This window comes from Triticum urartu, chromosome 2A (genome assembly GCF_056163025.1).
Source record: "Triticum urartu cultivar PI428250 chromosome 2A, HENAU_Tu73, whole genome shotgun sequence".
NCBI classification, from domain to species: Eukaryota; Viridiplantae; Streptophyta; class Magnoliopsida; order Poales; family Poaceae; genus Triticum; species Triticum urartu.
This window is the reverse complement of record NC_141874.1, coordinates 358,111,205-358,255,383: the sequence shown is the minus strand read 5'-3', so window position 1 is coordinate 358,255,383 and position 144,179 is coordinate 358,111,205.

Sequence of the window (144,179 nt, the reverse complement as noted above, 5' to 3'; positions counted from 1 at the left end):
TCTAGTATCGAACGTCTCCTCCTAAGCCTAAGAACCTGCCTAGTCCTAAGGAATCTTTCTCGCATGACGGTTGGGTTACCCACGCTCGTATTAATGAATATCTCGTAATAAGGGGACACGATCTCTGCTTTGACAAGACATGCCAGTGACAACCGCGTCTCGAAACGTGGGGGTGTAAAACAGTTCGAAATTATGACTAGACAGGCGTGATGCCACATTGCTAAAGTTGTCAGCATATTGGACTCGTGTGTTATTATATTCTCTCTGCGGTTATGTGCGGTGTGTGTTACAGGTCCGGACACGATCAATTTGTCTGGAGATTATCTGGGAGTTCGGAAGGAGGAACCCGACTTGCAATGCCGAAGACAGCACTACGTGCTGGATACCTTGTCATTGAAGCCAGGTTCAGGGGCTACTGAGGGAGTCCTGGACTAAGGGGTCCTCGGGCGTCTGGCCTGTTATCTATGGGCCGGACTGATGGGCCGTGAAGATATGAAGACCGAAGACTGTACCCGTGTCCGGATGGGACTCTCCCTGGCGTGGAAGGCGGGCTTGGCGAACAACTATGAAGAGTCCATCTTATGTAACCGACTCTATGTAAACCTAGATCCCATCGGTGTCTATATAATCCGGAGGACTTACTCCGGATAGGGGATACTCAATACCATAGTCATACAGGCTAGAATTCTAGGGTTTAGCCATTACGATCTCGTGGTAGATCAACTCTTGTAATACTCATATTCATCAAGATCAATCAAGCAAGAAGTAGGGCATTACCTCCATAGAGAGGGCCCGAGCCTGGGTAAACATCGTGTCCCCTACCTCCTGTTACCATCAACCTTAGACACACAGTTCGGGACCGCCTACCTGAGATCCGCCGGTTTTGACACCGACGCCCCTTAGGCGGTAGTAGCGCTGGCTTCAGCGGTAGTACCGCTTGGGCTGGGCGGTAGTACCAGAATCGTTTCGGTCGATCACAGGAGCTTGCACGGATGTTTAGCGGTAGTACCGGACTCGTTCCGCTTGATCACAGGAGCTTGCACGGATGTTGTGGTAGTAGGGCGGATGTTGGGCGGTAGTGCCGCTTGTGTGCCTTCAGCGATAGTACCGCTTGGTGTCGACGGTAGTACCTCTCGTTCTAGACTAGGCGGACCCTCTTCATGCTCTTGATATCCATCTTGCACCATAAGTTCTCATTTGTTGGTTCCTTCGTACCTAACCACACAGAGCATCTCTGTTTGAGGTAGTAGCCATGTCTCAAGTGGGTCAAAGGGGAGTTGAACAAGGAGAGAGTTAACCTCGTTTTCGATAGCTCTCACACGGGCTCTTGTCATTGGTCCAAGTGGTGTCGTGGGAGATGTAGATAGGTCCGTGGGAATGACCTTGGGATGCTCCGCATCATCTCCCCCCCTTGGGAAAGATCTGACATCGGATCAAAGTCTTCATCACCATGGTTGGGCGAGAGATCCTTGAAATTGAAGCTGTCTCTCACGTTGTACTTTTTGCTTGGAAGGTCGATCCAGTAAGCATTGATGTTGTAGCGTGCTAGCACCTTGAAGGGTCCATCGGCTCGTGGTAGTAGTTTGGACTCTCGTTCGTTGGGAAGCGGTCCTTGCGAAGGTGTAGCCACACGAGATCACCAATGTTGAATATCATGGGTTGCTTGTTGAAGTTGAGGTTGGTTGCGAGTCATTATACTTGGCGCTCGATGGTGTGCCTTGTATCTTCATGCATCTTCTTGAGATAGTTAACTCATGCACTCGCGTCCATGTTGATGCGCTCTTGAAGTGGCAGAGGAAGAATGTCCAATGGGGACAACGGGTTGAAACCGTAGACGACCTCGAAAGGGGATATGTCGGTAGTCGAATGTCTTACGCGGTTGTAGGTTTACTCGGCGATGGGTAGGCACTCCTCCCACTCCTTTATGTTCCTTTTGATCAACACACGAAGTAGAGTGGAGAGCATTCGGTTCGTCACTTCCGTTTGGGTGTCAGTTTGTGGATGGTATGTCGTGGAGAATAGTAGCTTGATTCCGAGCTTGGCGCATAAGGTCTTCCAAAAGTAACTCAAGAACTTGACGTCTTGGTCCAAGACAATCGTCTTGGGCACTCCATGTAGGCGCAAGATTTATCTATAAAAAATATTCGCAACATGTGAAGCATCGTCTATCTTGTTGCGAGGAATGAAATGAGCCATTTTGGAGAATCGGTCCACAACAACAGACACAGAATCCTTTCCATTTCAAGTCCTAGGCAAACCAAGCACAAAATCCATGCTAATATCTTCCCATGGGTGATATGGAATTGGAAGGGGTGTATAAAGACCATGAGATTGAGCTTTGGACTTAGCTTTGCGACATGTCGAACATCGGTTGGTGAATCATGAGACGTGGCGGAACATCTTGGGTCAAAATAATTTCTTGGATAGCGTAGCAAATGTCTTGTCGCGTCCGAACTATCCCATTAGTCCTCCATGAGATTCTTGCAAAAGTAACAAATGAAGAGAAGACTCAGGAATGTAAGGTTTGTTAGCTCTCATAAGATAGTCATCTTTGATGTAATAGCGTTCCCAAGATGTATGCGTCAAACACTTGGCATAAGGAATAGCAAAAGTAGGATCATGCGCATACAAGTCTTTTATGTGCACAAAGACAATGACATCCAATTCAAGTTTAGTAACAAGCATGCATTTGCGGGAAAGCGCATCCGCCACAACATTTTCCTTGAATTTGATATACTTGATGACATAAGGAAATGACTCAATGAATTCACTCCATTTAGCATGACGCTTGTTCAAGTTAGTTTGTCCCTTAAGATACTTGTGTGTTTCATGATCGGTATGGATGATAAATTCATGAGGGCAAAGATAATTTTGCCATTCACGCAAAACTTGCACTAAAGCATATATCTCTTTGAAATAGATGGGGTAATTGAGTTGCGCTTCGGAAAGTTTCTAACTAAAGTAAGCTATGGAGCGCTTTTCTTGCATTAACACACCTCCTATGTCATTACCACTAGCATCGCAATGAACTTCAAAAGGTTTGTCAAAGTTGGGTAATGCAAGCACGGGGTCATGAGTAAGCAAATTCTTAAGCTCATTAAATGCGGTGTCTTGGGATCGTCCCCAAACAAATGGTGCATTTTTCTTACTCAAAGCATGCAAAGGGGATGCAATGGTGCTAAAATCCTTGATGAATCTATGATAGAAACTGGCTAGACCAAGAAAACTATGCACTTGTTGCAAGTTGGTTGGTTGAGGCCAAGTTTTAATAGCATTGATCTTAGATTCATCAACATGAGCACCCTTAGAAGACACAACGAAACCCAAGAAAACAAGCTTATCAACACCAAAAAGGCATTTGCCCATATTAGCATAAAGGCGCTCTTTCCTAAGGGTTTGCAACAGGGTTCTAAGATGGGTGGCATGATCTTTGAGAGATTTGCTAAACACAAGAATATTGTCAAAATAAACCACAACAAATACACCAATATAGGGCCCAAGAACAAAGTGCATGATTCGCATGAAAGTACCGGGTGCTTCGGATAAACCCATTGGCATAACAAGCCATTCATATAAGCCAAATTTAATCTTAAATGTGGTTTTCAATTGATCACCTTCTTGGATGTATATTTGATAGTAGCCACTTTTAAGATCAATTTTATTGAAAATGGTGGCTCCGCTAAGCTCATATAGCATATCATCGAGGCATGGAATAGTGTAACGATAATGCATGGTAATAGCATTGATAGGATGACAATCGGAACACATGCGATATGTAATATCTTTCTTGGGAACAAGGATTACCGGTATGGCACAAGGGCTCAAGCTTTCTCTTACATGGCCTTGTCGATGAATTGTTGTACTTGTTGTTGGATCTCCTTAGTTTCCTCGGGGTTGACGCGGTTGGGAGCCTTGTTCGGAAGTGGTGCTCCGGGGATCAGGTCGATTTGGTGTTCGATGCCTCATAGTGGAGGTAGACCTGGAGGTAGCTCGTCGGGGAAAATGTTTGGGAATTCCTGCAATAGAGAAGATAACATGAAAGGTAGATTGTGAGAGTTGTTAGTTTTGTTGCCTCATCCGCACAAAAGGACATAGTGCATGACACTTGATGGGTTCTCACACTCTGCTCTCATCTCACTTTTGATGGCAAATAGGACTAGGTTTTTCTTGTCGCTCATCGTGGAGGCACTCAATTTGGCCATGTGGCGCTCACTCTCTTTTTGGTGGTTCGCTCTCTCACTATTCTCTCCACGATGGATGGCTTGCTTGTCGGCGATCACTTGGCTTGGAGACATAGGTCGTAGCACATACTCCTTGCCCTTCATCTTGAAGCTATAGTGATTGGTCCGTCCATTGTGGATGACACCTCGGTCAAATTGCCATGGCCATCCAAGAAGTAGGTGGCAAACGGACATAGGAACAACATCACACTCCAAAGTGTCTTTTTAAGCTCCGATCTTGAAGGAAACTTGTACCATATGCTTAACATGGATAGTGCCGGAGTCGCTTAGCCATTGAACCTTGTAGGTATGTGGGTGCTTCATCTTCACCAATTGGAGCTTGGAGCATAGTTCTTCACTTGCTAAGTTATGGCAACTCCCTCCAACGATGATGACCTTCACAGACCTTCCATTGATGCTGGCCTTGGTGTGGAAAATATGGCAACTTTGGTCTTTGTCTTGTTGATGGTGAAGTATCAAGACCTTAGAGACAACAAGAGCAGGGCTCGAATCTTCGTCAAAAAAACTTGATCATCTTCCTCTTCGTTCACTAGTTGGTGCATGGCCACTTGCTCAAGGGCTTCCATTTCCTCTTCACTCATGGAGTCATAGGTTCCGTCGTCGTTAAGGATCATGGCGCGCTTGCTGGTACACTCAAAGGACTTGTGGCCTCGGCCGCTGCATGTGAAGCACTTGAAGGAACTTCTCTTGATGGTCTCATCGGTTGGGGTAGATGATGATGAAGCTCTTGGCTTGAAATTGCTTGTAGTAGGAGGATGACTTGAGGTTGTCCTAGTTTTCTTGTAACTTGACTTGTTGTCATTGCTTGTAGATGGCTTGGTTGACGTAGAAGGTGTTGGAGTCGTTGACGATTGGGTGTTGGAGAAGCCGTAGCTCTTGGAAGAGTACTTGGCATACTTGAAGTCATCTTGCACTTGCTGCTCCGCCTTGGTTTCTTGATGCACTAGCTCGATGAGGTTGGAGTAAGGTTGGAAGTCGGCCATCTTCTTGATAGGATGATTGAGTCCATTCAAGAAACTTGCCATAGTTTGTTTATCATATTCCGTGACATTGGCTCTTATCATGGCAATCTTCATTTCCTTGTAGTACTCTTGAACGCTCTTGGCTCCTTGCTTGAGGAGTTGGAGTTTCTTGAGAAGGTCGCGGTTGTAGTAGTTTGGCACAAAACGTGCTCTCATGACATCCTTCATTTGTGCCCAAGTAGTGACGAGTGGTTCACCTCTTGCCTCACAGCACCCAATGACTTGTTCCCACCAAATGAGGACGTAGTCTTGGAACTCAAGGGATTCCATCATGATATTTTTCTCTTCCTCATAATTGTGCAAGCGAAAGATTTTGTCAACCTTCAATGCCCATGAATGTTACTCTTCAGGATCATTGCTTCCGGAAAACTTGGGCATGGTGAACTTTAGCTTGCCGTAGCGTGGCTCTTCATTGTGTTGGGGTTGGGGATGATAACACCCTTAACGTGAAGGGGTGTCAACCTCATGTTTCTCTTGCCTTGGATGATTTCCATTATCTTCATGCTCTTGGTGAACTTGATGTTCTTGTCGATCTTGTGGAGGAGCTTGTTGAGCTTGTGGAGGAGCTTGAGGAACTTGCGATTAAAGCAAGCTTGATATATTCGTTCTTGAACTTCATCGTGAATCACTTCTTGTTGCTCACGGGCTTGCCAGTTGCGCGTGGCTACGGATCGACTTGAATCTCGAAGGGCATGTTGTGCTTCAAGTGCTTGAGCTTCTCGTTGTTGTTGTTCTTGACTTGTGCCTCGGCATCTTGTGCATCTTGGTGTTGTCGCGCTCGCTCTTCCTCTTCTTGTTGGCACTGGCGTTGTCGTTCTTGTGCTTGCGCGAAAGTAGCTTGGTTTTGACGGTGTCGATGTTCTTGCATGCGAACTTGCTCTTGAGAGTCGTAGTCGTGTAGAGGATTGTGGTTTGCTTGACGGTCTTGGCGCGCGGCTCGTCGAAGAGTGTTTGATGTCGGAGTACTTGAGCTGGAGATGGTGTCGTCGGAGTGTCGACTTGAGCAGCTTCGTCTTGAGTAGGATGAAGAGGTAGAAGAGCGGTTCACCAACAAGGCACGAATCTCGTCCATTCTTGCATTATTCTCTTTCTTTTGTTCATCGAGCTTGTTGTTGGAGTAGTCTCTTGTATGTTGCTTGGAGAGTCGTAAGTCGGTGGTGAGATGGTCGATGCGGTCGCCCTTGCTTGTTTCTCTTGATGCAAAGCTCGTTGTGCACCAAAGAGGTGGCTCTTTGTGACGTAGGACGACATGCCGTCGTCTTGGTCGATGAAGAGTGGGTTGGTAGAAGTACATGGCCTATCCATCATTCCAAACAAATATGTGAGTGGGAGAGAGAGAAGAACTTATACCAAATGTACCTTGACCGATGTTGAAGATGGATCAATGATCACTCAAATGTGGAACAAGGAAATAGCACCATTGGTACCAATTCTTGTCGGTTTCTCACACCTACACAAGTAAAAGCTTATGTTGGAGCTTGGTTAGGATGGTGGCACAAAATTTGATGCAATTGTCAGTGAGCCTCAATAATGTTGGAAAAGATTCGCAAATTTGCAAATGCAACAAGTAGACCAATAGCAAGATATGGTAGATGGAAACACACACGCTAATAGATAAGTGGGGTCGTGCAACCAAGAAATGAGCCAAAATGTGGAATCCACAAAAATGCTCTTGTTGCACAACAGTAGAGAGAAGCTAGCACGATTGCACAATAGGCGGATACAAAACTTGTGCACAACCTACTAAGCAAAAATGCAACGACTTTAATCCCAAGTATGATATATGTATGGTATTCCGGTGATATGATCCAAGATGATATAGTATGACAACCTTAATGTAGTATGATGCTATGGTTCTTGCTTATAAGCTCTTTGCTTATATTTCCTCTTTGCTTAAAAGCTTGGATGGCTATTTCTCTTCTGAGCTCTTTTCTCATGCAAAACTTCACGAACCAAGATAGATATTGTGTATGCTTATGACAACCTTGTGACACAAGAGATGATACCAAGATATGCACCACGATTGTATGGTATGAATGCTATGGGAAGTATGATCACTAATCTGCACAAGTAACATTGCCGGCAATACTCAAAGGCTAGTCTCGATAGGAAAGGTACGCAAAATGGTCCATGGGGTTATCAATGCAATGGCAAGAATGCACAATGATGATATATCACAATACCAAGATGGTATGGAGGTTACCGTTCTTGCTTACGGTGAGGTGTCAAAATGGTGAAATGGTCGTCATTGATGACGAGTCCGTGGCGAAGATGAGCGGCGGTGATGTCGATGTCGAACTGTTCCTAGTTAGCCGAAACACCCTAGGAAATGATGACCCACAACTCAAATTCTCAAAACCAAAGTCAAAAGGTCATAATGAAGTTGGCAAGGTGGAAGTGGTGGTAGTAATGTGGATAATAGGGTGGAGGACCTAGGCAAAACCGTCAATCGGCTATGGCTGAAACTGGGAAGGGAGGGTGGTAGCGCTCGAGTTCAGAGGTAGTACCGCTTGGGGTGCTTCAGTGGTAGTACCGCTTGAGGTGGGCGGTAGTACCGCTCGTGTCAGGAAAGTTCGCGATTCTGGATCGGGATGAGTTTTTGGGGCGGAACAAGATGATTTTGGGGTCAAAATTCAAGAGATTTCATGGACGGAAAGTGGAGAAAATTGGGGAGATGCTAGATCCACTAGTAACAAAGCAAGTCCATGGATCAAATCCAACAAAAATTCATCGCACCAATAAATCACAAAAAAAATTGGGGCTATTTTTGGTGGGGATTTTCGAAATTAGGGAACAACACAACAAAACTAGGCTAGAAAACAAGGGGATAGGGGCTCCAATTTCGTGATCAACCTTGCTCTGATCCAACATGATGTAGGGTAGAACCCTAGGGGGAAATCTTTCATGATTGGAGCGAATCCCACGAAGAACACAAAGAATACAAGGGGAAAACACAAGGGGAAACATGAGAGAATCACTCGAACCAACAAGAGCGATCACACATATGCTAGATCCTCAAAACACAAAGAGATACACGATCCGAATCCAACAAAGGATGATACATAGATTAACCGGTTCTTGTCCATGAGGAGGTCTTGAGGTCTTCCTGTTAGGGGTCTTGAATCTAAGATGGATCTTCTCCGAAGAGGTGACGGTCTCTCTCGGTGGAGTAGATCCGGATGGATGAGTGAGGCTCTATCTCACATATGAGCTATCACAACCCTAACCCTAGTTGAGAGCTAAGGGATGAGTATATATAGTCCAAGGGGTAAGCAGGGGATACACAGGGAAAGCCCCTCTCGCTACGCATAGGCAGGGCGATAGTACCGGCCCTCGGGCGGTAGTACCGCTGGCTTCAGCGGTAGTACCGATTGTGCTGAGCGGTAGTACCAAACTCGTTTCGCTCGATCACATGAGATTGCACGGATGTTGAGCGGTAGTACCGGACTCGTTCCTCTTGATCAAAGGAGCTTGCATGGATGTTGCGGTAGTAGGGCGGATGTTGGGCAGTAGTGCCGCTTGTGTGCCTTCAGCGGTAGTACCGCTTGGTGTGGGCGGTAGTACCACTCGTTCCAAACTGGGTGGACCGTCTTCATGCTCTTGATGTCCATCTTGCACCATAAATTCTCCTTGGTTGGTTCCTTGGTACCTAAGCACACAAAGCATCTCCATTTGAGGTAGTAGCCATGCCTCAAGTGGGTCAAAGGGGAGTTCGACAAGGAGAGAGTTAGCCTCATTTTTTATAGCTCTCGCACGGGCTCGTGGCATTGGTCCAAGTGGTGTCGTGTGAGATGTAGATAGGTCCATGGGGATGACCTTGGGATGCTCCGCATCACAAGGAAGACAACGTAATGAGTTATGTTTGGGTATATCTGCATAGAAGTTATATTGTCATGGATCCTCCAACATGTGGTGTTTGCTTAGGATCTTTTGTTAGGATTTTTTTTTACTAAGTAGAGATACTACTTTTGCATCCAAAAACTCTTAAACCCAGTTTCTTGCCATGAGTGTCCACAATACCTACCTATGGATTGAATAAGATCCCTCAAGTAAGTTGTCATCAGTGCATAAAGCAATAACAATTGCTCCTAAATATGTTTGATCTTTTATTGTAAGGGAAAATTAAGCATTGTATGAACTTGTGATGGCAAAGTAATAAAAGTGACGGACTACATAATAAAGGTTGCTGTCATAAGGGGCAATATAACGTGACATTCCTTTGCATTAAGAGCTTGGGCATCCAAAAATAAAAAGTGCATGACAACCTTTGCTTCCCTCTGCGAAGGGTATATCTTTTACTCTTCAGTACTTACTTTTATCACTACATGAATTAGCTTATTTTCGTCTGCCATGGCGGACGGCAAAGGCACCAAATGCGGACGGCAAAGCTCTTTGCCGTCTGCCACCGACGGCAAACCTACACTACAAAAAAATACTCTTCCGTGATGTTACATGTTTGTCACAGTAGGTCACGTTCTCTATCATGCATGTACATCCATGACAATTTTATGATAGAATCAAGATAATCATACCTGTGATTTCGTAGAAGTGTTCCATGACATTACCAAAATTATCATCATGGAAGTGTCCACTTCCATGACGATAAATGGTGCGTCATGGAACTGCTTTTGTCAAGGGTGACCGACACATGGCATCCACCATAATGGGTCGCTGTTAAGCTATCGGGTCTGGTTTTGGATCCAATAACCCGCTAACAGCCCGGACCGATGAGAATTTTCCACGTGTAAAATTCTCATTGGCTGGAGGAAACACGTGTTGGCTCACCGTTGGGAGAGATGTCATCCATTCATTGGATAGGAGGCGCCTATGATACGTCGACACGTGGCACGACCCAATAGAGGCCCATTCCTGTGAAAAGGCCGGCTCGTTTGACTTGGTCAAAAGGTAGCGGGTTGGCCCACGGAAAGCCTGTTAACGGCCTGTTCGTATATAGCCCATTTACGGCCCGCTAACTCATGGCCCGTTACGGCCTATCGGAATTAAGCCCGGTAGCTTCATCTGGGCCTTCCAATATGATTCCGTCTCGTTGTAACTTTCAGCCCATGTATGGTCCATGATGTCTTTCAGCCCATACGAGGCCATTTGTAACTCTTGCCCATTAACGGCCCGTGGTGAATCTGGTCGCAATGAACAATGTACCACTTTATACCCTTTAACGGCCCATTATTCCATTGGGCCATTTCTAACCTGTGTTATCTTTCAGCCTTCTCATGGCCCATTTATTCTTGGGCTCATTTCCAGCATTCGGTTACTTATGGCCCATTACTGGCCTTTTCTGCTTGGGGGCCAAATACAACCCGTGGTTACAATCGGCCCGTTTGTGGGCCGTTAATCTGACGGCCCGTTATTGTCGGCCCATGAATGGACGATTCAAAATCTAGCCCATTTATGGCCCATAATGCGGTCTGTTATTGGCCCATGTTTGGCCGATCAATCATACGGCCCGTAGAAGGCCCATTGATGCTACGGCCCGTAGAAGGCTCATTGTTTCTACGGCCCATAGGATGCCTATTGTTTCTATGGCCCGTAGGATGCCCATGGAAACTACAGTAATATGTAGCCCATGGTTATTCTAACCTAGTTTTAAAAAATAGGTTATTGTGGCCACTAGCAAACCGCGGAAAAAGAACTGCACTGACTACAAGCAAACAAATAAACAAGACAACAAGGAAATAAATAAGCAAGCAACTTACGCTAGGATAACACGGCTATTACACATATTACATCCACTGGGCATCAAAGTTCGCCACCAGTGCAAATATAGGGAACAAAGCAGCATATCATATATACTAGTTGTCAAAGTTGGCGACCAGTGCAAATAAACGCCGCAGCAGAACTAGTCCAGAACTGAAACCACTACAGAAGAGCTCAAGAACCAATATCCTGGGTACCCATAGTGCTTGCAAGATGCTTAGTAAGATTATTAACTTTCTCTTATTTGGCGCTTAAATCCTCCAACACTTGTTGTTGCACCAGAAAGTATGCATCTGAATTCTACAGGGACTTCCTCGGTCCTTTGGCTTCCTGTCGCATAACATCTGATTGATGTCTTTCAACTTGAAGTTGAGACTCAAGAAGCCGAACTGATTCAGGCAGCGAGTTCGAAGAGCTGGTGCCAGCAGTAGTAGCCAGTAACTCGAACACTACATCAATACAGGACTTTGGGGTTGTCTCAATGTCTTGAATATAGTTTTTATTAGCTTTCTTGGAGACGAACAGGGATGTCTCACTATCTTGAACCTTATTTGCATTACTTCCTTTACCATTGCATAACGGGGTACTCTTCTCCAATATTTTATCCGTGTTATAAAAGAGAAACAAACAAACACATTACAGGTTTACCATGTTATATATGAAACTCATTTTGGTAAACCAGTTCAGTAGTAAGGTGGATAGGATAACAACATGAAACAAACATACATCTATGTAGTATGGTCACTGTATGGTCTATATCATTCTAGTTTATGTTGCCAAATCAAGATAGAGACAGTTCGAATCATATCTATTTAAGACAAAGCAACATAGAAAGAATATAAGTGTGGGAAACCACACAGCAATAACAACACTTGTAATGTGCATGGCATGAGAACATAAATATTTATTCAATTGAAACTAAAATCAACATAGAGCAAGTTACAACAGCAAACACATTAACAAAACAGGTTTAAAACATACCTGATGAGCCATTAGAGTTTCAATTGCATCCTTCAAATTTGAAATTAGTTGGTATGAGTAAATACAGTGATGCAAGAGCAAAGTAGTATGAACCATAGCTACGGAACCTGACCTAAGAACAATTCTTCTTCTGCTTTAAGCGCTGACTTGGGGTTCAGAGTGGTGGTCCTCGTGCTTTGGGCACTGAAGTTGCCTTACTAACTGCTCGTGTTTGGGTACTCTATGGTGGAGACGGTGCTGTTGAGGGAGTCCCGGACTAAGGGGTCCTCGGGCATCCGACCTATTAGACATGGGCCGGACTAATGGGCTGTGAAGATACAAAGACAGAAGACTCTACCCGTGTCCGTATGGGACTCTTCTTGGCATGGAAGGCAAGCTTGGCGAGAAAATATGAAGATTCCTTTCTCTGTAATCGACCTTATGTAACCCTAGATCCCCCTGGTGTCTATATAAACTGGAGGGCTAGGTCCATAGACATGTATCCTCATAATCATAGTCTAACAGGCTAGACTTTTAGGGTTTAGCCATTACGATCTCGTGGTAGATCAACTCTTGTAATACTCATATTCATCAAGATCAGTCAAGCAGGAAGTAGGGTATTACCTCCATAGAGAGGGCCCAAACCTGGGTAAACATTGTGTCCCCTGCCTCCTGTTACCATCGACCTTAGACGCACAGTTTGGGACCCCCTACCCGACGTCGGTGTCAAAACCGGCGGATCTCGGGTAGGGGGTCCCGAACTGTGCGTCTAAGGCGGATGGTAACAGGAGGCAGGGGACACGATGTTTACCCAGGTTCGGGCCCTCTTGATGGAGGTAATACCCTACGTCTCGCTTGATTTATATTGATGATATGAGTATTACAAGAGTTGATCTACCATGAGATCGGAGAGGCTAAACCCTAGAAGCTAGCCTATGGTATGATTGTTGTTGTCCTACGGACTAAACCCTCCAGTTTATATAGACATCGGAGGGGGCTAGGGTTACATAGAGTCGGTTACAATGGAGGAGATCTACATATCCGTATTGCCAAGCTTGCCTTCCACGCCAAGGAAAGTCCCATCCGGACACGGACGAAGTCTTCAATCTTGTATCTTTATAGTCCAACAGTCCGGCCAAAGGATATAGTCCGGCTATCCGGAGACCCCCTAATCCAGGACTCCCTCAGTAGCCCCTGAACCAGTCTTCAATGACGATGAGTCCGGCACGCAGATTTGTCTTCGGCATTGCAAGGCGGGTTCCTCCTTCGAATACTCCATAGAAGATTTTGAACACAAGGATAGTGTCCGGCTCTGCAAAACAAGTTCCACATACCACTGTAGAGAGAATAATATTTCCACAAATCTAATCTGCTGACATGTTTAGCAACATGACATCATGCCATGGCCCGATTATTATTTGAACCATTTTTCTTTACCAGCACTGCATATATTGCGAGGCGGTTTTCTTGACATGTCTTGTCAAAGCAGAGATCGTATCCCCTTATCATGGGATTCTCATCAATATGGATGTGGGTAACCCAACCGCGCCATCAATTACGGCGCTTGGGGAATAAGGGGTTTTACCAGGTGAGTGGGGAGGTGCATCGCCTCTTCTGCCCTTATAAAGGGACAAGGATTCACTCTTTTCACCCACGCCTTCTTCCCGATTCATTCCATTCTGCTCAGGCTCCAGCACCCGAGCATTCACCTTCTCTACCCACAAAAGGTCTTCCAAATATGTCCGGATCTGGAGCAGGAGGCAAATGGATGGCCTCTACCGTCCAATAGAAGGATATCAAAAAGCTTCGGGAGGCCGGGTATCTGGCCAACAAAATCAGCCACCGTCTCCCAACGGCGGGACAGATCGTCCCTACTCCAGAACCCCACGAGAGGGTTGTATTCCTCCCTCACTTTGTTCGTGGGCTAGGGTTTCCCCTCCACCCGTTCGTTCATGGCATCATGTACTATTATGGGATCGATCTTCATGATCTGTCCCCTAATTCCTTCCTCAACATATCGACATTCATTGTCGTGTGCGAAGCTTTTCTCCTCATTTCGCTGCACTTCGGTTTATGGCTGAAGGTTTTTAATGTGAAGCCCAAGGTGGTGGGCGGCGAGCACGCCGAGTGTGGGGGCGCTATGGTGAGCAAGATGCCCAACGTCATATGGCCAACAGGAACCTTTAATGATTATGTCAAGGAGTGGCAATAGCAGTGGTTTTACATCACTGAGCCGTGCGGCAAGGAATGGGCCACCTCTCCCGAGTTTCGATCCGGTGCCCCTCTGCGGCTTACATCCTGGGTCAAGAAAGGCCTGGACTGGTCCTCATCCGACAAACTGTCGGTGATCCAGACGCGCATTAAAGATATGGGGGATAAGAACGTTGAACTTGTCAACGTACTCCAGGTGATGTTAGTCCGCCGGATACTGCCTTGTCAACACCGGACTTGCAATCTGTGGGAATTCGATCCGGCCTGGCACCAAACCTTGCGAGGGTTCTTTGGCTCCTCACATAAGGACATTTGGAAGGTGTTTTTCAAGTCCAGCAAATCATGGCTGGACTCCGCCGAAGACCACGGGTACCAACTGTCCCGCCCTGCAAGTTCGGTGAGTTTATCGAACATTTCTATCCGCATGACCCAAAGGAAGCGCTTGACGCGTGTTTATTCAACTCTCCCAGAGCTGGACGAAGAAGGCGAGCGGATCCATTGTCCAGCCCTACTGCCCGAAGACCTGGCCATCCCACTTCTGACGAAGATGCTGGTCCTGGCGCCTTAGAAGGTGACGAAGAAGACGGCCGAGAAGGAGGCCAAAAAGACCCGGGGCGGCCTTCGTCGTCGCGGCACTTCGGACACAATACCTGAAGGCTCTGATGCCCATTCGGCCTTCGAAGAGGATGAAAAGAAGGAAGAAGGTGAATCCCCTGCGGGGGGAAGAAGGAAGAGGACGGCCTCCGCACCCTTGGAGGCTGAACTGCCCAAAAGGGGAAGGGCTTCTCTTCCGGAGGAGTCCACTGTCACCGCCGACAACGGCCCGTCATGGGATCCCAGGGCCCAGCCCCTGGTGAACTCGTAAGTATATAAAATCCGAGTACGTTTAAGCATCCTGACTCATCGTGGCTTAGTATTTTAACCTTAAGCCATATTTTTTGGTAGTCCGGTGAGGTCCCGTACCAAACATTCCTCATCATACGATCTGCTAAGCTCAAATGCTATGGAGAGCGGGACGCCCCCAAAGGCCCCTTCCTCCAAACAGGTGCATAACACCGAGGCTTCGTCCCAGAAGGACCCCGGCCAAGGAGGAAAGGAAGAAACTATGAAGGCGGTGCCTGGAGGTCAAACCTCAGGGGACGGACACGTGGGGGAAAAGATTCCCATGGGGTCTGACAGCGGGCGCGGTCCCGAGTCCGGTTCCCCACCGGGTGCGATTCCAGAGGCCTATACGGCTCCAGAGTCAAGAAGGCAGCCTCCTTCGGCTGGAGGGGGCGTGCTTGTTCCGCCGGCGACCTCTGTCCATCCAGAGGTGTCGGATGCTTTATTGGTGACATTATGACACGCCTCCATCGTTAACGAACACCGTGCCCTTATGGGTGCGGTGATTGAGAAGATTCAGTCAATTGAGAGTGGATTGAACGAAGCCTGTATCATCCTTATAAGAGGCTTTGAGGTATGTTTTATGAGTTGTCGAAGAGTGTCATAGTATAGATAGTAGCCCCTGATACACTGTTCGTTGAATGAAAGAACCGGACAGGGGATCGAATTGATGATCACAGGAAGACTCATTGAGTGACATTGATTTCTCTTCTGTTTTAAGCAGATACCTGTAGCGGCTGCTGCCTCTCGGACTGCGGAGATCTCCGGACTGAATCGAAGTCTGGAGCGGGCCATAGAAGAAATTGGCCAATTGAAAATGCAGTTGAGGGATAAACAAGGTATGCACAGGCGTTGCACACATTTATTGTGAAATAAATGTTCAGTTTGAAATAAGCCACATAATTTGTGCTAGGGGTTATGACCGAAGTCGAGGCCCTCAAAAGGGTCGTTACCGAGGCTGAGGAAAAGGCGACCACGGTGCAGACTCTTCGCGAGAAACACGAGGCCAGAGTTATTAAAGTTGAGCAGGAGCTGCAAGAGGCCGTAAGTACATGCGAGACCTTGGAGCAGAGTTTAATGGAGAAAGAGTCCGAACTCACCAAGGCGCATCAAGCCACGAGCGATGCCCGGGGGAAAACCCAAAGTGCCCTGCAGGGGATCCAAGAGGTGGGGAAGATTGCGGCGGGTAAGGCTTTTCCCATGTAAAGCAAATATTTGAAGGGGAAAACTATGTTTCTGATTGTGAATCCGGATTTCTCAGGTGTGTTTGCCGAGCTACCTCACAGCATATCATATGCCGCCCAATTCTACCGAGCCGAAGAGAGGAACACTGCCGATAAGCTCTTTTGGTCGCAGTATTTGGCGCTGAATTTCCGGTGCCTTTTGTCGATCAAATGAAACAGCTGATCGAACTGCATAAGGCAGCCATGAAAGATATGGTTATCCGGCTATGGCCTGCCGAGCCAATCCCAAGCAGCTACTTCGGGCTCGTGAGGCGGCTTGTAAGCGCTTGCCCTCGACTTGACGTCATCAAGCGGTCGGTCTGTATAGAAGGAGCACGAATGGCCTTCGCCCTCACAAAATTGCACTGGGGGAAGATGGATGCCGAAAAGCTAGAGACCGAGGGACCGCCAGAGGGGAAGGAGCACCGCAAGCCCGAATTATATTATAAGAGTGTCCTGAAAGGATCCTACCTTGCAGCGGAGCTATGCACGAAGGACACTATATTTCCATGAATGTCAATCATGTTGTCCTTTGTAATGTTTGAACTAGGTCGTTTATATGTTGCCTGTTATGTAAAAGTTTACCCTCCTGTGCGGTCGTTTTTATGTTAAAACTGAGAGTTGGCCAGTCGTCGGCTTCTGCCCCCACGTAAGAAGTACGGGGGTGTTCGGGATAAACCTGAGCAGTCTTTATCCCAGTTTTGGGTCCTCTGAAGGAGGTGCTCAGCACAACGAACCAGGCAATCGGACTATAGGGCTTTATCACTCTCACTTAGCCATAAGAGCTTTAGTATGGTCAGCGCAACCCTTGTGTTCGGAAGACCGTACTAGGGGCTCTATAAGCACCTGATCGGAGGAAAAACCGATCCATCGCACGCTGCATTGGTTATGGCATTATGCGGGAGAATCCCTTAAAGATTTTGTGACCACTCGAACAGCTGACCAGCTCTCGTCGTATCTTGACAGTCAGTTTTGGGCTTTCTCTACTGAGGTGCTCATCCGGAAGAACCGGGACACAATCGCAGTAGTTCTCCCACTACTACCTTAGCCGATATAGCGGAACGTAAGGTACCAAAACATGGGAGCCGGGCAAACCCAACTATTGACCCAAGACATGATTCAGAGTTGATGCATATAATGCTATAGGTTCAGGGTGCCGAACTTCCATGAAGGTGTTCGGACTTTTTTTGCCGTGTTACGGGAAAAACGAAGCCCCTGGCATATTTAAGGCATATCAGTGTGTACGGATGCCACTTGACAAAATGATTTCGATAAGAAATAATCAACAGGTAAAACGACATATAAATCCACATGTTGTATTTGAATAATACGTCTATGCGTATGGGTACAAGTAATGTGATAAAAAAGGAGTTGTGATAGTGGAACCTGCTGTGACTAGGGGGAGGAGGTTGAGTGCGGATCCATAATATATCCGGACGTTCACTGCGGGGAATGTCTAAGGATTCCCTAACGCGTTTAAGCTGCCTCTGTGTAGTCCATCCTGGTTGGTGCAAAGGTGAACCTGTGAAGGAAATATAAGAAACGTATACGTGTCGGAGGGCGGTTGAACCGCTGAGTTCGGCCTGTCATGGCTTTCGCTGAAGTGTTTAGTTGAGCTCTGGACGAGGTGGGGTATCCTTCCATGAAATAGTTCGGAGCCCCTTGACGGTGTCCGGGAGCCTGGACGTCGACTCGAGGTTCGGCTGCAAGGTGTTGTTCGTTGTTTCTGCTGCTAAGGCAGTGGTGTATTTGTTCGTGCCGAAGGAAGGTTCGGCCTTGCCATGAACCGTGATGACGCCGCGTGGATCGGGCATCTTGAGCTTACGGTAGGCATAATGTGGCACCGCGTTGAATCGAGCCAACGCGGTTCGTCCAAGTAGTACTTGATAATCACTGGTATGATGCCTGTAAAAGTGGCTTTAGTGGGTTTGGTCGCCGAACGATCGATCCCCATCTTGCGCACTGTGTCCTAGTAAAGCAGATGTAAACTGCTACATCCATCCATAAGGACTCGAGTGAGGTTGAACCCGTCTACTATTGGGTCGAGGATTAGTGTGGCTGGATTCCCATAATTAGCGTTAACCAGACGATTTGTGGCAATTTGGGTGGTATTTACCACATTCACCGATTGAGTATGGGGGGAATTTCTTTTGCCCTCCTATGTTCGGTGATCTGGGCTCTTCGTCTCTATCGTCGCTTTGAGACCCCTCTTCGTCTTTGGCGCCTGCCCTGCCGGCTTGTTTGAAGACCCAACATTCTCCGTTGGTATGGGTGGCTGGCGTTTCTGGGGTTCCATGAATTTTGCATTGGTGATCGAGTATGCGGTCCAGACTGGATGGACCCGGAATTTTATTTTTGGGTGGCCCTTTCCGCTGACCGGACTTTGAGCCCCTGAGCCCGGCATTAACTGCCATATTTTCGGTGTTTTTACCATATTTGCAGCGCTTGTATTTGTTGTGTCGTGGTTTGCCGTTGCTATCCCTAGTTTCTGATATGCCAGGTTTGCTTGCTGTATTGGTACTACAAGCCAACCAGCTATCTGCGCCCGCACAAAAGTGGGTCATAAGTGTCGTAAGGGCTGCCATGGATTTTGGCTTCTCTTGGCCGAGGTGTCGGGTGAGCCATTCGTCATGGATATTATGCTTAAATGCCGCTAAGGCCTCTGCATCTGGACAGTCAAAAATTTGGTTCTTCTTGGTTAGGAACCGGGTCCAGAATTTCCTGGCCGATTCCCCTGGTTGCTGAGTTATGTGACTTAAACCGTCAGCGTCTAGCGGTCGCACATAAGTGCCCTGGAAATTGTCCAGGAATGCCTCTGCCAGGTTCTGCCAACTTCCGATGGAGTTTGCCGGCAAGCTATTGAGCCAATGCCGAGCCGGCCCTTTGATTTTTAGCGGGAGATACTTGATGGCATGTAGGTCGTCCCCGCGGGACATGTGAATGTGGAGGAAGAAGTCTTCTATCCGTACCGCGGGGTCTGTAGTACCATCGTATGATTCAATGTTTATGAGTTTAAACCCTTCTGGGAATTCGTGATCCATTACTTCATCAGTGAAGCATAAGGGGTGTTTGGCGCCTCTGTGCCGGGCTATATCACGATGAGGTTCGTATGAGTCTTGTCTGCCGTGTTCGGCTCGGCCAGATTTGCTTTTAGTGTATCCAGCGTGACGATCATCGTCGCGTGTTGGTACGCGCCCCCGTGATCCGTAGATCGATCTTGCATGTTTTGCCTTGTTTTCCAATACGTCTCGCAATTCCCGCGTGTTGCCCCAGGCCTTGGTATTTTTGTTTGATTGGCGGCGGGGTGCGGGCTGGACTTCGGGCTGAAATGCCTCTCTGTCTCGGCCACAAGGTGGCCGGTCAGCCGCATCGTACACTGTTGATGTGGGTTTTAATGCTTCCTCCTTGAGGTGAGGTAGCAACCTGTGCTTTGGATAACTCTTGGTTGGGCGCTCGAGTTTGTATTCCACGGCTGCAATGATGTTGGTCCATCTGTCTGCTAGCAAGTCTTGATCAGCTTGAAGCTGTTGCTGCTTTTTCTTCAAGCTATTTGTTGTGGCTATAAGCCGGCGCTTGAAGCGCTCCTGCTCGACGGGATCCTCGGGCATGATAAATTCTTCGTCGCCGAGGCTCACCTCGTCTTCGGAGGGAGGCATATAATTGTCCTCCTCCAATTCTTCGTCTGCTGCCTGCTCTGGAGGGCTAGCTTGTTCGTCCTCCCGCTCTAAATCATGCTAGAGGGGATTGTTGTTGTCTTCGGCACTGTCCGGAGTGTTATTGTCTCTTGTGCCGGTATCACTACTTTTGCTATGGCGGGACTTAGAGCAGCGCTGCTGACGTCGAAGCATGGGTTGCTTCTTGGAGGGGTCATCCTCCGTTGTCTCGTCGCCATTGCTTTCTTTGGGGGTGTCCACCATGTATATATCATATGATGAGGTGGCGGTCCAGCGCCCTGCGGGTGGTGGTTCCAGTTCATCTCCTGCATCGTCATCCATACCGTCGATGTCTTTGGATTCGAAGTTGAGCATGTCGGTTAAATCGTCGATAGTGGCTACTAAGTGGGTGGTGGCTGGGCAGCGAATTTCTTCGTCGTCCGCATCCCATTCTAGCCGGACATAGTTTGGCCAAGGTTCTCCTGACAAGGAGAGGGACCTTAATAAATTTAGCACGTCGCCGAAAGGCGAGTGCTTAATGATATCCGCGCAGGTAAACTCCATGATCGGCGCCCAATCGGATTCGATAGGCATGGACGTAGGCGGCTCGGAGTCCGTGGCCGGAGATGAATCCAGTGGTTCGGAAACACGGCCCCCGTAAGGGGTGAAGTCAGTATCTGGCTCTATCGCCATTGAGAGTGCAGCCTCCATGGTGGGGTATATCCCCCCATCCTTGGATGGCGCAATTTGCTGCAGATTTAGGGCCGGAGTAATTGAAGATGCGATCTCCCGAACACTGTCTGACGGCAGAGTTACGTCATGCTCATCGTGATTGTGCGGCGCACCTGACATGGGCTCGAATCCGTCGAAGATCAAGTCTCCGCGGATGTCGGCAATGTAGTTTAAGTTTCCGAACCTGACCTGATGGCCAGGGGCATAGCTCTCGATCTGCTGCAGATGGCCAAGCAAGTTGGCCCGCAGTGCGAAGCCACCGAATACGAAGATCTGCCCGGGGAGGAAAACCTCACCCTGGACCGTATCGTTACCGATGATCGAAGGAGCCATCAAGCCTTATGGTGACGACACAGTGGAACTCTCAATGAAAGCACCAATGTAGGTGTCAAAACCGGCGGATCTCGGGTAGGGGGTCCCTAACTGTGCGTCTAAGGCGGATGGTAACAGGAGGCAGGGGACATGATGTTTACCCAGGTTCGGGCCCTCTTGATGGAGGTAATACCCTACGTCCTTCTTGATTGATATTGATGGTATGAGTATTACAAGATTTGATCTACCACGCGATCGGAGAGGCTAAACCCTAGAAGCTAGCCTATGGTATGATTGTTGTTGTCCTACAGACTAAACCCTCCGGTTTATATAGACACCAGAGGGGGCTAGGGTTACATAGAGTCGGTTACAAGGGAGGAGATCTACATATCCGTATTGCCAAGCTTGCCTTCCACGCCAAGGAAAGTCCCATCCGAGCACGGGACGAAGTCTTCAATCTTGTATCTTTAGAGTCCAACAGTCCGGCCAAAGGAAATAGTCCGGCTATCCGGAGACCCCCTACCCGAGATCCACCGGGTTTGACACCGACATTGGTGCTTTCATTGAGAGTTCCACTGTGCTGTCGTCAAAAGGTTTGATGGCTCCTTCAATCAGCTACAACGACGCTGTCCAAGGGGAAGTCTTCCTCCCCGAACAGATCTTCATGTTCGGCGGCTTTGCACTGCGGGCCAACTCGCTTGGCCATCTGGAGTAGATGAAAGCTACGCCCCTGGCCATCAGGTCAGATTTGGAAGCTTGAACTATGTCGCGGATATCCATGGAGACTTGATCTTCAACGGATTCGAGACCACGGCAGCCGCTCCCTGCCACCATGATGAACATGACGTAAATCTGTCATCGGACCATACCCAAGAGATAGTACCTGTAGCTGCTCTAGCCCTTTATCCGGAGCAGATCGCGCCATCCGAAGACGGGAAGCTCAACCCCGCCGCGGAAGTCGCAGACTCAGAGGCGTTGGAGTTGCACACAGACCTAACTTCAAGTGACATCCGTGTCACCGGAACCATGGACTCATCTCTGGCTACAGGTTCCGAACCTTGTGTGTCCTCGTGCATCGAGGTTGATCGGTCATCGATCATCGAATCCATTCTCCATGGACATCTTCCGACACTCACCTTTGGGAGACATGCTAAACTCACTAAAAAATCTATCCCTGGTGGGGGACTCTCAGCCGAATTATATCCGGTTCGAACTGGAGGCTGATGACGGAGAATTTCACTTCCCACCCACTGCCCACTTCATGGCCACTGTTGAAGACTTAACCGACATGCTCGATTACAGCTCCGAAGACATCGACGGTATGAATGACGATGCAGGAGAAGAGGGGCCCAAAACCAGCCGTTCACCGGACGATGGACGACCACCTCCTCATATGACGTATACATGGTGGATGCACCAAAAGAAAATAGTAGCGATGAAAAAAATAATCCAGTTGAGGATGAACCTGCTAAGAAAGAACCAAAACGCTGGCATTAGCGGCGCCACTCTAAATCACACCACAAAAAAGACAGCAACACCGGCACGGGAGACGATAACACTCCGAACAGTGCCGAAGACACACAGAAGATCCCGATGAACGATCTGTCGAACAGGATGATCGGGAAAACAGGCAAGTTAGCCCTGATGAATAGGCCATAAATGACGAATCGGAGGACAATAATTATCTTCCACTCTCCGAGGATGAGGCGAGCCTCGGAAGCAAGGATTTTATCGTGCCTGAGAAACCTCAGGAGCAGGAGCACTTTAAGCGTCGGCTAATAGCGACTGCAAGGATCCTGAAAAAGAAGCAGCAGTAGCTTCAAGCTGACCAAGATCTGCTCAATGATAGATGGACTGATGTCCTAGCAGCCGAAGAATACAGCCTCAAGCGCCCAGCCAAAACTTACCCGAAGCGCAAATTGCTACCTCAGTTCGATGATGAGGCGCCGGAGCCCATACCATCATTGCACAATGCAGCTAACCAACCACCACGCGGTCAGGACAAAGCGGCAACTCAAGCCGAACACCAGCCCACCCCACCTCACCGTAAAGACAGAGATAAAATAGCTTGTGGTTATACACATGACCTGCGGCAGGACCTGGACAATAGAGCAGGACATACCAGATCGATCTATGGATCGCGAGGACGTGCCCCGACATGTGACGACGGCCATCTATTCGGACGCAACAAGCCTAGTCACACCCGGGCCGAAAACTGCAGACGGACCCCATCGGAGTTACGTCACAATGTGGCCAATTATAGAGGTGCCGCACACCCTCTTTGCTTCACAGATGAAGTAATGGAGCACGAATTCCCAGAAGGGTTTGAACCCGTGAACATCGAATCATATGATGGAACAACTGATCCCGTGGTATGCATCAAGGATTTCCTTCTCCATATCCATATCGTCCGTGGAGATGACCTTCATGCCATCAAATACATCCCACTAAAACTCAAAGGGCCAGCTCGGCATTGGCTAAACAGCCTGCCTTAAAACACTATTGGCAGTTGGGAGGATTTGGAAGACGCCTTTCGTGACAACTTCCAAGGTACATATGTCCGGCCACCAGATGCCAATGAGTTAAGTCACATCGTCCAGCAGCCCGGAGAGTCAGCTAGGAAGCTCTGGACTAGGTTCTTAGTTAAAAAGAATCAAATCGTCGACTGTCCGGACGCGGAAGCCCTAGCGATCTTCAAACACAGCATCCGGGACGAGTGGCTCGCCCACCACATCGGTCAAGAAAAAACGAAATCCATGTCAGCCCTTACCGCTCTGATGACCCACTTTTGCATGGGAGAAGACAGCTAGCTCGCTCGTAGAAGCAACAACGCCAGCGATCCGAGCACTTCCGAAGTCCGAGACGGCAATGGCAAACCACGACGGGGCAAACACAAACGTAGTAATGATAAGGAAAGAACGCACGACACAACGGTTCAACGGCGGATACAGCGGCCACAAACCCGGTCAATGGAAAAATCAATTCAAGGAATACAGAGACGGACCATCCAATTTAGACAAGATATTGGATCGGCCCTGCCAGATTCATGGCAACCCCAATAAACCAGCTAATCGCACCAACAGAAGTTGTTGGGTCTTCAAGGAGGCCGGCAAGTTCAACGCTGAACACAAGGGGAAGAGGCCGCCTGGTGATAGCGATGACGAAGAAACTCACCAACCAAATACTGAGGGTCAGAAGCAATTTCCCCCTGAGGTAAAAACAATGAACATGGTATACGTGACACACACCCCTACAAGGGAGCATGAGAAGCACTCCCTCCGGACTGAGGATCATACTACGTTTCCTTCAGCCGAAGTACAAAGCGGTCTTATTAAACCGCATACCTTGTCAGCCATTAAGCTGCCGGTCTCCATTCCGCAGGACTGACCAATTTTGGAGCTGGATTAGCAGTTCGGCTTCCGCCAATCGTGTCATACACCCGCAAAATCTGTACCACGCATACATAACTATGCACTTAAAATACCATGGGCATCGGTGGAAGCACAATACGGATGGGCCTCCAAGTACTCCCATAACCTCCTTGTTTTCTTTTCTAACTACTCTTTTTTTTCATTATCCTTTACCACAGGTGACTCAAAGGCTGGTCATCTCACTGACTCTATCGGAGTTCGGGTTTGTACATTCACCCAGAGGCTACTCCTGTTAAGGAGCGGCTTCACTGAGGAAAGGCGGCGCAGACGTGCGATAGGAGGTCCGAAACAACTTTTTGTAGACCGCACTCTCTATTTTGCGAGCCTGTAAAGTGCCTTCTTCCTCAGCTGTCAACCCCTGGCATGTCAAATAGCTGGGGTTGTGGCGTTATTATATACAAAACAATGATTGGCATATCACTCAAGTTCTAGTGAACATAATCTGTATCCAGTATTCACTTTCCTCTAAAGAACTGAATTTTGCTCCTTGTGTTATTTCACACACTCCGACAAAACTCGCTAGGGGCTCGATATGGGAACAAAATAAACCGCCAACAAGTCCGAACAACTTTATAGCATACTTCGGCGTCGCGAGTTTGGCCTTATATGCGTCAGCTCCGAATCATGTCTTGGGTCAATAGTTGGGTTGTCCGGCTCCTGTGCTTGCTACCTTATGTTCTGCTCTATAGGCTAAGGTAGTAAAGGGAGAACTACTGCAATTGTATTTCCGATTCATCTGGTCAAACACATCAGTAGAGAAAGCCGAAAACTGACTGTCATGATGCGGCGAGAGCTGGTCAACCACTCGATGTCTTATCGGAATCTTTTGTGATTCCCTCCGTATTACATGTAAAGCACCATATAGGGATAATTGTATACATATCAGGGTCTATATACTAGACCCACCATAAAACTCCTATGGCTAAGTGAAAGTGTTAACGCCCTATATTCCGATTGCCTCGTTCACCGCATTGACACGTCCTTCATGGACAAAGATGTTGGGTTAAGAGTGATCAAGTGCTTTTCCGAACACCCCTGTATTTTTTACCGGGGGGGGGGGGCTGAAGCCAATGACTGGAAAACTTTAAGATTAAACAAAAATGGCCGCACATGAGGAACCAAAACTTTTAAGCGAATATCATAATATTGTCTTTTACAATTTCAACACATTTCATTCGAATATCATGTCTTTCGAACACTGACCCTCTATCAAGCGGGCACCCTCTAAGACGTCCTCGAAATAATGCTTTGGTGTGTAATGTTCCTTGCCCTTGGGGGTACTCCTCGCTGCAACGTCGATGGCCTTCATCTTCGCCCAGTATGTCTTGACGCGGGCAAAGGCCATCCATGCACCTTCAATGCACGTTGAACGCTTAACGGCGTCGATACGCGGCACCGCATCAACAAGCCGCTACACCAAACCAAAATAACTATTCAGAATTGTCTCAGTAGGCCACAGTCGGACTATGATGTCCTTCATGACAGAACCGGATATCCTGTGGAGCTCGGCCCATTGGGCCATCTGTTCATTCAGTAACAGCCGACGCTTTGGCGCGCCAAATTGTGACCAAAAAAGCTTCTCCATGGCACACCCTTCCCGCGCTTGGTAAAATTGCGCCGCATCGGAGGTGCTCTTCGGCAGGTCCAAGAATGCGTCTGGAGAGCTCCACAACTGATAAAGCGGGGAATACTTCTGATCGCCAAATTTAGTCTGTAACAAGAAAGGCTTACCAGCCGCTATCTCCCCAGCTTGCCGGATCTCCTCCTGAGCCGCTCTAGACTCGGATCGTGCTTCTCTCGCCTCTTGTAAGTCCTTGTCGAGATTGGCCGCTTTGGCTTTGTTATCCTCTCGAGGAATTCGCATTGGACAGTGGTTTCCTTTAGCTCGCACGCCATGACGGAAATTCTCTCCTCACACTGGCGCCGAGCAGCCTATTCGGTTTTTAATTCATCAACCAAATTACTCATTCGGGCTTGCTCCTTCGCTAGAGCAAGTTCAGCCTGAAGGGCCTCCACCGCGGCAGCACCATCTGCAGTTATGCGCATCTTAGTATACAATTCTAGCTTTGTGCATATATTATCATACATACATATACTGACTGCCCTAAAAACATACCTTGTGCCTCGTCAAGTCTCCTGTTGATAAGTGTGATGTCATCATCCGCCTCATCAATCTTCCGCAGCAGATCTACAACCTCTGTGGATCGAGCAGTAGCCGGGAAGGTAACAACCTGTGTTCTAAGTAGTCAGATTATTTCCTGGACATATCCTTTTGATACTCTTATCGCCTCCCTTGGGAGCCAATCAGAGTCTCAGGGGCTACTATCTATACATAGGAGTATTTTGTGAATAAAACACAATCGAAAGCATTACAGTACAAACCTCAAAGCCTCTTAGCAGGCTCGTGAAGGCCTCATTCAATACGCTTTTCGCGGACAGGACCTTTTCAACCACCATACCCATCAAGGTACGATGGTCCTCGGAGACGGACGCCTGTCGCAGCTTGTTCGTCAATATATCCAGCGCTTCTGGATCTCCGGAAGCTGCTATAGCAGCACGTCATCCCTTCGAAGGGATCCATCCATTCGTCCCTAGAGTTGTCTCCGGCTATAAGCCGCACAGTCCGGGGCCTTTATTGTTGCCCCCCGGACCCTGGGCTTCTGAAGTATCACTTTTGGTTAATGTTTGCATCATCCCGCGCATCACTTGTTGATCAGGAGAGACCCTCCGGGACGACACCTCGAAGTCGTCCGCCCTATTGGGCGAGGAGACCGGTGGAGGTGTCCTGCTTTCCATCATCTCCGGGAGAAGATCCCTCGAGCAAGAGGATTGTTGAAGAAGACTGTGTGCCGAGCTGTAAAAACATATATTTTAGATTTTACCTTGGTCACAAGAGATGAACGGGATATGTTTAAAACACCCTTGTTAACTTATGATTTGGTTAAAGGCTTGTCCTCACCATGCGACTGCACGATGACATCGTCCTCCAAGCCTGAGCCGCCCGACAGGGGCATTTTGGCTTTCTTAGGAGCCTTTTCCTCCTGACCTTCGGAGGCGACCCTTTTCTTACCATGAGGGGAAGGGATGTTTGCTTCTCCTTTATCTTTGTCTCCAGGCGATGGGATTTTGATCTCCCCGGATGCAGCGTCTAATATACCTCCGGGATGGAGGCCACCTTCGGTCCTCCCGCTCTCTGTCTTATCCTCCTTCACATGGATCTGGTATGGTGCCGGGGCCAGCATCCTTGTTAATACGGGACCCGCTGAGTCTTCGGGAAGGGGGCCCAAACACCTAATTCGCTCTGCTTTCTTCATCCAGCCCTGGAAGAAGATAGTGTGATCAGTATCACACTATGACACACATAGCTAGAAATTGTTCGGGAGTTGAGTGCTTACCGAGGTATCTAGATGGTTGCGGTCCAGGCCGATGTCCTCGGTGGTGTCCGGCAACTATTTTCGTTTCTTGAAAAACAACTTCCACATTCCTTTGTGCGTAGTACTGAAGAAGTCTTGGAGGGTCCGTGTACCTTCCGGATTAAACTCCCACATACGGAGAGGCCGTCGCTGGCACGACAGAACCCGGTGGACCAGCATTACTTGAACCACGTTGATAAGACCGACGTCCTTCTCAAGGAGGCTTCGGATGCGGCTCTGTAGAGTCTGCACTTCATCAATTGATCCCCAGTCCAGTCCCTTATTAATCCATGATGCAAGTTGTAACGGAGGGCCAGATCGAAACGCAGGTATAGCCGCCCACTTGGTACCACGGGGTTGAGTGACGTAAAACCACTCCCACTGCCATAGGTTGGGAGTTTCGGTGAAAGAGCCTTTTGGTAGGGAGCATTGGTAAGCTTGCTCACTCTAGCACCTCCACACTCCGCTTGTTCCCCGTCGACTACCTTCGGCTTCACACTAAACGTCTTGAGCCATAAGCCGAAGTGTGGGGGAATACGGAGAAAGGCCTCGCACGTGATGATGAACGTTGAGATGTGAAGGAAAGAATCCGGGGCTAGATCGTGAAAATCTAGTCCGTAGTAAAACATGAGCCCCCGGACGAAGGGATGTAGAGCAAATCCTTGCCCTCGCAGGAAGTGGGAGATGAATATGCCCCTCTCGCCGGATCTAGGAGTAGGAATAACCTGTCCTTTCGTAGGAAGCCTGTGGGGGATCTCCGCGGTCAGGTATCTAGCTGCACGAACCTTCACAATGTCCTCCTCTGTAATAGAGGAAGCCACCCATTGGACTTGTGGGCTGGGTCCGGACATGATTGGGAAGCTTTAAGCAATGAAGTCGAACCTCGGGTGCGAGAACTCGAAGTTGGAAGGGCTGAGGAAAGGGTCGGCGTAAAATATGACGGCCCTTGGCTCCTTTATAAAGGCAGCGGATATCGAATGCCTCCTCCTAAGCCTGAAACCCTGCCTATTCCAAAGGGATCATTCCAATGGAACGGTTGGGTTACCCATGCCCGTATTGATGAGAATCCCGCAATAAGGGGACACGATCTCTGTTTCGACAAGACGTGCCAATAAAAATCGTGCCTCAAAACATGGAACAGTAGGACAAGAAACGGTTTGAAATAATGACCGGTCAAACGTGATGTCACATTACAAAAAGTTGTCGGCGGATTGGACTCGTGATATATTATACTCTCCGCGGTTGTGCGTGGTACTTGTGTTGCAGATCCGGACACGTTCGTCATGTCCGAAGACTATCTTGGAGTATTCGGAAAGGGGAACCCGCCTTGCAATGCCGAAGACAATCTGCGCGGCGGACACCTCATCATTGAAGCCTGGTTCAGGGGCTACTGAGGGAGTCCTGGACAAAGGGGTCCTCGGGCGTCCGACCTATTAGACATGGGCCGGACTGATGGGCTGTGAAGATACAAAGACCGAAGACTCTACCCATGTCTGGATGGGACTCTCCTTGGCGTGGAAGGCAAGCTTGGCGACCAAATATGAAGATTCCTTTCTCTATAACCGACCTTATGTAACCCTAGATCCCTCCGGTGTCTATATAAACCGGAGGGCTAGGTCCATAGACATATATCCTCATAATAATAGTTAGACATGCTAGACTTTTAGGGTTTAGCCATTACGATCTCGTGGTAGATCAACTCTTGAAATACTCATATTCATCAAGATCAATCAAGCAGGAAGTAGGGTATTACCTCCATAGAGAGGGCTCGGACCTGGGTAAACATTGTGTCCCCTGTCTCCTGTTACCATCGACCTTAGATGCATAGTTCGGTACCCCCTACACGAGATCCGCCAGTTTTGACACCGACAGCTGTGTCAACTGGAACTGGGTTACTATCTGCTGGGGTTGGGGTTAGAAGGGGTGTAGCTGGTTCTCTGTCCAACTGGGTAGGGGTACAATCTGCGTGAGTCTGGGTTATGTGTGGTGGGGTGGTTCTTCGGCAAGTACAACCGTGGTTCTATCTGCATCGACAGGTAGCACGATCTTTTCTGAAGACCGTGTTTTTACTCCCACAGATACTACCATCACCCCCTCCAATTGAAATGGCTGATAAACAAGAAAAGTAATTGAATGTATAGACATTGTAAGATAGACAAGTGCAATGGATAGTAGGGAAGAAAACGGGGCATGAAATAATTCGCATTTATGTTGTCTAACCAAGCAAAATAGCAGGACATAATTTCACATATATGATGGCTAATTAAATATGATAGCATGACACAATTTCACATGTATGATGGCTAACTAAACAAGATAGAATGACATACTTCAAAATATGATGACTATGTAAACATGATGACATGATATAACTATATGATGTGTCTATTAAAGTGGTTGGCATGCCATAAATCACAAACATGCCGTCGATGGAAACTGGATGGATGATATAATTCATAGATAGAATGACATAATTCAAAATATGATGACTATGTAAACAGGATGAAACGATATAACTATATTATGTCTTTAGAAAATGGGTTGGCAAGCCATAATTCATATACATGTTGTCTATGTAAACATCATGGCATGATATAATTCAAATATGTGATTTATATACTAAGCAAGTGAGCAGAGGGCAATCACATATATGATGTGTCAGCTAAGGAGATGGCATTCAATATTGTGTATATGATGTAAAAACTAAGCATTGCAATACAACATATGCATGATATGAGTAATATAACCCTGCCAAGTTTGAGCATATACCTCAGGGAGATAATAGGACTGGTCATCTGCCTCTGAATCCTCCTCTGAAGAGCTATCTGTAACCAACAAGATATTTGCTTCAGTAGGTAGCATTGTCTGCTTTGAAGACCTTGTTTACACTCAAGATTTCTCCATCACCAATTTAAATGGCTGATGCACAGGAAGAGTAGTTGAATATACAAACATTGTCGACAAATGCAATGAGAAATACAAAAAAAGGACGTCATGATATAACTCACATATATGACGCTTGGCTAAACAGCATGGCATTGCATAATTCACATATATAATGCCTTGAAACAAGATAGCATTGCATAGTTGACATATATAATGTCTTGCAACAAGATGGCATTGCATAATTCACATATATGGTAATTAGATACTAAACAGGTGGCATTCACACAAAGCATGTCTAAACTAAGCAAATGACATAGCAATGCAAGATACCATATGCACGATATATGCAGCATAACCCTGCCAAGTTAGAGCATGCACCTCGGGGGGGATAGGACTGGTCATCTGGCTCTAAATCCTCCTCTAAGGAGCTATCCGTAACCAGCAAGACATGCGCTTCGTCAAATAGCATTGTCTGCTCTAAAGACCTTCTTTCCACTCCAGATTTTTCCATGACCGTGCCGAATGGCTGATGCATAGGAAGAGTAATTGAATGTACTAAAATTGTTAACAAATTTAACACGTAATAAAAAATGATGGCATGATATAATTCACATATAAGATGACTGGCTAACCAGGGTGGCATTGCAAAATTCACATATATGATGCCTGGCTAAAAAAGATGGCATTGGATGATTCACATATACGATAAGGAAACTAAACAGATGCCATTCACACAAAGCATGTCTAAACTAAGCAGATGACATATTTGATGTATAAAGTAAGCAATGCAAGCACCATATGCATGATATTACCAACATCAGCATGCCAAGTTAGAGTGAAGGCCTCAGGGGGTAAATAGGAGTGGTCTTCTCCTTCTGAATCCCCCTCAGAACAATTATCTTCCTCTTGATTACAATCCGAAATGGGTGGAGGGGGCTGCCTTTGCGCCTACCATGGAGTGACGTCTGCATTAAATTTTATTACCATGCAAGACTCGTCTCTTTTGCTCTACATGTTAAATTCCATTGTGTACAATAACTGACATGCATAGGAATAAAACATAGTGAGATTATGTAAAGAGTGCATGCACAAATCCAGAGTGATGGTAGCAAACTATGGATAGACCCAAAACCAATGATAGCAGGCAGATAATAGCTTTAGTTAAAAAATACAGATAATGGCTCCTTTAATGTTTGTTTGCACCCAACATGAAACTCATAGTAGACACCCAAGATTAACCAGATAGTAGACAGATAGTACTGATTGCTGCCCCAATATGTACCCCACAACCATTTAAAAACTCAAGTTTCAGCATTAGTTTGGACCTGACTCAGAGTCTAATAGGTGAACACGATGATAAAGTAGCATGTCATCATATTAAGCCATGCATAACGTAAGCAGACATGGAAGAGTGCGACCTCTCTTGTGGACCCATGTATTCCTCAAGGTCATCTACTCAGTTGATCATGGTAATGTAGTTCTCGTGGATGCCGGCGCCGGGAGAGAAGATCTGTGGCGGCGAAAGATAGTATGGAGAGAGGATGCCTGCTGTGGTGGACCCTTCCGTCGTTGGAGGAGCTGAGCTGGGGTGGAACACAATGCAACAGGAGCAGGACAAACCACACAAGGTTTTCTTTGACACCTATCTGTAACAGAAGTAATTGTGTAAGGGCTTGTTTGAATTTGAGGATTCTAACAGTGCAGGGATAGGAAATAGATAGGAATAGGATAGGAATGCACGTGCAAAACAGTGAATTTAAAAACACATGATTTCTGCCAATCTGGGTGTTTGGTTCACAAGAATTGGAAGATCACATGATGCAAAGAAGCATGGTGATATTAAGTCAAACCATAAGAAAATGTATGGTTATAATGCTATTATGCTACTATCTCTTAGTCTTGTGCTTCATGAATAGGAATTTCAAAAGGAGGACAAGTGGAAATTAAAATCCTATGGTTTTTCTTTCAAGGAGACACTAAAGGAACAAATCCTACAGTTTTCCTTTGCTCCATTCCTTTGAACCAAATGCATGAATAGTAGTACCATAGGAAACTTTCCAATTCCTATGTTTATCCTTCACTTTTCCTTTCAAGCACTGGCGATTCTAGTAGTTAGGCTTGAGCAAGGAAAATCCTACACTCAAAAAATGTTTTTGTGCTACTTCTTCTACTTTGGACACAGGCCACTGCCTTACTAGCTCAACTCCCAGGCCCATCGACAAATGCACAACTCAAACACGCAGAGATAAATAATGATGGCGTTCAAGAAAGTCCATCATGGATAGCTAAGTTTCCTGGTACCTCACTGCTTGTCATATAGTAGGATAAAATAATCATATTTCACATTACTACGTGTGCTCAGTGGACAATATATATAATATGTAGAGTAAAAATGAGATGCAACAAGTGTACAACCTCTTTGGCGAAGCCATGTCGATCTCAGCGTGATTGGGTTGGTCGGTGAGGATGCTCTGGCTAACTTGGCTGTCGGATGAGGGGAAGAAGATCTTAGGCGTCTGGATGTGGAGCACGGGGTACAACTCAACTGTGATGGAGGGTTTCATCATTGGAGCAGCTCCGGTCAGTTGTACGATGCCGAGGCTGAAGCAGGACAAGAGACGCAACGTTAACCTGAGTGGAATTATAATAGCATCTCCAATAGATGACGTAAAATACATAACCACAAAGTGCTAGATGTAAAATACACCAGCCGCTCATCTCTGAACTTAACACTCGAAACTGAATTTAACTGTCGAAACTGAACTTAACTGTCAAAACAGAATTTTTCTATCGAAATTGAATTTTACTGTCGAAACTGAACGCACTAGTAGAAGAAAAAGCAGTAGTAGCAGCGCGTGCGAGAGCCAGGGTAGCTGGTCATGTAGCACTTCATCTTCAACCTCCATCCCCCTGAGCCACCAGCCACCACCGGCCAAACCGCCGCCCCCACCGCCCGTGGCCGGCGGTGCACCCGCCTCGAAACCACTCCCCACCGCCAGTCCGCCACCGCCCTGGAGATCCCTCTAGCCCCTACCCCCCGTGCCGAGCTTTTTCTCCGGCGATCCCCACGCCACCACCCGCGACCACCGCCCCCACCCTAAACCCTAAGATAGGTAGTGGGGTAGCTCTCCGGCGAGCTCCCCTCCCTGCTATGGCTAGTTCTTCCTTAACTCCGGCGAGCCCCCCACCCCCTAAAAATCGACCGACCCAAATGTCGATTCAGTCGACTAGAGTGTAGCCAAATCGGAGGAGCATCGCAAGCAAGAGCAAGAGCGAGAGCAGCAGCACGAGCAAGAGAAATAGCAAGAGCAGACCAGGCAGGGGACCGAGAGCAAGAGTAGAGGAGCAGCGCGAGCGAGAGCTAAAGCAACAGCAGCTCCTAGTAATGAGGACGTCGCCGCCGAGGGAGAGACGTCATGGAGGAAGTGGCCGGCGGCGCCGCCGTGGATGGAGCCGCACCATGTCGGCTTGAGACCGAGCGCCAGCAGCACCGTGAGATCGAATCAACACGAAAATGCGACGATTAGTGTACAACCTCTTTGGTGGTGCCGATTTGGCCTCAACTTCATCCTAGGAATTGGTGATGATGCTGCTCTTCCTTTGGTATAGGTGAAGAGGCGGTGTGGGAATGGAGATAGCACGAAAGATGAGGGGAACATCGGGGCAGCTACTTGGAGGTGGCAGACGGGGTGGCTGAACCAACGGGACGACGAGATCGATGATGGATCCTCATCCAGTACGGTGGATGAGGGACGTCGAGGTATTGCTGTGGACGACGTCATCAGGGAAGAGGCTCCAGCTGGGTGGCGGATGAAGGAGGGTGTGGGGCTTCACGGGTTTTCGCGGCCTCGATGTACGAATATGTGGGCAGATGGGAATGGAGTGGAGAACCATGGCTTAGGGACGAGCTTGTCCTAAATGTGGGGTATGTTATGAAAGTACCCCCACCGATTTGAGCTCGGCGGTTCTATCGGTTCAGGGGTATCACGGGCATTTCGCATGTCGGGATTTGGCAGGAGGTGGGAGTTTTCGCGCGCGTTGTAATTTTGGGATAGCAAGGCGCGGGTTGAGATGGAGGGCGTTTTTGGAGCACAGCGAGACAAATATATATCTTTAATATTTTGGGGTAGCAAGGCGCGGGTTGAAGAGGTGGGAGTTTTGCAGCACGATAGACAGAGATGCTAGTTTGAAATTTTGGCATAACAAGGCGCGACTTGAAATTTTGGGAGAACAAACTTAACGTGTACCCCAAAAAAGACAATTCGCGCCTCATCACTAGAGAGAGCCATGTCCCGTTTTACTATATTACTAGAAATGCATTCAAATACAACAAAAAAAGTAAAAAAATTGGACAACAAACATAACGTGTACAGTACCAAAACAATTTGCACTTCCCTCAACAATAAAAAAACAATGTGTGTTGTCTATCATATGGACTAAATTTTAGTACATTTTCCCTGTTTGAATGGGATTGTACTCGGCTTAGTTATACAACCATCTAAATGTTACCTTCACAACACATGTCACGAATATAGGAGAAGTAAATTCCTATATAAATACGAACTACATGTTCATACGATCTCAAAATCAAATATATGTATCCATTTTATGTTCAATTCAAATCATGGTACATGTATGCTCTAACTAGATGTTCGGAATCTAAACCATGTATGATACTACGTACAATGTGTTTAACACGCACAACACACACACAAACACCATTTAGACTAGTAAGGTACACATGCATGGCACGCATGAGATTTGGCAACCAAATTATGAATAAATACCACATTATAGCATGTAAGCTTTGAGTCATATATGCATGATGTAGATGTTCATTTAATTCTTATAGTTCATTTCATTCAAAATCATCTAGTTTTTATAAGAAAGTTGATCTATTTAAAGATTCATGGAATTGTGCTTGTAAAGCATAAAGTAAAAACAAATAATGGCAAATCATGTAGAAAAACATTTGGGCAATTCTGATACGGAAGATTCTAGAAAAAAGAAGAAGTGCTTGTGTTTTGAGGTTTGTGCATTATGCTTAAGTTCAAACATGGAGTCTTCGAGATTGTACATGTGGCAAAATCTAGAAGAATCTAGATGATATCCAACGACCAGTAGTGCTCAGATTTGCCATCTCTGCACCATCGGATTGGCTTCATCTAACGACCATCTTTCAAAGTTAAAGTTATTCGCACACTATATAAAAAATATAAAATATAATATATAGGTGTATAGATATAGATAAGTGATGGGAAAGCCACCCATCATCTCCAATTAGAATAGTGTGTCCATGCACGGATGCAATGTGGCCAAACGATGTCTGCCATCGGTATTTCAAATTCAAATCAGTCTCACCTTGTTCATTGTGTATACAATACAACATGCTCGTTTCCAAACCACACCGCGCATATCTCAGTTATATTCATGCATGCATGGGTTTCAAACATCATGATCTCTTATTCAGATATTTAAATTCAACTATATATTGGTTATGACCTCACCTAGTCTTTTACACCCACACAGTCATCTTCTCCTTATAATTGTACCACTAACTTTCTCTCGTGCATGCATGCACACACACACTACTGCTACCTCTTGAGCACTGCGTTGGATTTCCCCGAAGAGGAGAGGATGATGCATGAAAGTAGCGTAAGTATTTCCCTCAGTTTTTGAGAACCAAGGTATCAATCCAGTAGGAGGCTACGCGCGAGTCCCTCGTATGTACACAAAAACAATAGCTCAATGCAACCAACGCACTTAGGGGTTGTCAATCCCTTCACGATCACTTGCGAAAGTGAGATCTGATAGAGATGATAAATAATATTTTTGGTATAGAGATGCAAAGTGAAAAGTAAAAGGCAAAGTAAAAAAGCAAAGCAATAATAAAGTGATGGAGATTGATATGATGAGAAAGAGACCCGGGGGCCATAGGTTTCACTAGTGGCTTCTCTCAAGAGCATAAGTATTCTACGGTGGGTGAACAAATTACTGTTGAGCAATTGGCAGAATTGAGCATAGTTATGAGAATATCTAGGTATGATCATGTATATAGGCATCACGTCTGAGACAAGTAGACCGGCTCCTGCATGCATATACTACTATTACTCCACTCATCGACCGCTATCCAGCATGCATCTAAAGTATTAAGTTAAATATAGACTAATGCCTTAAGCAAGATAACATGATGTAGAGGGATAGTTTCATGCAATATGATAAAAACCCCATCTTGTTATCCTCGATGGCAACAATACAATACGTGGCTTACTGCCCCTTCTGTCACTGGGAAAGGACACCACAAGATCGAACCCAAAGCTAAGCACTTCTCCCATGGCAAGAACAACCAATCTAGTAGGCCAAACCAAACTGATAATTCAAAGAGACTTGCAAAGATAACCAATCATACATAAAAGAATTCAGAGAAGATTCAAATATTATTCATAGATAGACTTGATCATAAACCCACAATTCATCGGTCTCAACAAACACACCGCAAAAAGAAGATTACATCGAATAGATCTCCACAAGAGAGGGGGAGAACATTGTATTGAGATCCAAAAAGAGAGAAGAAGCCATCTAGCTACTAAGTATGGACCCGTAGGTCTGAAGTAAACTACTCACACTTCATCGGAGGGGCTTGGATGATGATGTAGAAGCCCTCCATGATCGATGCCCCCTCCGGCGGAGCTCTAGAATAGGCCCCAAGATGGGATCTTGTGGATACAGAAAGTTGCAGCGGTGGAATTAGGTTTTTGGCTCCGTCTCTGATCGTTTGGGGTACGTGGATATATGTAGGAGGAATAAGTATGTCGGTGGAGCAACAGGGGGCCCACGAGGGTGGAGGGGGCGCCTAGGAGGGTGCGATATCCGCGGAGACTTGATCTTCAACGGATTCGAGCCTCTGCCTTGTGCGTCACGCAGTCACGATGAGTATGATTTAGCTCTACCATCAGACACTGTTTAGGAGATCGCACCGGCAGCCGCTCCGACCCTCAATGCGGAGCCAGTTGCGCCGTCCATGGACGGGTGGATGGACCCTGCCACAGAGGCCTTACCCTCAGCGGCCATCGAGCCGAACATCGACCTTACCCTGCACGAGAGCCGTGTTATCAAACTGCCGGATCTTTCTCCGGCCACGGATTCCGAACCGCCTGCACCCGTTCCTAGCAAATCCGATTGGGCGCCAATCATGGAGTTTACCTCCGCGGATATTTTTCGGCACTCGCCCTTCGGCAACGTACTGAACTCATTAAGGTCTCTCTCCTTATCAGGAGGATCCTGGCCGAACTATGTCTGGCAGGATTGGGATGCGGATGACGAAGAAATTCGCCGCCCACCCACCACCCACTTAGTAGCCACTGTCGATGACTTAACCGACATGCTCGACCTCGACTCCGAAGACATCGATGGTATGGACGGCGATGCAGGAGACGAACAGGAACCACGACCCACAGGGCACAGGACGCCCACTTCATCACATGACGTATACATGGTGGACACACCAAAAGAAAACGACGACGAGGAACGGAAGGACGCATCGAAGGGTTGTCCCCTCGAGAAGAAGTCAAAGCGGCGGCGTAAGCGCCGCTCCAAATCCCACCTCGGCAGAAACAATGATCATATAGACCCAGCGTTAGAGCAGGGTGAACCATCGCCGGATCTCGGCAACACGGAGAATCAAACCGAAGAACCCGACTCTGTCAAAGATAATAGTCCGGACGACATCACACCGGACAGACACCCGGAGCAACAGAATGCCCATCAAAGGCTTGTTGCTACCGCGAGGAGTCTAAAAAAGCAGAAGAAAAGTCTTAAAGCTGCGCAAGACACACTCAGAATCAGATGGAGTAAAGTACTCAACATAGCAGCGAAGTACGGCGGTAATCGCCACACCAAGAGCTACCCAAAGCGGAAGTTGCTACCTGAATTCGATGAGGAGGCCTTAGATCCCCCGCAACCAAAAATTAAAATGGCCATCTGGCCGGATAGACGACCTCACGGCCAACATGGAGCGGCAAACAACGCCGCACATAAGCCAACACGCGATCCACGCGAGGGCTCGCATCAAAAGGATGGCGCAACCAGATCCATCTATGGACCACACAAGCGTGCTCCAGCATACGATGCAACACAACAAACATCCGAACAACGCGGTACACCCAGATATAGGGGTGCCGCACACCCCCTATGTTTCACCGACGAGGTGTTGGACCATGAATTTCCAGAGGGATTCAAACCCGTAAACATAGAGGCATACGACGGAACAACAGACCCTGGGGTCTGGATTGAGGACTATATCCTCCATATCCATATGGCTCGAGGAGATGATCTCCACGCCATCAAGTACTTACCCCTCAAGCTCAAAGGCCAGCTCGGCATTGGCTTAAAAGCCTCCCCGAAAACTCCATTGGAAGCTGGGAAGAGCTCGAAGACGCTTTTCGGGCAAATTTTCAAGGGACTTATGTCCGACCTCCGGATGCGGACGATTTAAGTCATATAACTCAACAGCCCAGAGAGTCAGCCCAAAAGCTTTGGAACAGGTTTCTTACTAAAAAGAACCAAATAGTTGACTGTCCGGACGCCAAAGCCTTGGCAGCTTTTAAGCATAGCGTCCGCGACGAATGGCTTGCCAGACACCTCGGCCAAGAAAAGTTGAGAACAATGGCAGCATTAACAAGCCTCATGACCCGCTTTTGCGCGGGTGAGGACAACTGGCTAGCCAGATGCAGCACCAGCGACCCAAGTACATCCGAAGTTAGAGATGAAAACGGGAAATCATGACGCAGCAAAAATAATAAGCGCCGGAATAAAGAAGACAACCCGAAGAGCACGGCGGTAAACGCCGGATTCAAAAGCTCTCGGCCAGGTCAGTAAAAGCCGCCCTCTAAAGGCGCCAGAGATGAACTGTCCAGCCTCAACAAAATTCTGGACCAAATATGTCAGATCCATAGCACCCCTGGTAAACCTACTAATCATACCCACAGAGAATGTTGGGTCTTCAAGTAGTCCGGCAAGCTCAACGCGGTACACAAGGGGGAGGATACACCAAGCGAAGACGAGGATGAGCCTCTCAAGCAAGACACTGGGGAACAAAAGAAATTTCCACCAGAAGTCAAAACAGTAGACGTGTTACACGTGATCAAGGGGAGAAACAAAGCGGCACTCCCAGAGAAATATGCCCAAGGGCCTATCACCGCGGAGTCCTGCCACTGGTCGTCTCAAACGACCACTTTTGACCATCGGGATTAGTCAGCAAGTATCTGGCGTGCAGGATGGGCTGCCTTGGTACTAGACCCAATAATTGACGGATACCACTTCACACGAGTCCTGATGGACGGTGGCAGCAGTCTAAACCTGATATATCAGGACACAATCCGCAAAATGGGGATAGACCCAACGAAAATTTTCCTCAGCAATACTACCGTTAAAGGAGTAACGCCAGGCCCAGGGGCTCATTGCACGGGCTCCCTGCTACTAGAAGTTATATTCGGCTTCCCCGATAACTTCCGTAGCAAAAATTTAACCTTCCACATTGCTCCGTTCCAAAGTGGCTATCAAGCACTACGTGGACGCGAAGCTTTCGCTCGATTTAATGCAATACCGCATTACGCCTCCCTCACGCTTAAGATGCCCGGTCCATGTGGCATCATTACAGTAAATGGAAATATTAAGCAATCCCCGTGCGCCGAGGAGGGTGCGGCTGCCTCGGCAGCCGCACACTGAAACGGTCTCACCAACTAAAGTATTCGATAGGTCGTCAAGACCACGGACACGGTTAGACGAGTCCGGCGCAGCTATATGTAATTCGTACAGGTTTTATGGCCACACCCCTATCACAAACACAAGGGGCTCAACGCGCGTAGACAAGTGGCAATTTTTACTCATCTTGAAATTTACATGGTTTCTTTAAAACCTACCTTTTTGCACGACAACTTTTCACCTAAGTTCCTCTCTTTTACAGATGACCATCGTGCTACACCCGTCCAGGACACGGCACAACGGAGACACAGGCGCAGATGTGCAGCAGGGACCCGTCCCAAGGATTCTTTTTAGATTAAGACCCTGCGTCAACCTTTTTTACTGTCTCTTGTTGATACACATCCCTCGGATTCTCAGTACAATTGAGAAGGATGCTGGCGTCTTGGCATGTGGCCACGTCAGAATAATGCACGTACCTGGACACCAGGGGCTTCTTACAAAGGGCACTATTTAGGCCCGGTTTATACCATAAAGACCGAATACCTTAGGGAGTGTTCGGCGTCGCGAGTTTGGCCTTATATGCATCAGCTCCGAATCATGACTTTGGTCAAGTGTTGGGTTTGCCCGGCTCCTATGTTTTGGTACCTTACGTTCCGCTCTATTGGCTAAGGTAGCACTAGGAGAACTACTGGGATTGTGCCCCGGGTCATCCGGACAAGAACCTCAGTAGAGAAAGCCGAAAACTGACTGTCATGATATAGCGTGAGACTGGTCAACCACTCGATGACCTATCGGAATGTTAGAATTTCTTCGCCTTAACAAAGGGCAGTTTCCCGGCCAGGCATGTACGCGCCCAGAATTCGGGAGAGTGCGGAGCCACCAGGGGCTATATAGTAGCCCCACCGTCAAACTCCTATGGCTAAGTTAAAGTGTTAAAGCATTATAGTCCGGTTGTCTCGTTCGCTGCGCTATCACCTCCTTAATAGGGCCAAGACGTTGGGTTAAGTGTGAACACGCGTCTTCTGCGAACACCTCTGCATTATATGCGTGGGGGCTGAAGCCGACGACTGCAATCTTTCAGGTTATACACATGTATACATAAACGGCCGCACAGGAGGCATCATATTACTTTCAGGCAAAAGTATAAACACAGCCTTAATAAATTTCATAAAAACATTGTGTTTACAATGGGAATACATGTCACTCAAACATAATATTCTTCGAGCACTGGGCCTCTATCAAACGAGCACCCTCGAGAACCTCTTCGAAATAGTGCTCGGTAGCCACTCGGCCTATGGCCGAACCATGCGCCGCAATAGTGGTAGCATCCATCTCCGCCCAGTATGCTTTAAGACGGGAAAGGGCCATCCGCGAGCCTTCTATCCACGCCGACCTCTTCATCGCATTGATGCACGGCACCGCACCAAGGAACTGCTGCACTAAGCTGAAATAGCTGTCCGGCTTCGGCTTTTCTGGCCACAGCGGATCCACGACAGATGTCATGGCGAGTCCGAACAACCTATTGAGTTCGGCCCATTCGGCTAGCTGACCAGTCAATGGAAGCAGACGCTCTGGAACGTTAAATTGCGACCAGAACAGCTTGTCCACTTCACGATCTGTTTGATCTTGGAAGTATTTGGCCGCATCGACAGCGCTCGCCGCCAAGTCCATATATGCGTCTACCGAACTCCACAGCCGATCTAGAGGGGCATACCGTGGATCTCCGAACTTCCTCCGCAGCATGAAGGGCTTCCCAGCCGCAATATCCCCGGCTTCACGCAGCTCCTCCTTCTTCGCTCTCATAGCAGAGCGGGTGTCTTTGGTCATCATCATGGCCTTTTCAAGGTCCGTCGCCTTCACTCGGTTTTCTTCTTCAAGGAACTGGCAACAGTCGGCAGTGTCTTTTAACCTTACAGCCATCTTGGCCATTTTCTCTTTGCTCTCGCAATGCGCGGCCTTCTCGGCCCTCAACTCTTCGGCCACCTTCAAAGCAGCTGCATTACTACTCCTTGCTTGTTCTTTGGCTCGGGCAAGTTCCGCCCGAAGGGTCTCCACGGTGGCAGCTCCATCTGCAGTCACAACATATTAAAGATACTGGCATCGTGCTGCTCTTACTATGTGACATTCACTAGAAAGCATTACTTACCATGTGCCTCGTCAAGCCACTTGTTAACAAGCTCGATGTCGGCATCTGCCGCATCCAGTTGCCGCTTTAGTTCGGCAAACTCATTCGTCCGGCTAGCCACTGGAGCTTCCACCACCTGCACATAAAGGCGGTTTGGTTACTACCTGGGACTACGATCCTCTGTTCGCCGCCGTTCTCGACGACAACCAGAGTCTCAGGGGCTACTATCTACACAGGGCACACCTAAAAATGCGATGTACTATCAAAAAGTATCACGTACCTCAAAGCATGTCAGTAGACTCGTAAAGGCTTCATGAAATCCGGTTTCGGTAGACGAAATTCTTTCCATCGACGTACCCATTAACGTACGGTGTTCTTCTGAGATGGCCGCTCGCTCCAACAGCTCCCTCAGTACGTCCGACCACATACCAGACGGTGCCGGACTCTTTTGTTTGCTCTCTTCAAGAGCCGGACGCTGAGGACTTCGGGTGACTATAGGATTATCTTCTGGCCTCACCGGATCCAGAGAGGCCCTCCGTGAAGACACTTCAAGGTCGCCCGCTTCTTCAGCGGGGGAGTCCGGGGGAGGCCTTTCGCTCTCCATCATCTCCGGAAGAAGATCCCCCGAAGACGAGCTCTGCTGAGAAGGGCTAAGATCCGAACTGCAAGATAAATGCTTCGGTTCTTTTCCTCATAGGTAAAGTAGTATATCTTCACTATTAAAGTACTTTTTGATTACTTATAGCTCGTTAGAGGGCAGATCCCCACGCGGACTTTGTGCGGCAAGAGCACCCTCCAAGGCAGGACCCTCTGGTGGAGACTTCTTCTCCCGTTTGGAAACCTTGGTTTCTGGATCTTCAGGGGTAGTCCTCTTCCTTCCCCAGGGTGAGAGAATGTCAGATTCCTCGCCTTGGTTATCCTCCCTCACGGAGGCGCCCGTTCCCTCGGTCGGAATAGGTAGCGGTGGAGGCCCGCTTCCGCCCTCTTTATTCCCCCTTTATCTTCCTTTGAGGGCTCCGGGTAAGGTGTTAGCTCGAGCATCTTTTCCAGTACCGGATTTTCCAAACCCTCAGGAAGGGGGGCCGAACACCGAATCATCATCGCCTTTGTTATCCAGTCCTGGTCAAAGAGCGATTTCTCAGAATGACGTCATGATAAATGAAAGATGGTGTGTTCGGCTAGAGGATAACTTACTTGGTCGGCGGTGCGGTTGCTACTCAGGCCCACGTCCTCGGTAGTGTCTGGACACTCTATCTGGGGTCCGAAGAATGATTTATACATCTCCTCGTGCGTCAGGGCGAGGAAATTCTGAATAGCGCGCGGTCCTTCTGGGTTGAACTCCTACATGCGGAGGGGCCGGCGTTTGCATGGCTGGATTCATCGAACCAGCATGACTTGCATTACCATAATCAAACTGAAATCTCCTTCGAAGAGATCTTGAATGCGGCTCTGCAGTATAGGCACGTCCTTGGCTGGACCCCAGCTCAGCCCTCTGCTAATCCATGACATCATTTGCGGTGGAGGGCCTGAGCAGAGAGCAGGGGCAGCCGCCCACTTGGCACTTCTAGGAGCTGTGATGTAAAACCACTCCCGTTGCCATAGTCCGGACACCTTTGGAATGGAACCCTTTGGCCATGGAGCTCCAGCTATCTTGCTTATTAATGTGCCTCTGCACGCTACGTCCAGCCCCTCAACCATCTTCAGCTTCACGTCAAAGGTCTTGAGCCACAAGCCGAAGTGAGGGGTAATGCGGAGGAAGGCCTCACATATGACAATAAATGTCGAGATGTGGAGAAAGGATTCCGGGGCTAGATCATGGAAATCTAGCCCATAATAAAACATCAACACCCTAACGAAGGGATCCAGAGTTAGGCCTAGACCTCGGAGGAAGTGGGAGATGAACACGAAGTCTTCGTTGGGTTCAGGTGTAGGGATGACCTGCCCTCGGGCAGGCAGCCGATGCGAAACCTCGGCGGTCAAGTATCTGGCCTCCCTCAACTTCTTGATGTCTTCTTCCGTAACGGAGGAGGGCATCCACCGGCCTTGAAGGCTAGATCCGGACATGATTGAAGGTCTGAAGCACCTGACCTGGGCTTTGGGTGTTAGAACTCGAGGCGGGGGAAGGATTCGATTGAGCGCGGGAGGGAAAAAAGTAAAAGCCTTGATCCTTTATAAAGAGGGTGAATATCAAGCATCCTCTCCGTAGCCGTTTGGGACTTGCCTATAATCTAGGAGTCCTAGACATGGTTGGGTTACCCACAACCGTATTGATGAGAATCCCATAATTAGGGGAACAGGATCTCTGCTTTGGCAAGACGTGTCAAAAAACTGCCTCGCGTTATGTGTGGGGCTAGTTATAGGAAACGGTTCGAATAATTATCGGGCCATGGCACAATGTCATGTTGCCAAAACGTGTTAGCAGATTAGATTTGTGTAAATATTATTCTCTCTATGGTGGTATGTGGAGCTTATTTTACAGGGTCAGACACTATCCTTGTATTCAAATTCTTCTGTGATGTGTTCGGAGGAGGAACCCGCCTTGCAATGCCGAAGACAATACTGTGCGCCGGACTCATCGTCATTGAAGCCTGGTTCAGGGGCTACTAAGGGAGTCCTGCACTGGGGGGTCTTCGGATAGCCGGACTATATCCTTTGGCCGGACTCTTAGACTATGAAGATACAAGATTGAAGACTTCATCTCGTGTCCGGATGGGACTCTACTTGGCGTGGAAGGCAAGCTAGGCAATACGGATATGTATATCTCCTCCTTTGTAACCGACCTTGTGTAACCCTAACCCTCTCCGGTGTCTATATAAACCAAAGGGTTTTAGTCCGTAGGACAACATACAATCATACCATCGGCTAGCTTCTAGGGTTTAGCCTCTCTGATCTCGTGGTAGATCTACTCTTCTACTACCCATATCATCAATATTAATCAAGTAGGACATAGGGTTTTACCTCCATCAAGAGGGCCCGAACCTGGGTAAAACTTTGTGTCCCCTGCCTCCTGTTACCATCCGCCTAGACGCACAGTTCGGGACCCCCTATCCGAGATCCGCCGGTTTTGACACCGACAGTCGCGTTGATTTCAAGCTAGGGCTAATGGTAGATATCATATTCACGAAGTTGATTGCGGAGGAAAGAACGCGCATGCCTGCGCAATGACATGAGCAGCCGGTGCAACTGTTCAAATGGGCGGGAGGAGAAGCCAAATCCCGGGACCAGTTGCGGCGGTGCCGCTGGGCATGCATCATAGGCGAGGTGAGCTACCCTCCTTCCCCGCAAGCGATTCAGTGACCTAGTCGGTTGCTGCTGCAGTGAACTTGCAATGCCATGTCGGTTTGCAACCTTGACAATCACTCCATCTATATGTATTCTATTCCTGCGAAAATACTTGGTCGTTTGGAAAAAAATGGTAACTGATTTATCACTAGTTTTGGAATGCTTGGTCGTGACAATCAACTGAAGCCACAACAAGAAATCTTCATCGCGTAATACTTTACGGTCGGCCGCACCAACAGACGGTCGGTCGGACCTGCGACCGAAGGGACACGCATCGGCTTGGTCTGACATGTACGACCAGTTACATCACTGACTTGTGCGACCGCATTTGAGCAGTGTAGTACTCCCTGAAGGAAATATGCCATAGAGGCAATAATAAAATTGTTATTTATATTTCCTTATATCATGATAAATGTGTATTATTCATGCTAGAATTGTATTAACTGGAAACTTAGTACATGTGTGAATACATAGAAAAACAGAGTGTCACTAGTTTGCCTCTACTTGACTAGCTCGTTGAATCAATGATGGTTATGTTTCCTAACCATAGACATGAGTTGTCATTTGATTATCAAGATCACGTCATTAGAGAATGATGTGATTGACTTGACCCATCCATTAGCTTAGCATGTTGATCGTTTAGTTTGTTGCTATTGTTTTCTCCATAACTTATACATGTTCCTATGACTATGAGATCATGCAACTCCCGAATACCGGAGGAACACTTTGTGTGCTACCAAACGGCACAACGTAACTGGGTGATTATAAAGGTGCTCTACAGGTGTCTCCGATGGTGTTTGTTGAGTTGACATAGATCGAGATTAGGATTTGTCACTCCGATTGTCGGAGAGGTATCTCTGGGCCCTCTCGGTAATGTACATCACTATAAGCCTTGCAAGCAATGTAGCTAATGAGTTAGTTACGGGATGTAGCATTATGGAAAGAGTGAAGGGACTTGCTAGTAACGAGGTTGAACTAGGTATTGAGATACCGACGATCATATCTCGAGCAAGTAACATACCGATGACAAAAAGAACAACATATATCATTGTGCGGTTTGGCTGATAAAGATCTTCGTAGAATATGTAGGCACAAATATGAGCATCCAAGTTCCGCTATTGGTTATTGACCGGAGACGTGTCTCGATCATGTCTACATAGTTCTTGAACCCGTAGGGTCCGCACACTTAATGTTCGGTGATGGTCGTATTATGAGTTTATGTGTTTTGATATACTGAAGGTCGTTCCTAGTCCCGGATATGATCACGGACATGACGAGGAGTCTCGAAATAGTTGAGACGTAAAGATAGATATATTGGACGACTATATTTGGACATCGGAATGGTTCCGGGTGAGATCGGGCATTTACCGATGTAAAGGTAGGTTACCGGAAGACCCCGGGATGTATATGGGCCTTATCTGACTATTGCTTTCTCCATAACTTATACATGTTCCTATGACTATGAGATCATGCAACTCCCGAATACCGGAGGAACACTTTGTGTGCTACCAAACGTCACAACGTAACTGGGTGATTATAAAGGTGCTCTACAGGTGTCTCCGATGGTGTTTGTTGATTTGACATAGATCGAGATTAGGACTTGTCACTCCGATTGTCGGAGAGGTATCTCTAGGCCCTCTCGGTAATGTACATCACTATAAGCCTGGCAAGCAGTGTAGCTAATGAGTTAGTTACGGGATGTAGCATTACTGAACGAGTAAAGAGACTTGCTGGTAACAAGATTGAACTAGGTATTGAGATACCGACGATCAAATCTCGGGCAAGTAACATACCGATGACAAAGAGAACAACGTATATCGTTATGCGGTTTGACCGATAAATATCTTCGAAGAATATGTAGGAACCAATATGAGCATCCAGGTTCCGCTATTGGTTATTGACCGGAGACGTGTCTCGGTCATGTCTACATAGTTCTCGAACCCGTAAGGTCCGCACGCTTAACGTTCGGTGACAATCATATTATGAGTTTATGTGTTTTGATGTACCAAAGGTAGTTCGGTGTCCCGGGTATGATTAAGGACATGACGAGGAGTCTCGAAATAGTCGAGACATAAAGATCGATATATTGGACGACTATATTTGGACATCGGAATTGTTCGGGGTGAGATCGGGCATTTACCGATGTACCGGGAGGTTACCGGAACCCCCGGGAGGTATATGGGCCTTATTGGGCCATAGTGGGAGAGAGGAGAAGGGAGCAAAGGAGGCCCCCTCCCCCCGCCCCCAAGCCCAATCCAAATTGGGAGGGGGGCCGCCCCCCCTTTCCTTCCTCCTTCCCCCCCTTCCTTCTCTCCTAATCCAACTAGGGAAAGGGGAAATCCTACTCCCGGTAGGAGTAGGACTCCCCTTGGGGTGCGCCTTGGAGGCCGGCCCCCTCCCCCTCCTCCACTCCTTTATATACGGGGGAGGGGGGCACCCCATAGACATACAAGTTGATCATTGATCTCTTAGCCGTGTGCGGTGCCCCCTCCACCATAATCCACCTTGATCATACTGTAGCGGTGCTTAGGCGAAGCCCTGTTCTGGTAGCATCATCATCACTGTCATCACGCCATCATGCTGACGAAGCTCTCCCTCGACACTCTACAGGATCATGAGTTCGTGGGACGTCACCGAGCCGAACGTGTGCAGATCGCAGAGGTTGATACGTCTCCAATGTATCTATAATTTTTGATTGTTCCAAGCTATTATATTATCAACCTTGGATGTTTATTATGCATTTATATGCTATTTTATATGATTTTTTGGACTAACCTATTAACCTAGAGCCCAGTTCCAGTTTCTGTTTTCCCCTTGTTTTGAGTTTTACGGAAAAGGAATACCAAACGGAGTCCAATTGACGTGCCAATTTTTGACGATTTTTTATGGACCAAAAGAAGACCCCGGAGTGAAATAGTTGGGCCAGAAGAGTCCCGGGCCGGCCACGAGGGTGGGGGGCGTGCCCCCCCTAGGCGCATGGGCCTGCCTCGTGGACGAGTCAGGCACCTTCCTGACATGAGACCGACGCCAAAAATTCCTATAAATACAGAAACCTGCAGAAAATAACCTAGATCGGGAGTTCCGTAGCCACCAGAAACCAATCTAGACCCATTCCGGCACCCTGCCGGAGGGGGGAATCCCTCTCCGATGGCCATCTTCGTCATCCCGGCGCTCTCCATGACGAGGAGGGAGTAGTTCACCCTCGGGGCTAAGGGTATGTACGAGTAGCTATGGCTTTGATCTCTCTCTCTCTCTCTCGTGTTCTTGATTTGGCACGATCTTGATGTATTGTGAGCTTTGCTATTGTAGTTGGATGTTATGATGTTTCTCCCCCTCTACTCTCTTGTGATGAATTGAGTTTTCCCTTCGAAGTTATCTTATAGGATTGAGTCTTTAAGGATTTGAGAAAACTTGATGTATGTCTTGCATGTGCTTATCTGTGGTGACAATAGGATATCACGTGATCCACTTGATGTATGTTTTGGTGATCAAATTTCGAGTCCCGTGACCTCATGAACTTATGCATAGGGGTTGGCGCACGTTTTCGTCTTGACTCTCCGGTAGAAACTTTGGGGCACTCTTTGAAGTTCTTTGTGTTGGTTGAATAGATGAATCTGAGATTGTGTGATGCATATCGTATAATCATACCCACGGATACAAGAGGTGACATTGGGGTATCTAGGTGACATTAGGGTTGTGGTTGATTTGTGTCTTAAGGTGTTATTCTAGTACGAACTCTAAGATAGATCGAACGGAAAGAATAGCTTCGTGTTATTTTACTACAGACTCTCGAATAAATCGATCAGAAAGAATAACTTTGAGGTGGTTTCGTATCCTACAATAATCTCCTTGTTTGTTCTCCGCTATTAGTGACTTTGGAGTGACTCTTTGTTGCATGTCGAGGGATATTTATATGATCCAATTATGTTATTATTGTTGAGAGAACTTGCAGTAGTGAAAGTATGAACCCTAGGCCTTGTTTCCTAGCATTGCAATACCGTTTGTGCTCACTTTTATCATTAGTTACCTTGCTGTTTTCATATTTTCATATTACAAAAACCTATATCTACCATCCATATTGCACTTGTATCACCATCTCTTCGCCGAGCTAGTGCACCTATACAATTTACCATTGTATTGGGTGTGTTGGGGACACAAGAGACTCTTTGTTATTTGGTTGCAGGGTTTTTTGAGAGAGACCATCTTTATCCTACACCTCCCACGGATTGATAAACCTAGGTCATCCACTTGAGGGAAATTTGCTATTTCCCTACAAACCTCCGCACTTGGAGGCCCAACAACGTCTACAAGAAGAAGGTTGTGTAGTAGACATCAAGCTCTTTTCTGGCGCCGTTGTCGGGGAGGTTAGCACTTGAAGGTATATCTTTAGATCTTGCAATTGAATCTTTTTGTTTCTTGTTTTATCACTAGTTTAGTTAATAAAAGAAAACAAAAAAATGGAATTAAGGGTACCTCATATGCTTTGTCTTTTTAATATCTTTCATGAAAATAAGGATTCCGACAATTGTGCTCAAGTGCTAGAAGAAGAATGCATTAGAATGTTTGGCACTAAATATTTGAATGATGAGCATGATTGCAATGTTGTTAGTATGAATTCTTTGAATATCCATAGTACTAATGATGATTGCACTAGTCATGATGAAAATGTCTCTTATAAGCATGTCAACTTTTGTGAAATACATAGAGCTTGCAAGAACACACCAAATAGGGAAGATAGATTTCGTAAGAGGCATAAGTATTTGGAAACTAAATGGTTGCAAGAAAGGCTAGATGATTGTGCTGAAATATTCAATATTTATCGCCTTCCTTGTGAACTTTGCAATGAACATGGTCATTTAAAGCTCCAATGCTATTTGTTTCATGATCAAATCGTGCCCAAAAATTGTGATAACTTGATTACCCTTGAGCATCAGAAAGAGCTTAGTCTTCTTTTGGGGTATGAAGAAATGAAACGTGTAACTGAAGGTATTCCAAAATTTAATCTTGATAGATTTCTTGATTTTGATCTAGAAGAAATTTTTATGTATTGTGCGGTGAATTGCATTGAAAATCCTTATATTGCCAATTACATAAAGACAAGAAAACAAATAGAAGAAGAAGAGAATAATAATGAAAGGGAAGAGACTTCCCAATGCCCTCCTATTATTTCTTATGATGAATCAGGTAACGAGGAGGAGCCTTCTATTCAACCAATCTCATTAATAAAGAGCTCCAAAAAGAGGGTTAAACCCATACTTAATGTGAAGAAGAAAAAGGAAATAGGGAGAAGTAAAGGTAAAGAGGTATCCCTCCCAAATGATGTTGCTCCTATTACTCATTGTGATGATGATAATTGTCATACTATTGGTGCTATCCATACTATTAATGATGAGAGTGATTATGCTTATGATATGAAAAGGCCCAAGCTTTGGGATGCAATGTTTGACGAGAATGAAATGTTTGAGAATGTATTTGCTGCAATTAATGTTTGTCCCAAGCTTGGGGATGCTACGTTTTATGAAGATGATATTTTTAGTCTCCCAAGTTTTGATGAGCAAATTTATTATGATCATAGCATGCCTCCTATTTATGATGGTTATATTGATGAAAGTGGGTTTGTAAGAGTGTAAACTTTAGGAAGTAATAATCCCACTATTTTGGAGGATGTTGAATCTTATTTTGACAATTATGAAAGTGTATTTGGAGAGGTCATGACTTTATTTAGTAATGATTCCACTATCTTGGAAGAGGTTTCAATTGATTATGATGAGAACAAAGTTGCTACTTATGATGATTATTGTGATGATGCGTATGCTATAAAAATTAGTGATGATTATATTAAAACTTTTCATGATTATGATAACCCTTTTCCTGAATATTACTATTTTAATGTGGAAACAATTTATAGTATTCGAATTTCTTATGATACTCCCACTATTCCGAATGAGAAGAGTCTTGCTTATGTAGAGAGTAGTAAAAATTCTATGCTTGTAGATCATGAAAATAATGCTTTATGTGATGGTTATATTGTGGAATTAATTCATGATGCTACTGAAAATTATTATGAGGGAGGAACATATGCTTGTAGGAATTGCAATAATACCAAGTTTCCTCTCTATGTGCTTAAAATTTTGAAGTTAGGCTTGTTTTGTTTTCCTATGCTAGTTGATTATTGTTCCCACAAGTTCTTTGCTCACAAAATCCCTATGCATAGAACTGGTTTATACATAAATGTGCTTGCCATATGCTTCATGATGCTCCCGTTATGTTTCAATTCTTATCTTTTATGTGAGCATCATTGAGATCATCATGCCTAGCTAGGGGCGTTAAACGATAGCGCTTGTTGGGAGGCAACCCAATTTTATTTTTGTTCTTTGCTTTTTGCTCCTGTTTAGTAATAAATAATTCATCTAGACTCTGTTTATATGTTGTTTTATGTTATAATTAGTGTTTCTGCCAAGTAGAACCTTTGGGAAGACTTGGGTGAAGTCTTTGCGATCTTGCTGTAAAAAACAGAAACTTTAGCGCTCACGAGATTAGCTGCCATTTTTAAATGGAGATTGCGATTAGGTTTATTATTTTTTCAGATGATTAATAGACAAATTCCTCAGGTCCAACAATTTATTTCAGAATTGTTTAGGTTATAGAAGTATACGTTTGATACAGATTACTACATACTGTTCTGTTTTTGACAGATTCTGTTTTCATTGTGTTGTTTGCTTATTTTGATGAATCTATGAGTAGTATCGGAGGGTATGAAACATAGAGAAGTTGGAATACAGAAGATATTACACCAATATAAATTTAGAATGAGTTCACAACAGTACCAAAAGTGTTGATTTATTTTCCTATACTAACGGAGCTTACGAGTTTTCTGTTAAGCTTTGTGTTGTGAAGTTTTCAAGTTTTGGGTGAAGATTCGATGGACTATGGAATAAGGACTGGAAAGTGCCTAAGCTTGGGGATGCCCAATGAAACCCAAGGTAATATTCAAGGATAACCAAGAGCCTAAGATTAGGGATGCCCCGGATGGCATCCCATCTTTCGTCTTCGTTCATCGGTAACTTTACTTGGAGCTATATTTTTAGTCACCACATGAGCGTCATTTTATTTTGTTTTGTTTTGATTGCTGTTTGAATAAAATACCAAGATATGAATTTCTTAAATGTTAGATAGTCTTCACATAGTTACATAATTATTCGACTACTCATTGATCTTCACTTATATCTTTCGGAGTAGTTTGTCCTTTGCTCTAGTGATTCACTTATATCTTCTTAGAGCATGGTGGTGGTTTTATTTTGAAGAAATTGTTAAACTCTAATGCTTCACTTATATTATTTTGAGAGTCTTTAGAACAGCATTGTAATTTGCTTTGGTTATGAATTTATTCCTAATATGATAGGCATCCAAGAGGGATATAATAAAAACTTTCATATAAGTGCATTGAATACTATGAGAAGTTTGATACTTGATGATTGTTTTGAGATATGAAGATGGTGATATTAGAGTCATGCTAGTTGACTAATTGTGAAATTTAGAAATACTTGTGTTGAGGTCTGCAAGTCCCGTAGCATGCACGTATGGTAAACGTTGTGTGACAAATTTGAAGCATGAGGTGTTTCTTTGATTTCCTTCCTTATGAGTGGCGGTCGGGGATGAGCAATGGTCTTTTCCTACCAATCTACCCCCCTAGGAGCATGCGCGTAGTGCTTGGTTTTTGATGACTTGTAGATTTTTGCAATAAGTATGTGTGTTCTTCATGACTAATGTTCAGTCCATGGATTATACGCATTCTCACCCTTCCATCATTGCTAGCCTCTTCGGTACCGTGCATTGCCCTTTCTCACCTCGAGAGTTGGTGCAAACTTCACCGGTGCATCCAAACCCCGTGATATGATATGCTCTGTCACACATAAACCTCCTTTTATCTTCCTCAAAACAGCCACCATACCTACCTATTATGGCATTTCCATAGCCATTCCGAGATATATTGCCATGCAAATTTCCACCGTTCCGTCCATCATGACACACATCATCATTGTCATATTGCCTTGCATGATCATATAGTGAACATCGTATTTGTGGCAAATCCACCATGCATAATTTATCATACATGTCACTCTTGATTCATTGCCCATCCCGGTACACCGCCAGAGGCATTCATATAGAGTCATATTTTGTTCTAGTATCGAGTTGTAATCATCGAATTGTAAATAAATAGAAGTGTGATGATCATCATTAATAGAGCATTGTCCAAAAAAAGAGAAAGGCCAAAAAAGGCCCAAAAAAGAATTGAAATAAAAAGGGGCAATGCTACTATCCTTTTTTCCACACTTGTGCTTCAAAGTAGCACCATGATCTTTATGATAGAGAGTCTCTTGTTTTGTCACTTTCATATACTAGTGGGAATTTTTCATTATAGAACTTGGCTTGTATATTCCAACAATGGGCTTCCTCAAATGCCCTAGGTCTTCGTGAGCAAGAAAGTTGGATGCACGCCCACTTAGTTTCTTTTGTTGGGCTTTCATACATTTATAGCTCTAGTGCATCCATTGCATGGCAATCCCTACTCCTTGCATTGACATCAATTGATGGGCATCTCCCTAGCCCATTGATTAGCTGCGTCGATGTGAGACTTTCTCCTTTTTTGTCTTTTCCACATAACCCCCATCATCATATTCTATTCCACCCATAGTGTTATATCCATGGCTCACGCTCATGTATTGCGTGAAAGTTGAAAAAAGTTTGAGATTACTAAAGTGTGAAACAATTGCTTGGCTTGTCATCGTGGTTGTGCATGATGAGAGCATTTTTATGTGACGAAAATGAAGCATAGCCAAACTATATGATTTTGTAGGAATAAACTTTCTTTCGCCATGTTATTTTGAGAAGACATAATTTCTTAGTTAGTATGCTTGAAGTATTATTATTTTTATGTCAATATTAAACGTTTGACTTGAATCTTATGGATCTGAATATTCTTGCCACAATAAATAAGATTACATAGATAAATATGTTAGGTAGCATTCAACATCAATTTTTTTTATCATTTACCTACTCAGGACGAGCAGGAATTAAGCTTGGGGATGCTTGATACGTCTCCAACGTATCTATAATTTTTTATTGTTCCATGCTATTATATTATCAACCTTGGATGTTTTATATGCATTTATATGCTATTTTATATGATTTTTTGGGCTAACCTATTAACCTAGAGCCCAGTGCCAGTTTCTATTTTTTTCCTTGCTTTTGAGTTTTATAGAAAAGGAATACCAAACGGAGTCCAATTGATGTGCCAAGTTTTGACGATTTTTTATGCACCAAAAGAAGACCCCGGAGTGAAAGAGTTAGGACAGAAGAGTCCTGGACCGTCCACGAGGGTGGGGGGCGTGCCCAACCCCCCAAGCGCGTGGGCCTACGTCGTGAACGATTCGGGCACCTTCTTGACATGAGACCGACGCCAAAAATTCCTATAAATACAGAAACCTCCAGAAAATAACCTAGATCAGGAGTTCCACCGCCAGAAGCCTCCGTAGCCACCAGAAACCAATCTAGACCCATTCCTGCACCATATCGGATGGGGGAATCCCTCTCCGGTGGCCATCTTCATCATCCCGGCGCTCTCCAAGAGGAGGGAGTAGTTCACCCTCGGGGCTGAGGGTATGTACCAGTAGCTATGTGTTTGATCTCTCTCTCTCTATCTCTCGTGTTCTTGATTTGGCACGATCTTGATGTATCGCGAGCTTTGCTATTATAGTTGGATCTTATGATGTTTCTCCCCCTCTACTCTCTTGTGATGAATTGAGTTTTCCCTTTGAAGTTATCTTATCGGATTGAGTCTTTAAGGATTTGAGAACACTTGATGTATGTCTTGCATGTGCTTATCTGTGGTGACAATGGGATATCACGTGATCCACTTGATGTATATTTTGGTGATCAACTTGCGAGTTTCGTGACCTCGTGAACTTATGCATAGGGGTTGGCACACGTTTTCGTCTTGACTCTCCGATAGAAACTTTGGGGCACTCTTTGAAGTTCTTTGTGTTTGTTGAATAGATGAATCTGAGATTGTGTGATGCATATCGTATAATCATACCCACGGATACTTGAGGTGACATTGGAGTATCTAGGTGACATTAGGGTTGTGGTTGATTTGTGTCTTTAGGTGTTATTATAGTACAAACTCTAAGATAGATCGAACGGCAAGAATAGCTTCGTGTTATTTTACTACGGCCTCTTAAATAGATCGATTAGAGAGAATAGCTTTGTGGTGGTTTCGTACCCTACAATAATCTCTTTGTTTGTTCTCCGCTATTAGTGACTTTGGAGTGACTCTTTGTTGCATGTTGAGGGATAGTTATATGATCCAATTATGTTATTATTGTTGAGAGAACTTGCACTAGTAAAAGTATGAACCCTAGGCCTTGTTTCCTAGCATTGCAATACCGTTTGTGCTCACTTTTATCATTAGTTACCTTGCTGTTTTTATATTTTCAGATCACAAAAACCTATAACTACCATCCATATTGCACTTGTATCACCATCTCTTCGCCGAACTAGTGCACCTATACAATTTATCATTGTATTGGGTGTGTTGAGGACACAAGAGACTCTTTGTTATTTGGTTGCAGGGTTGCTTGAGAGAGACCATCTTCATCCTACGCCTCCCACGAATTGATAAACCTTAGGTCATCCACTTGAGGGAAATTTTCTACTGTCCTACAAACCTCTGCACTTGGAGGCTCAACAACGTCTACAAGAAGAAGGTTGTGTAGTAGACATCAGAGGTGCGGTATCTTCGGTGCTAGGATCAGTCGATCATGAAGACATACGACTACATCAACCACGTTATCATAACGCTTCCGCTTACAGTCTACGAGGATACATGGACAACACTCTTCCCTCTCGTTGCTACGCATCACCATGATCTTGCGTGTGCGTAGGAAATTCTTTGAAATTACTACGTTCCCCAACACTCCCTCTATCTCAGTTTACATGTCTTGCACGTGTACCTAGGTTGTTAATTTGACCAACTTAATAAGAGGCATACATTACAAAAAATATATCATTACAAACTTCAAATATTCTATTTTTTAATGATACATTTTTTATGTTGAACAATTTATTTTATATAAGTTACATTGATGACCTATATACACGTGCAAGCCTTGTAAACTGAGATGGAGGGAGTACTTGAAATTTATGTTCCACTAAACTCATCGGGAGCCGTTTCGGGCCTTGAAACCAAAACCATCAATTAATATTTACCTTGTTCCCATCACATTCCAAAGTACTATTGCTACAATTAGGTGCAGGCCTGCTCACACCTACTAGTACGCACCAAACCTGAACGTGTTCCCACTATGCAGGTTTTAGTACTAGGGCTAGTACTTAGGTTATAAAAAGGGGAACTACCTAACCGGAAATTACTCTACCTTCCTCCTCATAAGTCATTCTTCTTCGTCCGTCCTTGCCATAGCCGGTGTGCAGAGATCTAGGTCGAGAACTACTCGTAACAAGCGAGCGGCAACCAAGGCTGTGGAAAAAAGAGAGGGCTCACACCTCGAAGAGACCTCGAAAGATCTCTCAAGAGTGGGCGATGGCTCCCAGGAGCGCCCTAGCCGTGGAGGCAAACATGCCAAGCTGGCGGCACTGGAGATGTTATCCTTCGACGGCATGCCTGATCAGCTCAATAAGCACCTCAATAAGCAGAAGGACTTCATCCACGGCTTGGTGGAGCTGCTGAAGGAGAGCCTCGATGACATGCCGACTGAGCTCAATGAGCAGGGGGGTTGACCGCCAGCTTGGTGATGCTGCTGAAGAAGAGCATTGCCTCGGAGAAGAAAGCGAGCAGCGAAATCCTACAACTTCAGGGGGGAAAATGTGAATCTCGACCATGAGCTCGGCCTGCTGAAGGAGGAGAACGCCGGCTGGAAGAAGCTGCATGAGAATAGTAGTTCCTCGATGAAAATGCTGCAGGCCCTCATCATGGAACAGAAGGAGGAGTTGGTGAAGCTCAACATCGAGCACCCGACTGCTGTCAAGGTATGTAATGCGACCGTGGAACAGATGATGAAGGCTTGCGTCGAGAAATCCCGCGTCATGGACAGAATGAAGAGGATGGCGGAGGATACGCGAAAGGACATGGAGGTCATGGAGGTGATGAAGAAGCAGTTACGACTTCGCGGCCAGCAACCCTTCATGTAGTAGAGAGCAGCGCCGCAGACTTGTGTGTGTCTCTTCCTTCTTTTTGGGGGGGTGATAATCTTCCTTCTTCTTTTGCTCCTGTGTTTCTTCTTTTGCTTCAGGTGTTCCGCCGAACGTGTAACCTTCTCTGCGAGGCATGAATAGAACATTTTCCCTGACTCGTGCACAGACAAGCCAAGATCAAGCCAAAGGAGCAAGACGTCAGCAAGAGAAGGGTCTCCCTCACTGGGAAGGCGAGCCCATCAAGGGGCCAGGATTCAGGGGTCTAAACCACCCCGCCAACCGTGCAAGTGCGACTCACGTCATCGATCCGTGCGGTGTCAAGCCGCAAGGTGATTTAGTGGCAGCATTTGCCACATGGCAGACCACTCCTACAGAAGAAACCCACAGGTGATACTCATCCAGCGACATGTCAAGAGAATATATGCGGAGCTGGCGAGATAAGCCCGGCAGGCCTTGCCGGGCAAAAAGTGATGTGACACTGAGCGGTGCATTTAATACACCCTGCCAGCCTACAGAGTTAGGTATGATAGCACTGTTTGCTATCATATAAGTGGGTAATGATTGTTTTGCCACTGTGGTGACCCCTTAATCTATAAAAGGAGGCGCATGGAAATCATAGGAGGGTGTTAGAGGGTTGGAAACTTGAGAAAACCCAAGCCACCATACGCTTGTGGTCACCATAGCCTTCAGGCATGCCTTGCCGGGCGTGTGTACCACAGACCACCTTGTTCATTTCCACCATCAATCCAACAAAGTAGGAGTAGGGTCTTACACCTCGCGACGGCCCGAACCTGGGTAAATTGCTTGTGTGCTCTCTGCCATGCTGCCGCACGCTGGTATGCTCTTTGTGTAACACAATGTCCCCCACCGAACCAGCAAGGGGCCGCCCGGTCCCATACGTGGCCGCGGATATCCCGTGACATCTTTGGTGCGCTAGGTAGGGGGCTCACTTGTGCGAACCTGAAAGCGTGCGCAGCGCGTCATCTTCATCACCGTCTCCATCTTTGATGACGCCATAGACTGTGGCGCCCACGGCAACACGGAAGCGAAGCAGGGGGAAGATCCACTCTTCCACCGCGTTGTCGCTCTCCAGGATTCGCCGTGGCAACGCTTATGACCAAGGCCACCACCGATGGTGATAGATTAACCCCGGCGGCTCATATGGCATTATCGCCATCCGAGCACCGTTCAGGGGAAAGTGGGACAAGGCTTGCAGGAACGAGCTCCCTCCTTCCTATCCCTCTACCACGTCAGTTGTCGAACTGCTTTAGCCTCGGCATCGTCGACGTCGACAATTACCATGCGCCGCTCGGTCCAGTATTTCCCCCGCCATGGGTAATCCTGAGAAAAATGCTGGTATGATGATGTCGCTTGAAGCTACGTCGGTCTTCCCCAAATAGGAAGGGATGATGTAGCACAACGGCGGTAGGTATTTCCCTCAGATATGAAACCAAGGTTATCGAACCAGTAGGAGAACCAAGCAACACAACGTAAACAGCCCCTACACACAAATAACAACACCTCGCAACCCGACATGTTAAAGGGGTTGTCAATCCCTTTCGGGTAACGACGCCTCAAACGGTGCATGGAAGGGAGAAAGTTGTGATAGATTGAGATAATAGATCGCAAATAAAATAAAGTGCAGCAAAGTATTTTTGTATTTTTGGTTTAATAGATCTGAAAATAAATGCAAGAGGAAAATAGATCACAAAGTCAAATATATGAGAAAGAAGACCCGGGGGCCATAGGTTTCACTAGTGGCTTCTCTCGAGAAAAATAGCAAACGGCGGGTAAACAAATTACTATTGGGCAATTGATAGAACCTCAAATAATTATGATGATATCCAGGCAATGATCATTACATAGGCATCACGTCCAAGATTAGTAGACCGACTCCTGCCTGCATCTAATACTATTACTCCACACATCGACCGCTATCTAGCATGCATCTAGTGTATTAAGTTCATGGAAAAATGGAGTAATGCAATAAGAACGATGACATGATGTAGACGAGATCCGTTTATCTACAACGGTAGATATAGATCCCATATTTTTATCCATAGTAGCAACGATACATACGTGTTGGTTCCCTTTCTGTCACTGGGATCAAGCACTGTAAGATCGAACCCACTACCGGGCACCTCTTCCCATTGCAAGATAAATAGATCAAGTTGGCCAAACAAAACTCAAATATCAGAGAAGAAATACGAGGCTATAGGAGATCATGCATAAAAGGGATCAAAGAAACTCAAATACTTTCATGGATATAAAAAGATAGATCTGATCATAAACTCAAAGTTCATCGATCCCAACAAACACACCGCAAAAGAGTTACATCATATGGATCTCCAAGAGACCATTGTATTGCAAATCAAGAGAGAGATATGAAGCCATCTAGCTACTAACTACGGACCCGAAGGTCTACAAATAACTACTCACGCAACATCAGAGCGACACCAATGGAAGTGGTGAACCCCTCCGTGATGGTGTCTAGATTGGATCTGGTGGTTCTGGACTCTGCTGCGGCTGGATGAATATTTCGTAGACTCCCCTGGGGTTCTGGGATTTTTGGGGTATTCACAGAGCAAAGAGGCAGTCCGGGGGGCACCCGAGGTGGGCACAACCCACGAGTGCGCGCTTGGGCCTCCTGGCGCGCCCTGGTGGGTTGTCCCCTCCTCGGGACTCCCCCAGGTGCAACCAGGGCCCAACATCTTCCTTCTGGTCCATAAAAAATCTTCCCAAAGTTTCGAGTCATTTGGACTCCATTTGATATTGATTTTCTGCGATGCAAAAAACATGGAAAAAATAGCAACTGGCACTTGGCACTATGTCAATAGGTTAGTACCAAAAAATGATATAAAATGAATATAAAATGATTACGAAACATCCGAGATTGATAATAAAACAACATGGAACAATTAATAATTATAGATACGTTGGAGGCGTATCATATGAGTCCGTCGATTGATACCCCGGCAAGCACACTTCGGCGAGGCTGCCTGCATTGGCACGATCCGTGCGATGGCTGTCGTCGTACTGACTCAAGGGGAGGGAAGCAAAAGAGAAGAGGACCAGTGGAGCTCACCACGGTGCCCCTATGACCGCCGATCACAAGAAATGCTTGCCGGCCATTGCCAGAAGCGAAGAAGCCACAAGATTGCCCTCTACTCCTCCGGGCACCACGGGCGCGTCGAACGTGCGCGGCCTGGCAGACGAAAAAGAAGCTCAAAATGAAAGCTAAGTCCATGCTATCACTTCTGTTTGATGCGTTTCAAATTTCTGTAGTCGTTTTTCCTTGACTCTAGCAAGTGTTCGTATTGTGAAAACCCTCATGCGATGGAACCTCGGTTAGTTTCTTTGGTCGCTCCATCGTCCTATCCAGAGCCATGCTCACAGGATGAGAGGCTGCACCGAGAACTACCTAGGAAAAACCTATCGAGACGCATCCATGCCAAAGTGACTGTTAAGGGCTGGACCCTTACGACAACCGTGGCAATATGATGTCGGCAGGCATCCAGAGCATACATAGGAATTGATCGTACGAACACAAGCATATAGAGTTCAACGGTATAAACACACATTTAAAGATCCATATAGGAATATTAGTTTCACACAAACACTAGAGATAAGATGACTAAACATAAAATGTGCATCATGTTGTATACAGGACCAGAAGGGACAACTTAAACATGGAGAACCCTATCGGCAAGGGGAGCATCCTTGTCCTCGGCAGCGGCAATGTCAGCACCCACTAGCGGCTTCTTGAAGCCGTCACCAAGGTCGAGCTCTGCGTGGCGGCAGGCGATGTTGCTCAGAACCATGAAGAGAGCGTCACGAGCAAGCCTTCACGACTTGGTCGCAAAGCGCTCGCCCCTCCCCTCTTCATGCACCTTCAGCTTGTCGATCAACTTGTTGAAAAAGATCCCCAGCTTGAAACTCGGGAATTCCTGCTTGCTGCCTCAGTAGACTGAGCCATCCATACCCATCGCCGCAGCTTGGGCCCCAAGGCACTTAGCAAAATCAATTAGGCTTTTGATCCAGAGGTTATACATGTCGACCCGATTCTTCAGCCTATCCTCTACATCTTGCCGGAGACGCTTGGTGTCTTCCAAGTCCTTGGACTGCAGCTGATGCCAGGATTCAAGAGATTCTGCCGACTTCTCCAACGAGCCAATCCTTGCCGTCATATCAAAAAGTTTGCTGCTGGCGGCTTCAAGGCTTTTGGTCTTGGAGGAGAGTTGCGACTGCACATTAGCTAGATGGAGCTCTGCTTGCCGTGCGTCTTCTTTAAGCACCTCCGCCCCCTTGGCGCTCCTGGCAAGGTCTTCGTTCAACTTGGCCACATGTCGGTCGAGCTCGGCCTTAGCAGAGGATGCAGCGTCCAGATCATCAACAAGCTTCATCAGATGGGCATCGTGATCAGTGGATAGGGTGTCCAGAGCAGCCCCGTGCTCATCCTTCATTTCTTTTGTGTGTTGCTGCACCAAAGCATCCAAACTTTCATCCTTGGGGCGGAGGGTATCTTTGAGATTCACCTCCCGAAGGGAGATCTCTCACTCCCTGGCATCCAAAGATGCTTTGTGGTCCACCAAGCGCCCCTCCCAAGCCACGACATCTTCCCTCATCATCTGAAGGACCTCTTGCTGCTTCATTTGCACCTTGAACTTCTTATCGTGCCATTCACGCAATTCCAGGCACTTGTCCTTCAGCTTCCGATCCACCTTGTCGATGGACTCGCGCCGCTCCTTGAGCTCCTGCCACTTCTGGTCGTGTCGATCCTGCATCTCCTTCAAGCCCGCCGTCATGGATTTGATGAAGGAGAAATCCATGGTGATGGCGGCAGTATCATCGCCCTCACCATCTTGTAGATGCAGTGGTGCCAAAAGATGCTGAAGTTCTTCATCAAGCTCTACGTCTGTCAAAGACCGGCCGGGGGCTCTGATATCAGGCAACAGCGACACCACGACCAGCGTGCTCAAGGAATATGGCGGGGTGTCGACAACGCCCCCGGTGGAGGGGAGTGGGCCCATGGTTTGAAGAGGAATCTTCACCTCGGCGACCACTTCCTCCACCGGGGCGCTCTCTAGAGAGTGCTCTGTCACTGCCCAGGAACCATGCGTTCCCCCGGCTACGAGATCCTTCCCTTCAGCGGCCGCGACCTTCGCGGCCTCACCTGCGGCTGACCTCCCTATGTCCGCCACCACCTCCAACAAGTCTAGTTCCTCAGCCTGGGGGGCTGCGGGTGGAAGGAGCCAGGAAACAAACATGAGAATGGAAGGTTCAAAGCAAATAAAGGAGCCAGTGGAAGCTTCCAGAGTATGGAAGAGAAGAAAGGATAAGCTGGATACCTGAAGAAGTCTGCCGGGCAGTGGTTTCTGTTTCCCCGGCAACAGTCATTGCCGGGTCATAGGCCTCGCCCTCTCCCAAAGAAGTCCCGGCAGTTTTCTGCGTCGTCTTTGCCGCAGAGGATTCCATGATGACATCCTCAAGTTGGGCGGCAGGGGAGACATGCCCCTCCAAGAGAGGCTCGTCCCACGACACTTCGTCCCTACCTCCATGCAAAGGGGTTGAAGGGTCATCTGCATCACCTCCAGCAGGCAGGGTCAGGTCCCCGCACCCAGGCCAGGGGCTGGATTGGGGGCTCGACACAGCGTCTCCCGCATCCTTCCCCGCTGAGGTCGAACCCCCTACGCCCTTCAGTGACCCGAGGCGCCGGATCTTCCTCCGAGAGTGGTGGATGAGGGTCTCCATCTCCTCGTCCACTTCCCTACCGACGATAACAAGGACAATAGTTCAGTTAGTCAAAGCATTCAAAATTTGCATAAGAAGAGGTTTACCGCAAAGAGAAATTCTCATTACTCTTCCGCAATAAGCATGGAGTTCAAGTTGAACTCCATGGGAGGAGGGGACTCTCGTCTTCTCTTCTAAGGCGGAAGGGTGGAGCTCTCCGACATCTTCAGTCCTTGTGGCCGCATCAAGGGTTCCGGGGGAGATGAGCTCTACTAAGAAATCGAGCCAGAATTGGAACTGGACTCCTCCTCCGAAGACACCGGTCGTTTTGCAGTAGATGCCCTGGCCTGGGTAAGATAGGAGGATTGATGGCACGCCCCCTCGGCCTTGTTGATCTTGGCGGAGGTCTTCTTCATCTTCTTGGCAGGTGGCGCTGGATTGGAGGTTGCTGCTCCCCGGGCCGCAGCGCGCCTGCGGGTACGCAGACCTAGATCCGGTGCAGGAGCTTGTGGTCCTGCTGCAAGCCACCCCTCCTCCTTAGTGGTAGTTGTCGCGCTCCCCTCCCTCTCAGTCTCCTCCCCCTTCTAGATCTCCTTTGCTACCATGGCTAGAGCATCTAGCCATGGCAGTGTCTTCCGTGGTTTGCATCTCGCTGTCGCCTTGGGAAGAACTCCCGGTTTTTCCTTTGCCCTTCCCAGATTTCGCAGCCTTCTCCATTTCTGCGCGGTGGGCCTCCTTGTCCTCCACGACTCTCTTCAGAATATACGCCACCTCTGCAGTAGAGGTGAGCTTGTACATGCCATCCTTGGCCCTGGTGGCCTTCTCCACTAAGGACCTCGACCACTTGAGATCTTCGTCGAGAGAAGGAAGCTGCCAGGAGCCTGGTACTCCCTCGGCGTTGCAATCCAGCATCCACTTAAGTTTCTAATCCCACGCAGAGTGGACGTTCATGGGAATGATGGTTGCCGGGAGCTTAAACATCTCAAAACAACCAAAAAGTTGGTCACACAACCATGCGTGGCCATAAACTAACAAATTGTTGGCCAGTCCCGGCAGCAGCCTCATCCTATCCGCAGCCCCAGTGTACAGCCAGGCAGGACGATCCCTTTCCTGCCGCGGTGATATGCGGCGAAGAAGGAAATCTGCCCACACATGCTTGATGGTTAGCCTGGCAGCCTCTAGGCGGACGATCCTATTGATCGCCAGGCACAACCTGTCATCGGAGAGGCCCTTGGCGCTCCAATCCTTGCCGTGCTCGACACACTCCTGTCGCGCTTCACAAAATTCAGGGGCTGCCTTGTCTTGAATCCAGCACCAGTCTCCTCTCCATTCTTCCCATCTCTCACGGAGATCCCCCGGGAGATAATTCTTCTTCGACCACAGTATCCAACTGATAATCCCAGAGCGGTTAAATCTACTTTCCACCAGCGGGACGAAGTAGTGCCAGAATAAATCCACATTGGGCTTCCCCCTGACAATATTCTCGCACAAATGCGCGAAGATGGCCATGGTCGCCATTGCATTTGGCATTAAATCAAGGAGGTGGAAACCATAGATATTCATGATGGCCTCAAAGAACTCAGAGAAAGGAGGGCACAGACCGCAGATGAAATACGCAGCAAAGAACCGATAAGAATCAGGGGGATTCACCTTGCCCGCTGCGTAGACTGTGGGTGCTCCATGCCCCTTCTCGATGGGCCGCCCCCATAGGTACCAGTACTTCGCCTGAAGGATAGGGCCACTTAGGTTGGACAGAATGAAGACAACGTCCTCGCTCCACTTCTTGTTTAGCTCCACCGACCTTCTTCTCCCCTCGGTGGTGTGCTCCTTCACCACGGTCGTCGACAACCTCGCGGGTTTCTTCCCAATTGCCGCAGCAGTGCAGAGAGGGAGGAACTCGTTGGGTGGCAGGGGAAAGCAAGCAAGATGGGGAACTGTCGTTTGGCTTGCAGAGGAGGAAAATGGAGGAGCAGGGCGAGAAGACAGATGAATCGTGTTGTTCCAGTTTTTCCTGTTCTTAAGAGAGGGGAAGGTGGGACAGAAGCGTGATGCTTCAGAAAGTTACCGTTTTACCTTAACTGCAATAGTCCCACAACCCCACGACCCGCAATAATTGCGCAAGTGGCCGTTGGACTCGTATGGCCACTGAAAGAAGCCCCGCACATCCCCTTTGTCTGACATATGTCCGTGCACTTTTGGGAACTAACCCAACGTGCCACGCATCACGGTTGGCTCAGGTCCGGGGGCTTATGTCGGGGAAAATATACAGGGGCATACATTTTCCCCTGACTCATGCACGGACAGGCCAGGATCAAGCCAAATGAGCAAGACAACTAAAAGAGAAGGGTCTCCCTCGCCGGGCAGGCGAGCCTAGCAAGGGGCTAGGCCACCACCAGAAGCAAGCAACCAAGACTCCCCGGCAGCACCTGTCGGGGCTTGCGGGGCCTAAACCACCCCGCAATGCAAGTGCGACTCACGTCGTCAATCAGTGCGGTGTCAAGCGCAAGGTGATTTAGTGGCAGAATTTGCCACATGGCAGCCCACTCATACAGAAGAAATCCATAGGTGACACCCGTCTAGCGACGTGTCAAGAGAACAGATGCGTTGCTGGCGAGATAAGCCTGGCAGGCCTTGCGGGGCAAAAAGTGATGTGACACTGAGCGGTGCATTTAATGCACCCTGCCAGCCTGCAGAGTTAGGTATGATAGCACTGTTTGCTATCATATCAGTGGGTAATGACTATTTTGCCACTGTCGTGACCCCTTAATCTATGAAAGGGGGCCTGTCGGTGTCAAAACCGGCGGACCTCGGGTAGGGGGTCCCGAACTGTGCGTCTAGGCCAGATGGTAACAGGAGGCAGGGGACACAATGTTTTACCCAGGTTCGGGCCCTCTTGATGGAGGTAAAACCCTACGTCCTGCTTGATTAATATTGATGATATGGGTAGTACAAGAGTAGATCTACCACGAGATCGGAGGGGCTAAACCCTAGAAGCTAGCCTATGGTATGATTGTATGTTATGGTTGTTGTCCTACGGACTAAAACCCTTCGGTTTATATAGACACCGGAGAGGGTTATGGTTACACAAGGTCGGTTACAAAGGAGGAGATATACATATCCGTATTGCCTAGCTTGCCTTCCATGCCAAGTAGAGTCCCATCCGGACACGAGACAAAGTCTTCAATCTTGTATCTTCATAGTCTAACAGTCCGGCCGAAGGATATAGTCTGGCTATCCGGAGACCCCCTAATCCAGGACTCCCTCAGGGCCCATGGCAATCGTAGGAGGGGGTTAGTGGGTTGGAAACTTGACAAAAACCAAGCCACCATATGCTTGTGATCACCGTAGCCTTGAGGCATGCCTTGTCGGGCGAGTGTAACACATACCACCATGTTCATTTCCACCATCAATCCACCAAAGCAGGAGTAGGATCTTACGCCTCGCGTCAGCTCGAGCCTGGGTAAATTGCTTGTGTGCTCTCTGGCGTGCTGACGCGCTGGTATGCTCTTTGTGCAACGCGATGTCCCCTGCCGAACTAGCAAGGGGCCGCCCGGTCCCATTGTTGGCCACGGATATCCTGCGACAAGAACAATGCTAACAATGAGATGACTAGCAAATTAGTTCATTTTTATCGCCATATGGCACTGGGCTGCCGTGTTTCGTGCTCCTCTGTCATACTCCAGTGGAAAAATTGAGTATACCGCACGGTTCTTTGCTCCTCCTCAGGTCGTCGGCACATTTATACGAGCAGTCAAATCACAAGGCCCCGCCTTCCAGCAGTAATGAGCCATCAAATCACAAAGGCCCTCGCCTCTCTCGAAACCGACCAAGCTAGACTGCCCCGCCCTCTAGCCTTTTAAAAAATGTATGCTTTGGTACAGTACTAGTATCGATGGATTGCACCATGGAGCAAAACTAATAAGATGAAATTAAAGAAAAAATGTGGTACATATAGTTAGCGCTTTGTCGCCAAATTATGCATATAGTACTTGTTGGGGATATTACTACTGGAGGTAAACCGGCCTTATGTAGCCGAGTTGACTCCTTGAAGATTAGAAGCCCATAAAGATGCAAGGATGATGGCGCTTCATGGAGGCCCAAGGCCCAAAGGCGGGTTAAAGCCTGTAAATGTAAACTGGCTTAGTCATGTTACTTGTATTGTAAGATAGGATGGATAGAGACCGAACTAGATACGTTTATGATCCAGCTTCGGGACTCTGTAAACCGGCGGGCGTCAACCTATGTATATAAAGGGACGAGCCGGCAGCGGTTTAGGGACAGACAACAACTCGAGAGCCAAACAAAGTGGATTCGCTCCCTGGCCTTCGAAATCCTAGCAATACCAATCACAACTAGACGTAGGCTTTTACCTTCCTCGAAGGGGCCGAACTAGTATAAAATTCCCCGTGTCCCCTTGTCCGGTTTAACCCCTTTAAGCTAACCCGTAGCGATGGCTCCATGACTATGTCCTTTCACAAGGACATCTGCCGTGACAAACCCACGACAGTTGGCGCCCACCGTGGGGCTATCGCACGATGGTTTTGAGTTCTTGAAGGGCAGCTTCGATGGACTTAAGGGATACGCCATGGGCCGGATGACAAAGAGTCATCGCGGCAAGCTCTACATCGACAACGCAGGATGGGGTCCCGAGGCCGATTCAATCGAATACGGGTACCGGGTCCCCTTTGGTGGGATTCACGTTTTCATCGGCAAGATCTGCGAACCGGCCCCTGAGCCGGACATCTACACCGACATCATCGAAACGGCTCGGCGTGCAAGTTCTTCGCCGGTTCAGCCCGAGGCAAGGCATGTTTTTGTGGGTGTCATCCATGGATCGAGATACGAGGACGGACCGGTGTCCGATGGAGAGACTGTGGTCTGTTCTGATGACGAGTCTTCTGGAGAGACCGAATCACTTTACCAGTTGCAGGACAGCCGGATTGATGGAGGATCCGAGGGCAACAGTATTCCGGATTCCCCTGATCTGCCAAACTGGGCCGCCATCTTCATGGCCGGCACACAATCGGCGCTTCATTCATCTACCGCCGCAGCAATGCTCTCCGGTTCAACAACAGCCACACCAGCAGGGGTAGGAAGCTCAGCGCCGCCTCCAGCCCAAGTCCTGTCCGATTTGTTTGACGCTTTGGCAACGTTGATGGCCGCAGAGGTGGATGCAGCAGCCAGGGATCAGCACAATGCGGAGATTGCAAAGGTAAAAGATCAGATAGCCCAGGCTAAAGCGGACCTGGCAACAGAGAATGCTAGGATGGCTACAGAGCGGGCTGAATTGGAAGCACAGGCCTACCGGATTAGGCTGGATCAGAATGCTTCAGAGGAAGTCATGAGAAGAAGGTATCGATCATGTCTCCCGTCGATTTATGAGCCGCAGAATCTCTTCAACACACCAGGAGCAGGAGCTGGTGGCCAACCCATACTAAACCGGGCGGAGGCCTCCGGGAACAGGAGCGTCGGTTCAACCGCGCACGACGGACCCGCCTCGCCAGAACAACATTGTGTCACAGTATGTACCAATGCCACCCGGGCATTATTCCAACCCGTTGGACAACATTGTGGCCGCCGCTTCACGCCTGGTGGCCCTCCCAACCGACGGCGAGTCACCAGTTGCAGTGGAAGCACGTCGGGCCAGGGATCTCCTTCAAACAACACTAAATCAACAACAGGTGTATTCACACAGTCGTGAGAGGATTCATTCCACTCCCCGTCCAAGCCGGAGCTATAGCAGACACGTGGAGGACGAACCGGCCATGTCCAGTAGTGCACGTCGCCAAAATTCACCACAAGGAAACAACCCGGCCGGGGGAGGCGCTAATGCACAGGATGTTGTGGACCATGGCCGCGCACGTCGGGAGGCCGAGTTGGCAGCTCGACACGGAGCACGGCAACATACTACGGTTCACCCCACGGCCTCCGTGGAGCCAGGTGTGGTATTCAGTTCCTTAGGGGTGCCGTGTCTAATCCCTGCTTTGCGTAATGTAAGACTGCCCAAGGATTTTAAGGGACCTCGTAAGGTACCAAATTACACCGCCGATTTGCAACTAGAGGCGTGGGTGGAGAGCGATGAGATGGCAATGGAGATGTTAGATGTGGATGAGGCAGTGTGTGCTAAATATTTCACCATGATGTTGGAAGGAACAGCTCGCACTTGGTTGAAAAGCTTGCCGACCAACTCTGTTGGATCATGGGCTGAATTGAAGCACCGGTTTATCCAGAACTTCAAAGATACGTGTAAGAAGCCGATGTCAATCGTGGATCTGGCCGCTTGTGTCCAAGAGGAAGGGGAGTCCACGACCCATTGGGTCAAATGGATCTCAGCAATTTTGCATTCATCAGATCGTATCAATGCAGACACTGCAGTGTTAACATTAGAGGGCAATTGTCGTTTCAAACCGCTAAAACAGAAATTGGGAAGACTCAAACGTCACTACAATGATATGTCAACACTCATGGCTTCTTTGGTTAAATACGCCAATTCAGATAATACCAAGGATCCGGATTCAGAGGAGGACAAACCGGGGAAAGGTAAGAAGAACGGCAATGCCAAGGGTCAACAGCATAATCCGGCAGGCCATGGAAACGGTGGTAAGCGCAAGGCCGACAGTAGCTTGGACTTTGTTGCAATTACCAATGTGCGGGAGAATGGTCAGCGCCGTAATGGCAAGCAGCCCCAGTGGGGTGGAGGTTCAGGCCCCAATTTGGAGCGCTTGTTAAATCAGCCATGTCCAAAGCATGGATCGAAGGAGAAGCCGGCATCACATCTTTGGAAGGACTGTTATATCATGCGGTATTTCAAGAATTCCAATATGTTCCAATATGACAACGGCCCGCCCGGCGGTTCAGGAGGAGGTTTCCACGGGCCGGGTTACGGAGGTGGTGGTTCCGGTTCAGGGTTTCAAGGCAACCAAACCGGACATGTCAATCAAGGGCACCAAGGCAACCAGGGAGGTTACAACCATCAGGGGAATCAGCAGCAGCAGTCGGGTTATCAGAGCAATCCCAAACAGCTGAACAGCGGGCAATATCATGTCTTCACTACTAGTCTGTGCAGACGTGATCAGAAGCTTCACAAAAGGGCAGTAAACTCTGTTGAGCCGGCAGTACATCAGTATTTACGCTGGTCTGAGCAACCTATTTTATGGAGTAGAGATGATCACCCACCCCGGGTTGAAAATCCAGGTCACTTGGCCCTGGTGGTAGCCCCTCAAGTTGGGGGATACAAGTTCACTAAAGTGCTCATGGATGGGGGAAGTAGTATCAATATTTTGTATTATGATACATTCCGCCGTATGGGGTTGACAGATAAGGATCTTAAACCGTCAAATACGGTCTTTCATGGTGTGGTGCCTGGTAAGTCTGCATATCCTGTTGGCAAGATAGCTTTGGAGGTAGCTTTTGGAGATGACTATAATTCAAGGTCAGAAACATTGACATTTGAGGTGGTAAAGATCAAAAGTCCGTACCATGCCTTGTTTGGGCGGGCGGCTTAAGCTAAGTTTATGGCAAGGCCATGTTATGTTTATCTATAGCTTAAAATGCCAGGTCATAAAGTGACTATCACAGTACATGGAAGTAGAAAGATTGCTTTGGAATGTGAGGAAGGTGATGCGGCTTATGCCGAGTCGGTTTGTGCCACGGAAGCGTTGAAATTCTATAAGGAGCAAGTTGATCCGGCAGACATGACCTCTTTGAAAAAGCCAACTACAAAACATGATCCGGCATTGAAGTTCAAATCGGCTACAGACACTAAGATGGTTGACTTTGTTCCTAGCGATTCATCCAAACAGTTCAGCATCAGCGCTAACCTGGATCCCAAATAGGAAAGCGCGCTCATCGAGTTCATCCGTGAGAATCGGGACATCTTTGCATGGAAACCTTCTGACATTCCAGGTGTACCGAGGGAACTCGCTGAGCACACACTCAACATTGATCCTAAGTTTAAACCGGTCCAGCAGTTCCTCCGCCGCTTCAATGAAGAGAGACGTAAGGCTATAGGTGAAGAGGTAGCCCGTCTGTTGGCCGCAGGGTTTATTGTCGAAGTTTTTCATCCAGAGTGGTTAGCTAATCTGGTGCTGGTTCTTAAGAAAAACGGCACTTGGCGCATGTGTGTGGACTACATAGATTTAAACAAGGCTTGCCCTGCAGACCCCTTTGCTCTCCCTCGCATTGATCAGATAATTGATGCTACGGCAGGTTGTGACTATTTGTGTTTTCTAGATGCTTACTCTGGTTATCATCAGGTCAAAATGGTGGTTAAGGACCAGGAGAAAACAACCTTCATAACCCCCTATTGGACTCAAGAGTGCCCAGGCAACTTACCAGCGATGTGTTCAGAATTGCCTTCATAAACAAATTGGGCGCAACGTTCATGCATATGTGGATGATATTGTGGTAAAATCCAGAAAGGAGGAGACATTGATAGATGATTTAAGAGAAACCTTTGACAATCTCCGGATTTACAAGATGATGCTCAATCCGGAGAAGTGTGTCTTTGGTGTCCCGGCAGGCAAGCTCTTAGGTTTTCTGGTGTCAAACAGAGGCATTGAGGCTAATCCGGAAAAAATTGCAGCAATTACGTCCTTCGCTAAACCGGCGTGTATTAACGATGTTCAACGTCTGGCCGGCCGATTACAGCCTTGAGCTGGTTTATCAGTTGCCTTGGAGAGAAGGCCATCCCTTTATATCAGATGCTCAAGAAAACAGATAACTTTGTCTGGAGCGAGGCAGCTGATAAAGCGTTCGAGGATCTGAAGAGGCAGCTAGCTGAACCGCCCGTGCTTGCAGCGCCGATCAATAAAGAGTCATTATTATTATATGTGGCTGCTAATGCCCGGGCTGTTAGCGTAGCCATTGTGGTAGAGCGCAAGGAGCTTGGCAAGGAATATCCAGTTCAACAGCCGGTTTATTATATCAGCGAGGTGCTCATTGAGTCAAAGAAGAGGTACCCGCATTGGCAGAAGCTAGTGTATGGAGTGTTTATGGCAAGCCGGAAGGTTAAACATTATTTTCAGGGCCATCCTATCATAGTGGTCAGTTCAGCTCCTCTGGGCGACATCATTCAAAACAGAGAAGCAACCGGCCGGATTGCCAAGTGGGCTATTGAGCTTGGACCTCATGGGCTCAAATATATACCCCGCACAACGATCAAATCCCAGGCACTCGTGGACTTCATCAATGATTGGACGGAGTTACAGGCACCTGAAGAGAAACCAGATAATACATATTGGACTATTCATTTTGATGGATCCAGACAGTTGGAGGGATCGGGGGCTGGAGTCATACTAACTTCCCCACAAGGTGACAAGTTTTGTTATGTCCTCCGTTTAATGTTCCCTTGTACTAATAATGCAGCTGAATATGAGAATTTGCTCCACGGTCTTCGGATGGCTAAGGAGATGAATTTGAGCTGGGTTAAGTGCTTCGGCGATTCAAATATAGTGGCTCAGCAGGTGTCTAGCACTTGGGACTCTAAGGACCCGCTCATGGCTGCATATCGGCGAGAGGTGGACGCAGTAGCTGGTCACTTTAAGGGTTATCAGGTGGACCATATAGACCGGCGGAAGAATGAAGCAGCGGACGCTTTAAGTCGTCTTGGTTCCCAACATAAACCGGTCCCGCCCAATGTCTTTCTTGATGTGTTGCATAATCCGTCGGTCAAGGTGCCAACTGAAGAAGATTTGTCTATTCCTGATCCGGAGGCTCAATTGGTGGCAGCTCTGCATGCCATACCGGATTGGACAATCCCATATCTGGCTTACATGAACTGGGGTGAGTTACTAGATGATGAAACGTTAGCTCGATAGATAATCCGGCGTTCCAAGTCCATGACTATACTCAACAGGGAGTTACATCGTTATAGTGTTTCAGGAGCAATTCAGCGCTGTGTTTCTCCTCAAGAAGGTTGTGAGATTTTGCGAGAAATCCACGAAGGGGATTGCGGTCACCACGCTGGTTCAAAGTCTTTGGTTGCCAAAGCTTTTCACCATGGTTTTTACTGGTTGACGGCGCATACTGATGCGGAGGATTTAGTCAAGAGATGTGATGGATGTCAAAAATTTGCTGTCGTGCGCACGTTCCGGCTCAAGAGTTGCGGATGATTCCAATTACATGGCCATTCGCAACTTGGGGACTTGATATGGTTGGACCCTTCAAGCGCTCTAAGGACAAAAAGACCCACCTGTTAGTAGGAGTTGATAAATTCACTAAATGGGTGGAGGCAGAGCCTGTCAGCAAGTGTGATGCAGCCACGCCGATTCAATTCCTCAGGAAGGTGATATTCTGGTTTGGCTTTCCACACAACACTATAATAGATAATGGCACTAATCTGTCAAAAGGGGGGATGGAAGAATTCTGTCAACGTGAGCACATCCGGCTTGATCTAGCGTTAGTGGCTCACCCCCAATCTAATGGTCAAGCAGAGAGGGCAAATCAAGAAATTCTACGGGGTATCAAACCAAGGCTTATGGTTCCCTTAAAGCGGATGTCGGGTTGTTGGGTTGAGGAGCTACCTTCTGTGTTATGGAGCATCAACACCACACCCAATAGGTCTACGGGTTACACACCTTTCTTCATGGTATATGGAGCGGAGGCGGTTCTTCCTAGTGACATCTGTCACGATTCGCCCCGTGTGGCAGCTTATGTTGAAGCTGATAATGAGAAGGCACGTCAGGATTCTCTGGACCTGTTGGATGAAGAGCGTGATCTTGCAGCAGCACGATCGGCGATTTATCAACAAGATCTCCGACGTTATCACAACCGCCGGGTTAAAACCAGAACCTTTCAAGAAGGTGATTTGGTGCTCCGGCTCATCCAGGATCAGACTGATATGCACAAGTTATCCCCACCTTGGGAAGGACCCTTTGTGGTCAGCAAAAATCTGCACAACGGATCTTACTACCTCGTTGATGTTCGAGAGCATGAAGACCCACGTCAATCGGAGGAGGAGACCAAGCGACCATGGAACATAGATCTCCTTCAGCCTTACTATACTTGAAGCCATAGGCTCTTCATCTGTACATATTTATGACAATGTATATATCATATAATAAATCGGAGCCTCCGCTATAAGTGGGGTATCTGTTCTTTTTATATCCTGTGTGTTCTTTTACAAGTTAACTGACAAAGCAGAGTTTTTGTTAATCCGTCTTTAGTAGCTGCATAGATATAAAAAAATCACTAGGGGGCTTGGTCATATTTGAACTACAACTACACCTCTTGATTGGTTTTTAAACCACGAAGGGATATCACTAGGGGGCTTGGTTGTCCTCACACCATAGCTACACCTCTTGATAGGTATTTAAGCCACAAAGGGAAAATTTGTGGAGCCAAACAGAGTGTTGTACAAAGTACAGACTCAAACATGGGCACACACTGAGCATCGCTCACAAAGTTACTTGGGGGCTCTTTTTGCAAAGCAACAAAGAGTTTGAAAGGACCCTTGTAATTGGCTATCAAGCCACGGCTTGTAAGCCTGGTGTATTCACCTAAAAACCCAGGATAACCCGCCTTCATCAAGTAAGCCACTCTTGTCCAGGTAATCCTGGTATGACCCATCGAACGTTTGACAAGTCAATCTTTTACAGACCCTGAACTTGTCAAAGTTAAAACGATGATTGGTTAATTGGAGGCCCATCTTAAAAGGCTTTGTTAAATGGTTTAACTCAGAGGCCTGACAGCCCATGAAAAGCCTCGATTTGGAGCCTGGCAACTCGTAAAAAGCCTTGCATATTTTCCTATTTGAATTTTGTTTGTTGAAAATCATAAGTATTTTTTAGCAAACCGACGTCCTTGACCCGACGTACTTTTCAGCTACAAGTTGTTGGCACATGATCAATTATAAACCGGTGTTCATTGACCCGGTCTGGTTTGACTAAATCGCCAGTGTTATAAAGAAAATCCGGTAGTTATCCCGGTCCAGTTTAATATATAGACCGGCATTACGAAGATGGAGTTATCAAAGTTTCGGATTGGTATTAACACCTTTGCCATATACCCGTTTGGTCAACCAATGAGGTATGTTATGTACATTACTTTTTGTACAAACACTCGATTATTCATCTAGGTATTATAAACTTCTTGGACATCATGACACGTCTAGCGGTAAACCGCTAGATACTTTTAAGTTATTGTACCCAGGAACGCAATTCATCATGGGTTATGCATAAATATATCACAAAGGGCGGCACAAATTGTCACAAAGTATTACGAAACATGCTCGATGGCATGGCAGATAACGGAGTTTTGGCTATCCTATTACATGAAGCTTCAAAGCGGCTCCAATAATATTATTGTTTTTCACAATAGCCATATAAACCGGCGGCCGGATCAGGACTCTTCATCGCGACGGTTTGACAGTTGAGGGTCAGTTGGTGTAGGCACTTCTTCATCCCTCCCCAGACGCTGGAAATCAGCCGTTGACCAATCGATTCCAATTAATGCTTGGAACACTGCTTCCTCATGGATAAGATTGGAAGTGTTAATATCAGGGGCATAAGTGTGCTTACGAATCGGAGGCACAAGTTCTTCAACTTCATGGATGTCGGCTGGCTGTCTTTTCCCTTCTGCATCATAAAATGGTTGAAAATGGGATAAATCGGTATCATCAGCCAACTTGCTGGCTGCTGGCTGCATCTGTTTGGTCAGCCGCCGACGATCATCATTGTTGAAGTTTGAACCATCTTCTTTAACGCCTGGGTATCCTTTAATGATATCCTCCGCTTCAAGGTCTGGAATCCAGGCTTTGGCTCGAATAAGGACGGTTAAAGCTCCTGCTCTGGCAGCTGCTCTCTTCAACTCACCAATACGGGCTGGTAACATGCCCAGCTTCTCAAGGGTCTCATTAATCAAAGTTGGAGCCGGTTTGTTATAAGCTGTCATGCTAATAACCCGCTGAGACCCAGAGTATAGTTGTTCAACCAATGTATATGCCGCTTTGAGCTTCATCCGCATATCTGTACCAAGATGAGCGATTCAAGTGCCTGCCAATGATTTTATCAACATTTTGGTCAGTTATAAGATTCATCGACTGGCGCAACACACATAAGCAGACACTTACCAAAGATAGCAGAGGTCATAGCATTGATTTGGTGTTCCAAACCGGCTAGTTCTTCAACCACTGGCTTCAGGGCTGCCTCGGCGTCTACAACTCTTTTGGTTAAATCGGATTTCTCGGTTTCCCATTCAGCACGCTCTTGGTTGAAGGATTCTTTCAGCTTTTCCATTACGGCCAGGGCCTGGGTCAGCTCCTCTTCGGCTTTTGCAGCCTCGGCTTGTTGTGACTTCACATTTTCTTGCAAGTCAGAATTTCGGGCATCTTTGCTTCTCAGTTCAGCCTGCAACATTGAAAGTATATTCAACAGACAACATATATATGTGCTAAGTATAAAGCATATAACAAGTTATACACTTCATACTTGGGGGCTAATGCCTATTTGTTCTAAAGTGCTACATTTTATACAAGTCTCCAGAACAATGCAAGCACGGTCCTTGACACTTGGGGGCTAATGTGTATCGATTCTAAAGCGGATGTGCAGATTAAAACCCGGATTAACTTGCCAAGTTAAACCGGCCTTTGGGGGCTATGCTGCGGAAAGTTATCTAATTATTTCAAGACGAGTCTTATCTATTATTAGAGACCTACCGTTGCAAGGATCAATGATGAGATTCTTAAAGTGTTACAAAGACCCGGTTTATGATTAAGAATCATAAAACGACCCTTGGGGGCTACTTGGGATAGTAATTCAGTTGTAAATCAATCAACAAAGGGAGAAGAATTTACCTCATATCGTTCTTTCATCAAGTTCACCAAGCCGGCTTCATAATTCCGGTTTGAGTGCGGACAGTTCAAGAAGCCAGAATGAAGCTCATTAGCGTTAAGATGAGCATAGCTTGATAAGTCAGTGCTCCATTTACCTTTATCCCGGGCAGCTTGCTCTTCTTTGGCACTGTGCTGAGCCAAAATGACGGGATGGCCAGGAGAGCTGTGGCCCATTCCAGTAATAGTAACATCATCACCTTGGCCTTCAGGATTTTTGGTTGATGATACTGGAATTTCAGTGTCTTTCACCGGACTAGCCCGGTTTGGTTCTGCCATTTCAGTATCGGGCGCGGCAGGTTCAGCATCTGTTGGTTCATCGGTATGTTGGCCTTCAAGGGGTGGATGATCAAAAGTAGCTTCAGGATGAGGGCCTTCCGGTTCACAAGTCTGTTCCGGTTCACCTCTTGGTTCTTCTTCTTCGGTGACAGGGTCTTCTAGCGGATTGGTGACCCGAGCTTTCTTGCTGGGTCTGGCTTTGGCCATGCAAACAGAATAAAAGAGGGTTAACATCCCATTCAAAGGATTTATGGTGCATTGAAAGGAAAGGTTTTTACAACTCACCCGGCCACAGTTTTCAAAGGGGGAGTTGAGTTGCTGTCGATTCACCAGAAGATGAAGGAGGTGTCACCTAATAATTTGAATCGGACGGATTAAGGGGCTGTCTGAAATAACCTGCCTTGGGGTAAGAATGGTCAGAAGTAGGAGAGACCTCAGACCGGCGTTTCCGAACTGGAGTATCAGGTAAACCGGCTGAAGTGACCTGTTGGCCACTGTGCCGGGTTGTCCGGCGAGCTTCATGCTGCTGAGTCTTCAAAATAAATGTTGGATACAAGTGAGCAAGAGGATGAGAAAAGCTTACTTTCCGGACTGCTTGGCGAGTTTTTTGTGCTGCATAGAGTCTGAACCGGAGGAAAGGGTAATTACCTCTACGTCATCAGCTTGACTAGCTTCTGCGTCCTCCTGAGGAAGATCATTGTTAATGAGATGCATGAAAAGAGAGCCAAGTGAGTCAAGTTCTACCTCAACTTCTGGATCATCAGTATCATCATCAAGCTCCATATTAATCCGGTCAGCCGTTTTCCGTTTTGACATCCGTTTTACGGCTTTGGTCTTTGGGCGGGATGGCTTGACCGCTTTGTCTCCAGTCGGCTTTGCCGCTTTCTCTATGGTCTTCTGTTTCCAGAAGGGGTCATCACCCTACATATAAAGAAGAAGGGTTACAGGTTGCATAAGTTAAAGATATTATAGATGAAGAGGAAGTATAATGCTTACAACAGGCGGTTAGTTCTTGGCATAGAAGGGACTCAGACTGGTTTGACTGCAGATCAGTTCCGATTCATTCAGAATGTTTTTACACCTTCAGTGACTTCTTCCTCAGATAATTGGATGTTGCAATGGCGTTGAGGGTCGTCAACCTCGCCGGTATATTCACACATTAAACCAGGACGCCGGCCTAGTGGCAAGATACTCCAGCATATCCAACAGCGTACAAAGTCCACGCCTGTTAAACCGTTCGCCATAAAGGCCCGGAGTTTGGCGAGTTGAGGAGCATATTTCGCCCTTTCTGAAGAGCTCAGGCGTTGTGGCATTGGATGAGTATTGGATAGTCTGTGATCACGAAAGCCGGGGAGGGGATTTTCAACTTCAGGCGAAGTGTCTCAACAATAAAACCAAGTTTGGTTCCATTCCTTTGGGTGGCTATGATGTTTGGCATGAGGAAATTCAACTTCTTTCCGCTTTTGAATCGAGACACCACCAAGTTCTGTGTTCGGGCCATTTACAAACTTTGTGCGCCGGTTTAAGTGAAAGAAATCCCGGAACAGTTCTGCAGTTGGTTCTTCTTGTAAATATACTTCACAGAAGACCTGGAAGTTGCATAGATTGGAAACCGAGTTGGGACCAATATCTTGCGGATGAAGTTGGAAGCTGGCAAGTACATCTCGATAAAACTTTGACCCTGGCGGTTTGAAGCCACGGCCTATATGATCAACAAAGACCACCACCTCGCCCTGCCTAGGGGTTGGAGGATTTTCTGTTCCTGGAACTCGCCATTTGATTTCAGTCTTCTTAGGCAGGGAGCCGATGGTAACCATCTCATTCAACTGAGTCTCAGTAACCCGGGAACGAGCCCAGTTACAGGCAGTGAATTGTTTGGCCATTGCGAAACAAACAAGCTGAAAATGAAAGGCCGGTTTATAAATTACGCATGATTATATGCAAGATACAAGGGAGTAAGAAACATACTGATATGTGAAATGGTGTAAACCGGAGACTAATGAAATAAGGGAAAAATGTAATACTAGCACAGGATTACTCAGACACTGTTAAACCGGAGCATAATTATGAAGGTAAAATGCTCCTCCGGTTTATCAGAGGGCTAATGGCATAGACTGCTTATACAAGGTTAAACCGCCTATGTTGGTGTAAGGAGAAACAGATCTCATAGGGACATAGAAACAGATCCCACAGTGACATATGAAATTTTCGGATCTAAGATAAGACAGAAAAGTAAAAATAATTGGATCTAGAAGGGGTGCAGAACCGAAGCAACTTATGAAGGACTAGATCAGTTCTTTGCGCATAAGGGTTTGTGGTGACAATGGAAGGTTAGCTACGGCAAGGAGTACGTCAGATACGAAGTATTCACCTAAAGGCCATGAAAGAGTAACACTGAAAGCTCTGATGAACCTCAAGAACAGCGAAGAACAAGGAAACCCTAATGGATATAAGAAAGAAAGGGAAAAAGACTTACTGCGACGGCGGAAGCAGCGGAAGGGCGCTGTGGAACTCTGGTGCGAACAGGTTGATGCAGCGGCCAACGGCGAAGCAGAGGCGGAGTTCGAAGATGACGGCGGCGCTCGGGTGCGAGGTCGTCGAGAGGAAGAAGAAGAGATGAATGGGTAGCGGAAAGAAAAGAAAAGGGGTCCGCTGTCCCTATTTATAAGGCGAAGAGATGAAACAGCAAGTGCGGGAATCGACGAGCCCAAAAATGGATAAGTTAATAAGGGTGTCGCCTCGATGGCTGAAGACATATTAAATGAAGGTAATCTTCGACATCAACGGATGGATGACGTCAGGACGGTTTATCATAATTTTGAAGTGTGACGTCACGGCGGTTTACAAGATCGAGGTGAAGATATGAGGGAAGAATTTTTCTAACTATAGAATATTGACATGAATGAGTTCAAACCAATCTGAGGCCTAATGTTGGGGATATTACTACTGGAGGTAAACCGGCCTTATGTATTCGGGTTGACTCCTTGAAGATTAGAAGCCCATAAAGATGCAAGGATGATGGCGCTTCATGGAGGCCCAAGGCCCAAAGGCGGGTTAAAGCCTGTAAATGTAAACCGGCTTAGTCATGTAACTTGTATTGTAAGATAGGAAGGATAGAGTCCGAACTGGATACATTTATGATCTGGCTTCGGGACTCTGTAAACCGGCGGACGTCAACCTATGTATATAAAGGGACGACCCGACAGCGGTTTAGGGACAGACAACAACTCGAGAGCCAGACAAAGCGGATTCGCTCCCTGGCCTTCGAAACCCTAGCAATACCAATCACAACTAGACGTAGGCTTTTACCTTCCTCGAAGGGGCCGAACTAGTATAAAATTCCCCATGTCCCCTTGTCTGGTTTAACCCCTTTAAGCTAACCCGTAGCGATGGCTCCACGACTAAGTCCTTTCACAAGGACATCTGCCGTGACAAACCCACGACAGTACAATTAAAAAAGCTAGTACATGCTTAAATGGGGTGCTAAATTGTATTAAAGAAATTAGCATACCTATTTAATTCCTGGGTTCTTATTATTTATGCCACTAGTTGTGTATCACTACTCAGTTTTTCCATTAGAGGTTAGAACTACTCAAAAATGCCATCGATCCATGAGATGCCTCCTCAAAAATGCAATTAGATGTCTCAAAAATGACATCGTTAAGTTAGATGTTTGCTCAAAATGCCATTAGAGAGTGTTATTTTCACGTCAAACCCGTTGACCATGTTATATGACAAAAATAAGCTAATTCTCACAATGATAAGTGTGGCTCTGCTTGTCAGGAGTAACCAAGCGAATAATTTTATAGGAAAATAAGAACGCTGTTGGGATTAAGTACGCCCCGCACTTTATTTTACTGTAGTGAGATAGAGGGAGAGCTGGCATGTTGGTCCATCGGTATTTATGTCATTATAACATGGCAAAAGAGATTTGAGTCACAATAATGGTGTCCAGCACAACACACCCCCTCAAATAAAACTAAGCACCCTGAAATTCTTTGACAAAAGTAAGAACCCTGAAATTCTTTGACAACTAAACTGCTGGCTATATGATGTTGGCCATATACGTTGTACGTATATAATGTGAACAAACGAGTGGTAGTACTATACCAACTAAAAGATGAACTGTAAGAAATACTAGTATGTACGTACTGAAGAGTTAATATAACAAGAGGAAACATAACATAGTTCTGATGGGGGCTCAGCACAACACACCCCTCAAATAAAACTAAGCACACCTGAAATTAAACTAAGAAACTAATCCGGTAGACACTGCATTAGAACCACCATGAGCAATGACACTGCCACCTTACTCGGAGTCCTTGTCCACGTCCTCGACTTCGTCCTTGTCCCTCTTCATCTTGGCCGATACTTCTTTGCTTGAACCGCACACTTGGCTCTTTGTCTTCATCCAAACCTTGTAGATATTGAAACAAACGCAGCCATTCGTTCCAGCATAGTGGATGTGGTCTATATCTAGTACATTCCACTGCCATGCATGATGAAAGTTGGGCGGAGGTTTCTTCAGTTTACCGTAGGAAGGATGAACCATGGCTCCTGCTAGGGTCAGCATTGAAGGCTGGTCAAGGGAGGGCACCAGCCCTTTCTTCTGGAGGTTGAAGGGGTTGCCTATAACGAGGCATATCCGACCCAGGACTGTTCTGTCATTCGTAAAGTCTACAGTAACGACTTTGACTAGGCTGCCCTTGAGGAAGTTCTTAAATTCCTCGCACTGAACGTCGGCATGGCATATGTGGTAGACCAAGCATAAGTCATGCACGCAAACCTGGACCATGGCAGGTTGCATCTTCTCTTCCTCCTTTAGATTCTTCTCTTTGTCCAGGGTTGTGGTGAACTCAACATCTAGCCCAGCGACCCACTCATCATTTGAGTTTTCGAACATGCGTCTGAAGCGAGCAAGGCATCCTTTCACCGTCGCATAAGAACGGGTGTAGATGATGTCGAACTCATCGCCGTTGATGGTTCTAACCTTGTGCTCACCGCTGATCATGGAGATTTGGGACGCCATGGATTTGGTAGGAGGGTTAGGATTAGTGGAACTGCCGTAATGTGAAAGGACGGGACGACTAGGAGCGAACTGTTGTAATGTTAAAGGACGTCCGGGGACGAGTAGGAGCGAACTGCCAACGGTTTTTCGACTGTAAAAATTCTGAGTGGGGCGTGCGAACGACAAGGTAATGGCTCGCCTGGTGGATAAATGGATTCATGCACAGTACTATAGGGGCGCAATTAGATGTCATGTCTACTCGACGCCCAATTAAATGCCTTCCGATGTCATGTCGAGCGTCGGGAAAATTACAGGTGATACAAAGCTTTCCATTCTCCCATGATACGGTCTTGCGAGGGCCCTTGGATATGAGATCGAACGGTTGCATGGCGTGATTCTAGAGCTATGGGTGAATATCCTATCATGGAGAGTTATTCTACAAATTTTCAGCAACTTAGCATGCGACCGTTCGATCTCAGATCCAAGGGCTACCAGCAGCCCGTAGCATGGTCGCGCCTACCACGATCGTCGCCTCACTCGCGTGGTCGCGCCCTTGAAGATTTAACACGGTGCATTAAGCTATCTCATGTTGGCATGTCATACATAGTCATCACATAGTTAGCTATAAGGTTGGCTATAAGAGTATTTTTTTACTTCTCTCTATCTCTTTCTTCATAGTATTCATTGCATTTGCAAAGGAGTGACCTCTTCCGGTGAAATGGTGCTTAGATGAGGTGCTAAGGGCATTAAATGGCTTAGCAAATCAAGTCCCCAATGCATAGGTGCTTAGTTTTTTGTTGCTAAGTTTGCTTCATTTAATTAGCTATAGACTCAAAATTGTCTTTTCACCTAGGTACACGCGCTTAGCACCGTTTCTTCCTAGGGTCACCAAACTAGTCTCTCTCTTCTTAATTAACTTGCCACATCAGACTTTATTCCTATGTGGCAGGCTTAGGACCTGTACGAGCAAGTACAATAGTGGGCTATAAGCCCACTTACATGGTATTTTTGCATATGTGGAGGAAAGAGGCAAGGAAAAAGTGGAGGAGTGGGCTCCCATGCAAGAGCCAGCCTCTACATGGTGGAGCATTGGGAGAGGCACCTGTATACCATGGAGTTGGTCAGGAATCAGGAGACTCACGCCAGTCACTGCGCCACAGTTAAAATGATAATCGCAAGTCAAATCACGAGCCCCTACCTGTCCAGCAGTAACTCACTGTCAAATCACACAGCCCTACGTTTGCAGCAGCCTACTCCATCATCTTCTCGCGTCTCTGTCGAATCGACTAGGCGGAACTGCCCCACCTACCACGCAGGAAAAGCCCCACCCTCGACTTTTAAATAGTATAGTATACTAATTTTGTATCCATGGATTGCACTATGGAGCAAAGCCTCAAGAAAACTGTGGTACACATGTACGGAGTATCCAGCACGCCCGTCGCATTCGCGTCGAACCCCAGATGGTCGGTCGGTCTGGCATGCCGCTTTCTGAATGGAACGCGCGTCATATTGCATTTGCACACATATGTGGGACCGCAGTTGAGAACGGACCATAGGCACACTCCCCAGCCCCACAAGTCGCGTAAGTTAATAGAAGAGAGAGACGAGCGATAGTACTAGAGAAGTGTTGTACACACGTTGGTGCCTGGACGATCCCTGGATGACACGGAACATCAGTTCGTCCATGCATGTGACCACACTCCAGCAGACACGCCTGGATTGGCTATCATCTACATATCATGCAGGCTGTGTTGTACAGGGCTGTAGTTTTGATGAGAAATCTAAAAAAGGTTTCTTGTCATCTCGCAATATATATTAGGTGTCATGGGCTTCGGATCACTGCGAGGGGTAAACAACAACAACTGAGTTCCTCCAAGGCGCTGGTCACTGGTGGCACATGCACGAAGACTACTCGGCTGCCATCTAGGTCAAGCCGGCTATGTTAATTAGGACATCTATCGATGGATCCCTCATCTACTTTGTCCGCCAGGATTCATGTTGTCTCCTTTGGGCAGTGAGGTTATGGTTTCATGTCATGTGGCATTTTTTCGTGTTATACTATATTATAATCCGGTGCTTCAGATCAAAATGACGACAACTGCGCCTCCGGGGCACGTGCATGAAGACTTCTTGACAGTCATTGATGAGGTCAAGCCTGCTCTGGTAGACAAAAGAAAACTAGTACTCCACTATATAGGCAGGAGCCTCCATGCTTGCTTGCTAGTGTTGCTCTCTTCACACTATCTCGTCCTCTCCAGATCTAAACACGACAGCGGTGGCCATACTCTCTCTCTCTCTCTCTGCTCACCGCTCGTCACAGATCTAGCCGGATCCTCTCCGTCGGGAAAGGTGAGAAGGTGCAACGTTCACGCGGTCGTCCTCGGCAATGGCTCTTACCCACTGCCGGCGCATCCCGGTCAGCGTGCCTTGCCGTTCTCTCTCAAGCACCGCTGCCTAGGGAGGGCCTCCGACCCCTTCTTCCTCGTTGCCGTAGTGTGGGCAGATCTGGCCTCCCGCCACCCACCAAGCGACATCCCGGCGACCCTCAGGTATAACTTCCATCGAAACCAGCCTTGCTCTACTTCCCAATCTCCTGTCGTCGCTGCATTTGTATCTTTTACTATTTCTCAGGGCCCCTCGTAGATAGGATCAATCGGTTGTTCGAAAGCCACCTAAATTTTTACTGTTAAGAGGTAAAACTAGTTCATGCACTCGAATCTAGTACTACTTGGTTCAAACAAGGAAGAAAGGGGTGGGGTGGGGGAATATTTGTTACCTGAATCTAGGACTTGGTTGAAAGAGGAAATAATGGGGGCAAAATGTAGCAGAGACTGGCTATCCAACTGGTCGCTTGGTCTAAATAGGGAAATAAAGGGAAACACAGTACAAACTCAATATAAACCCGACCTATTAGTTGAAAAAGGAAATAAAGTGGGGACTGGGGGACAATTCAACAGAGTAAGTCCAGCACTAGATTTGCTAGCCTCACACAGTATAACGTGCCTATACCAAACAAAAATGGGACCAACCCAGATATCCTATTCTGATGTTTGTTGCCCCGAGCCACACTTATGTAACGCCATTGGTAAAATGTAGTACTCGAAGTGTTAATAGTAAGGACACGTTCAACCAATGTTGTTTTCAATGTAATGCCTCCAGTAATATGAATCTACGACACTTTTTTCATGTCCTGCTAAATTTCCCATTATGATAAGTTGCTTCTTTTTGTTTGAAATGCAAGTGTCCTGTTCCGCCTACTCTCCCGTCCCCAAATACCAACTCTGTAGCAATTGTTAATGTAATGTTGCTGGTAAAATAAAGCAATGGCACCATTAAAGTAATGTCGTATTTAACGGTTGTCATAGTTAATCCTAATGCCCACACTAATATCTAGCAATGCTGCTGCGTTAGAAATTGCTACTGTCCTTGTAGGATTGCCATTCAGATAAGGAACATGCTTCTTTTCATTTGATGTTTGTTTCATCACTTTTTAGTCACCCTCCATTCCACCTATTGTGTGCAAACAGAGATATACATTCACGCTTGATCTTAGTTGAACTACACAAATGATATCCAAATTATAGTTGAACATTCCAAGAGCTTCACAACCAACCTTGATGTTGCTCAATTTTATTGCAACTAATGAAGAAGAAGCTCTATGGGTTTTGTTTTTTGATTGAAATGGACCCGGGGCTGGAGCCCTTTTATTTAAAAATATGAAGAAGAAGCTGCTAGCTCATGGGACATTGCTTAATTTTAGGTGAACTGCACCAAAAGGTCCCATGAATTGAATCATCCATGTTGGTGACTGGTGTCATCCCTTCTACGATGGCGTTGACTACAGATATGGTTCCCATCACGAGGTATGTTCCTTTTTGGTCGGACCGTTTTCCGAAGATCCTGCATGTTGAGTCTGCTCTTGCGCTACTGTTTTGGCACTGCCATGATAAAGCAGTAATGTTATTATTTTGCACCTTAATGTAGTCGCACTTTTTATTTGAGGCAATGTTTTGGCACCGCTAGTGCCACTGATTTTTTTATATATCGAAAGAGGGGATTTCCTCCGATTTCATTGAAGAAACCCAAGCATAGAGAACCATTATCCGACAACATCTCAGTGTAAACAGGCAGTTATGCAACTACTACTACAACGGACTGAGTACTAGCAGGAGACAAGTTCGCCACATAAGCTAGGTGGGTAGGGGGACGCAACACCATCTCAACCAAGTTTGGATTACAACCCAAATGCTACCACAGAAACATAAGGGCAGAGATAGGGACTGAAAGAGCCAGCTTCAGTATCCCAGTCTAAGCACCCCCGGCCTCCAGCCTTGCGACACACGGTACACCTCGTTTGCCACCTGCTCGACCCTAGTGCCACTGATAAAAATAAGTAATAATACAGTTAAAATAGAGCGACTGTCCTCTCTAACATTTCATTTCCAATGTATATAAAGAAAGTGCTTCTCTTTGTTAGTATATGTTTCATCAACTAGTCCCATTGTTAATGTTTAAGCATTTCTCCAAACTTGGGTGCTTAATTTTAGTTAACCTACACAAAAATAGAGATTGGAATGTCTCAAGGCCCCTCCTTGTAGTACCGTTGTACACTAATGTTCATCACCGGCAGAAGGTGTATCGGGGAGACTTGGGTCGATTTCCAGTATGAGGCGTCACAGGGCCCATCTCGCCCTCGCAGCATGGCATACTATGATACTATCGCAATATTTTTCTTCTATTTATTAGTGTATGTTTCATCAACTAGTGCCACTATAATGTAATCACGCTTTTTGATTATCTGTGCAAACAAGGTTATTTAGCTACATTTTGGTGGAACTGCACAAATGTACGGATGGAGCCGGCATATATGCAGAGTGCGAGGTGTGCCAAGTAAAAATTACCAACACCAACCATGCTCCATCCACGCATTGGCATCCACCACCACCAGTGGGATGTGTGGAGCTCTCTATGGACGGATCTTTCTCGGTAGCAAATCCTCTAACCAAATACTAGTAGCTTATATTGGCAGTTTTCTAAGGAGTACTCTTTTCGAAAAGAAGCACCAATATATTTTTCTTTATTTGTACACGGTGTCACAACTTTGACCCAAAGGTCCAGAGCTATTTTAGGGTGATTGGCCTAGTACTCGGAGACTGATTGTAAGCATGATTTTCATTAGCTGTCACACTGATTGTAAGCATGAGCAGATGGAAGATTAGGTTAGTGCGAAGCTTACCTTAAACCCTACCGCCACCGTTGAAACAAGGCGAGCGTCGAGGGAACCGTGGAGAACGGCAGGGAAGCGACATCTCGCCATCCGGCCTCCTCTTGCGGTGGGAGAACGAATACTCCTGGCTCCGGCTGACTCTGCACCTTCACGAACGGCACACCGTACTCGATCAATTCGTTATCCTCTCGGTGCTCAACCTTCGACCTGTACACCAACCACCTCTGCCTCGATCATGCCACCCTCATCACCGCCATCTCGCTCTTTCTCATACATTGCCACATGGCCCTCACCATCCTCGAAATCTCCCACTTATTGTCAAACCAAGTAAGGATCTCCTTCAACCTGGCTAACTTTGCCTGGTCGCCGCCGGTGATCTGCCTGATTCGCTGCTGCATCCTCTCAATACATGTCCTCCTGAGTGGTCTGGTGCTATCTTTGGCAGATGGGAGGAGAGGCGGCGGTCTTGCAATAGATAAGAGGGAGAGGCGAGAAGGTTGTTTTGGAATGGAGATGATGGAGACGAGAGGGGTGGTTTTGCAATGGAGAAGAGGGAGAGACGAGACGGTGGTTTTGGAATGGAGATGATGGAGAGGAGAGGAGGTGCTTTTGCAATGGAGAAGAGGGAGAGGAGCGTGCGGCAGCGATTTAGGATTGGACGAGAGGGTCGGCGCGATGTGACTGGATCAAAATCAAGATCAATTTTACCCTTAAATTAAGAAAGCGACCCCACATTAACTAGTCTCCCTTTTATTCTGGGTCATAATTGACCATGATTTTCACAAAGAAAATATATGCTATACGTTGCAAAAATAATATAATTTGAAAGTACATTCAGACACGAACCAAACGATACAATTTTTGGTGACATGCATTCACATTTTTCCTGTCAAATACAGTACGTGGTTAAACTTTGACCCAAAATACGGAAAACAAAAAAATACTTCCAAGACCAATACCGCTCCTCTCCTCTTAAACCACCGCAGCTCCTCTCCTGTTCCAATCTAAATCCAGCACCACTCCGCTCCTCTTCCACTTCAAAACCACCGCCTCTCCTCTCCTATTCCAATCCAAAACCAGCATCGCCCCTCTCCTGTTCTAATCCAAAACCAGCGCTGCTCCTCGCCTCTTCCATTCAAAAACCACCGCCGACGAGTGAAGGTGCTGCCGAGAAGTAGATCGATGGAGGAGTACAACCGATACATGAGGATCACAGACGGTGACCCTGTGAAGCTAGCTAGGATGTTGGAGGTACAGTATTGGTTTGACAAGAAGGACCAACTAGCGGTGACGGTGACATCCATGGCCAAATATCTGCAACAGAGCGAAAAGGCGACGATACTCCCGAAGGGAGTCGCACGGGAGTACATAGAGCTGCTCCTCTGGGCCATGAAGCAAACAGATTCACCGAATCCGATCATGAGGGAGCGGAGGTGGGAGTATCGATCCCAGATGGATCATCCACCAGATATTGAAGGATCGAGCATCTATACGGTGCCGTTGGTGAGGGTGTCATGCCATAGTGAGCCAGTGGAGTCTTCGTCGACTGAAACCAACTGCAAGAGGAGAAAAGAAGTTGGCCCGATGACGCTTCCCCGCCATCCTCTCCCTCGCCATTAACATCGTCTCACGGGGCAGCTGTCTGCCGCCAAGGAATAGGAGGGGACCGCCCCCCATCCCAATAGTCAAGTAGGTTGTGAATTCTCAGGAGGAGCTTAGGGTTGTCAGTATTTGCAGGTTGTGAATTGTGTTTTGTGTTGTGTATTGTGAGAGTACTTTCAGATATGAATGTCTTTTGAATTTGAGATTTGTAGTATTGAGCATATGAATTATTTTATGAATTCTAGAGATCTATTTTTAGCACTTAAAAATGTAGTTTCATAGGAGCATAAAAGTGCAGACAATGTGATTCTCAGGGAAGAAACTGCAAGTTTCAGTTTCAGATAAGAAACTGCAAGTTCAGTTTCAGATAAGAAACTGCAACTTTCAGAGGCAGAGCATTTATATTAACATGGCCTTTTGAAACAGGGAAAACATCAAGTTGGAAGTTTTATTCATGGTCAAAAATGGAACTACCATCTAGTTAACATCATGCTGATTAACATTCATGCATATCACATCTTCATATGATGCACAGTCAAAAAGATATGCTATTTTCAAAATGCCCACACAATGTCGAGTGTGCGAAAAACAGAGAAAACGAGGGACAAAGTTTTGGCAAGTCTTGGGCGTGGTGTGCGTAGATGACAATGGGGACCCACATGTCAATAACGGCAGAGGCAAAAAAATTGGAGATATTTTCCCTACATCAGGTGGAATCAAACCTGGGCGGAACAGCTGTCGGGTAGTGTCACTTTGCCACTTGGCTAGTTCAGTACTTTAGTTACAAATAAGGCATTGCCTCAGGCAGTCCGATCTCCTCCTGCCCCTTTGTGTGCTTGCCACGGTGCCGCTGTCTGCTGTTGTGAACATGCTGAACAAATGAGAGGAATCTGGAGAGGACTGCACGTGGAGAGGCAGATAGTCGGGACCCACCAGGTCTATGGCCATACGCAAGCAAGTGCCTCATTGAAAAAACAATTCCTCCTAATGCTATATTGACGTTGGGGCCCACGGCTTTGTCAACATAGTTACATTTTTTTTAGGTGCTTCAACGTAGTTACTAAAGGAGATAAATTCACAACGAAGCCCGGGAGCTGGCAGGTATCATTTATTATCACTGGGGCAGCAAGTATCAGCTGGGTTGTGGGCTGCCCCGTCTAGGCTTTCTTTTTTAACATGTGCAGCCCATGACATGCCTGTTTGTATTTTCTTGAGGGCCTTCATGTATTGACCGGCCTATGGACCTCCCACCAGAGGTTTTAATTTTAATAAAACATCGGCAGCCCAATTTATGTTTTTTTTTGAAGAAAACGCAGAGGTGTGTTCTATTTTTCTATATAAGAATAGGAATGCCTGGTCCAACTTATGTTTCCCTTCTAACTATATTATATATATTTAAATTATTTTATATGCTATTATATACTATTGTTATTGTCATCATATATTTAACATATACTTACATATGTAACAAAACAATATCCCACATTTTATTAACTTATAAAAATAAATTCTTAACAATAAAATCTTGGATTTTTTGGCCATGAAAATCATGGTGATTGTGTACAAAAGCTTGGTAAGATTTAAGGATGAATGTAATAATAAATCACTTATTATTTAAATATATTTATAACAAAATGCTCAGTCCCTGTTAATTTTTGATAACATTGCTGTGCCCAACCCAACATTATAATTAGAATCAGCCCAGCAAAATCGTGTATTTCGAGAAAGTGCAAATGGCGTGTAATTTTTTAGGAAAAAATTAAATGGGCCGCATGGACGCTACATTATTTGTTCACCCGGTCCAGCAAATGGACTGTAATTCTAAAAAAAGATCAAATTGACTGTAAATTCTGAAAAAATGGGTTGAATATGTGCCACATTTTTGGAGGCTGAAATGTGGGCAAATAAGCCGAAGCCAACGCAAGTCGTTGTCAACTTAGTCAACAAATGATTCTGACATCGTTATCCATTGGATTTACATCCAACGACCGGCATCCATCTACAATCTCTTGTCTTCTTCCTCCAGCGCCGCCGGGACCACCTGCTCCCGCCTCCTGCTACTAGCAGCTCTCCTTAGCACGCTTCGCTATGAAGCGCTACCCCATTGCCGGCCAGGCCATCCCTCAACCCTCCACACCTCCTATTCTTCACCACCGATTGCCGAACCACACCGCACCAGAACTAGTTAACCCTCGTACACCTATCCGTCTGCGACTCCACTCCTGCATCTTCCCATCTCCGGCTTGTTCCTGTCCGCGGCCTTGTCGTCATCCACCACCTTGGATGCGCTTGGCACGGAGTGATCAACATGGTCAACGAACGACATCCATCGGAAGTAGACTGTACATGGAGTTGCTGACAGCTGGGTCCACAGCCGCACACAAGGAAATGCCTCCTTATTACGTGAAAAGTAATGATTCCTCCACTCGACAGTTGGGACCCACTGGAAGGGCCTCTGTATTTTGCGAAAATAATGTTCCCCCCGCTGACAGGTCGCATCCACCAGCTATATATTCGCACGCAAGGAAGTGCCTCCTTATTACACACACAAAATGAATACCCCCCAGCTAGCTGGGACCAACCATAGTGGCAGGCTAACTGGTGGGCCTACTAAGTTGACGGGAACGGAGGGCTTTGTCAACTTAGTCAATATGAATGGTTCTAGCTCCAGTGACTGTATGATGTCCATCCAATGGCCTTAGTGCTTCTTCAACCTCTGGTCTTCTTGCTCCAGCTGCCTAAACCAGTGCTAGTCATGCCTCGTGTGGCCAGCTGTGCTGCCACAGAGGCCCCACCGCCCCTACTACTCCCACCGCTGGCCAGGCCATCCCTCTACTAACCCACACCCCCTGTTATTCTGCGGTGACGGCATCCTCACACTGCAGCCGAACGAGTGAACCCTCATACTCCTCTCCGCGTGGGCATCCACTGTCGTGTCTTCCCCGGGTCCGCATCGCCCCCTTCCACGGCCTCCTCGTCGTCCACCACCTGGGTGCTCTCGGCGCGGCAGGGTCAATGTGGTCAATGAATGGCTTCCATCAGAAGATTACTGTACGTGGAAAGGCGAACAGTTGGGTACACATCCGCAGCAAGGAAGTGCCTCCTTATTACGCGCAAAATAATGATTCCTCCACCTGACAGCAGGGACCCACTAGACGGGCCACCGTATTTCATGAAAAAAAACATTTCCCCCCTACTGCTGGGACCCACCAGCAACATCTTCGCACGCAAGGAAGTGCGTCCATAGTACGGGAAAAAAATGATTTGCCCCCTGACTGTTAGGACCCACCAGCTACATCTTCGCATGCAAGGTAGTGCCTGACAGTCGGGACCCACCTGGTCGAAGCGTACGTAGCGTTGTCATTCTGGTCGCGAATGTGTACGTACATCCTGGTCGATCGGTCTGTCTAGAGGCTACGGCGATGAATCGTGGCCGTGTAAGGAAGGGCATGTGTCATAGTACAGGCGCGCACGTGTCTTAGTAGAGGTGTGCACGTAGGACGTACACGTATGTACAGCTAGGGTGCAAGAAAGAAAATACGGCCACATACGTACATACGGGCGGGTCTCGAATGCCTACTCGCGCATACGTACGGCCAGGGCTCATGTACATGGATGGGTCGGAACGGAGAAACTACATCGTCATCGTGTTCATCGGGAGCCAACGAAATGTGTCATGTTCATTGGGAGGCAACAGAATACTTCATGTTCATCGGGAGCCAACTGGCTTGGACGGAACAGCCGATCGAAACAAGGCATGTCATACCGTAGAACGGAGGAAAAGACCTTGTGTTCGACCAGCCATGGTCGAAACGGGATCCTGTTCATCGGGAGGGGTCTGGCGTACCGCAAAACGGAGGAAACGGACTTCTCTTGGACCTCCTATGGTCGAAACGGGGTCTTGTTGATCGGGGGGGTGTGGCGTACCACAAAACTGAGGAAACGGACTTGTGTTGGAGTGCTATGGTCGAAATGGGGGTCCTGTTCATCGGGAGGGGTGTGGCGTACCACAAAACGGGACTCCACGGGATATTGTTCATCTCCACCGTCGACCCCCTCCAGCCTCCATGGGCTATTTTTCATCCACCGTCGACCTCCTCCAGCCTCCACCTGCGACTGTTCATCCACGGGCTCCTGTTCATCCAGCCTCCACCGCTCCTCCACCGGCTACTGTTCAACCAGGCCTCTCCACGGGGTCCTATTCAACCACCCCTCCACGGGCTACTATTCATCCAGCCCTCCACCGGCTACTGTTCAACCAGCCCTCCACGGGGTCATCCTGTTCATCCAGCCCTCCATAGGGTCATGTTCATCCAGTCCTCCACACGCGGAGTCCTGTTCATCCACCCCCAAACGGCTCGATCAGGGTCCTGTTCATCCAGCGGCAACGGCCTCTACTACCACGGGGTCCTGTTCATCCAACCCCCCCACTGGGAACTGTTCATCCAAACACTCCCCAACAACGCTCACCGTTCATCCAGAGGCAGCATCGACCGGCTTCAGTTAGGAGCAGTAGCGAAGGAATCATTCTGGTTCAGTTAACAGCAAGGGATCGATCAGGGTTCAATAACATAGCTAGTACAATCGCTCCGGTTCAGTTAGAGCCCAATGCCTCACTCGGGTTCAGTTAGAGCGCAACACCTCGCACACACGCTCGTACATGTACGAGAGAAACACGCATCGCTCGGCCCCAACCAGCCACCGTAACCGGGAAATCCCTGATATTTTCCAGGCCCTCGCTTCTACCATGGTTTTTTCCATCATGGACGGCCCAAAGAATGTCATGCAGCTACGTCTCCGGCCCGCCTAGGACGAAAAGCCCATTTTCTGTCATGATTTTTTGTCATAGAAGTAGAAGCCTACCACATCTATGATGATACCGGGTTTTGTCACAATTTTCGCCATAGAAGTGTCATAAGCATGACAGAAAGAAATTTCGTTCGGCCCAAAATGTCATGGATGTGTCTTTTTTATGTAGTGCTGCCCGACAAAGAGAGTGATAGTAAACATGTTCTTTGTCGTCTACTTCCTCAAAGCAGATGGCAAAGGCCCTTTGTCGTCGGTGGCAGACAGCAAAGAACATGGATGGCCAAAACCACGCATTAGCCATGTTAGGTGGCTAACAACAGCCTTTCTCGTCTGCCAGCGGATGGCAAAGCTGCCCAGCCCTTTGCCGTCTTCCTTGTGACGTCAGCAGGCATGTCAGCAGACCCAGATGTTTTTCGTCTGCCATGGACGGCAAAGTGACCAAATGGGTCAGCTCCCAGGTTGCACATATTGCTACCACGTCGCTTCTTTGCCATCTGCGGCAGACGACAAAGTGCCTGTATTTGTTACTGTTTTTCTATTTTCTGTTATATCCCTGCATTTTCAAAAGATATATATGATATATATAGTTTCAACCTCAAACATATCCCATGTATCAAACATCTAGCAGTCCATCAATGCAACTGAACACATAGGGTATTAAAAGATCCAATACATACATAGTTTCACGGAGTTCATCCATATATACATACATAGTTTTACATTGTTCGTCAATACAAGTGAAAACAAGAACTAAAAACTAGTAGTCCATCAATCCTACTTCCATGAAGTGAATTAAACCTGCCAAAATGGGAGTAAGAAATTTAGAAGAAGAAGAAGAAGACTAGAAGAGGAAGAAGAAGAAGAAGACTAGAAGAAGAAGAAGAAGACTAGAAGAAGAAGAAGAAGAAGAAGAAGAAGAAGAAGACTAGAAGAGGAAGAAGACTAGAAGAGGAAGAAGACTAGAAGAGGAAGAAGACTAGAAGAAGAAGAAGAAGAAGACGAAGAAGAAGAAGACTAGAAGAAGAAAGAAGAAGAAGAAGAAGAAGAAGAAGAAGAAGAAGAAGGAGGAGGAGGAGGAGGAGGAGGAGAATTTTCTTCTTCTTCTTTTCTCATATTTCTTCTTCTCTTCGATCTTTTTATCCCTTTCCTCCTCATTCTCATTCTTCTTCTTTTATTCTTTCTTTTTCTTCTCTTTCTTCTTCTATTCTTTATTTTTCTCCTCTTTCTTGTTTTTCTTCTTCTTATTCCTTATTTGTGTCATTTTAGAGCTAACATAGGTAATTACGCCATTTTTAGCCAACCAACCTTATTATGTCAATTTGGAGGAAAATAAGGTAAGTATAGGTCATTTTTGTGCTAACCTAGGCCATGATGCCATTTTTGAGCCAACTTACGTAAGTATAGCTCATTTTTATCTAACTTAGGTAATTATGCCATTTAGGAGGAAAATAAGCTAAGTATATGACATCTACGAGAGAACTAAGGTTATTATGCCATTTTTGAAATGAATAGGCTACTTATGTCATAAATGAACTATTAAAGCTAATTATGTCATTTAGGAGGATAATTATCTAAGTACGTCTTTTTTGGGGAAAATAAGGGAAGTATGTTGCATAATAGGGCTAACAAGCATGTACGAAGCTAAGTATGCATTTGTTAAGCAAAACACTAGAGAAAACTTACCCTCATCACAACAAATGCGATGAAGATCGCAACTAAGGTAACAATTGATCCAACGACATAATGATACCAAGCCTCATTATCTATGGCATATTTTCTAATCTTCGTTATCTTCAAGCGCATTCCATCCATCTTCAAGCGCATTGCATTCATCTTCGTCTTATGATCATCGACGACATCACCAACATACAACTCCAATTTCATCTTCTCTTCTTCAATTCTTTTAATTTTTCTTTCAAATACTCATTATATTTTTCAACTAAATTTAACTTCTCGACAAGAGGGGCGGTTGCAAATTCCGTTTCACATACCTCCTAGATAAAATATATCTATGTCAACTTGATGGCCATAATTGTCATAAATGCAAAATGCAACAAATAGTTATAAAAGAGAATATACCACATCTGAATCATAAAGAGGGCGAGGGCCGACGGGGACGGATATCAAGACCATGGCACTATGTATAACAAACAATCATACAAAGTAAGATAGTTATACAAGTAACTATATAAATCATACAATCATACGAGTAACTATATAAATCAAGTACAACATAAGAAATGGAATACCTAATAATAATCTTGATCATTGGGTTCAATAAATGCTCTAGGATCAATAAATGCATCATCATCATCACTATCATCAATGAAGTGCTCATCGGGTTCAACGACATCAACATGTGGAAGGCCACCTTTGCATAATTGGTCAAGCATTGAGAAGTCATCCGCAGCAGTAACCTCTTCTTGTTTAGGTTCTTCTTGTTTCGGCTTAGGGGTGAAGTCGGGTTCACTGTCGTTGTCTAGTTCAATGTTCTGGTGTGAAGTAGAGTGTTTCTTGAAGCATTTTTTGGAAAACGTGTTTCTTCGAATAATTCACCTTCATATGTGTCTGGTTTAATATGAGGTTCCTATTCCTCTTCATTGGGGGGAGGTGGTCTAACACGTGGCGGCACTTCATACAGGACATCCCAACCATTCAGATTTGGATCAGTTTGGTAGGCCCACGGTAGATAGAAAACTTGGGTCGCCTGTTGAGCCGTAATATAGACATCGGGAACATCTAAATGGGTGCTTTGTTTAATTTTGACTAGCCCTATATGTTCACGAGTCCTTCTAGACTGCTTTGGCTGGAACCAGTAACATTTAAAGGCTACAACGTTCGATGTGTTTTAACCATAGAATAGAAGTTCATAAATTGCTTCAACTCTCCCATAATACTCGATACCTCCATCGCCGAGAGCAGAGACACAACAATTTGTAGACTTTCGGTCGGCCATATATAGCTCTTTGCCGTAGGTGCGAAAGTGATACCCATTGATGTCGTATTTGTCATATGAACGGACCTTAAAGTCAAAACTATTAGCGACTTGTCTCAATTCAGCGTCCATAGACTCTGAATTAACCCCCAAGTTTAATACGAAAGGATTGTTGCATTAGCCAAAATTAGATGAAGAAATGAGAATGGTCTAATGGAAATTACCGTTTGTTTGAACCAAGAGATGAAACCGGGAAAGTCGCCTCCTTGCTTTGCAGAAGATCATACTCTTCGATGGATTCCTTTTGGATCACCGCTCCATCCAAGAATTTGGCGACATATCGACTGTATCAAAAAATATCCAGGAATAAGAGAAGTTCAAAGGAATTAGAAGTTGCGAAACAATGTACGCGAGAACATACTCGATGTACAGCTGCACTTCTGTTAGGTTGGTGAAGATATAAAATGAAATGGTCCGCCATTCTTGGACATCCAACGATACTTGTTTTGAAGCACCAGCTGGTGCGAGATTCCCTTTGAATAGGCCGATGTTGGATTTATGGTCGCCAACATTGTACCGCGGCTTCGGATTTGCAAATGGCGATTTTTGGCTTCGTGGTGTGCTGTCACGAAATTTGCCGCCTCCTTAATAATGAATGCCTCGGTCGTCGATGCTTCAGTTTGACTTTTATTTTTACATTTTCCTCGGAGCATCTTCTGCATCCTCTCAGTTGTGTAGCACCAACGATTTTGTATGGTCCCCCCAATCTTTCCTCGGTCGGGAGATGCAAAATCAAGTGTTGCATTGGATTAAAGAAGCCTGACGGAAAGATCTTCTCCAACTTCCAGATCAACTCCAGTGCCAACTCTTCCATTTCTTTTAGCACGGTAGGCGATAGTTCTTTTGCACAAAGAACATGGAAGAAATAGCTCAACTCTGCCAGTACTAGCCATTCATCTTTAGGGATGAAGCCATGCAACATCATCAACATTACTCACTTAATCCGTATGTGCCAATCATGACTCTTGAGACCAAATATTTTCCATTTGTCAAGACTCGCTCCCCTCTTTAGATTCGCTGCATAACCATCAGGGAACATCAACTGCATTTTCACCCACAAGATAATTTCCCTCATAGCTGGCCTTCCAAGATTGAACCAGGACTTTGGCTTCATCCAGTTCTGCTTTCCTTCCGATTCTTGCATGTTTTGTAACGGTCTATCACATAGCGCCTCCTGATCGACTCTAGCCTTAGTATTATCCTTTGACTCCTCATCTATGCAGAACAATGTACCAAAAAGTGCCTCAGTGATATTCTTTTCCGTGTGCATCACGTCGATGTTGTATGGGAAAAGGAGGTCTTTGAAGTAAGGCAAATCCCACAAGCATGTCTTGTCAGTCTAGGCGTGTTTCGAATTATAACCCTTGAAATACCCTGGACGCTCTAGCTCTGGCTCGAGAGCGTTTAACTGATCTAGGGTCTCTTGGACTGTCAATAGAGGTGGTGCATAGTTTTTGACAACTCTACCTTTTCATGAAGTTCTTCTTGTCTTTCCTGAACTTATGGCGAGGATACAGGAACTGTATATGCAAATCGAAGCAAGAAAACTTGCAACCCGCCTACAGCCAACGAAACTCAAGAGCTGCCTTGCATGTGGGGCATGGGAACCTTCCATGCACACGCTAGCCAATGAATAGCGCATACGTCGGCAAGATATGTGTCGAGTACATGTACCAGACAAGCATAATGAAGTTTTGTTTGTTAAATGTGTTGTATGTCTTTAACCCATTATCCCAAGCTTCTTGCAATTCGTCCCTAAGCGGCTGCATGTAAACATTCATATTCTTCCCCGGATAGTTCGTCCCTGGAATTATCAACGTCGGAAAATGTTCTTTCTTTGCATAATCTGTCCCAGGGGGAGATTGACTAGAAAGACAAATACCGGCCAACAACTGTATTGGGTTTCCATCAGACCAAACACACTGAACCCAGCCGTGTTGATGCCGACTTGAGGATGCCTTGGATCTGCAACTTTTTCCGCATATACTGCATCGAAGCGCTTCCACGTTTCACCATCTAATGTGTCTACCATCACCAGAGTCCCATCTGCATCTAGTTCGGTTCTTTTGCCCTGTTTGTGCCATGTCATCTGTTCGGCCGTCTCTTCGACCATGAAAAGACGTTTAAGTCTTGGTACGATTGGCATATACCGAAGAACATTAACCGGGATTTTGGTCTGCATCTTCTCACCCATACCGTTGTCTACCACAATATACCTGGGAGACTTGCAAATGGGATAATACTTCAAGTTCGCATACTCAAGCCTAAATAAAGCACATCATTTCTCACAGACATGTATCTTCTCATAGGGCATCTTAAGAGCATGAAGGATTTTGTCTGGCTGGTACAGGTTTGCAGGCAATACATGGCCTTTGGGTAGAAAGCGTCCAAATACTGGCATAATCGCATCGTAGCATTCTCTGCCCAAGTTGAATTGAGCCTTTGGAGCCATTATTTCTGAGATGGCATCCAGCTGACAAAGCTCAGTGTGCTCGTGAAGAGGACGTTTTGAAGACTCCAACATTTCATTGAAGGCCTTTGCAGATTCCTCCATCTCTTCATCCAAATTCTGAGCATCATCACAGTTTTGCACCATGTCTTCCATCTGGTACCATGCTCGTCGGTGCGACGACGAACCACCTCAGCTCTGGCACATTGGGCAGACTCACCATGAAATGTCCACACCATATAACTGGGCGTAAAACCACTCTTCTGCAGGTGTTTGCCCATTTCATCTTGTGTCCTCTTTTCCCAATTCTTCCACCAGACACAGGGCGGCCAGTTTTTCCTCTGGCCATTTGCAAATGCGGCTTTCACAAACCCCTTGGTTTTGGTTAACCATTCATTGGTAATCTCTTTCTGACTAGTGTGACCGGTGTACATCCACGCACGATCACCCATCTTGCTTAGCTACTGGACAGACAAGAAATATATATAATTTAGCATGTATGTTGATCAGTTAATCTAGTTTGTCAATTTTATTATGTCCATGCAACCTACACTCTAATAGGTAAAGATAGGTCCTAATCCAACCCAAGTATGTGTAGATTGAGTACGTTCTCCATGCTCTACCCCATTCCGAGACAAAGTTTCGGCAACACCTCCCCGATGTTCTCCGATACACGTCTCGGCAAAAAGCCGAGAGAATTTGCATCCGGAGAACAACAGGGGGCACTGACGAAATTTTGTCTCGGAATGGGGAGCATGGAGAACATAATCAATCTACACATACTCAGGCTGTCCGTGGAAATCGCTGGACAATCCAAATGAGTTACAGTGATAAATATGCAACTGAATGCATATTTATCGATGCAACCCTTTCACACGGGAGACACATACTCGTTATGTGACTGTAATTACCTAGCTAGTGTCATCGGCACAAAGGCTGGAACAAAGCAAATAATTAAGGGGACATGAGGAGATGTCATTTATGCTCACCCACGAACGCAGGGGCGGAGCTTGTCGAACACCAGACCCTCACAATGATGAAACAACTGCACATTGAAATTGAAAGATGAGGAACGTAGCCTTATTGTTTTTGCCATCAACCTAACTAAAAATAAACTAAACTAAGCCTAAACCAAAGTAAATCTAAAAAACAGAAAAAGAAGAAATAAAGGAGAGAGGGCAGCGGTGGAGCTCATGAGAGAGAGGGCAGCAGTGGCGACGGGCGGCGGTGGAGGAGGCGGCGGGAGCGGGGCGGCGGTGGCGACCGAGCGTCGGTGGAGGAGGAGGGCAGGGCGGGGCAGCCTGGGGCGACAGGGCTCCGGGGCAGGGAGGGTGCGGGCGGGTGCGGGCGGGTGGCACCGCGCGGTGGGGGCGGGGGCGACAGGGATCGAGGGTGGCGGGGCGGCGTGAGCGATGGACCGGCTGGGGCGTGGGGCACCGGGGGTGGGGCGGCAGGGGCGACGGGGGCGGGGGGATCTGGGGCAGGGAGGGTGGTAGGGCGGCGGTGGTGCTGGGCAGCGGGCAACAGGGCGACGGGACAGCGGGGGCGGGGGCCTCCCAGGCAGGGAGGGTGGTTGCGCGGCGGCGGTGCTAGGCGGTGGTGGTGCGGGTGCGGGGGCGCGCAGGTGGAGAGAGAGGGGTGGGGGCGGGGAGAGAGGGAGGGGTGACCGTTAGAGGCCGTTAGTGGGCACGCTCTTTGCCGTCTACTAGCGGACGACAAATAATCTTTGGCCTCCGCTAGTGGACGACAAATATGGGGTTGTTGGGCTGTTAGGGTTTGGGCCTCCACTGGACCCCACCCACCTCTTTGTCGTCAGCCAGCCAACGGCAACGAACTGGCTGATGGCAAATAGGATCTTTTCCGTCCATTTTTTAGAAGCAGATGCCAAAGGCCTTCTTTGCCATCCGCTAGCAGACGCCAAAAAATTTCTGTTTCCAGTAGTGTATGTGAGGGAGTTCTAGATTAGGGGGTGTCCGGATAGCCGGACTATAACCTTTGGCCGCACTCGCGGACTATGAAGATACAAGATTGAAGACTTCGTCTTGTGTCCGAATAGGACTCTACTTGGCGTCGAAGGCAAGCTAGGCAATACGGATATGGATATCTCCTCCTTTGTAACCGACCTTGTGTAACCCTAACCCTCTCCGGTGTCTATATAAACCGGAGGGTTTTAGTCCGTAGGACACAACAACTACAACATAGAATCATACCATAGGCTAGCTTCTAGGGTTTAGCCTCTCTGATATCGTGGTAGATCTACTCTTGTACTACCCATATCATCAATATTAATCAAGCAGGACGTAGGGTTTTACCTCCATCAAGAGGGCCCGAACCTGGGTAAAACATTGTGTCCCCTGCCTCCTGTTACCATCCGGCCTAGATGCACAGTTCGGGACCCCCTACCCGAGATCCGCCGGTTTTGACACCGACATTGGTGCTTTCATTGAGAGTTCCTATGTGTCGTCGCCAGAAGGAAGGATGTCTCATCTCGTCTTTAAAGATGGCACTACTGCCAAGGGAGCTTTGGCTGTCGGCCAAACTCTCCGGCTACGCGGTTTCATCATGACCGCCGGTTCGACCGCCGCGCTGACGATGACTTCTCGGGTCATCGAAAACAGCCTCCTTGTCAAATCGACACTCACCGAACAGATGGATCCAATAGAGATCGCCTCCTTAAACGAGATCTTAGATCGCATCGCCGCCCTGTGAGTCGCTACGGACTATGATCGGATTGGGCTTAAACCCGGTCAAAGGGAGATTAACTCTCTGCCGGTCACCCATCACATTGCAGTGGTGGAGGAACAATGCGGCGACCTTTCCTCCATCTTGAGGACCAACTATGTCCGGATTCCCGAGCTCTCTGAGCCGGACGCCCGTTCGCAGGACGACAACACCCAATCCATGAACTTAGAGTCAGGCAGTGGGCCAGGTTTATCGGGTCACACCCCAGAACCGAAACTTTCAAAATTGGAAATTCCTTGGCCCCTGGATCCCAGATCAGGTGAGGGTTCGGATTCAATTCCACCCATCCACCCAAACATAAGCAATCTTTCCCACATCAGGCAAGAGCCCCAGGAAACAGTACATCACTACTGGGCCAGATTCCTCCTTGCGATGAACAAGGTTAAGGACTGTCGCGAGGAAGATGCAATCTTATTTTTCCGCAGTAATTGCACGGACAAGGGAATCCTTAACGCCATAAATCGCCGTGAGATAACACGCTTCGCTGACTTGGCGTCCATAGTACGAAAGTACTGTGCGATGGAAAGTGCCTGGAAAACCGAAATAAACTTTTGGGATAATCCGGCCCTGAACACAAACCCAGTCCGAATTAAAAGGGTGCATTATCACAATACACCCAGGTTAACTACCAAAAAGCAAAAGCCCTCTATGGGGCAAGGAACCGTACTGGAGGGATGGCTCAACGGACCCTGCAAAATTCATAGTACAGCGGATGCAATACCAACGCACAGCCTTAGAGCATGTTGGATACTCCGGCAGGTAGACAAAAGTGGTGAGGATCTACTCCTCCCAAATACCACAGGGCACCATCCCATGGACAACAATACGGTGTTAACGGTCTTTGAGACCTTCGCGTCAAATAATAGACGCAAGCGAACACTCCGCAGCATGGCCGAAATCTGCCACATAGCAGCAATAAATCCTTGGAGTGACACGGCTATTACATTCAATGCCAGTGACGAACCTAAATTCCGAAAAGCCCGAGCACCAGCCGCGCTGGTCCTCAGTCCAATTGTGGACGGCTTTCGACTCACCAAGGTACTCATGGACGGCGGCAGCGGATTAAACCTCATCTATGAGGAAACTCTTCAAAAGATGGAAATAGACTAGAGCCGCATTGAGCAAAGTAGCACAACCTTTAGAGGAATCATCCCCAGTCGGGAAGCACGCTGTGCTGGGAAAATCACACTAGATGTGGTATTCAGCACGCCGGATAATTACAGGTCCGAAGAAATTACATTCCAAGTGGCCCCGTTCAGTAGTGCTTATCACGCTCTTTTAGGACGGGAGGCATTCACAATCTTCCAAGCCGTACCACATTACGGGTACATGAAGCTCAAAATGCCCGGGCCCAACGGAATCATCACTCTCGCCAGCGATCTGGACACAGCACTCCGCGCCGAAAACAAAATAGCCGCATTGGCCCTCGAGGCATTATCCGAAGCCCTCTCGGACGAGGAATTAACTACGCTACGCTCAAAAGTGGACAGGGACGACGTGATACTCGACAAGAGATCCAAGTGCACCTCTTTTAAACCAGCGGATGAAATAGTCAAATTCCAAGTCCACCCAACGGACCCTACAAAAATAGCCTCCATCGGGGCATAGCTAAGCCCCGCTGTGGACGCCGCACTACGGGAGTTCCTGCGTGAGAACTGGGACATATTCGCCTGGCATCCCTCATACATGCCAGGAATCCCACGCAGGATGGCCGAGCATAGCCTCAATATCCTAAAGGGATTCAAGCCGGTCAAGCAAGCTCTTCGGCGTTTCTCTGAACCTAAGAGACAGGCCATGGGAGAGGAACTAGCCAAGTTATTGGAGGCCGGATTCATCAAAGAAATAAAACACCCGGATTGGCTAGCAAACCTGGTGATGGTACCAAAGAAGGACAAATCCTGGCGCCTTTGTGTCGACTTCAAAGACCTCAATAAAGCTTGCCCGAAGGATCCCTTCCCCCTCCCACGCATCGATCAAATCATTGATGCTACCGCAGGACATGAGTCATTGTGTTTCCTCGATGCATACTCCAGTTACCACCAAATCAAGATGGCGGAGTCCGACCAAGCCGCAACGGCATTCATCACACCATACGGTCCCTTCTGTTTTAACACAATGCCTTTTGGGCTCAAAAACACCGGCGCAACATATCAGCGCATGATTCAGACATGTCTGGAAAACAAATCAGTAAAACAGTAGAGGCATACGTAGACGATGTGGTCATCAAAACCAAACACGTCGACTCTTTGATAGACGACTTGAGGCTCACATTCAACATCCTCCGAACATATGACATCAAGCTCAATCCAGAAAAATGCGTTTTCGGCGTACCAGCCGGAAAGCTCCTGGGATTCATTGTCTCCAGTAGAGGTATTCAGGCTAATCCGGCCAAAATCCGAGCGTTGTCATAGTTGGCTACCCCAACAGACCTCAAACAAATCCAGAAGCTAACTGGATGCGTGGCGGCTCTAAGCCGCTTTATCTCCCGCTTGGGAGAAAGGGCTTTACCCCTTTATCGCCTCCTTCGACGCACTGAACACTTTGAGTGGACGGACGCGGCCACAGCCGGATTGGAAGAAATAAAGGCCATTCTGGCAACCAACCCGATCCTGGCTGCACCAAACATCGGCGAACCAATGATGTTGTATATTGCGGCAACTCATCAAGTTGTAAGCGCGGTGCTCGTTGTCGAACGGGAAGCGGACGGACACAAATTCCCTCTTCAAAAGACGGTATACTATGTATCCACTGTCCTCACTCCATGCAAATCACGGTACCCGCATTACCAAAAAATAGCATATGCGGTATTCATGGCATCACGGAAACTGTGACACTACTTTCAAGAGTGTTCGATTACAGTAGCCTCGGAAGTGCCACTTAATGATATTATCAACAACCATGACGATACGGGCCGGATTTCCAAATGGGCCATTGAGCTCCTCCCATTCGACATAACATACAAACCTCGTCGAGCCATTAAATCGCAAGTACTGGCTGACTTCGTCGCCGAATGGACTGAGGCCGGACTCCCTAAAGAATACAGTGCATACTCCAATTGGATCATGCACTTCGGCGGTTCTAAAATGTTGCCCGGTCTAGGGGCTGGCGTCGTCCTGACGTCCCCAACCGGAGATACCGTTCGGTACATACTGCAAATATTGTATACAGATTCCAACAATGCAGACGAATACGAAGTTCTGTTGCATGGTCTTCGGATGGCAGTCTCCATGGGCATTCAACGCCTGGAGGTGCGTCGGGATTCAAACCTCGCAATATCCCAAATAAATGGAGATTTTGACGCCAAGGATCCGAAAATGGCGGCCTATCGAAATGCCGTCCTCAAAATGTCAGCTCGGTTCGAGGGACTCGAATTTCACCATGTGGCTCGGGAAAACAATCAGGCGGCGGATAACCTCGCCCGCATCGGTGCAAAACGCGACGCGGTCCCTCCCAACATATTTCTGGAAAGGCTCTTCAAGCCATCCGTAGAATGGGAAGGGGTCCGGACCCGCCCAAAATACCCGATACCAAACTCTCTGACACAATCGGAGGCTCCGCCACCGAAATAACACCTTCAGCCCACGAAATAATGGCCATTATTGCCCCATGGACAGAACCATTCCTGGCCTACCTAACTAGACAGGAACCTCCGGAGGACCAAAATGAGGCACGCTGCATAGTGCGGCGATCCAAGGCCTATAGGGTCCATGAGGGAGAATTGTACAAGAAAAGCACTATCGGAGTCCTTCAAAGGTGCATCTCCGAAGAGGAAGGGCGGAATCTTTTGGCAGAAATTCACGCCGGACTCAGCGGTCATCATGCCGCAGCCCGGGCTCTTGTAAGCAAGGCCTTTCGTACAAGATTCTATTGGCCAACGGCCCGGGCAGATGCACAGGACTTGGTCCAACGTTGCGCCGGTTGCCAGCTCTTTGCAAATCAAAGCCACATGCCACCCACCGCCCTCCAAACAATCCACATTACCTTGCCCTTCGCGGTCTGGGGGCTTGACATGGTTGGACCCCTTAAAGGGGGAACCCACAAGAAAAAAATACTTATTGGTCATGGTGGATAAATTCACCAAATGGATAGAGGCTAAACCGGTTAAAACGGCCGAATCCGTACCGGTGATAGATTTCATATCCGGGGTTGTACACCGTTACAACGTCCCCCACAGCATCATCACTGATGACGGCACGAACTTCACGGCTGACGAGGTAAAACTCTGGTGTAGCAAAATGGGCATCAAGCTCGATTATGCTTCAGTCTATCACCCATAAACCAACGGTCAAGTCGAACGAGCAAACGGTCTTATAATGAGCGGCATTAAACCCAGATTAGTGCGTTCCTTAACGGAGTCTGACACGCACTGGGTAGAGGAGCTCGACTCCGTACTCTGGGGGCTGTGGACCATGCCGAATCGTAGTACCAGATATACACCATTTTCTATGGTGTACGTCGCAGAGGCAGTCTTGCCCTGTGACATAATTCATGACTCACCTCGAGTGCGCATGTATGAAGAAAGAGAAGCCGAGCTCGATCGGCAGGATAGTCTAGACACCTTGGAGGAAGAGCGCGACGTAGCCAAAGCCTGTTCCGCATTTTACCAGCAACAGGCTCGCAGATACCAAAGCAGAGAAGTACGGGCCAAAACTTATAACGTTGGCAAACTAGTTCTACGCTTGTCGGATAAGAAAAAGAACAAGCTCGAGCCCAAATGGGAAGGTCCCTTCATTATCGACCAAGTTCTGACCGGTGGAGTGTACGGACTGCGGGATGCATTGACTAGTCGACTCAAGCCGAACCCATGGAACGCAGCCAGGCTCCGAAGATTCTACGCCTAGCACCGGACTCTATGTTAGTCCACTCCCTTTGTCCATTTTCTGCATATGCATCATCTGTCTTGTTTCCCTTTCTCCCTTTTTTTATTATTTCTCTAGGCCTTCAAGGGTCACCTTGTGCCTCACTTATGTGCTAGCCGCACTCTCCATACCTGGGGGCTTCTTTCACAGAAGCTTAAATTATTTACCTGGGCCCCATGCCCAACACATGTGTTATACTTCCGCATGTACCATTTTTCATCATTATATGCATCGATATGACTTAAGTTTTGGCCAAGCTGGGTTGCCTGGCTCTTGTATTTATGCCCTACATTCCCGTTAATTCATCTAGGGCATAAGGGGAGCACCTCTGCGATTGTTACTGCCGGGTCAGCCGGATGTGTACCTCAGACTGGGTGAAGCCGAAAGCTAGCGTTCTTAAGGGAATATTCGGTCGGTGAACAAAAGATGACTTTTATTTATTATCCATATCTGCCCCCAGATGCTTTTTTTGCGTTTCTTATCGCACTCCGGACATGCACTTTAGGGCATGCTTACCCAGGGAAAGGAACCCTTAACGGAACTATTCTCCCTGGAAGATGTTTCTTACTACCCATGTAATATAACATAACTAGTTGGGCACTTGTCTGATAAAGCACTAATGACCCCTACGCCTGGTCTCCACGCATACCCCGGTTCTTATATAACTGAGCGGGTATTTGGATTCACTCCGGACTATCAGGCCCGGAGGTTGAAGCAAAAAGGTCCGCAACGACAAATGATCTACAATCCGGCTAGAAGGCATTATACATGTCACTTTAATTACATAGTCATGCAGACTGACTAAACTCCTCTTCTATACCGTCCAACAGACGGTCTAGCTTACAATCCTGTTGGGAATACTTTGCGGCTAATTCTACTTGCCCATAAACTAAGCTAATGGGGATCTCTTTTTCGTCGGGCCCCATAGGTCCGACCTCGGCCATGTGATTTGGGTCTGCCTTGGTATACCGAGTCTTCACCATGGCCCAAGCCTCTCTGGCACCCTGTAGGCAAGCCGATATCTTCCATAATCGGAGGCGCCACCGTGCTCCCTTGAGCTTCTCCGTAAGCTCTGCAACGCCCTCTGGCAAGGAGACAGATGGCCACAAAGCCTGGGAAACACCTTGCATCACCTGCTGAACTTGTTTGTGCAGATGTGACAGCTCGGACAGAAGATCACCCGTAGACCCGGGAATTTCCTCCGCGGGACAACCCGTCAGCATACCTACAGACATAACGCTGTTAATCGACTTCCTCGCCGAACTCTTTTTCAAAGTTCGTTCAAGCACTTACTAAATATGCCGCGTCGAAGCCGCCGATTCTCCCTAAGGGAGTCCGACAGTTGGGCACGAACATCCTTTAGTTCCACGCCCAGCTTGGTGTTGGCATCCTGGAGATCATTCTTCTCCTTCCTCACCCTCGTAAGCACGCTCTCACTGGCCTTCAGCTGACGTTGGAGCTGTTGCTTATCCGGATTTACTCCAGCATCATCTGCAATTTTATCGTCAGATCTGCATATACGCCGCACTTTATATGATACTGAAGGATATATTACCAGAGGGGGTCTCTTTGGGCTCCCCTGCTGCGGCTAGTGCGGCCTAAAGTTGGGCTTTGCACTCTTCCAGCTCCTGGGACAGTTGGGTATTCTTTTCTGTAAGAACCTGCATAGCAAATGATCCTTAAATCAGTTATTCTAACTGTTTCAAGTCTCGGGGGCTACTGATATATATAATCACCAAATTTTCTCACCCGTATGTCTTTTACATACTGCTCCGTGGCTTTGGCTAGACCATTTTGAGCGGCACGGAGGTACGCATCTCCCGAGTTGAAGGCATCCAATGCCTCTTGGGAGAAACAAGCGTCACGAAGAACAGTCCGGCGACGCCTGTGGTTCATGGCACTTTCCACCTCGGAATTGGTGGCGGACAGTCTATCTGCATCCTCTGTCGGAGGAGCGCCCGGCGCACGCCTCGTATTCGTTCCCGCCTCTGAATCCCGCCTTGGAGCTTGGCTAGTGGAGGCGTGATTAGTAGCCTCTCCAGATATAGTCCGGCGAGCACTCTTTTTCCTAAAAAGAAGGCATGGGCATTAGTATGCCTCTGAGAATAATGTCTTGGAATAAAGACGGCGCGCCGTACCGCTGTGCCGGTGTCTCAATCCGGACTGCGTGTCTTTTCAGCCTGCCTGGCCTCGCGGCCCCTTGTTGGCTAGTCGCCGCAGGCTCGGCCTTCCGCCTCGAGGACCTCCCCTGCGAAACACAGTTGTTATACGGTGATCAAAAACACGCAAGGAAGGATCCCTTTTCAAAGTACTGGGACTTCAGTCTCAGTTACTTGTGAGGCTGGAAGTAGCCCAGGGTAATCGGCCGTAATGGCCACCAAGGCGTTGTCATTGCTCAATTGGTAAAATACTCCATCGATCAGCTCCACAGATATGTCCGGATCCTCTTGGGAGGCTGGGTCAAGGGACCGTTCCGGGTCCTCGGGTTGTGGAGGAGGGTTGTTTGTCTCCCTTATAGCCTGGCGCAGCTCCTGCGTTGAAATTGCTAGACTGAATACTTAACTATGGGAATATGAAACGGATGGGCGAGAAAAAGTGTCCGCTTACCCAGCTCGAAGGATTGTACATAGAAAATCCGCCCTGCGGGTTGACGCGGAGGAATTCCTCCTCTTCTCCCTTGTACAAAGTGGATAAGATCTTTATTAGAGCAGCAACCGATTCCAGCCCTTTACGGCCATAGCGGGTGGCGTCATCCTCCCTATTGAAATCCCACATGGGGCGGCCTCTATACTGAAGCGGCTGCACCCCCCGCATAATACATGTGGCCATGACCTTGATCATGGTCAATCTGGATCGAGCTAACAAACTTATCCGGCTCATCAGGTAAAGAACGTCCCTGTCATCTTCCTCCTATTGGCTCCATGGACGCCAGCTCCGGCGCTTCTTCAAAGGAGCGTTGTTGAACTCAGGGATGGTCAATCTGGATCGAGCTAACAAACTTATCCGGCTCATCAGGTAAAGAACGTACCTGTCATCTTCCTCCTATTGGCTCCATGGACGCCAGCTCCGGCGCTTCTTCAAAGGAGCGTTGTTGAACTCAGGGAGGCCGATTTGAATAGGGTCCGGGAGGGGGACATCTTCTATATAAAACCATTCTGAAGGCCAGTCTTCGGACGTCTTCTTTGGGGTTCCGGATAGATATCCGGTCCCGACAATACGCCACACTTCGGCTCCGCCCACTTGATATATTGACCCCTTCTGAGAACGGGGCACGAGACAGAACAACACCTTCCACAACGCGAAATGAGCCAAACAGCCCAAAAAAAGCTCGCAAAGGGCTATGAAGCCCGCGATATGCAATATGGAGGCAGGCGTAAGGTTGTGCAACTGGAGGCCGTAGAACTCCAGGAGCCCCCGGAGAAACGGATGAATTGGAAATCCGAGCCCTCTTACCAAATGAGGGACAAGGCATACCCGCTCTCCCTTGGAGGGATTGGGAAGGCTCTCCGCTTGCTCTCCGCCATTATAGGTGGCGAGCCCGGCTCGATCCGGGACCAGGTATGCTGGGGGAAGAAATCCCTTGGTCTGAAGCATCACTAATTTGTTGTGCGGGACGGAACATCTCTCCCAATCTCCAGGCATGGGGCTAGGGGAGCGAGAGGAGGAGCTGCATCGACCGGCCATGATGGAATGGATCTCTGTCGGATGCGCTCTGATGAAGGATCGCCAAGGGAGGATGGTGTGATTTGGATCTGAATCCTCGTCTTTTTAATAGGTAGCTCATTCACACACCTAGGGGGGTAAATGTAAAAACAGGTTGGCTCTTCACATTCGCTCGACACGTGGAAAGTGGCCATTATTGGGCGTGGAAGCCAAGGAGCGTGACATTCACAAGAAGTCGGACACTATTTAAACAGGTACACAAAATTTGGAGAGGAACCCGCCTTGCAATGCCGAAGACAATCTGCGCGCCAGAATCATCGTCATTGAAAGCCTGGTTCGGGGGCTATTGAGGGAGTCCTGGAATAGGGGGTGTCCGGATAGCCGGATTATAACCTTTGGCCGGACTCTCGGACTATGAAGATACAAGATTGAAGATTTCGTCTCGTGTCCGGATGGGACTCTACTTGGCGTAGAAGGCAAGCTAGGCAATACGGATATGGATATCTCCTCCTTTGTAACCAACCTTGTGTAACCCTAACCCTCTCCGGTGTCTATATAAACCGGAGGGTTTTAGTCCGTAGGACACAACAACTACAACATACAATCATACCATAGGCTAGCTTCTAGGGTTTAGCCTCTCTGATCTCGTGGTAGATCTACTCTTGTACTACCCATATCATCAATATTAATCAACCAGGATGTAGGGTTTTACCTCCATCAAGAGGGCCCGAACCTGGGTAAAACATTGTGTCCCCTGCCTCCTGTTACCATCCGGCCTAGATGCACAGTTCGGGACCCCCTACCCGAGATCCGCCGGTTTTGACACCGATAGTATGCAAGAGTTAATAGTATGCATTCTCATTTCAACCTCAATTATCCTCTAGTTGGTGGGGAAAGATCTAGGCACATATGGCCAGTCAAATATATTTGATCATGAATTATTATTGTTGACAATTATCTCTTTGATAAATGAGTTGGGAGGCAAAATATTAAGCCCCTATCTTTCTCTGTATTCGATGGATGCCATTTGTTCCAAGAATTTGCTTTGAGTACTAGCAATCATAGAAGACTATATGATGATTGAGTATGCGGAGCTCTTACTTAGAGTTTGTTGAATAAGTCGAATTGCAACTGTTTGGTGACTAAGAATATAGGTTGTTGAGTTTCAAGAGAATTCATTGTTTGAACCTTAACATGTGAATTGATTGCTACTTTGTCAAGATGAGCTTTATGAGAAATATTTACAGTTATGATGCTAGGAAAAGTGATTGAAATTATCATTGATCAAACTTATGCACTATGCTAGCTTTCACAATTCATAAATGATTTCTTTTATCATTTACCTCTCGAGGACGAGTCGGAATTAAGCTTGGGAATGTTGATACGTCTCCAATGTATCTATAATTTAAGATGTACTCATGCCATGTTTAGAAAAATTCTATATGGTTTTGGTATGATTTGCATGGAACTAACCCGGACTGACGTTGTTTTCAGCAGAACAACCGTGGTGTTGTTTTTTGTGCAGAAATGAAAGTTCTCCAAATGAGCTGAAACTTTTTGACGATTTTTTTGGAATAAATGAGACCCCTGAAGCTTCGTGGGAGGGCCAGAATAGCCACGAGGAGGGCACAACCCACCCGGGGGCGCCTGGAGCCCAACCCGTGGCGTGGTGGGATGTGCTCACCCTTCACGTGAAATCGACGCCAAAAACTCATATGAGTATAGAAACCATTAGAAATAACCCTAGATCAGTAGTTCCACCGCCGCAAGCCTTTATAGCCATGGAAAACCAATCAATACCCCGTTCCGGCACTCCGCCGGAGGGGGAAATCATCACCGGTGGCCATCTTCATCATCCCGGCGGCCACGATGATGAGGAGGGAGTAGTCCACCCTCGGGGCTGAGGGTTTGTACCAGTAGCTATCTATTTAATCTCTCGCTCGTATTCTTTAGATGTCACGATCTTGATGTATCGCGGGCTTTATTAATATGGTCGGATCATATGGTGTTTTCCGCTCTCTATCTTGTTGTGAATTGAGTTTTCCCTTTGAGATTTCGTTTTATAGGATAGAATACTTTTATGGATTTGAAAACACTAGATGTATGTCTTGCTATGAATACATGTGGTGACAATGGGGTATCATATTAATTCACTTGATATCTGTTTTGGCACTCCACTCGCGGATTCCCGAGGTGACATTGGGGTAATCTATGCATATGGGTTGATGCAAGTTCTCGTCTTTGTTTCTCCGGTAGAAATCTTGGGGCACTCTTTGAGGTTCTTTGTGTTGGATTGAGTATTATGAATCTGAAATTATTTGGTGTTATCTTAGTATGACCTCTTGCTAGATCGATCGGAAAGGATAACTTGGTGTTATTTTAGTACGAACTCTTGGATAGATCGATTAGAAAGAATAGCTTCGAGTTGGTTTCGTACCCTACCAACAATTTCTTCTTATTTTCTCCGCTAGATAGGAGCTTGATGACCCACAAGTATAGGGGATCTATCTAGTCCTTTAGATAAGTAAGAGTGTCGAACCCAACGAGGAGCAGAAGGAAATGATAAGCGGTTTCCAGCAAGGTATTCTCTGCAAGTACTGAAATAAGTGGTAACAGATAGTTTTGTGATAAGATAATTTGTAATGAGCAACAAGTAACAAAAGTAAATAAGCTGCAGAAAGATGGCCCAATCCTTTTTGTAGCAAAGGACAAGCCTGGACAAACTCTTATATGATGTAAAGCGCTCCCGAGGACACATGGGAATATCGTCAAGCTAGTTTTCATCACATTCATATGATTTGCGTTCGATACTTTGATAATTTGGTATGTGGGTGGACCGGTGCTTGGGTACTGCCATTACTTGGACAAGCATCCCACTTATGATTAACCTCTATTTCAAGCATCCGCAACTACAACAAAAGTATTAAGGTAAACCTAACCATAGCATGAAACATATGGATCCAAATCAGCCCCTTACGAAGCAACACATAAACTAGGGTTTAAGCTTCTATCAATCTAGCAACCCATCATCTACTTATTACTCCCCAATGCCTTCCTCTAGGCCCAAATAATGGTGAAGTGTCATGTAGTCGACGTTAACATAACACCACTAGAGGAGAGACAACATACATCTCATCAAAATATCGAACGAGTACCAAATTCACATGACTACTAATAGCAAGACTTCTCCCATGTCCTCAGGAACAAAAGTAACTACTCATAAAACATAAATATGTTCATGATCAGAGGGGTATTAATATGCATATAGGATCTGAATATATGATCTTCCACCAAATAAACCAACTAGCATCAACTACAAGGAGTAATTAACACTACTAGCAACCTATTAGCACCAATCCCGGACTTGGAGACAAGAATTGGATACAAGAGATGAACTAGGGTTTTGAGATGAGATGGTGCTGATGAAGATGTTGATGGAGATTGCCCTCTCCCAATGAGAAGAGAGTTGGTGATGACGATGGCGATGATTTCCCCCTCCGGGAGGGAAGTTTCCCCGACAGAACAGCTCCGCCAGATCCCTAGATTGGTTCCGCCAAGGTTCCGCCTCGTGGCGGCAGAGTTTCATCCGAGAAGATGGCTTATGATTTTTTTTTCGCATCGAAAGACTCCATATAGTAGAAGATGGCCACCAGGGGGCCCACGAGGTAGGGGGCACGCCCAGGGGGTAGGGCGCCCCCCACCCTCGTGGGCAGGGTGTGGCCCCCTGGTGAAGTTCTTGCTCTTAGTATTTTTTATATATTTGGAAAACATTTTCCGTGAAGTTTCAGGACTTTTGGAGTTGTGCAGAATAGGTCTCTAATATTTGCTCCTTTTCCAGCCCAGAATCCCAGCTGCCGGCATTCTCCCTCTTTATGTAAACCTTGTAAAATAAGAGAAAATAGGCATAAGTATTGTGACATAATGTGTAATAACAGCCCATAATGCAATAAATATTGATATAAAAGCATGATGCAAAATAGACGTATCAACTCACCCAAGCTTAGACCTCGCTTGTCCTCAAGCGAAAAGCCGAAATCAAAAAATATGTCCACATGTTTAGAGATAGAGGTATCGATAAAAATAAAATACGGACATGAGGGCATCATGATCATTCTTAGAACAACAACTTATATAATTCTTGTCATACGATCTCTAATGCTAGAGTAATAATTCACAATATCAAGTATGAATCATAAACTTCATTGAAAAATAACAAACTACAATCTCAGTCATTGAAGCAATTGCAATTTATCATAACATTGGAAAGAGTCAATGTATAAGAGCTTTTCAGCAAGTCCACATACTCAACTATCATATAATCTTTCATAATTGCTGACACTCACGCAATACTTATGGGTATGGAGTTTTAATTGGACACATAGAAAGATAGGGGCTTATAGTTTTGCCTCCCAACGTTTTACCTCAAGGGTAATGTCAACAGTAATAGTTCATGAAAACTCACATCCAATTAGCTATATATACCAGGATCTTTCCAACATATTGTGCGTGCCAAAGGATAAAGTGTAAAAAGGAAGGGTGAAAATCACCATGACTCTTATGCAATGTAGGAGATAAAAGTAAATGATAGGCCCTTCGCAGAGGGAAGCAGAGGTTGTCATGCACTTTTATGGTTGGATGCACAAAATCATAATGCGAAAGAACGTCACTTTATATTGCCCCTTGTGATATGGACCTTTCTTATGCAGTCTATCGCTTTTATTACTTACATATCACACGATCGTATAAAGCTTATTTCCTCCACACCAATCAATCATACATATTTATAGAGCAATTTTTATTCCTTGCACCGATGACAACTTACTTGATGGATCTTACTCAATCCATAGGTAGATATGGTGGACTCTTATGGTAAGACTGGTTTGAGGGTATTTGGAAGCACAAGTAGTATCTCTACTTGGTGCAATGAATTTGGCTAGCATGAGGGGGAAAGGCAAGCTCATCATGTTGGAAGATCCAAGACAATATAATTCATATCAGATGTAAGAAAACATAACCCATTATGTTGTCTTCCTTGTCCAATGTCAACTCTTTAGCATGTCATATTTTAATGAGTGCTCACAATCATAAAAGATGTCTAAGATAGTATATTTATATGTGAAGACCTCTCTTTCTTTATTACTTGTCAACTCTCAACAACTTTTATTCATCATACTTTTTCTATGTGAGCTCATTACTCTCCATGAGATCCATATGATCTCTTTGTTTCTTCTTTATTTCTTTCTCTTTTCTTTTATTCACTTAGGATCATGGCAAAATAATCAAGCCCTTGACTCAACACTAATCTTCATTATATAGCTCACGGACTCGATTACATAGAAGGATAATAAAGCAAAACTCACAACTAGATCAAACTAAGAACTTCTATTCTACTAGATCAAGATATTACCAAAAGGATCGAACTAAGAAAAACGGTAAAGATAAAGTGATGGTGATACGACACCGGCGCACTCCCCCAAGCTTGGCAGTTGCCAAGTGGAGTGCCCATACTAGATACTCAATTCTTCTTTGTTGGTGGAGACGGTGGTGATTTTGTTGATGGCGTAGGCTTCTTCCTTAATTTGAGCTTAAGGACATAATTTTGGTCCCTTAGGTCCTCGATCTCCTGCTCCAAGCTCAGTATCTTTTTGCATAGTTCCTGCTTGTTCTCCTGCAAGAGGCGAAAAGGGATAAACTCGATCTTAGGTTTCTTTACCCTATCCGAGAGGCTTGACTTTTTGAACTCCACATGCATGTCCCTAGGTTGAGGTAGTGGGACTTCATCTTCATCTCAGCTCGTCTCCTCCTTTCCCTTGGGTTCATAGTCCTCTTCTTCTTCCGTAGTCCAACCGCAATGCTCCACATCCCCATAGACCTTAGGATGGCAAGGTAATCAGCCACATAGCTTTCTCCTTCCGAATCCTGGGACGACATGTTGCTCTGTCTGTAGCAGGATAGCTCAAAACAAAGACAAGAGATTTTTGCATGATACGGGAGTCAAAACCCCCGGGAGATTATATAATGAATTTTTACCGACCAAATTACGTGTCGTGTACGAAAACGGAGTCCGGAGAGCACACGAGGTGCCCACGAGGTAGGGGGCGCCCAGTAGGGTAGGGCGCGCCCTCCACCCTCGTGGAGCCGTCGTGTCCTTCCCGAACTGCTGCTTATTTTCTATTTTTCTAAATATTCCAAAACGGAGAAATATTGCCTTTAAAACTGTTTTGGAGTCGGTTTACTTACCGTACCACATACCTATTCCTTTTCGGAGTCTGAAACGTTCCGAAAAGTGTCCCTTATGTATTCCTCCGGGGCTACGGTTTCAATAACATTGGTTTCAACATTTTATGGGACTACCTGAGATATAGTGTTTGATTCTTTGACAGTTCACCACCTTCGGATTTGTGCCTTCGAAGTTGTTGATTTTATGGCACCGGAACGGTAGACCTCCTCGATAACGTAAGGACCTTACCATCTAGAGAGAAGTTTTCCTGCAAAAATTCTTAAATGAGAGTTGTATAGCAATACATAATCACCTACATTAAACTCACGCTTTTGTATCCTTTTTTCATGCCATCTTTTAACTTTTTCTTTAAACAACTTGGCATGTCCGTAGGCTTGGGTTCTCCATTCATCAAGTGAGATAATATCAAATAAACTCTTCTCACCGGCAAGTTTAAAATCATAATTAAGTTCTTTAATAGCCCAATAAGCCTTGTGTTCTAGTTCGAGAGGTAAGTGACATGCTTTTCCATAAACCATTTTATACGGAGACATACCCATAGGATTTTTATATGCAGTTCTATAGGCCCATAATGCATCATCAAGTTTCTTGGACCAATTCTTTCTAGACCTATTAACAGTCTTTTGCAAAATTAATTTGAGTTCTCTATTACTCAATTCTACTTTACCACTAGACTGAGGGTGAAAAGGAGATGCAATTCTATGATTAACATCATATTTAGCAAGCATTTTATGGAAAGCACCATGAATAAAATGTGTACCACCATCAGTCATTAAATATCTAGGGACTCCAAATCTGGGAAAATAACTTCTTTAAGCATTTTAATAGAAGTGTTATGATTAGCACTACTAGTTGGAATAGCTTCTACCCACTTAGTAACGTAATCAACAGCAACTAAGATATGTGTATATCCATTAGAGGAAGGAAAGGGTCCCATATAGTCAAAGCCCCAAACATCAAATGGTTCAATAACAAGTGAATAATTCATAGGCATTTCTTGACGTCTACTAATATTACCAATTCTTTGACATTCATCACAAGATAAGACAAACTTACGGGCATCCTTGAAGAGAGTAGGCCAATAAAAACCAGATTGCAGTACATTATGTGCAGTTCTATCTCCAGCATGCTGTCCTCCATAAGCTTAGGAGTGACACTTGCGTAGGATCTGTTCCTGTTCATGCTCAGGTACACAACGTCTAATAACACCATCTACTCCCTCTTTATAAAGATGTGGGTCATCCCAAAAGTAATGCCTCAAATCATAGAAGAACTTTTTCTTTTGCTGGTATGTGAAACTAGGTGGTATAAACTTAGCAACAATGTAATTAGCATAATCAGCATACCATGGAGCAGTATGAGAAGCATTTATGACATTTAATTGCTCATCAGGAAAGCTATCATCAATAGGTAGTGGGTCATCAAGCACTTTTTCTAACCTAGACAAGTTGTCTGCAACGGGATTCTCAGCTCCCTTTGTATCAACAATATGTAAGTCAAATTCTTGTAGCAAGAGAACCCATCTAATAAGTCTAGGTTTAGCGTCTTTCTTTTCCATAAGATATTTAATAGCAGCATGATCCGTGTGAATAGTTACTTTAGAATCAACAGTATAAGGTCTAAACTTATCACAAGCAAATACACCTGCTAAAAATTCTTTTTCAGTAGTAGCATAATTTCTTTGAGAATTGTCTAGAGTTTTGCTAGCATATTGAATAACATTTAGTTTCTTATCAACTCTTTGTCCTAGAACAGCACCTACAGCATAATCACTAGCATCACACATAATTTCAAAGGGTAAATTCCAATCAGGGGGCTGAACAATAGGTGCAGAGATCAATGCTTTCTTAAGTATTTCAAATGCTTCTACACAATTATCATCAAAGACAAATGGTATATCTTTTTGTAATAAATTAGTTAGAGGCCGAGAAATTTTTGAGAAGTCCTTAATGAACCTCCTATAAAAACCGGCATGACCAAGGAAACTTCTTATACCTTTGATGTCCTTGGGACATGGCATCTTTTCAGTAGCATCAACCTTGGCTTTATCAACTTCAATACCTCTTTCAGAAACTTTATGCCCTAAGACAATACCTTCATTAACCATAAAGTGGCACTTTTCCCAATTCAAGACAAGATTAGTTTATTCACATCTCTACAAAACTCGATCAAAGTTGCTCAAGAAATCATCAAAAGAAGATCCATAGATGGAAAAGTCGTCCATGAAAACCTCACAAATCTTTTCAAAAAAGTCAGAGAATATAGCCATCATGAATCTTTGAAAGGTAGCAGGTGCATTACATAAACCAAAAGGCATACGCCTATAAGCAAAAGTACCAAAAGAGCATGTAAAAGTAGTCTTCGATTGATCTTTGGCTGACACAGGTATTTGAGAGAAACCAGAATAACCATCTAGAAAGCAAAAATGTGTACGTTTGGATAATCTTTCTAGCATTTGATCGATAAAAGGTAAGGGGTAATGATCTTTTTTAGTAGCCTTATTTAATTTGCGGAAATCAATTACCATCCTATATCCTGTAATAATTCTTTGAGGAATCAATTCATCTTTATCATTAGGTACAACAGTAATACCTCCCTTCTTATGGACACAATGGATAGGGCTTACCCACTAACTATCAGCAATGGGATAAATTATACCTGCCTCAAGGAGCTTTAGTATCTCCTTTCTTACCACTTCTTTCATTTTAGGATTCAGTCGGCGTTGATGATCACGAACTGGTTTAGCATCTTCTTCCAAATTAATTTTATGTTGACAAAGAGTGGGACTAATGCCCTTAAGATCATCAAGAGTATACCCAATAGCAGCATGGTGCTTCTTCAGAATTTTCAATAATCTCTCTTCCTCATGCTCTGAAAGGTTAGCACTAATAATAACAGGATATATCTTTTTCTCATCAAGATAAGCATATTTAAGAGTATCAGGTAATGGTTTAAGATCAAACACGGGATCACCCTTGGGTGGAGGAGGATCCCCTAGGATTTCAACAGGTAAATTGTTTTTCAGAATAGGCTCCTGTTTAAAGAATACTTCATCTAATTGCCTTCTTTCATTCATAAACATATCATTTTCATGGTCTAGCAAATATTGTACTAAAGGATCACTAGGAGGTACGGCAATAGAAGCAAGACCAATAATTTCATCCTTACTAGGTAATTCTTCTTCATGGTGTTGTCTACTAAATTTAGAAAAATTAAATTCATTAGTCATATCATCTAAACCGATAGCAACAACATCTCTTTTGCAATCTATGGTAGCATTAACAGTATTTAAGAAGGGTCTACCAAATATAATGGGACAAAAGCTATCTTGTGGGGAACCAAGAACAAGAAAATTAGCAGGATATTTAGTTTTCCCACACAAGACGTCAACATCTCTAATAATTCCCATTGGTGAAATAGTATCTCTATTGGCAAGTTTAATTGTAACATCAATTTCTTCAATCTCAACAGGTGCAATATCATGCATAACTTCTTGGTATATGGAATAAGGTATTGCGCTAGCACTAGCACCCATATCACATAAGCCATGATAACAATGATCTCCTATTTTAATAGAAATAACAGGCATGCCTACCACAGGTCTAGTTTTATCTTTATCACGGGGTTTAGCAATTATAGCAATTTCATCACAAAAATAAATAACATGCACATCAATATTATTAGACAAGAGATCTTTAACGATAGCAATATTAGGTTCAACTTTAACTTGCTCAGGAGGTGTATATGTTTTAATATTGCTTTTACGAACTACAGTTGAAGCGTTAGCATGATCCTTTATCCTAACAGGGAAAGGTGGTTTCTCAACATAAGAAGTAGGAACAATAGGATCATTATAAGTGATAGTATTTTCTTCAACTATAATAGGTGCAGCTACTTTTACTTCTATGGGAGGATGATATTTAATCCACTTCTCCTTGGGGAGATCAACATAAGCAGCAAAAGATTCACAGAAAGAAGCTACTATCTCAGAGTCAAGTCCATATTTAGTGCTAAATTTACGAAAAATATCGGTATCCATAAAAGATTTAACACAATCAAAACTAGGTGTCATACCTGACTCCTTACCATTGTCGAGGTCCCAATCTTCAGAGTTGTGTTTAATTCTTTCCAATAAATCCCATTTGAATTCAATAGTCTTCATCATAAAAGAGCCAGCACAAGTATCAAGCATGGTGCGATTGTTACCAGAAAGCCGAGCATAAATTTTTTGAATAATCATTTCTCTTGAGAGCTCATGATTGGGGCATGAATATAACAGTGACTTAAGCCTCCCCCAAGCTTGAGCGATGATTTCTCCTTCGCGAGGCCAAAAATTACATATATAATTGCGATCACGATGAACAAGATGCATAGGATAAAACTTTTGATGAAATTCCAATTTCAATCGTTTGTAATTCCAAGACCTCATATCATCACATAGCCTATACAATGTCGATGCATCTCCCCTCAAAGATAAAGGGAAGACCTTCTTCTTAACAACATCTTCGGGTACACCTGCAAGCTTAAATAATCCACAAACTTCATCCACATATATCAGATGTTCATCGGGATGTTTTGTACCATCTCCTAAAAAAGGATTAGCTAGCAGTTTTTCTATCATACCCGAAGGAACTTCAAAGCAAGCATTTTCATTTTCATTTTCAGTAGGTTCAGTAGGTTGAGGAGCAACTCTTTGCTCTACTGGTCGGGGTGAAGATACCCCAAACAAGCCCCTCAGAGGATTACCTTCCATGGTAGCAAGTGACAGTAAATTTCAGCACACTATATAAATTTTTCCTTACCAAATTCCACCTATCAAAGGTGCTTCACTCCCCGGCAACAGCGCCAGAAAAGAGTCTTGATGACCCACAATATAGGGGATCTATAGTAGTCCTTTCGATAAGTAAGAGTGTCGAACCCAACGAGGAGCAGAAGGAAATGATAAGCGGTTTCCAGCAAGGTATTCTCTACAAGTACTGAAATAAGTGGTAACAGATAGTTTTGTGATAAGATAATTTGTAACGAGCAACAAGTAACAAAAGTAAATAAGGTGCCGCAAGATGACCCAATCCTTTTTGTAGCAAAGTATAAGCCTGGACAAACTCTTATATGATGTAAAGAGCTCCCGAGGACACATGTGAATATCGTCAAGCTAGTTTTCATCACATTCATATGATTTGCGTTGGACACTTTGATAATTTGGTATGTGGGTGGACCGGTGCTTGGATACTGCCCTTACTTGGACAAGCATCCCACTTATGATTAACCTCTATTGCAAGCATCCGCACCTACAACAAAAGTATTAAGGTAAACCTAACCATAGCATGAAACATATGGATCCAAATAAGCCCCTTACGAAGCAACGCATAAACTAGGGTTTAAGCTTCTGTCACTCTAGCAACCCATCATCTACTTATTACTCCCCAATGCCTTCCTCTAGGCCCAAATAATGGTGAAGTGTCATGTAGTCGACGTTCACATAACACCACTAGAGGAGAGACAACATACATCTCATCAAAATATCGAACGAATACCAAATTCACATGACTACTAATAGCAAGACTTCTCCCATGTCCTCAGGAACAAAAGTAACTACTCATAAAGCATAAACATGTTCATGATCAGAGGGGTATTAATATGCATATAGGATCTGAACATATGATCTTCCACCAAATAAACCAACTAGCATCAACTACAAGGAGTAATTAACACTACTAGCAACCTACTAGCACCAATCCCGGACTTGGAGACAAGAATTGAATACAAGAGATGAACTAGGGTTTTGAGATTAGATGGTGCTGATGAAGATGTTGATGGAAATTGCCCTCTCCCTATGAGAGGAGCGTTGGTGATGACGATTGCGATGATTTCCCCCTCCGGGAGGGAAGTTTCCCCGGCAGAACAGCTGCACCAGAGCCCTAGATTGGTTCCGCCAAGGTTCCGCCTCGTGGAGGCGGAGTTTCGTCCGAGAAGATGGCTTATGATTTTTTTTCCATCGAAAGACTCCATATAGCAGAAGATGGCCACCGGAGGGCCACCAGGGGGCCCACGAGCTAGGGGGCGCGCCCAGGGGGGTAGCCCCCCCAGCCTCGTGGGCAGTGTGTGGCCCCCCTGGTGAAGTTCTTGCTCTCAGTATTTTTTATATATTTGGAAAACATCTTCCGTGAAGTTTCAGGACTTTTGGAGTTGTGCAGAATAGGTCTCTAATATTTCCACCTTTTCAAGCCTAGAATCCAAGCTGCTCACATTCTCCCTCTTTATGTAAACCTTGTAAAATAAGAGAAAATAGGCATAAGTATTGTGACATAATGTGTAATAACAGCCCATAATGCAATAAATATTGATATAAAAGCATGATGCAAAATGGATGTATCTGAACTTTGGAGTAATTCTTCATCACACGTTGAGGGATGGTTATATGATTTAATTATATTAGCATTGTTGAGAGATTGCACTAGCGAAAGTGGGAACCCTAGGCCTCATTTTCAAGCATTGCAATACCGTTTGTGCTCACTTTTGTTACTTGCTACCTTCTTTTTTTTATTGTTCCTATTACAAAAATCAATATCTACTATCATTACTACACTTATATCACCATCTCTTCGCCGAACTAGTGCACCTACACAATTTACCATTGTATTTGGTGTGTTGGGGACACGAGAGACTTTTTAGTATTTCTTTGTAGGGTTGTTTGAGAGAGACCATCTTCATCCTACGCCTCCCACAGATTGATAAACCTTAGTGATGGAAATATGCCCCAGAGGAAATAATAAAATGGTTATTATTATATTTCCTTAATCATGATAAAGGTTTATTATTCATGCTAGAAATGTATTGACCGGTAACCTAAATACATGTGTGGGTACGTAAACAAATACTGTGTCCCTAGTAAGCCTCTACTAGACTAGCTCATTGATCAAAGATGGTTAAGGTTTCCTAACCATAGACATGTGTTGTCATTTGATAACGGGATCACATCATTAGGAGAATGATGTGATGGACAAGACCCAACCGTCAGCATAGCATATGATCGTTCAGTTTGTTGCTACTGCTTTCTTAATGCCAAATACATGTTTCTTCGACCATGAGATCATGCAACTCCCAGATACCGGAGGAATACCTTGCATGCTATCAAATGTCACAACATAACTGGGTGATCATAAAGATGCTCTACAAGTATCTCCGAAGTTGTCTATTGAGTTGGTGTGAACCGAGATTGGGATTTTTCACTCCGTGTATCGGAGAGCTATCTTTGGGCCCTCTAAGTAAGTAGTTAGTTGCAAGATGATGTATTATGGAACGAGTAAAGAGACTTCCTGGTAACGAGATTGAACTAGGTATAGAGATACCGACGATCGAATCTCGGGCGAGTAACATACTGACAGACAAAGGGAATTAGGTATGTAATCATAAAGGTTCAACCGATAAAAGATCTTCATGGAATATGTAGGAATCAATATGGGCATCCAGGTTCCGCTATTCGTTATTCACCAGAGAGGTGTCTCGGTCATGACTACATAATTCCTGAACCCGGTTCTCATGCTTAACGTTCGTTGATGCTAGAGTAGTGTTGGGATATTTGATGAGTGGTAACAAAATGTTGTTTGGAGTTCCCAATGAGATCCCAAACGTCATGAGGAGTCTCAGAATGGTCGAGGGGTAAAGATTTATATATATGAAGTCATATTTGGGTTCCGAAAAAAAGTGTGGATTTTCGGTATTGTACGGGAAAGCTTCCAAAAGGTTCTGAAGGGTTCCAAAAGTCCACAAGTGGGTTCACCATTACCGAAGGGCTAGTAAAGGCCGCGGGGAGGCGCCCTGACTTTATTGGGCAAAGCACACCAACTCCTCAAAAGCCCATGTGGCTAGGGAATGCAAAAAAGGAAGGACTCCTAGTAGGAATTGGATTGGACTTGGAGTCCAAGTCCTCTCCCCCTTAGCTACGCCCTAGGGCTTGGAGGGGCTATTTCCCACGCCCCTCCACATATATTAAATGAAGGTGAGGGGGCTCCCCAAGAGGATACACCAAGCCCTTGGTGCCCCTCTCTCTCCCGTTACTCCGTAGTTCCACCGCCTCGTCCCGGCGATGCTTAGCGAAGCGCGGTCGGTGCTCCACCACCACCATCACCACCACCATCACCACCACGCCACCCTGTTGATTTTGATACCATCTACTTCTCCACTCCCACTTGCTGGATCAAGGAGGAGACATTATCGAGCCGCATGTGTGCTAAACTCGAAGGTGTCATCCGTTCGACACTAGATCGATTGGATCGTGATCGGATCGCGAAGAGTACGACTATTTCAACCGCATGATAAACGCTTCCTCTTAGTGATCTACAAGGCTATGTAGATGCTCTCCCCCTCTCGTAGCTATGCATTTCCGTGGGTAGATATTGCGTGTGTGTAGAATTTTTTGTTTGTTTTAGATGCAACGTTCCACAACAGTGGCATCATGAGCCAGGTCTATGCATAGATGATATGCACGAGTAAAACACAAAGCAGTTGTGGGCGATGATGGTCATACTACTGACCACCGACGTCTTATTTTGATTTGGCGTCATTGTGGGATGAAGCGGCCCAGACCAACCTTACATGTCCACGTACATGAGACCGGTTCCACCGACTAACATGCAACTTATTTTGCATAAAGGTGGCTGGCGAGTGTCTGCTTCTCCTACTTTAGTTGAATTGAATTTGACTATGGCCGGTCCTTGAAGAAGGTTAAAACAGCAAACTTGATAAATCACCGTTGTGGTTTTGCGTAGGTAAGAACGGTTCTTGCTAGTTGCTCGTAGCAGCCACATAAAACTTGTAACAACAAAGTAGAGGACGTCTAACTTGCTTTTGCGGGGTATGTTATGATGTGATATGGTCAAGACATCATGTGATATACGTTGTTGTATGAGATGATCATGTTTTGGAATATCGACAACCGGTAGGAGCCTTAGGGTTGTCTTTTAGTTATTTTATGACCTGCTGCTACCTCTTGAGCACTGCGTTGGTTTTCCCTTGAAGAGGAAAGGGTGATGCAGCAAAGTAGCGTAAGTATTTCCCTCCGTTTTTGAGAACCAAGGTATCAATCCAGTAGGAGGCCACACGCAAGTCCCTCGTACGTACACAAACAAATAAGAACCTCGCAACCAACGGATAAAGGGGTTGTCAATCCCTTCACGGTCACTTACGAGAGTGAGATCTGATAGATATGATAATGATAAGATAAATATTTTTGGTATTTTTATGATATATATTGAAACTAAAAATTGCAAAGTAAAATAGATTGGAAACTTATATGATGGAGAATAGACCCAGGGGCCATAGGTTTCACCAGTGGCTTCTCTCAAGATAGCATAAGTTTTACGGTGGGTGAACGAATTACTGTCGAGCAATTGATAGAACTGAGCATAGTTATGAGAATATCTAGGCATCATCATGTATATAGGAATCACGTCTATGACAAGTAGACCGACTCCTGCCTACATCTACAACTATTACTCCACACATCGACCGCTATCCAGCATGCATCTAGAGTATTAAGTTCATAAGAACAGAGTAACGCATTAGGTAAGATGACATGATGTAGAGGGATAAACTCAAGCAATATGATATAAACCCCATCTTTTTATCCTCAATGGCAACAATACAATATGTGTCATTTCCCTTTCTGTCACTGGGATCGAGCACCGCAAGATTGAACCCAAAGCTAAGCACTTCTCCCATTGCAAGAAAGATCAATCTAGTAGGCCAAACCAAACTGATAATTCAAAGAGACTTGCAAAGATAACCAATCATGCATAAAAGAATTCAGAGAAGATTGGAATATTGTTCATAGATAGACTTGATCATAAACCCACAATTCATCGGATCTCGAAAAACACACCGCAAAAAGAGTTACATCAAATTGATCTCCAAGAAGATCGAGGACAACATTGTATTGAGATCCAAAGAGAGAGAAGAAGCCATCTAGCTACTAGCTATGGACCCGAGGGTTTGAAGTAAACTACTCACAGATCGCCGGAGAGGGCATGGAGTTGACGCAGAGGCCCTCCGTGATCGATGCCCCCTCCGGCGGAGCTCCGGAAAACGCACCCAAGATGGGATCTCTTGGGTACATAAGGTTGCGGCGGTGGAAATAGGGTTTCATGGTGCTCCTGGATGTTTTTTTGGGGTGTATGAGTATATATAGGAGGAAGAAGTAGGTCGGTGGAGCAACAAGTGGCCCACGAGGGTGGAGGGCGCGCCCAGGCGGGTAGGCGTGCCCCCTACCTTGCGGCCTCCTCGATTGTTTCTTGACGTCCACTCCAAGTCCCGTGGATCATGTTTGTTCCAAAAATAACTCTCCCGAAGGTTTCATTCCGTTTGGATTCCGTTTGATATTCTGTTTCTGCGAAACACTGAAATAGGCAAAACACAGCAATTTGCACTGGGCCTTGGGTTAATAGATTAGTCCCAAAAATAATATAAAAGTGTAATATAAATCCCATTAACATCCAAAACAGAATATATAATAGCATGGAACAATCAAAAATTATAGATATGTTGGAGACGTATCACCTGCGTATCAAGCTGTCGAGCTGGTGATGATGCAGATCATGACGATGTTTTGGAGATGGAGATCAAAAGCACAAAATGATGATGGCCTTATCATGACACATATTTTGATTGCATGTGATGTTTATCCTTTATGCATCTTGTTTTGCTTAGAATGACAGTAGCATTATAAGATTACACTTAATTTCAAGATAAAAGTGTTCTCCCTGAGTATGCACCGTTGCCAAAGTTCGTCGTTTCAAAGCACCACGTGATGATCGGGTGTAATAGACTCTACGTTCACATACAATGGGTGTGTCAGTGGGAAACGACACCTATGGGATCACAAGGATCCCTACTACGGTTGTCGGGCGCGGGGTCGTGAGAAGAGCAGGATTAGCAGTCAGCACGAGGATCGTTTACCCAGGTTTAGGCCGCGGGGATGCGTAAAACCCCAATCCTGCTTTGGTGGATGTATCGAGTGTTCTTGAGCTCTCGAACTAGCTATAGTGGATGTGTAGTTCAAAAGAGCCGAATCCCTCTCCAGTACGCCGTAGGCCTCCTTTTATAGTCGAAAGGGGCTGCCACAGTGGCACACAGGAGGTGGAAAGGCCTACCGTACTGCGAGCTTATCGCTTGTATTACAGGACAAAACGCATTTAATGCATCCCTTAGGTGTCCCTTAGCTTTATCGGGGACGGGAACGAGGCCCGTCCCATCCGTCGCCGCTCCTCCTTGCTTCGACACGCGCCCAGGCTAGGGGTGCAAGCAGTGGCATGTAGACAGGCATGCAGCTGAGGTGGTGCGGTGGTAGGGCCTTCATGAAGGTCTCCACGCTGCCACACAGGTGCCTGCTGTTTTGGCCTGGAAGTCGCGTGTTGCCACGCAGGTGTGTGCCCAGCTGGTTGGGCTGGTAGCTGCATGCGAACGGCGGTGGTATTCTTGGCTGGTACGGGTCTGGCAGTGGCCCTGCTGATGCCCTTGGCAAGGGTCTTGCCGGGGGCCTGGCAAGGGTCTCTGCCGTGGTGTTGCCATCATCCTCGGTAAGGGTCTTGCCGGGGGCCTTGCTACAATCCCCGGCAAGGGTCTGGCCAGGGGCCTTGTGGACTTCCTCGGCTAGGATCCCGCCGAGGGTCGCCGTCTTCTGGTCCTCATCTGATCTTGAATATTCTCTGTCTTCACAAAGATCGGCATGCCACCATGGAGGTGCCTCCTGAGCCCTGGCCCAACGTGGTTGATGGTGTCGGAGACCGTGGACTCAAGGGTGGCGCGCTCCACTGGTGTTGGGCGAGGTGGTCTTGTCGGGGCCGCTGAGGTTGCCCCGGCAAGTGTCTTGCCAGGGGAACCTACTTTGTCCCTCTTCTCTTTGTGCTCTCGGCCTTGGCGTCGTCTTGTTTTCCATGGTGATTCGGCTTCTCTCCGGCTTCCCTCCTCTGCCATGCTAAGTGTGGCCGCAGCGCGTGGCTCTGACCGCCCGCGCACAAGTAAAGGCATCAAAAGGAGAGCCTCTACTTTTGTACAACGACAGGAGCCCCCGGGCCTGGGCCAAACATAAGCCGACGCATTGTTGGGCTAGGCCTAGAACGGTGCGCGGGTAGGTGGGCGGATTTTACTGCAGTAACTTCTCGTTCGCTGCGCTTCCTCACGACCCGCATTGAATGCGCGATGTGGAGGGTCGTGCGTGATGTGGGGGTCATGCATGGGGCGATTTCCGCACGCATGCGTCACATCATGGTAAAGAGGCGGCTCGTGCCTTCCCTGTAAAAAGGGAATGGTCGCGGGCACGCTGCTCATTTACCTTTTGTATCTTCCCCAATCTCAGAGCCGCCGCCCCCTTCCTTCCTCCTTCTCAAGCTCTTTCTTTCACATGCCGCCGCTGCGTCTCCTCCGTCTTCTATCTCTTGCTCCCCCAGCCGCCATGGCGCCCAAATGCACCAAGGGCAAGGGAGTGGCCAAGGACGCCGGAGCGACGGAGCCGCCAGAGAGTGCGTTGGCAGCGCAACGGACACAGCTCGCCTACTTCCCCTCGACGGTCGACGTGTTCGAGCTCTGGAACAGCTTCAAGCCCCTATGGGGGTTCAAGACGGGGGACGGGGGGACGGGAAGAGACGGGGCATCCAACCACGCGCGTCATCCCCGCCAATTGCGCCAAGGCCGCCCGAATCGGTACCCGTTTTTCGTCGACTACTTCTCTTGCGGCCTCTACCCTCCTTTCTCCGATTTCTTCAATGATGTCATGCACACATTTGACTTCCACCTTTTGGATTTTACCTCAAATGCCGTGGTGTGCATGGCTCTTTTTGCCCAACTTTGTGAGGGCTTCGCCGGAGTCGTCCCAAACACGACGCGCTTCCGCCACTACTTCCACCCTCGCATCCAGAGAGGAGGTGCCATCTCTAGTTGCATCACCTGGATCCCGAGTTCCAAAGGAGCCGCGTACCCAGATGGTGCCCAGAAGGAGAGATGGGAAGAATGGCGGAGCCGATGGTGCTGGATCGAGGAGGACGATCCACAGGAGTTCTGCCGGGTTTGCCAGGCGCTGCCGATTCACGGGCCCGACTGGGACGACATCAACGCCCAGGACGACAAGCTCAAGGTCGCCGTCACCCGGATTCTCTGCCTCACCGAAGCCGGGCTCACCCTTGAGATGATCGGGGTAGATTTCATCCGCCGCCGGATCGCTCCGCTGCATAACAAGGGGAGGCCAGCCTGGCTCTTCATGAATGTGGCCGATATCATGAGGCTTCGCCCCGGCCTCGACCACAACTTCACGGTGCCGGCGCATGCCCACTTCTGCCAGCGGCTCTTCCAGCTCGACGTGGGCCGTGACGGCAAGGCCGAGAGGTCCGGCAAGGCCGCAAGGGCTGGCAAGGTCGCCAAGGGGCCCTTGTTTGGGTTGTTGGTGGGGGTGGTCCCGCTGAGCATTAACTCGCGCCGGAACAACATCATCGCCATGATGTTGGACTGTAACACACATGGTCCCGTCCCCAACTGGGCCGTGCTGTCGAAGGAGTGGGTGCAGGAGTTCTTCAATAATCTGGAGGAGAAGTACGTCCGCGACAAGCCGCGGCTCGTCCAGGACACCACCCAGGCGGAGCTGGACTACATCACCGCCATGGCGGCGGAGGCTGAGCTCGCCAGGGAGGCCGGCAGCGCCGGTGGCGTGGAGGACAAAGCCACGACGGCCGCAGAGGAGAAGGAGCTCGCCTAGTGGGCGGAGTTTTCTGGGGAGGCCAGCAGCGCCCACCAAGGCTCTCTCGTTGAAGACGACGATGATGAGTCATCCGAGGAGGAGGCTGAGGCTGCCGAGCCCCCAGCCGTGGGGAAAAGGCGAGTCCTGCGACGGCCACCTCCGGCGAGCCGATCTGGCCCGGCAGGGCCATGCCACCCTGGCAAACCCAGGAGACATCCGCGCACCAAGTGAGGGCCGCGGTGGCGAAGAATTTGGTGAAGGCCGCGGTGGTAAAGAAGAAAGCATCCGCTTCTTCTTCGTCCAAGCATCCCCCAACTCCGGCTGCTTCCGCCGCTCCGCCCGCTTCCCCTCCTCCCGCAGACAACGACACGGAGGTCTTCTTTGACCTCGGCTCTCTCAGCCCAAGGAGGAAGTGGAAGGCAGCAAAAGAGGAGGAGGAGGATGAGTAAGCGTCGTTTCCTTTCCCCATCTTCAACTCCATTGATCGTACTTCTCATCTTGACTTGTTTTCGTATTGGCAGGGATATGGAGACACTGGCCCAGAGGGTGAAGAGGGCCAGGTCTTCGGCGGGCGGCCAGCCCCTAGTGGGCACCTCTATGGCGCCACTGGTGGTGGTGAGCAGTCCGGACAGCAGCCCCGGCGTAGCCCCCAGCGTAAGTTTGCCACTCACTTCCCATCGACGGGTACCAAGGGCATGATCCTTGGCGCTGACCTTACCACGATCGCAGGGGGAGGACAGTAGCAGGAGGAGCCCCTAAGGGCTACCCCCAACACGCCGCCTCCGTCAACCATGCCGCCCCAAGGGGCGTCCCAGGCAAGGGTGCCAAGCTCCGAGCCCATGCACACGGAGGAAGAGGAGGCAGGCTTGGGCACCGGCGGCCGCTCCTCGGCGCCTGATGCTCGCGGAGAGGGGGCCTCTGCTTCCCAGCCCGGCACGGGTAAGCCACTCGCCTTCCATCCCTTCTATTATGTTCTTCTTGAATCCTGGTCTTGGCTTCACCCCCCTTCCGATACCCAGATCCTCTCCCGGCGGACCCGGAGGACCTGGACACCGTTATCGAGGATGTCGCCAAGAATGCCGCGACAGATGCTAAGAAGACCGCCGTTGAAGAGGCCACCAAGGGTGCTCCCGAGGACGCTGCCAAGGGGCCTGCCAGGGAGCCCGGCAAGGCTACTGCCGAGGAGGCCGGTAAGGGACCTGCCTGGGAGGCCGGCGAGCCTGTTGCTGAGGAGGAGGGGGCTGATGACCAGCCTTCCTCCTCTACTGCCTCTGGCTCCGGCAGGTACCTGAGGGTGAGCAACGATCTCTTCGTCCACCTCCCCGGGTCGTCGAGCTCAAGGGCGCCCATCGAGGGAGAGGTTTTCGACGAAGAGATGCTTGTCGCCGCCGGGCTCGAGGTTGTTGACGAGCCGAGCACCGGTGGCAATGGTTCCCAGGAGGGGCAGCTTCTCTAGGCCATGGGTGCCAACTTCCGGAAGCTCCAAGCGCTCCACTGCGCCCGCCTGGACAAGGCCTAGTCCAATGCGGCAATGGTGGACAAGGCGGAGGCGGACCTCAAGGTGCGCGTCGCCGAGACGCAGAATTGGTGCTGCCAAGCTTGTGAGGAGCTGAAGGTCGCCCAGGGCAAGCTGGCCAAGCGCGAGGTGGAGCTCACCATGAAGCAGGCCGATATTGAGAAGGCCCAAGAGACGGCGGAGAGCTTGGCCGCCGCAGTCGAGGCCGCTCGAGCCCAGCACCAGGACGTGCTGAACTCCTAGGAGGAGGACCTTGCCGTGCGTGAGGAGAAGCTTGCCGCAACGCTCCACGGCAAGGATGAGGAGGTGGAGAAACTCATCGCGGAGCAGACCCAGGGGCTAGAGAGAGGCATAGGGAGGCGCTCAATGCCCAGGCCCAGGTTCACGCCGCCAAGACGAAGGAGCTGGAGGTGGAGCGGGATGGGCTGAAAAACCAGGTCCTAGCGCTATCCAAGGAGAAGGACACACTCAACATCGCCCTGACGGAGGCGCAGGGTGCAGTTCTCAGCAGGGACGGGGAGCTCTTCGAGGACAACAACTCCATCAAAGACCTCAAGCTGAAGCTGGAGGGCCTCGAGGGGATGTTGTCAGAGAGCAAGGCCCAGGAGGAGACCCTGACCAAGAACCTGCAGACCGAGAAGCAGCTGCGGAAGGACGACGCCCTCGCCCACAAGGAGCACGTGGATGGCGAGAACCGCTGGCTCAATCGCCTCGCCACCGTTGCCAACAAGGCCACCATGCAGCTGGCTAACATGGGGACACCGGATGTGAGGTACACCCTAGAGCCGAGCTTGAGCGCCCACTGCAGCCTGACCCTGTTCTTTGAGAGGGTTGCCGGTGCCTTAGAGCGGCTTCGTGCCAACCGGGCGGCCTCGTTGGACAATGAGGCCCGGAGGCTTTGCCAGTGTGCCATGACCAAGGTCCTCACCAAGATGGCGTACTGGAAACCCAACCTCGACTTCAACGCTGCGCTGGACAGCTTGCCGGCGGGTGTGGACCTCGCGGCTCTCAAGGAGGGTACCAAGCCCATCATCAGCCGCATTGGTGACATCGAGAGGGTGGAGGGCCAGTGCCGAGATTAGGCACCCCGTCTCCCACTGTCGCTGCAGGTTCACGACCAAGACAGTTTTTATCTTTAGTTAGAATGCAGCAACAATTGATGTAATATAACTCTGCAGCACTTTTGGTACAATGCGTGTTATCTTCCTGTTCTATCATTCCCTTTGTAAGTTTACCCTACATTAAACAGGCAGGCTTGCCGGGGCGTAAACCCAGGGCGGCACCTTGAGGACGGTCCTCAATGGCCTACCGGGTGTGCTTGCTGTTGAGTGAGCCACCTTACTGTTCTCAACGCGGCTGCTCGAACTATCGAGCTTGACTCGAGTCTGAACCGAGAGCGTTACCAATTGCGTAAGGCTACCCTGCCACTCTCGACTCGGCCGCTTGAGCTGTTGAGCGGACTCGAAACAGAACAAGGGCGTTGCCAATTGCGGAAGGGCTCCTTTGCATGCAGGCTTTCATACATAGGGCGGGACCTTCGAGGACTATAACCTCATATATAAAAAAGGAAATTGCTTAAGGTTTCGTATGATTTAGCTTTCCTGTCGCCGCACCGGCGTCCTTCATGCTTGCAGGCGGCGTCGTTCCCTTGGTTGTCTTCTTCTCCGGAAGCCATGGCCATGATTAACTGCTAAGCCGGCCGCTAGACCAGATTCTCACAATTGTGGGCCCCTACCTGGCGCGCCAAAGATGTCGGTGGGAAATGACACCTATAGGATCAAAAGGATCCCTACTACGGTTGCCGGGGCGCGGGGTCGTGAGAAGAGCAGGATTAGCAGTCAGCACGAGGATCGTTTACCCAGGTTCGGGCCGCGGGGATGCGTAAAACCCTAGTCCTGCTTTGGTGGATGTATTGAGTGTTCTTGAGCTCTCGAACTAGCTACGGTGGCTGTGTAATTCAAAAGAGCTGAATCCCTCTCCAGTACACCGTAGGCCTCCTTTTATAGTCGAAAGGAGCTGCCACAATGGCACACAGTAGGTGGAAAGGCCTACAGTACTGCGAGCTTATCGCTCGTATTACAGGACATGACGCATTTAATGCATCCCTTAGGTGTCCCTTAGCTTTATCGGGGACGGGAACGAGGCTCGTCCCATCCATCGCCGCTCCTCCTTGCTTCGACACGCGCCCAGGCTAGGGGTGCAAGCAGTGCCATGTAGACAGGCATGCAGCTGAGGTGGTGCAGTGGTAGGGCCTTCATGAAGGTCTCCACACTGCCACGCAGGTGCCTGCTGTTTTGGCCTGGAAGTCGCGTGTTGCCACGCAGGTGTGTGCCCAGCTGGTTGGGCTGGCAGCTGCATGCGAACGGCGGTGGTATTCTTGGCTGGTACGGGTCTGGCAGTGGCCCTGCTGATGCCCTTGGCAAGGGTCTTGCCGGGGGCCTGGCAAGGGTCTCTGCCGTGGTGTTGCCGTCATCCTCGGTAAGGGTCTTGCCGGGGGCCTTGCTACAATCCCCGGCAAGGGTCTTGCCAGGGGCCTTGTGGACTTCCTCGGCTAGGATCCCGCCGAGGGTCGCCGTCTTCTGGTCCTCATCTGATCTTGAATATTCTCTGTCTTCACAAAGATCTGCATGCCACCATGGAGGTGCCTCTCGAGCCTTGTCCCAACGTGGTTGATGGTGTCGGAGACCGTGGGCTCAAGGGTGGCGCGCTCCGCTGGTGTTGGGCGAGGTGCCTCGGCAAGGATCTTGTCGGGGCTGCTGAGGTTGCCCCGGCAAGGGTCTTGTCAGGGGAACCTGCTTCGTCCATCTGCTCTTTCTGCTCTCGGCCTTGGCGTCGTCTTGTTTTCCTTGGTGCTTCGGCTTATCTTCGGCTTCCCTTCTCTGCCCTGCTAAGTGTGGCCGCGGCGCGTGGCTCTGACCGCCCGCGCACATGTAAAGGGGTCAAAAGGAGAGCCCCTACTTTTGTACACGGACAGGGTGTAAGCCATTTTTGCACACGCAGAATACTTGGGTTAAACTTGACGAGCCTAGCATGTACAGACATGGTCTCAGAACACTAGAGAACAAAAGGTTGAACATGAGTCATATAGTAGATATGATCAACATGAAGATGTTCACCATTGATGACTACGCCATCTCACCTGATGATCGGACATGGGTAGTTGATTTGGATCATGTATCACTTAGACAACTTAAGGGATGTTGATTAAAGTGGGAGATCATTAGTAATTTGATTAATTAAACTAAGATTTATCATGAACATAGTCAAAATGTCTTTGCTAATTATGTTGTAGTTCAAGAGCTTGTGATTTAGCTTCCTCGTTTTTTGATACGTTCCTAGAGAAAACTAAGTTCAAAGATGGTAGCAATAATGCGGACCAGGTCCGTGATCTGAGGATTATCCTCATTGCTGCACAGAAGAATTATGTCCTTGATGCACCTCTAGGTGACAGACCTGTTGCAAGAGCTGATGCAGACATTATGAACGTTTGGCAAGCTCGATCTAATGACTACTTGATAGTTTAGTGTTCCATGCTTTACGGCTTATAATCGGGGTTCCAAAGATGTTTTGAACGCCATGGAACAAATGAGATGTTCCAAGAGCTTAAATTGGTATTTCAGGCTCATGCCTTTGTTGAGAGGTATGAGACCTCTGACAAGTACTTTGCCTACAAGATGGAGGAGAATAGCTCAGCCAGTGACCATGTGCTGAGAATGTCTGGGTACTACAATCACTTGAATCAAGTGGGAGTTAGTCTTCCAGATAAGATAGTGGCTCACAGGTTTCTCCAGTCACTATCACCAAGCTACTAGAGCTTCGTGATGAACTATAAATATGCAAGGGATGAAGGAAACGATTCCCAAAGCTCTTCGCGATGCTGAAATCAGCGAAGGTAGAAATCAAGAAGGAGCATCAAGTGTTGATGTGTAACAAGACCACTAGTTTCAAGAAAAAGGGGAAGAGGAAGAAAGGGAGCTTCAAGAAGAATGTCAAGCAAGTTGTTGCCCCCGTAAAGAAGCCCAAAGCTGGGTCCATGCGTGAAATTGAGTGCTTCTACTGCAAAGAAAATGATCACTGGAAGCGGAACTGTCCCAAATACTTGGCAGATAAGAAGGATGGCAAAGTAAACAAAGGTATATTTGATATACGTGTTATTGATGTGTACCTTACTAGTGCTCGTAGTAGACCCTAGGTATTTGATACCGGTTCAGTTACTAAGAATAGTAACTTGAAATAGGAGTTGAAAAATATACAAAGACTAGTTAAGGGCTAGGTGACAATGTGTGTGGGAAGTGCTTCCCTGATTGATATGATCACCATCGCACACTCCCTCTACCTTTGGGATTAGTGTCGAGCCTGAATAAATGTTATCTGGTGTTTGCGTTGAGCATGAACGAGATTAGATCGTGTTTATTGCAATACGGTTATTCATTTAAGTCATAAATAATTTTTGTTCTGTTTACATGAATAAAACCTTCTATGGTCATACACCCAATGTGAATGGTTTATTCAATCTCGACCGTAGTGATACATATATTCATAATATTGATGCCAAAAGATGCAAAGTTGATAATGATAGTGCAACATACTTTTCGCACTGTCGTTTAGCTCATATTGGTGTAAAGCGCATGAAGAAACTCCGTGCGGATGGACTTTTGCAATCACTTGATTATGAATCATTTGATACTTGTGAACCATTCCTCATGGCCAAGATGACTAAAACTCTATTCTCCGGAACAATGGAGCAAGCTAATGACTTATTGGAAATAATACATACCGATGTATGCGGTCCGATGAGTGTTGAGGCACGCGGCGGGTATCGTTATTTTCTAACCTTTACAAATAATTTGAGTAGATATGGGTATATCTACTTGATGAAATAGAAATCTGAAACATTTGAAAAGTTCAAAGAATTTCAGAGTGAAGTAGAGAATCATCGTAAGAAGAAAATAAAGTTTCTACGATCTGGTCGTGGAGGTGAATATTTGAGTTACGAGTTTGGCCTTCATTTAGAACAATGTGGAAATTTTTCACAACTCACGCCACTTGGAACAGCATAGCGTAATGGTGTGTTCGAACATCGTTACCGTATTAGATATGGTGTGTTCTATGATGTCTCTTACTGATTTGCCTTTATCATTTTGGGGTTATGCATTAGAGACAACCGCGTTCACATTAAATAGGGCACCATATAAATCCATTGAGACGACACCATATGAACTATGGTTTGGCATGAAACCTAAGCTGTCGTTTCTTAAAGTTTGGGGAGGCGATGCTTATGTCAAAAGGCTTTAGCCTAATAAGCTCAAACCCAAATCGGAGAAGTGCATCTTCATAGGATACCCTGAGGAAACTATTGGGTACACCTTCTACCACAGATCTCAAGGCAAGATCTTTGTTGCCGAGAATGTGTCCATTCTAGAGAAGGAGTTTCTCTAAAAAGAAGTGAGTGGGAGGAAAGTAGAACTTGATGAGGTAGTTGTACCTTCTCTCGAATTGGGAAGTAGCACACCAGGAAAAAACGTTTCTGTGATGCCTACACCAACTATAGAGGAAGCTACTGATGATGACCATGAAACTTCAGATCAAGTTACTACTAAACTTCGTTGGTCGACCAGAACACGTTCCGCACCAGAGTTGATGAGGACATCAATACCATTGTTACCCCCACAGCCCCTGCTGTTATACATACTGGACCAATTACTAGAGCTCGTGCACGCCAATTGAATTACCAGGTACTTTCATTGCTTGGTAACAATTCTAATGTTCATGAGAATATGATGCTGCCTAAATTGGATACGTTTGTTTTGCTTACAAATGAAGGGCCTAGCTTGGACAAGACAGATGAACCTTGGAGAAAGTTCAAGCATGGAGATGATGGCATGCGCATGGGGAACAAGAACAGAGTTACAAGTGATGATTCCAGGACTTTGAAGCCACCATAATGAGTGCATGAAGCCTTGGACGAAATATACAAGATGCCACTTCATATGTTTCGTCCAGAGGCTATTCTAGGTGCTGCATCACCTTATTTTTGGGCCAGTCCCATGTAATTTCAAAATACTTGATTATGGGTTGTTTTTAGAGTCCGTATGTGTGGGGAAACAAGAGTTAGGGTTTGTTTCGGACCCCTCTTCCAAGGTCCACGAAATCCCCCCCCCTCTCTCCTCTATATATACAACCCTTAGGGCATCGCTTAGACTTTGGGTTTTGTTTAGATTAAAGTTCTCCATAGCTGTAACTTCACGTACTTCATTTGTGTTCGACGACCAGACAAAGGTGTCACAGAACCACACCTTGATCAATAAAGATTTCCTTTTATATTCGCAATATCTAGATTGCAATCTTAGTTTCTTGCTTGTTCCTCGTTTGCCTGTTGGAAACATACCTTCGTGGTCAGGTTGATCGTCCTCCGGCGTGGTCAATAACCTCTCGGAGTTTGGTTTAGCGATTGCTAAGGCGCGACGTCCTTGCACGTTCATAGTCGGATTGTCAAAGTCGATTTTCTCCAAAAACATAGCCACCATCTCATCGAAAGACGGGACACCTTTGCCTCTATCAAGTGGTATCAGATTTCCAGGTTGCTCGGTGAGATTTTACAGTTTTTTCGTAGTTTCAATCGAGTGTGTTCTTCATACCTATAGTCCACGAAAAAGCCGAAAAAATTAGGGTTAGTTCATCCTATCTGAATCAATCTGAGCCTTTGCATAATCTTTTCTGTATTTGCTTTGTTGAATTTGTGCTTGCATCGTCGTGTCAAGTTGCTGGTCAGAGCGTCTAGTCCTTTAGAGTTTCGAGTTCTGTTCATAGGTTGTCACGTCGCCGCTGCCATATATCACCACCGCATCATCATCATCGCTGCCACCATATACGCCACCACCTATCCGCCGCCATCACGCCAATCCGAGTCCAGCTGCAACATATATCTGCCACCAGTCCGAGTTCCACCAGATTCATCGCCGCCACCAGTCCAAGTCCCACCAGATTCATCCCCGCCACCAGTCCTAGTCCGAGTCTAGTATTTGTTCCTTTATTTTCGAGTTCCAGATCACTCGATAGTACGAGTCATGACCAAGTCGGACTCTCCAACTTCCGTGCTACCAACAGTAGAAAAATAGTTAAAAAAACTAAGTCTGAAAAATTCTGGCTAGGCAGTTTTTAGACCATTTGTAGACTTTTTCAAAAAAAATTGTTGCGGAGCAAAAAAAGAGAGGACAAAATTATGGCTAGGCAGTTTTGACTATGATGGTTGCCGATCACCGCCTGCTGCTGGGTAAGAGCTGGTAAGAATTTGAGATTGGCTTGACGGATTTGTGACACCCACCACCACCTCTTGTTAGTAGTCTGTAGGATCATATTCTTGTGTGTTTCTATTGCTGCTAACCATGGCAGGATCACAAGCCGACGAGACTGACTGGGAGAACATGACGAATAAGGAGTTGCATGATAAATTTCAGCAAATGATGAGTGGACAGTTGCAAGATGTGCTAAACAGATTTGAAGAGGCCATGGAGAACATAGATGGCATGGAGAAGACGTTCGAAACAAAGCTCGATAACAAGTTTAATGAATTACTCGCGTGTCTTCCACCACCACCACCAGCTGCACCTAACGCACCTTTACAACAACAACAACAACAACAAAAACAACAACAACAACAACGACGACGACGACGACTACAACAACGACGACGACAACAACAACAACAACAACAACAACAACAACAACAACAACAACAACAACAACAACAACAACAACAACAATAACAACAACAACAACAAAAACAACAACAACAACAACAACAACAACAACGACGACGATTACGAAGACGACGACAATGACTACCTCCACGTCACGAAACAGCCCTCCGCCGAGCGAGCCGTGTCCCTCTTGCACCTGGCCAAACTGTTGGTGCTATTGTTGATACTTCCTTGGCTCCTCCTGCTGATGACGAGGAGGATGATTATGCGAGAGATTGTGAGGATGAGGTTGATCAAAATCAGAAATACATGCAACCACCAGCACCACAACCACCAGGTCGTCCATATGCAAGGGCTCCCCCTCAGGTACGAGATCATGACCATCTCCTTACACTGAAATTGAATATTCCACCATTTGAGGGTAGATACGTTCCTGATATATATCTTACTTGGGAGTTAGAAATCGAACAATGTTTTACATGTTTAGAATATCCCAAGGAGAGACGTGTTGCTGCTGCACTTTGTGCTTTCACTAGTTTTGCTTGTGTGTGGTGGTCTGAACATCGTAGATTATATCCAAATAATATTCCAACTACGTGGGCCGCTTTAAAAACTACTATGCGTACTCGTTGGGTTCCACCATATTATCAACGTGAATTCCTTCAAAAATTGCAGCGTTTAAGACAAGGAATTTTTTTAGAGGAATATTATCAGGAATTACAAACTGGCATGATTAGATGTCGTATTGTTGAGGATAATGAAGCTATGCTTGCACATTTTATGGGTGGATTAAATAGAGAGATTCAGACCATTCTAGAGTATAAGGAGAATAATAATATCACTCGTTTATTCCATCTTGCTTGTAAAGCTGAATGTGAAGTGCAGGACCGACAGGCATTGGCACGAACTAACTATTATGCAGGTCAACCTTCCTCATGGACACCGCGTGCATCCTCTACTTCCACACATTCTACTGCATCGGCACCTCCATCAGCTGCCACCTCTAGCCGTGATACAAGAAAGCAGGCACAACCACCCCTATATACCAAGAGCACACATGTCGGGCCTATACAGAGCTCTTCTTCTTCCATGGCATCAACAAGGCACACAAGTGATATTATTTGTCGCCATTGTAAGGGAAGAGATCATTATGCGAGAGAATGCAAATCTCAGCGTGTGATGATTGCTACTGAGGATGGTGGGTATGAGTCCGCTAGTGACTATGATGAGGAGACTTTGGCTCTTATAACACATGAAGAACACGGTGGAGATGATTCTGATCATGAGACGCAATACATGGCTCCTGAAGACGCTAACAGTATGAATTTCTAGTTTATCAACGTGGTTTGAGTGTGCAGGTCACACAAGCTGAGCAAAATCAGAGACATAATCTGTTCCATACAAAGGGAGTTGTGAACGAACGTTCTGTTCACGTCATCATAGATGGAGGGAGCTGCAATAACTTGGCTAGCATGGAGATGGTGGAGAAGCTATCTCTCACCACAAGACCAAATCCACATCCTTACTACATCCAATGGTTCAACAACAGCGGCGAGGTTAAGGTAACATGTACTGTTCATGTGCATTTTAGTATCTCTACATATGCTGATTATGTTGATTGTGATGTGGTACCTATGCAAGCATGTTCCTTATTACCTGGTAGACCATGGCAATTTGATAAAAATTCTGTACACCATGGTAGAAACAATCAGTATACTCTTGTTCATAAGGATAAAAATATTACTTTGCTTCCTATGACTCCTGATTCCATTATGAAAGATGATATTAATAGAGCAAATAAAGCAAAATAGGATAAAAACAAGAGTGAAAATCAGATTGTGGCAAAAGAATTTGAGCAACACATGAAGCCTAATAATAAACCATCTAATGTTGCTTCTGAAATTAAAGTGAAAAGTGCATGTTTGCTTGCCACCAAATCTGATATTGATGATCTAGATTTCAGCAAATCTGTTTGCTATGCTTTTGTGTGCAAAGAAGCATTATTTTCATTCGAGGACGTTCCTTCCTCTTTGCCTCCTGTTGTTACTAACATTTTGCAGGAGTTCACTAACGTCTTTCCACAAGACGTGCCACCAGGATTACCACCTATTCGAGGGATTGAGCATCAGATTGACTTAATTCCCAGTGCTTCGCTACCCAACCGTGCACCATACCGTACCAATCCGGAGGAGACGAAGGAGATTATGCGTCAAGTCTAGGAGCTGCTCCACAAAGGTTATATTCGCGAATCCCTTAGTCCTTGTGTTGTTCCTATTATTCTAGTGCCGAAAAAAGGATGGTACATCGTGTATATATGTTGATTGTAGAGGCATTAATAATATTACTATTCGTTATCGTCATCCTATTCCTAGGCTAGATGATATGCTTGCTGAATTGAGTGGCTCTACAATATTCTCCAAAGTTGATTTGCATAGTGGATACCATCAAATTCGTATGAAATTGGGAGATGAATGGAAAACTGCATTTAAAACTAAGTTTGGTTTATATGAGTGGTTAGTCATGCCTTTTGGGTTAACTAATGCACCTAGTACTTTCATGAGGTTAATGAACGAAGTTTTACGTGCTTTCATTGGACGATTTGTGGTAGACTATTTTGATGATATACTGATTTATACTAAATCTTTGGAGGAACATTTGGAACATTTACGTGCTGATTTTATTGCTCTACGCGATGCATGTTTGTTTGGTAACCTTGGTAAGTGCACCTTTTGCACCAACCAAGTATCTTTTCTTGGCTATGTTGTTACTCCACAGGTAATTGAAGTTGATAAAGCCAAGATTGAGGCTATTGAGAGTTGGCCGCAGCCAAAACGGTCACACAAGTGAGGAGTTTCCTAGGCCTCGCTGGTTTTTATAGGTGTTTTGTGAGAGATTTCAGCACCATTGTTGCACCTCTCAATGAGCTTACAAAGAAGGATTTGCCTTTTGTTTGGGGTACCACACAGGAACAAGCCTTCACGGTATTGAAATATAAGTTGACACATGCTCCTTTACTCCAACTTCTTGATTTTAATAAGACTTTTGAGCTTGAATGTGATGCTTGTGGAATTGGATTAGGAGGTGTCTTATGACAAGATGGCAGACTTGTCGCATACTTTTCTGAAAAATTGAGTGGGCCTAGTCTGAACTATTCTACTTATGATAAAGAATTATATGCTCTTGTTCGGACCTTAGGAACATGGCAACATTATTTATGGCCCAGGGAATTTGTTATACATTTTGATCATGAATATTTGAAACACATTAAAAGTCAAGCAAAACTGAACCGTAGACATGCTAAATGGGTTGAATTCATTGAGACTTTCCCTGATGTCATTAAACACAAGAAGGGTAAAGAAAATGTTATTGCTGATGCATTGTCTCATCGTTATACTATGCTTTCACAACATGACTTTAAAATATTTGGTTTGGAGACCATCAAAGATCAATATGTGAATAATGCTGAATTTAAAGATGTAATGCAGAATTGTAAGGAAGGGAGAACTTGGAAAAAGTTCGTTCTTAACGATGGATTTGTGTTTCGTGTCAATAAGCTATGCATTCCAGCTAGCTCCATTCGTCTTTTGTTGTTGCAGGAGGCACGTGGAGGAGGATTAATGGCACACTTTAGCGTCAAGAAGACGGAGGATATACTTGCTACACATTTCTATAGGCCAAAGATGAGACGGGATGTTGAGCGTTTTGTTGCTCGCTGCACTACATGTGAAAAAGCTAAGTCACGACTCAATCCTCATGGTTTATATATGCATTTGCCTGTACCTAATGTTCCTTGGGAGGAAATAGCTAT